Source organism: Miniopterus natalensis, chromosome 8, assembly GCF_054644295.1.
Source record: "Miniopterus natalensis isolate mMinNat1 chromosome 8, mMinNat1.hap1, whole genome shotgun sequence".
In the NCBI taxonomy this organism is placed as follows: Eukaryota; Metazoa; Chordata; class Mammalia; order Chiroptera; family Miniopteridae; genus Miniopterus; species Miniopterus natalensis.
In genome coordinates this window covers 22,578,103-22,722,281 of record NC_142088.1, presented here as the reverse complement: position 1 = coordinate 22,722,281, position 144,179 = coordinate 22,578,103, and the positions used below count along the sequence as shown (strand labels likewise).

The 144,179-nt window shown below is 39.4% G+C and overlaps 2 protein-coding genes across 3 annotated transcripts in view; one reads left to right on the top strand and one right to left on the bottom strand.

Annotated features, from left to right (window-relative positions):
• ALS2 (alsin Rho guanine nucleotide exchange factor ALS2) overlaps positions 1-48,781 on the bottom strand; it is a 65,817-nt gene extending 17,036 nt beyond the window's left edge. For both annotated transcript variants that reach the window (XM_016208851.2, XM_016208853.2), the window contains exons 1-23: positions 48,725-48,781; positions 36,292-36,370; positions 34,914-35,068; positions 33,151-34,073; positions 28,626-28,983; positions 26,634-26,802; positions 25,508-25,604; positions 22,237-22,314; positions 19,232-19,414; positions 17,409-17,580; positions 15,453-15,633; positions 13,266-13,331; positions 10,600-10,762; positions 6,639-6,770; positions 6,101-6,229; positions 5,640-5,710; positions 5,172-5,238; positions 4,645-4,847; positions 4,466-4,531; positions 3,310-3,408; positions 2,651-2,815; positions 1,417-1,528; positions 1,128-1,205 (exon numbers count right to left, since the gene is read on the bottom strand). In XM_016208851.2, the coding sequence (XP_016064337.2) occupies positions 1,128-1,205; positions 1,417-1,528; positions 2,651-2,815; positions 3,310-3,408; positions 4,466-4,531; positions 4,645-4,847; positions 5,172-5,238; positions 5,640-5,710; positions 6,101-6,229; positions 6,639-6,770; positions 10,600-10,762; positions 13,266-13,331; positions 15,453-15,633; positions 17,409-17,580; positions 19,232-19,414; positions 22,237-22,314; positions 25,508-25,604; positions 26,634-26,802; positions 28,626-28,983; positions 33,151-34,073; positions 34,914-35,068; positions 36,292-36,311 (3,687 nt within the window). In that variant the 5' untranslated portion in view covers positions 36,312-36,370; positions 48,725-48,781. The remainder of the gene's footprint in view (positions 1-1,127; positions 1,206-1,416; positions 1,529-2,650; positions 2,816-3,309; positions 3,409-4,465; positions 4,532-4,644; positions 4,848-5,171; positions 5,239-5,639; positions 5,711-6,100; positions 6,230-6,638; positions 6,771-10,599; positions 10,763-13,265; positions 13,332-15,452; positions 15,634-17,408; positions 17,581-19,231; positions 19,415-22,236; positions 22,315-25,507; positions 25,605-26,633; positions 26,803-28,625; positions 28,984-33,150; positions 34,074-34,913; positions 35,069-36,291; positions 36,371-48,724) is intronic.
• Positions 48,782-65,322: 16,541 nt separating this feature from the next.
• CDK15 (cyclin dependent kinase 15) lies at positions 65,323-142,462 on the top strand. Its single transcript, XM_087819386.1, has 14 exons — positions 65,323-65,448; positions 66,227-66,376; positions 66,556-66,653; positions 71,997-72,076; positions 81,060-81,154; positions 82,144-82,206; positions 89,792-89,915; positions 91,481-91,601; positions 100,917-101,010; positions 108,578-108,641; positions 123,102-123,150; positions 129,524-129,663; positions 139,468-139,610; positions 142,054-142,462. The coding sequence occupies exons 1-13, from the start codon at positions 65,323-65,325 to the stop codon at positions 139,575-139,577; spliced, it is 1,314 nt and encodes a 437-aa protein (XP_087675512.1). The 3' UTR covers positions 139,578-139,610; positions 142,054-142,462.
• The last annotated feature ends 1,717 nt before the right edge of the window (positions 142,463-144,179 follow it).

Sequence of the window (144,179 nt, the reverse complement as noted above, 5' to 3'; positions counted from 1 at the left end):
TTTCTTAGATATGACATCAAAAGCATGATTCAAAAAATTTTTTGATAAATTGGACTTGATTACAATAAAAAAATTTTGTACTTCAAAAGGCTCTATTAACATAAAAAGACAAGAAAACATTTGCAAATGCCATATCTAATAAAAGACTTGTATCCAGAATATATAAAGCACCCTTACAATTCAATAAAACTGAAAAAAAATTCTTAAAAAGTCAAAATATTTGAATATTTGAATGGGTAAATTGTGGTTCCTCTTGCTTAAATAAACTGAATAAAAATTTAAAAAAATATGTTTAAATAGGCATGTCACCAAAGATATATGAATTGCTAATTAAGCACGTGGAAATATGCTCTAATGAACTTATGACATCATTAGTCATTAGGGAAATGTAAATTAAAATCCCAAGATAACACTGCGTATCCACTAGAATGGCAAAAAAGAAAGAAAAAACAGAAAATAAAAAAATATTAGCAAAGACATGGAGAAATTGGAACCCTCTTACACTGATGATGGGAATGCAAAATGATGCAGCCACTTTGGAAACAATTTACCACACAACTCAGCAATTATACCCTGAGGGATCTGCCCAAGAGAAATAAAAACATATGTTCACACAAAAAGTTGTGTTCAAATGTTCATAGACTATTATTCATAACAGTTTAAAACTGGAAATAACAGAATGCCCTTAACTGGTAAAGGGAGAGATAAACAAAATGTGGTTTTGGAATACTATACAGCAATAAAAAGGAATGAAGTACTTCACATGCCATAATATGAGAAGACTTCAAAAACATTATGTGAAGTCTAAGAATCCACACAGAAGAGATCACACGTTGTATGGTTTCACTTATATAAAAGGACCTAAAAAGGCAAATCTATAGAGTAATGAAGTCCATTAGAGGTTCTAATGGGGGTAGAAATGAGGTGCGACTTCAAATGGGCAGGCGATGGTGATGGAAATCTTTTCGGGCGATGAAAATGCTCCAAAATTGGATTGCGGTGATGGTTGTACAACTCTGTATGTTTACTAAAAATCATTAAAATGGGTGAATTTTATGAAGTTAGCCTTTATTAAAAGAAAATCAGTAAGATTGTATTAGAGAGATAGAAGAAAGTTAGTTTCCAACCTTTCCGCTAAGAGTCCAGTCATCTGAAAATTCTCCCTCATAAATAGTATCATCTTCGGAAAGCAAAACCCCATTTCCCTACATGAAGAAACAAAACAAAAATCACAATACATAAAATGCTGAGTAACTTGGGAGTACAAGCAGCTATGTCCCCTAAAGCCTTACATAAATTTAAAAGACAAGAAAGAATAGTACTAAGAAGGTAGAACATTAATAAATACTTTTAAAAGTTAACGACATCACAGTTTTTAAAAAAATCATAGTAACTATATGTAAGTATTCCACTCACCATCATTTTATTAAGGTGAAAGTTGCCTTCATAGTATAATCCAAACTGGGTAACTACCACACCATTCCCTTGACATACATCATCTTGCCACATTCCCATATACTTTTCACCCCTTCATAGAAAAAGGAAAGAAATTAAATGAAAAATCAGTGATGATAAAGATGGGGTGGGGAAAAAAGCAATTATCACAAGGAAAATACCAAGCATCACCCTAGTTTGGTAAGTGGTCACTTTTCTAGTTCAAGAGGTTAACTCCATCTCCTCAAACATGAGACAATGTGACAGCAAAAGGCGTCTTACTCAGAGCAATGTTCTCTCAGGAATTAAATATCATAGTCTAGCTGACATAGATCTGCATATACTCCATGTACTTCCAAGATAACTTTAAAATATATAATTATGCAAAATGGAATAGACAGACTAAAACCTATGCACAATTTTTTATTTCCTAAAGTTTACCAACAAAAAAAAGAAACAAAAAAAGAAAAGGGGCTTTATCATACAAGGCTCATGTTTCACCTACTCAAACTTAGAGAAATCTTACTAATCCCCACCAAAAAAGACAAAATAAGTACAAACTCTTTGTTAAATAACTATGAAGTTTAGTAATAACAGCAATTTTTTAAAAATTCCACATTATGACCACAACATGACGGTTTGGAAAAGAGAATTTAATTAAGTCCAAAAACAAATCAGAACAAGTCAAATGTGGAGGCGGAAGAACTATGCACCTCCCCAAGGTTTAAATTAATTTAACGAAGCTTCATTCCCGGGTTTCTGGCATAGTGACAAGTGTCTGACCTGAGAGAAAGGCCATAAGTAAAAGGTATTTAGATACCACACTATGATCACAAATGGAATTTCCATAGGTTCCCTTCTAACCTTTTACTCCTATTATCTACTGACTGCATTAAAGGTTTTTCTTTGTACAATAGTTAATAACTTGGTAGCCTCTTTAAGACACTAAAAGCTTTTTATGTGTAAAGCTTTAAGAACAATGGTACCATTGTTAATTCTGAATGATCCTGACAATATAAAGAAGTAATCTATTTGATTCACAAGTAAATGAATAAAATGTCTGACAACTGTCTTATTAAAATTTTTCTCAACACTGTCAAATTAAGACACTCAGCCTTCATAAAATCATCACTGTTTTTGGAGAAGTATAGGAACCTTACACCTCCCCCACCTCTCCCCCGCGACTAAACTTGAGATTAGAAGCAGAACACTGTACCTCGTGATATCATCGAAGACACCATACCCCGATTTCTTATCCATTACCCACTGGCCAATGAACATACTGGGAGAAGAGGAAGTTAATTTTCCACTTCGTAGGAGACCATGGCCATGACGCATGTTATCTTGAAAACAGCCTTCAAACACTTCACCAGAGGCATAACTGTTTAATAAGAATGGATAAATATCACAAGCACATTGAATTCTGATGCTTATTTTTTGCAAAGTCAGGAAATTCAAAATTATACTAATGTCTTGCTGGTAATTATAATTATTTGTTTATATGATTCTTTTTCACCAGTCAAAAATCTCATTTTCACCAGGAAAATGAAATGAGTAATCTCTAAAAGAATGATAGGTGTGCCCGTATTAGAGTTGCATAATAAATATAAATTTATAGGCAAGACATTTAGGAGATTCTATGATAAAGTTAGGGTTTTTAAGGTTTGTATAGTTTTGTTAAGAACTAAATAATAACCTAGTATTTTTGTCTTGTGAGAGATGAGAGGTTGGACTTTAAAAGAAGACTACACAGTTTCAGTCATAAGAAGAGAAAAGAAAATTTACTCCTTGAAAATTTTGGCTATGCAAACATTTAAATTTACACGATTCTTTGAAAAAGCAACACCAGACCGACAACCTTTCCAATGTTATTACCTATAGACGCCCTGACCACACATTTTTCCTTCTTTCCAATGGCCCACATAATGGTCTTCTTTGTTCAGTGCTTTGTTTGGGATTCTGTATTCTCCATACCTAACAAGGAGAAAAAACCAGCAGGAGATGCATGTATGACACAGTCACCTTTTGTGTGTATACACTTGTAAGCATTATAACAAGGACGAGAGAGAAAAGATTTACCAATAGCAGGAAAAGGGTATATGGAGTCTTGGTTTAAGCTAGATCTATTACCTAAGCCACCTGGCAAGTCTTAGGGGAGTGGACCATCAACCCCACCATGCAGAGAGATTAAACGTTTTATCCCAAGCCCAATGGAAAACAGAAAACTTGTGTCCTAGGCCCATCACTGCCACTTAATAGCCACATCATCTTGGGTAAGTAAGTCCTAGCACCCCGTTCCCTCACCTGTATAATAAGGGGGGTAAATCAGGTTAACTAAAGTTTCTTCTCATTCTAAGGTCCTAGTAAAAGGACATTAAAAGACATCACAAAAACTTACATTATCACACAACACAAAAAAATCACCTACCCAATCTATGTAATAATCTTTATATAGTAAAATAAATTACTTCTCTAACATAATATAAAATACTTCATTGCCATAAATTTATCACATAAATATATTAAAGGGTTAGAAAAGGTGACAAGCTTATACAAAAATAATGAAGTTGAGTACCAACAGGATAATATAGCACTTAGAAGATTTCCCCTTTAGCATTCCACAGAAATTAAGATGATTTAAAACCACTGAAAGGAAAATTTCTGTATGTCCTTTGTGTAAAGGGGGCACTACTATCTCAACAGTCACCATCAACATTGCCTAAGGTTCTGTCTTCGCAACTGAGAAGTGGATAGAAAACACAGTCCCATTTTAACAGATGCAAGGCTGTGTAATCTGAGGCCGCATGGCTGTCAGGGTAAATGATTCGCTCTAGATAAATCAAGGCTACGTCCTAGATTCCTAGCTTTCTTTGTGTCCATACATCTGCATTATAGGCCCTAACACACGGTATGTATTTCTGAAAAACAAAACAGAAATCTACTACTTTTTTTGAAAATAACTCTGAACACAAAATAACATAATTTGTGACTGAAGCTGAATTTACCCTCATGTTTTACACCATTTTCTTACCCATCTTCCAAGCCATTCCTGAACATGCCGGAATACATCTTTCCATCTGGCCACTTCAAAACCCCTCTGAAATGCATAAACAAAGAATAATACATGTCAATTAATGTCTCAGATAATCATTACTTTCTCAGTACTGGACTATCATCCTCACCCCAGGGGTAAATCTTAAACATTTTCACCTTCCATGAGGCTTCCCTGAAAACCAGCGTCCATCATAGGTTGCATCCTTTAGGCGAGGATCCTTGTAGAAAGTATATTTAGCACTGCGTGAAATGGGTGGTTCCTGCCTCTGCACACTGCTGCCACTTCCATAAGATGGATGATCAGATGCCCCCCTCAAAGCCTGATCCACAGCTTGGCTTATAGCCCGTAGCCACTTAGTCTAGGAGCAAAAAGTGTCAATAAGCTTAAGGCAATAACTTCCAAGCATTGCTTTAAGTCCTGCTAGCTTTCCTCGGTGTGAATACTTTTATGCCTTCTAATGCTTTTCTTATTGAGTAATGCTGATTGGTTCTTGGAAATCACTGTTATGTGTTTAAAATTAAGTCACATTTAAAAAAATCTACAGTCTTAGTTTAATGAAGACTTATCAGACATAATTATAGATCATTAACCAAGCAAGAACAATTTTCCTCTCTTCTTTACTATCATAAGAGATAGGAATATCTAAGTCAAAGATTCAAAAAACATACCATAATGGACTAACCTTTTCCTGGGGTGTTGATGAAATGAGGGTGAACTGCTCTTCAGGTGTAGTTATCTTTAAGCCATTCCTAAAACATTCATAAGGATAATACCAGTAGGTATGACAACTTGTCATCACAATATCAATCCTCAAACATGAAAAGCAGCTTGTTTATTTCAAGAGGCGCAGAAGTCAATTAAATGTAAATGAATTCATGCCCTGGGTTTGGGTCCCAGATGGGAGAAAGGACACTGAGTTACTTTGCTCTGGGCTGAATAATGGGGATGTGAGCCATGGAGAAGCCCTTCTACCACTTATGATCTGTCATGATCATCACAATAGGCCACTTTACTATCTACATGCTGGAAGGGTAAGCCTCATTATGCAGAATGGGGAGGCCTCCTAAGCTTTTTTTCATGTTTAAGAAAATAACCTGGGTAACACAGGGAGAGAATTAGGATGGAGATGGGGGTGGGAGGGCACACTTACACAGCACCAGCTTCTTCAGAAAGTGGCTCTGCCCATATCGTGGCCAAAGGGAAAACATGGTGTGTGGAGAACTGAAACCAAGAACATGGAGACACATCTGAGAAAGCCCATGTGGGCCTGGGGGGTCTCTGTTGCATAACCTGTTTCAAATAGTTAAGTCCACGTGGGTACCACTATCCCAGCGAAATAGTCCCCATAATACAGCTAATCCCAATGGGTCTTGCCATCCCTGTTAAAAGGACCCTGCCAGATGGCTGATACTCATTTTTAAGATGTAAACTAAAAAACCTCCCTGAAATCTGGCCCATACCAGAAACACACGCTAAACATTCTCTTTCATTCAATAGTTTCAGTGAAATAACAATAGATTTTAACACAAACTGATGGTATAATTAATTAAATAAATACAGTACTCCACTTTCCAGCGGTGTTTTTTTTTTAAGGTTAGGAATCCAGCCTACCTGGGCATGGACTAGGGCATCATTAAAGAGAATGAACCAATTCACAGAAAACCTCCCAGCATGCTGCAGAGATAAGGCTCGGTTACTGCTCTCACACAGCAGTCGACGCTCTGGCTTCCTTAAGGAATCCTGGAATTAAAAAACAAATACAAAGTCAAACAATCAAAATTATTTTAATATGTAAAGAGAAAATGAAAAATATACAAAGTTAGGGAAAAATCTGTTGGTCATAGCTTAGCCTGGCGTTAAACCTAAATTTAAATGTAATCCAAACGTTTTAAAAAATTAGCACCCAAAAGATGAAAAGGAAGAAACAAACAAAAGAAGGTGAGATACATGTTCAGAGAGAATTCCTAGGAATGAGGAAGGGTGCTGATGTTTAGAACATTCATTGCAGTGGTCCTTAGACAACCCTTAGAAAGGGGCTCATTGAAGCATAATCACCATAAACAAGTGAAAAATGAAGGAAATGAATGATAGTTGTTATGGACATGCCTGCTGTTTGCTGAGGTAATGACAATTGGCATGGTTTAGTTACCGTCATTTTTCCAGGAAAGGTCTTCCAGAAGCCCAGTGTGTATTCTGCTTCCTTCCTTTTCCTGCCGAGATGGAGAGCAAGAGACTCATAACAAGAACTGGAATCCTGCAGTTTCTGGTATTCTGGAGATGTCTGGAGGCCAATATATTAAAGGGGGGAAAAATAATATAAAACAATTGTCCAGAATCTGTAGCCTCAGTGTGGTTTAGATACATAGTATTAAATTTAAAGAGGAAATCCAGCCTAAGAATAGACATGGTATGCTAAACAGAGCTGAGCAAAAGCAGGTTGGTTCCAGAAAATTCTGTAACATGCAGGTACACAGGAAACAGAGAAATAACTCGAGGGGAAAAGAAACAAATACTGGTAATTATTGAGGAGAGCAGCAGAGAACTCAGGATAGACCAGGAGCTCTCAAATGTTTTGGTCTCACGATCCCTCTATTTTGCTTATATGGGTTATACCTATTGATATTTACAATATGAGAAGATACAGTTGAGAAATAAAACTATCTTTGATTTACTTCAAATACAATAACAGTTTAAAGAAAAAATAACATTTTCCAAAACAAAAAAACGTTCAGTGAGAAAGGTAGCATTGTTCTACATTTTTTCAAATCTCTTTATTATCTAGCTTAAAAGATGACAGCTGTATTTCCATTTCTGCTACTGCATTTAATCTTTTACAGTTGAAATATATGAAGAAAATCTTGCTTTATAAAATAATATAGTTGGGAAAGGAAGGAGTATTTTAATAGCCATCTCAAATAATTGTGGATAGTCTCCTTTGAAACTATACCAAACATGTTAAGTGATAAGTTTCTTAAAGAGTAGCTGAAATGTGGAATCTGAAACTACATTAACTAAACTTTTTGTACTCTGTTACATTAAAATCTATTGGTCCATTTTACACTTTGAATAGAACTTTTATCCATGTACAATTTTATAACATGTAGACTGGACATTTGGATATTGGTTCACAGTTATACAGATCTTCCGAGTGTTGACACATTTTATTATACATCAAAAGTCACGTTAGTTGATATTGCCAATCTCATCAGAAAAAGCCTCTAAGTATTGGGAAGTTGCCAAGCTCACAGTAATAGGTACATGTTTTCCACATTTTGATTTTTGTTTAAAAGTTCTGATTTTATCACTGGCAACAAATATTGTCAGTTTTCTCCCTGAAGTGACAGGCTCATTTACTCAATTTGAGAAATGTTTGCCAAAAACCCAACTCGGAATAACCAGTTTATCTGTCAATTGTACTTTCAAGTTAAAAAAAAAAAAAAAGCAGCTCTCAGCTCTAACAATCACCACCTGGTCCTTTTCCTTGAGAAACCTCCATACTTTGGGATACAGTGTAGCTGCTTTAGGTGGCCTTCCCATTTCATCATTTACACTTCTGTGTGTGGTGATGGATGTTAACTAGACTTACTGTGATGATAATCTGCAATACACACATATCTCAAATCATCATGCTATAATCTGAAAGTAATATAATGTTATATGTATGTCAGTTAAATGTAGATAAAAATGTATATTCAATGGGTAAAGTTAAATAAAATTAATTTTTACTGCTTCATCAAGAATATTTTTAAGTGAATATTCAGAGTGATCACTTTGTAAGTTATATAAATGTCTAATCACTATGTTGTACACCTGAAACTAATACTATATTGTATGTCAACTATAATTAATTTTTTTTAATTAAAAAAAATTCTTAAGTGAAACCAGCATGTTTTTTATTTGTTTTTAACTGCACATACATGGCAGCAAAGAACACAATGACCATGATTGGTGCCTCTACCTTGATTCATGCTAAGGCGCCAGCAGTTCTACTCATCTTTACTTTGCACTGTCAGTGCAAATGACAACACAGTGGAAAAAAAAAAGTCTCAGTACTGTCCCCAAAATTGTCCGATCTGGCAACCCCCCTGAAAGAATCTTTGGAATCCCCAGGAGTCTGCAGACCAAGCTTTGAGAAGCAAACATGGGATAGGGTATAATTGCTAGACCTTGTGGAGACCCCTTACATTCATGAGTTATTACTTTATATTCCACAATTCTTAAAGTCATTTATATACACTTTTTCCCATTCATTTAAAAAACATTTAATGATTTCTACTACATAGAGAATATTCTGCTGAGTTCAGGGGTAAAAAAAAAAGTAAGGTACAATGTTTGTGTTCTAGGAGTTTATAACTTGGCAGAGAAGATGGAAAAACATACAGCATACCAGAATAATGCAGTGGTTTTGTTAAGATTATCTATCAGAAAAGACAATATAGTAAAGTGGAAAGAACAGACTCTGCCGCCAGAGTGCACGCATATGACTTCCAGTTCTACAAATTCTCAGCTGTGCCTTAATCCTTTCATCTGCAAAAGGGGGATAATAATATCTATTTCACAGGGCTGATGTGGGGATTGAATAAATAGATATAACATACTTAGACTAGTACCTAACACATGAAATGCATTTAATAAATATTAGGTATTATTGTTTTTACCTGGGGAAGTTTGTTTACATATATGATGTCTAAACTGTACCTTAGACTTAATAACAATTTGAAGTGATAGAGCATAGACATGTTTTAAAAACACTTCAACAGACAATTGCGATCTTCAACCCTGGTTAAGAACCACTGACATAACGTGGTAAAAGAATAATGGAGAGATAAAATAGTAGCTAAGCACAGAGGAGGGAGTAACTAATTCTTAAGAGATGAGAAGGGGAAGGAGTGTGGTATAGTCAGAGAGGGCTTCATTTTCATGAGAAAGTGACTTTTGACCGAGGCCTTGAAGATTTCCCTTATTGAGGATGGAGGCAGAGGTGTTGCAGGAAGGAAATACAAAGCATATGACAGTTATATGCAGGGAATCTGATCTAACATGTAGGACACGGGGTTTGAGAAACAAAAAAGGGTATCTGATCATGGAGACTGGATTTTTTTACACAGAATTCGGAGCCTTGAGACTGGAAATAGTGCAATATCAGACTCTTTGAACAATTCCAAGTTGATCTAGAAGGGAATATTTTTAATTAATTGAGGATATATTGAGGTAAAACCTGTATCTCACAGGGTTACTTGTGTAGCTCAAACCTTCGTTGCTAAAATTAAGCCAGTTTGGGTTAAACTAAAGAAATCACCTACAGGGCCACAGGAAGATCAAATGTAGAAAGCCCACATCAGTTCCTGGGTCACTCTGGAGACTAAAATCTGTCCAGGTAAGGAGATAGAGTCCAAGATTCAAAAGATTCTAAACTATAAGGAACCCTGAAGTCATTATGGCTTCTCTAGAGTTCTTCAGACAGGAAATGAAATGAAACTACACATTTCAGTACAATTTCGAAGGTGAATGTCTTAGGACCAGCTTTATCATACACCCACATCCTAGAGCAGTGCTAATTTTCTAGGATTCTACCTAACTAATTTTATACACCAATTAACATATAAGGAAATCCTATAACATTGTGATTTCTCATAGCATATGCCAAGGTGACCTAAATACCTAATATGGATCTACCATGAGTCCAGGCCAGGTGGTAACTCCACTGCCTTACAGGTGTGTGTTGTTTATACAGAAAGCCAGGGTTCTAAAGAACTCTGTGTAACTTGTACTCAGCATGCACTCAATAAGCTTCAACAACTATTGAATGAGTAATACTCATACTTGGCTCTTAACTTTAGACACAGTTTCATAAAATGAGTACAATTCATCTTGATAACATCCTGAGAAGAAGCTGAATCCAAAGCAAAGAAAACTAGATTTATCGACAGTTATATGTTTTTCTTTCATTTCCCTGAAGAAAGATAAAGTTAATTAAACACACATATATATATAACTTAGTGGAGTTACAGATCATGGAGTGACATAATCCAAACAAACAAATAAACAAACAAACACACTATGATCCTTGGCTTCCCAAGTATCCAAAGAGGGTATATATGGGAGCTTACCACTTCAAAACAAGTAGCAAGCTTTAGCAAAACTTTTGCATAATTATGAAGTCGTCTGGTTGGCAAGAAAAACAAAGTATTCAGTATTTCTATCAACTGGATGTTTTCATCAGTCACTTCTGATAAATCTTGCAGCAGCTCCTGGTTTTTATTTAGGAAATCACTGGAGGTAGGAAAAAAAAGACATTCAGTTAATCATTTTGGTAATGACAACATGTATGATATAGAATAAAAACATTTCACTAGATCCTACCTTTTTCAGAACGCACATTTTTAGGTGCTATGCAATAGTGGAAGAAAAATATAATAAAATAAACCAGACATAATTAAAAGAATTTCCCTGCCTACAAGATGGGATTTTTAAAGTGTGAAAAGTAGCAAAAGGTAGCAACGGTGACTCCGTAATAGAGATGATTAATTACAGACTTGTGCCTCATGTTCTAGGAAATAAATCATGCACCCCACAGTAGTAAGGAATAACTGAAGACCAGCTAACATTACCTATTAATTTCCAAGTCAGAAGTCACAGCAATAAATGGCAAGACGAATTGTTCTAAATAGTTGCGCTAAACAGAAATACTGGAGGAAAAACAAAGTTCTTTGCTCCATCAAAATTGGCATGAAATGTTAAAATACTACCAATTTCTCCCTTTTATTCATCAATTGTTGATTACCTAATAAGAGTTTATCACAGGAGAGTAATGAAAAGCTGTAGGTACCAGTACTATAATTAACAGGAAATAATAAAGCAAATTATATGCAAAGATTTCAATACTGAATCTTCAAAAGCATTTCAAACTGAAGCCAACACTTAGTTTTTATATTCAATTTTATATATAAGTTCATTATTAAAATTTGACTGCAAATTTTAACGCTGATCAGTACCCATTGAGACTACGCTCACTAGACCAAAATACTTTTGTAAAAAAGCAAGAATTAGTGTGACAGAATAATTATCTGCCACTTAATGAGCAATAATTATGTGCCAAGCCCTCAGTGCTTTACACCCATTATAATTCTTAACTACAAGGCCTCACATAAGACAACGTCACACAAGACTATAAAGCAAAAATGAATTGTTTTATAATCCCTCAGAAAACTATGAAGAAATGTTTAACTCAGAAATTATGAAATAATATTGTGGAAAAATATGTAATAACTCCCAGGCACCCAAGAGTTCAATGGCACAAATTGGATTCTTTTATAATGCAACTAAGAGCAAGTGCCCTGGGGAACATGGCCCAGATTTTTTTACTTATACTTGGCCTGTGTGAATGTTCCTACTTCCACCTCCATGTTCTACTGCTGAGATCATCTGAGGACACTCGCTTAAGCCTTTCAGAAGTGCTCTGCTTTGACCTGCTCCCAAGAGGAGGAGGTGTTACATGGTAAACACACTCCCTCTGAGCTTATTTCTCCTGAATGCCCAGTACTAGACAGAAATATTCCAACTCTTGTGAACCCTATTATCTTTCAGAACTTACTCATTTCTTTGCCTATAGACTTTTCCAACAGGGGCCCTGGTATGCTCTCCAGAAATCTGAACCAGGGACTCTGATTAGCTTCTCTTCTCCTGGGAGTTTTATCTAATAGTGGCAATACTGGTCTTTCCTTACATGGCCAGGTTCCTACTTATTCCTCAAAAATTAAATATATTAAAGGTAGAAACAATCCAAGCATCCACCAACAGATGAATGGATAAACAAAATGTGTCATATAAATACAACGGAATATTATTCAACCATACAATGGAATAAAATTTTGGTATATGCAACATGGATGAATCTTGAAAACATTATGCTTAGGGAAATAAGCCATAGACAGAAGGACAAATATTGTATGATTTCACTTATAAAATAGGCAAATTCATAGACAGGAAATAGAATATAAGTTACCAGGGGCTGTGGGAAGGGAGAAAAGGTAAGTTATTGTTTAATGGGTACAAAGTTTTTTGTTGGGGATAATTTTTAAAAGTTTTGTTTATAGGTAATGGAGATGGTTTACAAAACATGTGAATATACTTGGTGCCACAGAAGTGTACAATTAGGAATGGTTAAAATAAATATTATGTTATGTATATTTTACAATAATAATAATGATGATTATAAACCCTATGTAATGATCAAACCACCAGGCTAACCTGAGTAAGCAGCTAGGTGATAAACCAGCTAAGTGCTTAGAGCCTGAGCTTATCATCCAAGACCCACAACTGCCACGTGGGCTCACTAGCCATGCTCTAGAGGTGCTCAAACTGTTCTCTTTTAAACTGAATAATTTAAAATAATTTTAAATATTGATTTTGTAAGTAGAAGTTAAAAAAAGACATTATTACTGCCTTTAACTATGTAAAACCCTGGGGTTCATAAACCACTGCTTAGGAAATGCTGCCCAAAGCTCAATTTGGTGAAAAGAGTTGTCCAAAGTCTCAGAAATAATATGTGGTAGCAATAAAGATTCAGATCTTGTGGCTTTTTCAATACCATATTATTTCCAATGATATTCAGAGGTTACTAATACCTGTCCTTTATAAGAGTTAGTGAAAGTCTACATTTTGATTCATTAGGTAAAATGACCAGGTAAAAGCTTTCATGGACACTCAAAAACACAAAACACTATAACACATCATCTTTGGCTGTTAGAATGACAATTGGGAGGTATTTGCTTACATTGCAGGCTTAGCGAGCAGCTGGAATCCTCCCATAACCAGGAAATGTGTAATAGACGTACAATACCTTGAGCAAAAAATAAAACACATGCACATTAGTGTTAAAATGTATATTAGTTCTTCAGAGTTTTTGAACAAGCATCCAGAACAGATACTTCTTGGTATCTCACCAATGAGTTTCAGCACCTTTATGATGTCAATATTCATGAAGTATAAAGGACTGGAGAGAAGGGCGGGTTATGTGAGAATCACAATCATCAGAGGAGGGAAAACACTATTTGAGTAAAGATGCTAATGTAATAGGAAATTTTAAAAACACCTAAAGCCATGCAGAAGATGCTAGTATTTATCTGGTAGATTTTACTCTGTACAAGAAAACCCGTATCCTTGCACAAGGATTCAAAAAAAGAGGAGGCAAGATCAAAGCAGCCCTCGGTAATACAGTTAAAAACGGCTGCCTGGCCAGTGGCGCAGTTGGCTGGGCGCCCTCCCAACATCAGGAGGGCACTGGCTGGATGCCCAGTCAGGGAACACAACATGCCCAAGGTGTGGGCTCGATCCCTGGTAGGGGGCGTGCAGGAGGCAGCAGACTGATGTTTCTCTCATCAATGTTTCTCTCTGTCTCCCTCTCCCTTCCTCTCTCTCTATTAAAAAAAAATCAATAAAACATACCAAAAAATTGTGACAATGGTAAATTGTTACATGTATTTTACCACAATTAAAAATAGTTTTTAAAATTGATATATTAAAAATTTTACTTGCTCTATCTATATGAATAAATTGTTAAAAATAGCCCAAGATGTCAAAATAAAAACCATTTGAAGTATCAGAGAAGAAAAGGAACTGAAATACATGGTGATGAATATAAGTCAAAAAAGAAAAATTATACTAGTAAAAACTGAAACCTTCACACAAACGAAATTTAGCTCAAAAAAGTAAACTGGTATCAAATTATATCATTTTCACATCTAAAAGATGGTAAGTTAAAAGACTCCAACCAGGGTCTTTCCTCTAAGACAATAGCTCCAAGTATATTAAACTTTGCTTAGAATTAAAATCACATACATCTATTTGCACATATATGCTAAGTCAGAAAGGAAATACATTGATTATTAACAATGTTTATTTCCAGCGGGAGGATTATGGACGACTTTAAATATCTTTAGTTTTCAATTATAAACATACATTATTTGTAGTATAAATAACCTAAGCAGAACACCAAAAGAACATGAGCTCCTTGAGGCTGGTGCTTTTCATTGGCTCTAAGCTGTGGCTGTGGTCTTGGAGATTCGCACAGCACCTGGCACTTAGTGGGTATTCAGTCAAAGAAGAAAACCTACACTTCAGATCAACAATTAAATTTAAATAACACTTAAGTTATGTCTCACATCATAACGTCAAAATATAAATTAACCCAGCTAGGGTGGCTCAGTGGTTGAGCATTGACCCATGAACCAAGAGGTAGGTAACCACTTAGACTCAATCCCCAGTTAAGAGGCAGCTGATCGATGTTTGTCTCTCATCAATGTTTCTATCTCTCTATCCCTCTCCCTTCCCCTCTCTAAAAATCAATAAAAACATATCCCCACTTCCAAAATAATATATAAAGAAAAAGTGAGAAAAATTTAAATTTTCAAATACACTTGGTATATTTTACTTGAAAAAACATGAAAAGAGCCATAGATAACTATCCTTGGTTTTATTAAAAAATATCTTTATTTTAAAGATAGTTTGGTCTTTAAACCCTCTATTTACATAAGAGTTAGAAGCACACATTGGAATTGGAACAGCTCCATATTTACAATTAGCAATTGGTCTTAAAATAACTTGTTTAGTTACTTATTTCCTGAAACTTTAGTATAATTTACTTAAGTAAACAAATTTGTTCTCTAAAGAGAATATTTATATATTCATATTCATTACAGTACATTTTATGTAAAGTACACTGTCTTTTGCTAGGATATAGAAGAAAATATGAGAATTATTTTTAAACCTTTGTGTCCCCCTTAGAAAAAAACTAAAATTTTAGCAATGCAGAACTATAATTGGCTTAAGAGTAAAATACTGCTTTGTAATTTCTATTACCTTATATCACTCTCCCTAATCTAGTCTCTTCTGTTTAAGGAGCTGTTCTCCTTGGCAGAAAAACCCTGCAGAGATTGAACATGACACAGGACTGGATACTTGCTCTGTGTAACTATCCAAGAAGAGACTTGCATGCTTCAGAATGACCAAGCTCCTGGCTTCCTTTACCCCCTGAAGGAAGCTGCTCAGTGAGGCTCCATGCTGACCAATGAGGTAGCACAGCTTGCTGAACCGGCCTGCCACTTCCTGCAACAGCTGCACGGTACTGGCGGTGCCCAAATTTTCTGTAACAAAACGATAATGATGACAACATAACCTGAAGATTCATGTCCTGAATGCCTCCTGGTGATTAAGATTATGAATTCCCCTTTTCTAAAAAATACTTAACATGTTGAGGTGTATTCTCATCTGTGGAACCCAAATAATCACAGAGTTAAAGAAAACAACTTCAGAGATCACAGAAAACAATCACTTGACAATTACAAAACATTCATAGAGACCCCATAGATTCTGACTCAGTGGGGCAAGGTTAAGATCCCAGGATGGCTATGTTAAAAAGAAAAGCTTTCCAGGTAATTCTGAAGACTCGCCAAATTTGAGAACCACTGAGCTAATCCAACTCTCCTCTCATTTCGAAGTAATCTGAAGCCAAGGGAATTATCTAATTTTGCACAACTGGTGAGTGACAGCCAGGAATTAAACTCACTTCTATAGTTATAGCTTGGTTCACATTTTCAACTTTTTGTACTGACGTCTGCTCAACTTGTCCCTTGGACAAGCCCAACACTTCAGTACAGAGAGGGCAATCCAAAAACCAGACTGCCCAGGTTGCCTCAACTTTATAGACGGCATCAGGAGAGTATTTGCTGTTTCCCAATCCAAAGTTCCTAATTTCTAGGACTTCTCAGCAAGCAGTGAGGCGATGAACAGACCAGGTAAGACCAACATAGAAATCAGGACACAGAAAAAGCAGACTGCACTTTCTTTTCAGAGCAATCCAGGGAGCCTCCAGCTTGGATTGCTCCCTTTCCCTTGCCAAAGTCCTGGGGTATTGGGTCCACTCGCTGGAGAGGAATTTATAGAACAGGGGCCTCTACAACCTTTTAAAAAGCAAAAGACATTTTTTAAAAAATGCGGATAGCCTCCAACTTACAAAGGAAACACTAGGTTAGTTGTTTGAAAAGTAGTTGTCTTCCCACTAAAAACAATGAGCACTGATTCATATAAGCCAATGGTCGCCTTAATGTGGAAAAGCTGATGTACTAACAAGGCAGAATTTAAATACTAGAGTATTGGCCTGAATTCTGGGTACTCAGAGGGGGCCGAGGAGTACAGGGGAGAAGGGGGGGGGGGGGGAGAAAATTTCCTCTCCATTTTCTAAGTGCAGGGCCAAATCTAGAAAAATTTTGAAATAAGGGAAGTTTATTTTTTTAATAGCTGCCTCCTCCAATCTCCACTTTGTATTCTTTTCTAACCCCCTAGAGGCCCCAGGTACCTAGCATATCTGGACAGTAGCACACCATCTAGGACTATCATAATCCACTTCCTGCCCTATCTCCTCACCTTTAAGCCCTTTGTAACTGATTCCAGCGAAGAAAAGGAATCAATTCATGCTAATATGAGATGAGACCCTAACACTCCTTCAGTTATTAACAATTTCAAGAGACCACATGCAAATCCAAGTGAATCTCTGACATAACTCTAAGAACAAAAAACCCCGAAAAACCCAGGTAGTATAATGGAAGACATCTGAGGACTGCTAGAACTAGAAGTGTTGTCTGGAAGTCTAGCTCCTAGGGTCAACTTTCCCAAAGCTGTTTCTGCTACTCTGCCATGAATATTCCAAAAGCTCCTATTTCTACTCCCCACAGGTAAGAGGAGCTCTGGGAATGGGAGGCCAGGGCAGCAGCAGCTGAGCCACTGAAAAGGGGAAATAGTTTGCAAGGTGTTGGCTGCCAGTGTACAAAAAGAATAGGATGGAAAGGAAGGAGTAATCTACAACTCAAAGGTTTTCTTTGTGATATAGAAAGAACAGATAAAACAAGAGTGTTCTACTTACCTAAACTGAGAAGAGGCCTGAGAATCTGAGATTTGATATCACTTAGTTTTGAATAAAACCGTCTTTCTGTAGCAGCCAACTCATGGAGACTGGCAATATATCCCATAATGTTCTTGTCCACCAAGGCTAGATAGATGTCTTTTCCTGCTGTCACTCTGCTTATATATCCAAGCTAAAACAGAGCACAACAAAAGATTAAAAGCAAGATATAATTTACCCCTAGCAATTCAGATACTAGAGCGGGCTTGTATCAACTGGCGAGAAGCCAACTGGCAAATATTCAGGAATTTTGCAAGTTGATGATGAAACCATCAGTAGCTTGAATTTTAGAGACAGCTTACCAGTACACCATTGTTATATATGTATACCTGGATCTATATATAACTATACACTCTATCTTTTATTTATTGCCAAAATACCTTTTAGTTCATATTACATGTTTTAGAACCACACACACACGCCCTAAATATATAAAGATCGAAATAATGTAGATACATGTTTCAAGACTCCTTTTTGCATAAATAGGATAAATGAGAGGAAAGAAGATTCTGTGTTATAGACCAAAATAGGAAAGGTGTGGGAGTTATCTTGTCTCTTAAAAGTACTTTACAACATAAAGGGATTTTCTTTAAAAGATACCTTTTTCTACTTATCCATGACACCATTGAATAGAAACACTCAATGTCTTCATTCACATATACCTATTAAACTAGCCAACCATGCTGCAGGCCCAACAGACTGTTAAGATCCCATTGTAACTAAAGACACATATTAGAGCCTCACTCCTTTCATCAGGGTATTTCACCCTTCATCTGGACTGTCCGCCTTGGATGGGGAATGTGGAACCAGGGCTAACAACTACAGTCAATCAGTATGTCTGGAGTAACAGGCTATATATATACTAAGAGCCAAATCTTGGCCAGTGTTGCCTTTAGCAAGAAAGGTCTTGTCCCGGTACATTCATAGCTCACATATTTAGCCAGAAAAACAAACACCAAGGATTAAAAAAAACGTCCACGGGATATATTATTCCATAAGAATAAGAAATCCAGAATGTTCTAGCTTTGAGGGTTAATTTCCTTGAGGCATATCACTTTGAGGATGTGAGTTACCTTTTTTTGAGAGGGGAAAACCAGAAACAGGTCAATGATTTAAGTTTATGGAAAAGAGAAAGTAGGAGAGCAAAGAAATTCAGATCAACAAATGAAAAAGGGATAAACCAGTAAATAAAATGAGAAGCTAAGAGAAACGAGGAATCGAGGGAAATAGAGCACTGCTGGTGGCCTGCAGGGCCACAGAAATGTTTACTTCCCACTTATAGTTAAAAATTTATCTACTCTGTTTCTATTCTAATTCACCACTGAGAGATCCACAAATGCAGTCAGGAAATTTAATTGTAAAATGTACTTTTTAATATTCCTACATGAGGGTGCTAATGCAACAAAGTATTTACTATGAGGATTCAGCAGTAAATAAGAAATCCTAAAATCCCCACTCTTATGAATCTTACAGATAAGGAGGACAGACAACAGACAAAACAAGTAAATTATATAGTGTATTAGATGGTGATATGCACTATGGAGGGAAATAAGTCCAGAAAAGGAGATAAGGAGTGAAGGAGAGGATCAGAAGGGGCTTGCACAGTACTCATAACACACTAGTCAGAGATACTTAATAAGAGGCAATACACACAAATAACAAAAATGAAATATTTAAACACAGTAGTCAGAGACACTTAATAACAGGCATACACATAACTAACAAAAACAAAGTATTTCTCATGTGTTACAGAATGTGGGCCTTAGGATCCAATTCCTGTTCACCTTACTACAGGAGAGAAGTACTGGAGTCTTAGTACCACTGTGATTCTCTGGAAGGTTGTCACCTTCTGTAGGGTCCTGCCGGCCACTGTAATATAACCCAGGCTGGAAGTCTTCTGTATCCACTAAAAACAAGGAATAATCCTGGCCTGCAGCTACACTCCAGACTCCATTTTCACTGTTAACCTGCAATGACAGCAAGATAATGTTGGTCTAAGATGAAGGAATCAGATAGAACTTCAGATCTGCAGGAACTGAAATATTAGGTTATTTAAACAAGTATGGTGCAAAGTCAGTCATATCTCAGAGGGCAAAATTAACCCAGCAATGTACCCAATCAAATGCAGAACAGACGTGGGGTAAGAAGAAATCCTTTGTTTGGTTTTAAATTTAGAACTGGAATTTTTTTATAAAAATCAGAATAATAGGAATTAAAAAAGGAAAAACCACAGATCTGATTTTTTAATTGTTATGACCCCATAGAACTTAGCCTGTACTACAATCAAGAGGCCCAGAAACTTCTAGAGCCCTATCCTGATAACTAGCACACACCTTTGTCCATTCACATTCAGCTGTGTCCACAAAAATCAAGGTGTGAAAAAAAAAATCTAACAAGGCTAAATTCCATTCTGGCCAACTAAACCGTTGGATGCTGAAATTCAGTTTTCCCACTTGGAACCCACTACCTCTCTGATGTGACTTCACTGTGCCAACTCCCAGGATGCTGAAACAGGCAGGACCCCTTACAAGTCCATCTACGTGGATCCCTAGACCAGTGGTTCTCAACAAGCAGCCTTTGCAGCAGCAACAGCAATCACCTAGGAACATGTTAGAAACATAGATTCTCAGGCCACACAGCTTCTGGGGGTGGGACCTCGCAATCTGTTTGAACAAGTTCTCCAGGTGATTCTGATGTATGCAAAAGCATGCCTTAAACCAAAGGTTTTCAAACCTTATTGTTCTATATAGTGATTCAGGAGCCACCATGGAAAGGGAGGCGTCAGGGCTCTGCCCCATGCCCCTCCCTTCATCCACTAAAGGAGTTCCATGTTTATCTGTTTCATGTATGGAATTCCACATAAAATTTCATTTGAAGGAAGTGTTCTGCTATGAAAACTACTGCCTCCAACATCCAGACCCAACTTCAGCCATGGCTCCTAGACTGATAAGCAAAAAAATCTCCTATTAGATTCTTTGTGTCTAGATAGGCTCCAAATCTGAGGTGTTAGGTGCTTGTGTGAGTGAATGTGGGAATGTGTGTGGGCACACGTGTGACTACTTTATAGCTCTCCTCTTCCAGCATGACACCATCTTCTGATATCTTCAGGCTACCCAGATAACTGACTTCCTGTTATTGTTGCAAAGAAAGAATTCAATTTTTTGCAGGAGAAAAGTCTTCTACTTAGTTTCTAATCAAAACTAATTCAGATCTCATTCTACCTTGACTTTAACTCATAGATTAAAATGACTTCAAAATGTTTTTCTCACACTTCCCCAAATAAAAAAAAAATCAAATTCCTAATACTATATATTTTGTATGTACAGTTAAGAGTAATGAAACTAAAACCTTGTAACAAACTCCATTCTCTCTTGTCTGACTCTAAAGTGTTAAATAATAAGTTTATTTTCAGGATATCTATGTTATATTATAAAACTTTCCTTAGTATGAATAAATGCATGTTGTACTTTAATCAAATAGGCAAAAAACAAGAAACAATGTTTTACTATATCTTTGTGATAAAATAACAGAAATTAAATAGCTTACCACTAAAATGTTTTATACTGAAAATATTCAAGATTGGAGCTAGAAGTAACAACTCTTCCCTGATGTTTTACTTAAGTCTTTCCTTCTCAGGAAAATTAAGTTTGCTGGAAGAAAAGGCAGCATGGCCATGGACAGGTAGCGCAGTTGGTTAGAGTGTGATCCTGATACACCAAGGTTGCAGGTTTGATCCCCGGTCAGAGCACACAAAAGAATCAACCAATTTATTTGCATAAATAAGCAAAACAACAAATCGATGTTTCTCTCTCTCTCTCTCTCTCTAAAATCAGTAATTTTTTTTAAAGGCAGCATGTGAAAGTCTTATACATGGTGTATGTAGTGCACACTGAATACATGAATCACTGGACTATGTATTAACATGAATCACTGGATTGAGGTTAACTCTCCTTTTTAGTCTCTGTTACTTTAAGTGCAGGGAGCACATCTTGGGGTGGAGGAGATATGAGAATCAAACTACAAAAACATGAGCTCCATATTCCACTGTTAGGCTATCACTGTGTGTACTCCCCATTCACTATCCCCCCCCGAAACAATCAAATCTTGTATAAGGAACCAATACTATTGATAAGGATTTAGTATTTCTTCAGGGTGTTGGAACAGAAAAAAGGTTGAGAAACATTCCTCTAGAATTGCATCAAAGAGACTAGAATGACCAATCTCTGAATAGCATTACATAAACTAAAACCATTTACACAACAGTGAAGAAATCAACTATATTTTTAACTTCACTACAGAAAATGAAAAGGTTTACAAAAAGGTTTTACTATTACTACGCATGTAAAAGAAACTAAGACAAGACATAACATAACACCACCAAACAATGTTATGTAAAAGTCAAAATTAAGTGAGAAGTCAAAAAGTAGGCATTGCTAGTATAAAGTTCAGAAGTCGACATCATAGTCCTGGAAACACCTGTTTAAAAAGAAAACTTTTTCATTTTTACTTTTAAAAAAAGAGCAAAGAACTACAAATGCTCAATGACAGTGGAAGCTGAGAAGAAAAGAAATATAACACATCAGTAAATATAACACATCAAAAAAAAAGAACATTTGGCTTAAAAACAAGTGGTTTCAGATTTTTTTTAAAAACTAAGTATATCAAAACAAATTTAGGTTACAAATATACAGTTCTAATTTTTTAAAACATGAAATGGAGAAATATAAAGTATTATAACTTAGAATTCTGGAATAAGTTGCTATAGAAGTTATGAAGTTTGCAAAAGTACCTTTGCAAGACGAGGAACCGTTGTTGGAAAATCGGAATGCCCAAGTTGACCAAAGGTATTGCTACCCCATGAGTAAACCTATTACAAAACCACAGAAAAGTAGGTAAGAGTTGTGAATCTGACTTTGCATGTCAATACTGAACCTTTATAATAACATATATATGTGTATATACATGTATTATATATACCGTTAGACATAAATTACTTATACCAGTCTTTCTACTCTTTAAAACAACAGATATTAAGGAAATTCATTTTAAACAAGACCAGAGATAATGCGCAGATAGGGGACATGGGAAGATCGAGTCCAAGGGTTAACAATAACTAACATTTTTCAGGTGTTTACTACCTGCCAGGCATTGTTCTGAACACTTTGTGTATTAATTAATGTTTCATTCTCACAATTCTTTTTTTATAGATAAGGAAACTGATCCAGAGAGGACACAAATTTTAAGTGTCAGAGCCAGGACTTAATCCCAGGAATTATCCTATAGTGTCACTTACAAAGAAAGTGATAAAAAATAAAGCTAAGTGATGTAAAAAAACAGTAATTGTGATTGTTTGCTTTGTATACAGGAATATTATGGAATGACTGGAAAGCCTTCTCATATATGAAGAGTAACTGAAGGACAAACACAAGTACTTACGCTCTACTACAGACAAAAGAAAACTAGATTACAGGGACTATGCAAAATAAACATAGTTTTGTTTATTCTGATTATAAAAGTAATTCATGGTCACTGTGTAAGACTGTGACAATATAAAGAAATTTTTTAAAAGTGAAAACCACTGATGAATCTACCACTTTAGACAACTATTTTATTCTGGGAACATACACATATATGCTTCCAGAAATTTGAATGTTGACTAGATATAATGTATATACAAAATGTATATGTAAAATGGGACTATACTATCAATGCTGTTTTGTGACCTGTTATTTTTTACTTAATGCTATACACTGACATTTCTCTATGTCAATAAGAATAGAGCTACATCATTTATAACTACACAGAACCCCCCTGTGGGCATAGTTTAATCAAGTACCCAATGAAATAATTATATTTATTAATAATGTCTTTCCAATTTTTAATATAAAAATTGTATTTAACAATCTTTGAATATACATATTCGTAAATCTATTTCCTTAGGAGGGATACCTAGGCAAAGAACCCTGGGTCAATAAATACACACATTCTGATTTTTTATACATACTGACAAATTATCTTCCAGCAAGGTCCAATGTACATTCTCACCACCACTGTATGTACCTTTTCCCCACGCCTTCACCAACATTTGGCATTAAATGCAATTCTTGCTAATCCGATAGGTGAAAAATATTTTAATGTTATTTCAATTTAAATTCGTTTACTAAGTGGCTGACCACCTTTTCATTCATTGCTGGCCATTTCTATTTCTTCTTTTGTGAATGGGATATAAATATTCAATGACAATTTTTCTTTATGTAGAAGGTAATAACACTGTCGTATATGTTACAAATGTTTTTCCCCAGTTTGTTATGTATCTTAATTTTGTGGTGTTTTTGCTGTTTAGGATGGTTTGTTATATAGAGAAACATATCACCTTTACTTACTAATTTCTGGTTTTAGTGTCATGTCTTTTTCTATTCCTAAGGTTTATTTTTTAAAAATTACATAGATTTGTTCTTTTACATGTAAGCTTTTTTTAACATCTACATCTTTAATTCATCCAGAAACAGAATATGTAAAGTTATCTTAATTTTCTTCTGCAAATAAGAAGCCAGTGGTTCTAACAGTACTTACTGAATACTTAGTCTTATTTCTCCGACTGATGTGAAATGCTCACTTTTATCATATATTATCATCATTCTCACGTACACTTGGGTCTACTTCTAGTCTACAGGCATATTTTTATTCCACTGATCTTTTTGTAGTTTTATAATATACTTTATATGGCTAATCCTCATCCTTCTGTTCATTTTCAGAACTTATGTGGCTCACTGCCTACGTTTACTCTCCTAGAATAATTTTGGGATCATTTTATCAAGTTGTAAATATTATATAGGGATATTTTGGGGACTGTATTGAATTTACACTGTACTAATTTAATGATCCATGGAGAAATGGCATTTTGGCAACACTGACTCATTTCATCTAAAAATAAAACCTCTCTCCCTTTACTCCTATTTTCTCTTATGACTTATTAGAAGAGTTCTTAAGTTTGTGTCACATGGGCTCTACACATTTCCTATTATGACTATTCCTATTTCCTTAATACTTCTGTTGTAATTGTGAACAGTGTCTTCTTTCCGTGGTGTTTTCTGCTTTATTTTATGTATATAAGAAAGCTAACAATTATATTTATTTTGTAACTGACCACATTCCAAATCTCTTATTTTTAAGCCTTTTAGATGATTTATCATGTTAATAACAATAAGTTATCCTTTTCTTTCCTAATATTTATAATTATTATATGGGCTATGTTAGTTTTTTGGCTAGCCTACTATGTGAAATTTAAAGTAAAATATTTCATGGATTTAGAATCCTTTGTTGACTTTTTCTAAAAAGATAAAGGAATTGATGAAGAATCATTATATGTATATATTTAAGACTAACTTAAAACCACTATTTTTATTAGGAGGGTTTATGTATACGGTCCTAGCTTTAAGTGATTCTGGAGGTGACTTTCAGGTCCCACAATTCTTTAAAAATATATCTTTATTGATTTTCAGAGAGAGGAGGAAGGGAGAGGGTGAGAGAGATAGATAAAAACATCAATGATGAGAGAGTCATTGATCGGCTGCCTCCTGCACGACCCCTACTGGGAATCTAGCCTGCAACCCAGGCATGTGCCCTGACCGGGAATCAAAGAGCAATCTCCTGGATCATAGGTCGATGCTCACCCGCTGGGTCACACTGGCTGGTCTCAGGTCCCACAATTTTAACACAGAAAAATGCCTTTGTTTTCTTTTCTTGGTGTCTTACTTATGAAAATTCACCAATACTCTGGATAATTTTGAGTTCTATTTTTAGGTGAGAGCACATTATAGAAAGATTCTTTGACATGTAGACCAGTGCTTAATCCAAACTCTACTATCACATGTATGACATTAGACAAGTTACATAATCTCTCTAAACTTCCCCTTCCCTATCTGTAAAATGGGAAATAATGCTATGCAATGTAAAACACTGGAAACATCTAGTGAGATACAGGACTGCTGTAATGGTCCAATTTTATCAGGTTGGTCTTCCATGAAATTAAGATCAGCTTGTAATAGTTTGCCTCCTACCTGGGATTTCGCAGTAAGTGCAAGAGAATGGTAACCACCTGCCTCCAGATGAATTACTTCTTTACCATCCAGACATTTTACACACAATGGTTGAAGCCTTAAAGAAAAACATACACACACATACACACACAAACTCAAAGTAAGAAGTTTTCTCAGCATGATTATGACTTTTCTCAAATTATAGAGTAAGTGCTTTCGGGTAATAATAAACATTTCAAAAGAAAACATTGAAATAAAAATAATGGACATATTGTCAATCTACTCCTAAATATAAGTAATTCTGGATGGCTTCAATTTAGTCTTTTTCTATCAATTACTAATTAATCACCATAACTCAGAACCTGTTAAGAATCATCAAACTACTAAACAATTCATATGGTAGAGAGATTTAGGACACAATGAAATGCAACCATAGAGGGGAGTTGTCTTTTTTTTTTAATGCTATAGTTGCCTATACTCTACTAAGGATAGACAGTAATATTAACTGACTATTTTAGATAATCATTCCATTTACACACCTTCACAACTGTCTAATTTGTTAATATTTAAAAGTTCCTCTCAAACAAAACAATAGTTTTTACCTGAGGTGTGTGAGTAGACATGGTTTAATACTGTGGTTATAGTTATTCTGGCAGCAGTTAAGAAACATCTTTCAGGTTAAAAAAAAAATGTTGGTTCTTTTTTATAAGTTGAAAAACTGAACCATTTAAGTGTTCCTATAAAATACAGCCTTATCCCAAACACATCTTTCTGTGTTCCAAAACGAATGTACAGGGTGGGGCAAAACTAGGTTTACAGTTGTGAATATGTGAAAGAGTTTATTCTTGTATTAGTATTTATTAATTATTGTATTATTTTCCATACGAACAACTGAAAACCTTCTTTTGCCACACCCTCTACATCAAAGATGGGATGGAAAGGTACACTGTGGATACTTCAGTCCTTTATTGTTAGGAACAAATTCAAGACTAAGATGACAGTTGTTTTTTAAATCAGAGTTAATGATGTATATTAACTTTGAGTTAGAAGAGACCAGATTTCCTTTATGAGGAAATAACGACTTAGAAACCTTCGTGGGGAGAGGCTATTTAAGTCAGTTCCTAACAGTAAATACTGGAGCACTCACCTGGGCAGCACATCGCCATGCCCCAGCTGCCCTTCCTTCCCTTTGCCCCAGGTCCACACCTCCGTTCTCAGAGAAGGCAGGAGCGCATCTGCTTCTCCACTGTATGTAGGGGTCAGAACCACTGTCCGTGTTTTCACCCGAGCAGCTTTTCTTAACAGCCTGGGGGAAACTGAAAACAAACCAGAGATGGGGTGAGGGAGTAGATAGGGGGTGGGGGCTGGGGGGAAGATATCATTTTGATAAACTGTTGACTTTTAAAGAAATACACTAACATGGTATTGTGAAGCATATATTCCCTAGGATCTCTGCAAAAATGGGGATTTAATAGTCAGATGAGTTTGGCAAATGCTGCATGCTACATTCTATCTTCCCACTGCCTGCCCTGTAGAGAGTTCCGCATATATTAGCATGCTAAAGAGGCTGACATTTAAAAGCCCTGTTTAAATCTGCCTAATCCAGGTCCCCTTCCAAATATTTGGCCATAGAACGCTTTTCTGTATAACATTTTTGTACAACAAAAATCAATATTCCACAGTTGTGGTTCAGAGAGATCTCAAATGTAAAATGGTAGAGGACATTTAAGAACAAGAAAATTTTGGCACAAGATTCTCCTTCAGACTTAATACAATTCATGGGCTTTCTTTATACACACACTCAAGACTAGGGTTTTATTTTTTATTATTATTTTTTTAAATATATCTTTATTGATTTCAGAGAGAGGAAAAGAGAGGGAAAGAGAGAGATAGAAACATCAATGATGAGAGAGTCACTGATCGGCTGCCTCCTGCACACCCTCGACTGGGGATCGAGCCCGCAACCTGGGCATGTGCCTTGACGGGGAATCAAACCCCAATCGCCTGGATCTTAGGTTGATGCTCAACAGCTGAGCCACACCCGGCCAGGCAAGACTAAGGGTTTTATTTGCACAGATGAAAATCCAGTGGCAATTAGCATTAGGAGGCAAGACCACAGAAGTGCTCAGTGGCACAAGAAGTACCATGAATAAGCAGAACAAGTGTAGGGACAGGAGCAGAAAGATAAATTTTATTACAGTCTAGGGTTCCTAACTTTGGAGCTTTGCACAAAGTGGTACAAACCAGGGACTGGTAAACTATAGCCAGTGGGTCAAATATAGTCCACTGCTGGTTTCTGTAGTTTTGTTGGAATATAGCTTTGATCATTTATGTTATCTCTGCTGCATTTAAGGAAAATGGCAAAGTTAAGTAGTTGTAACAGAGACTATATGGCCTGCAAATCATAAAATATCTCTCTTTAGCTCTTTACAGGAAAAGTTTGCCAACTCCTGGTCAAATCCAGTAATTCTCAAACTTTAAAGCACACACTAGTCACTGGGGGATCTTGTTATAATGCATATTCTGATTCATTAGGTTTGGAGTGGAGCCTGAGATCCTGCATTTCTAACAAATGCCCAGATGCTGCTGAGATCCCTGGTCTGCAGGACACATTTTGAGAAGCAGTCTAGATGGCTGAGGTTCCTAAACTGATTAAGAAATGTACAGGACCAACTGTGTAATATTCTTAACATTCTAAGAATTTATTGCTAATGGTTTCAGAAAATGAAGTTTTCTCTTACTGAAGCTTAAAATTATCTCTACTTTCAGGGCAAGTACAGTAACTCCTCATGTATCCAATGGTCGCATCTGCATCTTCATCTACCTGAAGTTATAGGAGCCAAGTAGGAAATAAGGAGGCCATGGCTACATTCCAGAACAACAAAATGTGATTCATAGCAAAGTTCACAAGCAGAAGTAAACATCAGGAAAAGTGACATTCCAAAGTTATTACTAGAGCATACAAATACATAACTTTCTTTTAAAACGATCTATGATGACCAAAATTAAATAAATTTTGACATTTAAATATGTCCGCTTTAGCCATTAGGAAAGCTAATTTATTATAATATAGCATGTGATGTCAGGAGCATCTTAGAGTCAGCAAAAGTCAATTCACCAAACCTGGCTATTTTCTTACCTTGTGACAACAGTCCAGGGAGGGACAGCCTTCGGCTGCCACCCTCTGACTCTTCTTCTCTGATGTCCACAAGACTGGAACTTTTCTTTCCTTGCATGGACTCCTGTTTGACCTGTTCTTCTCTGCTGTCTTTCAGACCTTCTGGGCCTATGGAACTACTGCCTGCCTGAACTCCAGGTTCACAAGGGGCTGTACTGTAAAAGTTCATAACTTTCTTAAGAGACAAGGCCCCAGCTTCATATGTAGCAGCCACTCTCACACCAACAGCAGATGCGCAAGAGACCACTAGGCTGTTTAGGGCTGAGGTGCTTGTGGTTGGTGGGCTGTGAAGATTAGGAATTGCTTCTCCTATAAGAGGCTAAAATACATACGCATAAGAAAAGTATATAAAAATATAATCCCTTATACAATAGCAATCAATAAAAAAAAGTTTAACATCCATCACCATTTGCAAATATAAGAATCTAAAACAAAGGTCTCTTTATCTCCAACTTAAAGATATGCCTTCTTGCCAGTCAGATAAAGACAAGTATCATACAATTTCACTCATATGTGGAATTTAATGAGCAAACTGAAGTAACAAGCAAAACGGAGACAGACTCAAAGGAGAGCAGGCAGACAGTTCTGGAAGGGGTAAGGGGATGGGGGAGGGATTGTAAAAAAAGAGAGAGAGAACTATGAATATGGACAACAGTGCAGTAATTTCAGGGGTGGAGGGGATGGGTGGAGATGGAAGAAGGCAGAGGGGATAAAAGGTGATAGAAAAAATAAAATTAAAAAGAAGTTTTAAAAGATATGTCCTCTTGATCATGGATTTAACATTATATGGAAATGATTACACAAAATATACAGTTGCTCATCAAAAGTACTTCCTTTTCAGTGTTGTACTTTTCTATGGTATGTAAAAATAAGCCTCAGCTGCCTTCATAAAATTAAACAAAATAAAAGTGGAAAGGAGAAAAAAGGCCTGAAAAACATCATCTTTAATATGAAGTACACTGTGACAGCCCTGGATAGACAGATGAAAAGGTGAAAGTTTTATTATCGATCACTTTTAGGAAAATTTACACAGAATGCTACTAAGAAATACCAGAAAAAAATTTGTTTTTAAAAAAGCTTTTCTTAAAATGTTTTATAAATGGAAATTTAGATACAACATACACAGGCAGAAAAATGTTATGCATCAGGCCTATCAGCCCCTAATTTATGCTCTTAAATTCACATCCTTCAACTGTCTCATCGATGAGTTATTTTCCATGACCCAGGGGCTAGGTAAACTGAAGAATTACCTTTGCTCTAGCTACCGCAGAGAGTAAATGTGGTAGGTTAATAATTAAACATTTGGAACCAATGTTCTTCGTGTTATTCATTGCTGTATCAGAAAAGCAAACTAAAGTTTTCTAATATCTTAGTGAAAAATCAGCTGAAATTTATTGTGAGCTGTCTAGCACCATTATTTACTAAAAAGGAAAGTCATTAAATATACCTACTAACCACACACAAAAAGCTTCTGACTTATCAACAGAGGTCACAATAAACAATTTGCTTCCTATGCTACTCTAAGGTCAAAAAGTATATATACATTCCTTAATTTATCCTGAACTAAAAACCAAACCAAAAAAATTTTAACATTGGCTTTTGATTTTCTAAAGGAAGTAATTCTTGTTAACTAGTACCTGACATGGTACTAGTGCCTGACATGCAGTAGGTACTCAATACATTTGTTGAATTAAATACTAAATTCAGGACACCTATTTCTGTGCAAGTGAGTCATTAATTAAAATACAGGATGGAGGCCCTGGCAGGTGTGGCTCAGCTGGTTGCATCAAAAGGTTGCTGGTTCCATTTCCAGTCAGGGCACATGCCCAGGTTACTGGCTCAATCCCCAGTAGTAGGTGTGACGTAGGTAGCCAGATGTTTCTCTCTCACATCGGTGTTTCTCTCTCTCTCTCTCAAATAAATAAAAACATGTTTAAAAATAAAATATAGAATCAGGCAAAAGTAGGTTTATAGTTGTAAGTACATGAAACACAGAGTTTATTCTTGTAATATTATTTATTGTATTATTTTCCATATGAACAGCTGTGAACCTACTTTTGCCCTACCCTGTATTCAACAAAATAAATATACCATATAAAACAAAAGATAAATACTAAGCCTGTAGCTTCCTTGGTGACACAGTCACCAATATAATTTGTTCAGAAGTACTAGCATGACTGTTTCTACCCTTTGTTTACTAAGTCTCCTAATAGAAGCAGCAATGGTATTTAGGAGTGACTATTTTAGGGGTTCTTACCATTAGGTAGAAAAAGTCACAAAACTCTACCATATATAAATTTAAACTCTTGTTCTAACTGGCTCCTCTACTTAATTATATTTAACAATACATAAAATAAGTAAACAAAATAATAAAAAATACATAACCAGCAATTTTGATGAAAGACATAATTTTAGGAGTTCCAGTCCACCAATAATAAAATTGAATAGTGAGAAATAGGCTTCATTGACAAATATTTTGGTTCATTTCACAAAAGTACGATAATCTTTCAGTTATATCTAGCCAGAAGAGAAAAAACTTCTCCTAAACCACATAAATTCTTAATGAATTAGCTGTACGACTGAGACACTATTTGAAAAAATTGAATTAAAGTTAATATAAACATACATTGCCAAACCAGGATAGGTAACAAAAACTTTAAATGTTTAACAAAATAAGTCTAAAAAAGATGAAATTTCAATGATGATACTCTAATAATCAAATAAAACTATATACAGGTTGCAGGCTGGATCCCCAGTAAAGGGCGTGCAGGAGGCAGCTGATCAATGAATCTCATCATTGATGTTTCTATCTCTCTCTCCCTCTCCCTTCCTCTTTCTGAAGTCAATAAAGAAATATTTAAATTTAAAAAAATCCATTTTAAGCAGACAAACTTTACTGCATGCTACTGGTAAATAACTTTTCTCCATTTATTACGAATTTTTTAAATGAGAGTTAGTTTAAATAATATGGAGAAAATATTAACCACTAGCACCCCTCCAAATAAAGCCCAGTAAGGACCAAGGTATAACTGAAAATATTTCAAACAGTATGTAATGCCAGTAAGATTTTTTTTAAGTCTGCTTACAACTGAAGGATCTACTACATAGCAACCTTCTCTGATAAAGAAAAAGATTTCTCTTCAGAATCTGAAGTGTATACAAATTCAAGTCAAAGGAAGTGAAACCAAGGATCTTATGACTTTGATTAAATTTAGCTTTAAATCCTAGCTCTAGAAATCATATTTCTCTCTCTCTCTCCCTAGCCTTTTCCCTTGATAATCAGCAAGCCCTGAGGAGCAGAAGACAGTAGCCCAGGCTGGACTCACAAGGCCTAGCCTCTGGCAGGCTAAAGGTAACATCTTGACCTAAGTTATGTTCAGCTCCTGAGCCCTAATGTGGAACACCCCCTGACTGCTTTCCCATGGGACTAGACAGAACACCAGAAAAGACCTCAGAACTGTCCTCAAGATCTGAAGAAATGGTTCATTACCCTTACCACACATCTGATGAATCAGTTCCCAGCATGATTCCGAATCCTTAGCCCACAGTGCCTTGTGATTTTGCCCTATATAATCTGTAATCTACTCACCATCAGTGAGTTTGCGTTTTTGGGTATTAACCCTTTGCGGTCGTATGTCTTCTCTCAGCCACCACAGCAAGGAACCGTACGAATCTTAACTCTATTCATTCATGTATCAGTTCATAAATCTTGTTTATCCTTCATAATATTGCATGTTATGTATCACTGCTCTTTCAATGGAAATTAATTCCGACCAGTACGACACCCATGTCCAAATTTAATACTACCACAAAGGGTTAAGCTTTCCATTCTCCTGGATGGCGCCATTCATAATAAAATAGTCACTATTTCTCCACTGCAATCCTCGGTGTTTAGTATTTGGCTCTGCTTAGAGTTGGGTGGTCTAACTCTTTCAGTTCTATAACAGAATCTTCGTTAAACTATTCAGAGGCCTGCCAAAATGCAGTACCTTGGTGGTGGTGGTGGGGGGGGGTTATTAAGGGGAAAAAAAGATTTTGCTATTTGTAAAACAGGCCCAGTATGACATTTTTAACATCATAAAGGGCCAGAATTTGAACAAAAAGAGTAATTTTGAATTAATCCAGGTATTTCCTTATCTAGATTTACATTATGAGAGTTGTTTGTTTTTTTTTAAAAATACATCTTTATTGATTTCAAAGAGAGGAAAGGAAAGGGAGAGAGAGAGAAACATCAATGATGAGAGTCATTGATCAGCTAGCCCGCAACCCGGGCATGTGCCCTGACCAGGAATTGAACCCTAATCACCTGGATCCTAGGTCGACACTCAACCACTGAGCCACACCCGGCTGGGCAAAAGACAGGTTTATAGTCAAATTCAAAAAATAAAAGTGCTACCAAACCTTAGGCATTTTCAAGTTTCTAAAGAAAAACTCAGATGTTTCTCAACTCCAGCAATAGCTTTATATGATAAAATTTAGCAGGTACCTGGGATGGCACTGGCTTTTCACCGTTCTCTGAGTTCTCTCTCCTTGAGTGATCTGACAGTTTCTGCGCAGGTTCATTTACTGCCGATGATGTATTTCTAGCAGAAGACTGTTCCATTGTTCCTATGATGTCTAGTTGGGGGGACATGGCATCGCCCCCTGTGGTCTGAACATTTCCAACATTCAGTTTGTTAGGTACAGGTATATCGTGTTGTACAAGCGTGTTCCCAAATACTTCTCCCTGGCTGTCAAGGGTCTCCGTGGAGGGGCTGATGGCAGTGCTAGCCTGGTTCTCTGCCTGGGATTCTGACAAGGTCACACCTAGTGGGCAACAATGACTGTCTGATATAATCACATGGTCTTCTTTGTCAGTCATAGTGATCAAAAGCTGGCTGCACTGGGTGCACCTTTCGGGGACTGGCTTCAGATCCTGAGAAGGGAGGCATTGTACAAGTGCTAGGCTGTGGAACGCACCACAGGCAACTTGTAGCACTACACGCCCAGCAAGATGTTCCACCTTTTGTGGCTTTGTCACTGGGAAGGTAGTGGTCATGAGACCCAACTGACAACCAGTACCCCATGCCCAAATCTCTCTGCTTATTGACAATGCCAGAGTGTGCTCCTCGCCACATGCCAACTGCAAAATCCTGACTGCTATCAAAGGACTGGTCTCAGAATCAGAAATGCTGACGGGACTAGGTTCTGGAACACACTGCTGGTTTGCTACCGCACACTGGCCAGCAGAGTTCTCTCCCCACATGTACACTACACCACTTTCTGTCACTGCCCCACTGTGGAAACTCCCTGCTGCCACAGTAACAACATACTGCCCAACCAGGGCATTTTCTAGAATGGGGCTACTTGGACAAATCTCTGCTGGTTCACTTCTCCAGGAAAGAGTCCCAAAGCTGTAGACTGCACCATCTGAAAGTTAAAAAGAACGGGTGGTGTTAGTGAATTAACTAGAAATTTTATCAGCACACTTTTAAATCCCCTCTAGGTTTAACAAAATAGGATTTTTTTTCTCTGTAAAATACCAGTGTAGACATTTAGTTCAAGCATATATTATTCAAAATTTATTCGTCTTTTAATGAACACCATTTAACATTCTGAAATATAGTGAGACTTTCTACAAACTGCAGGAAGCTACTTCAAATGAAGGGCACTGCTCCTTTCCTAGCCTCATCCTACAAACTCTAGCATTGATCCACTACTAATGGCTACCATCTCAGGCTATTACAAAAGCACAGTCCAACTGTTCAAAGACAAAGCGATCATGACAAGATAAAATAACCAGAAGACAAAATTTGTTAAGCAGAAGACATACTTGTTAATATGTACAACATTCACTACTACTGAATAAGTCAGAGCTGCAGAAAATTTATGCAATGGCATAAAAATATTAGATTCATTTTGGGCAAAATTAAGAAATTAGCTTTACACCTCTAGGTTGTACAGAAAGCACCAGTGTTAACAAGACGTGGTTGTCTTCAGGTTGTATACCATATGATATGTAATTTTTAAATGTTATATATCTTAAATATAAGTATTAATCTGATTTCTGATAAGGTGTGTATCTTAAATTTAAGACTAATCTGATTTCCAATGAAGGGAGTAAGGACATATTTTGAAAATAGAAAGAATATAAGCTCCAGCAAAGTTCATTAAAAACATTTGGTATCCAGTAACTCTCTTACCTGATCTTACACTCTCAGACATTTGTTGGACTTTTAATTAGTATTGTTAAGCCATTCTTTTCAATACCTTCAGTCAGAAGAACTCCATGTTTCACTCCAAGGGCCGCCTGAAGAACAGTCTTTTCTCCCCAGCCAGGCAATCTCTCTGGTGTTACAGAACAGGATCCTGCCTGCCAGACATGGACCAGGCCTCTTTCTTTGGATCCTTCTGCCTCTGCTGAGCTACAGCCATCAAGAAAAATTGCTTAAATGTTCCTGCAATACAGAGCTGTATCTTTCATTCTAAATATTTTCATGAGATTTGCACCTTTTACCAGCACATAGGAGACTGGGTCAGATAATTTAAATAGCACCTATTTTATGCTTGGTTATGACAGAGAAGTGGAGATAAAACAACTAGTTATATAAAAGGCATGAAGATAATCTAAACCCACAAATTACTCACATTTATCTAAGAAGCAAACAAAACGTGGATTAATTTTTGAAGTTTTATGATTTAGTAGCATAAAATGTCAAGATTCTAACTTTCTCAATATGTTAATTCCTTGTTTAGATATTAAAGATATAACATGACCCAAGCTGGAGTCTTACTTTAAAATTTTGGTTTTTAATGTGGTAAAAAAGGTATGTGATGAAGAAGCTAGAAGGACTAGGAATCCATACTTCACTTTACACTGAGTTTAAGCTCTGTAATTCCTATTAAAATTTTTAGGAACCAAATTTATAACATACCAGTAAAATCCTTCATATTCTCATCGTGTTCTATCCCTCTGATGACTCTGGTTCAAAGAACATAAAACACACAGCTGCATAACTGTGTACCCTAACTGCCCCCCTTCTAAGAAAAGGGCATATTAACATACCCTGGTTTCCATTATACAAAGCTTTCCTGTGTGTCACCACTGATGTTGCATTTTTTTCACATTCTTTTTTCTAGAACACTGATGCCAATATTTTCATGAGGCACAGAAACTTTTTTGGTTTTCTTTACTTCATAATACCTAGAAATTTCTCTACTTTTGCTAAATAATATTTCTCCAAATTGTAATTAGGCATACTGTGGTTTCATGGGAGGGAAGACACAACCTTAATCCTTCTTTTAAAATATCACCCACGACTAGTTTTCTCAAGATAGAAGATGATTACAATTAATAAAGCTATTTCTGAAAACTTGAAATTATTTGAGAAAAAAATGTTTTCAAAGGCTTTAAGATGATGAAATGAAGACATTCTGTGCCTTTCATAAGCATAAGAAAGGAACTAGCAACAAAGCTTGTCATTCATCAGCTTTATTTTAATATCTTTTTCTACCAATCAACACAACTGTCACTCACTATTGCTACTTAATAACTATGAAGAAAATTAAAGTGAAAAGAAGCCACACGTGTGGAAATGTTTGTTGTGTTTTCCTAGAAGGACAGGGGAGAAAGAAGAAATGGTTTTACCTTCTCTTCTTTGAGTCCATCGGTCAGTGGGAGCACTCCATCACCAAATCATTTCCCCTTTGCAGAAGTATTTAAAGACCTAAATGGCAAAACAGAGGTAAGCACAAAGAGCAGTGAAAGAACACTCTGCTATTTTATCCCACAGATTAAGAAAGGGGGGGGCAGCCCTCTAACAAGTGCACATTCACTGGGCAATAAATGAGCAGTGGAACTATTTAAACTATTTTGCATCTTGCCTGCCAAAGAGGAATATCTAGACCGAGCCTGTCCACTGAGGTTATAAAAATGCTTGTTTACTGTCAAATGCAATGTCAAAGGAAGTGCAGCTACAATTAAGCTGTACTTTGTCAGGCAACAGACTTTTTGTTTTTTTTATTGTAAAGAAAGCTGAGAACTCAATGTGTTAAGTTCATTTCATAAACATTAAAGTTACTTTCTAAATGCCTCTGGAGCACAGGAACAATTAAATACCAGTTAAGTTAGAATTCTTAAAATCTTTTCAGTAATGTATCAGATTCAAGTAGTTTTAATTTACATTTTTCAGTAATGCACACCAAAAAATTACATTATGAAAATAGAAAGTTTTTCATTTATTGGAACTAGCAGTGTTTTCCTAAAAATCAACCTCAATTCAAAACCATAATCCAAAGGGAAGAATAAAGTATGTTTTAAAGTCAACCACTGAATAGAAAAGTTATTTGAAAATTATGGTACAAATATCATGACCCATCAGTTCAGAAACTCAATGTTTAATAAAGAGATAGAAATATAAACAGGCAGACAGTAATGCTCAGTGCATTTAAACTAAAAAATAAAAATTAAAAAAATCACATTTTTAAGGGCACCAAAACTCATGAAAATAAAGGCAATGAACCATAAAAATACTGGGGCCAAATTTATAATTTTTCTGCAGAAGGATGTGGCATGGTTACTGTGATCTGAAAACAGTCCCTACCAGCAGGAGTGATGAGAGATCCATCTGTTTACTCCAGGTTGCCTGTGAATTCTTACAGTTTCCCATCTGTGTACCTGGAGGAAATTACTCTCTAAACCTAATGCTTATTTTAGAAAGATTCTGAATCATTCAAATTTGGGTGAAGGGTACCATGTAAACAAAAGACATATCTGAATAGGTTTAATAAATGCTATTAATTTGATAAATATGATCGTTAAGTGACACTATGTTTTATGTCTGATAGTAATTAACTTTAAGTAAAATGTACAGCTCATGGTGTGCAGAGAAATTCTGAAGCCAGATCTAACTTGTGCTTATCTACCAGAAATCAAGAAGTAACTGTTCCCTTTACTAAAGTTAAACAATACCCAGCAGAAATGAGAGAACTCCTCTGGGAGGATGTGGAAGCAGAGGAGCACACTTTACAACTAATTAACTGTATCTAAATGGAATTTAGTCCTACTGCCTGACATTCAAAATGTTGAGAATCTTTTGGTAAAGTGAATAAAACAGTCAACCTTTCTTCTCTCTTAGTGCCCTATTTTTGAATACAGAGTTTCTTTAAAGGGGGTTTCATCTTACACCATATGATTTCTCACCACCACCCATTTTTTTCAAATCCAAAGGGAATTAAAACTCTACAAACTATTTTTACAACTTCCTTTTGTTACTTACTATATGTGGTAGGCACAACAACGGTCCCAAAGATGCCCTCGTCCTAATGCCCACAACTTGTGCATATGTTAGGTTAGATGTGAAAGGGAAATCAAGGTTGCTAGTCAGCTGACCTTAAGATAGGGAGATTATCCTGGTTATCCAGGTGGAACCCATGTAGTTACAAGAGTCCTTAAAAGTGGAAGAGGGAGGCAGAAAAGAAAGATGTGATGATGGATGGAAGCAGGGTCAGAGAGATGCTACACTGCTGGTTTTCAAGATTGGGTGGGAAAGGGGGGAAAACCAAGGAATGTGAGTAGCCTAAGGAAACAGATTATCTCCTAGAGCCTCCAGAAAAGAATGCAACCCTGCTAACACCTTGATTTCAGCCCAGAGAGACTTGTCCAACTTTAACCTAAAGAAGTGTAAGATGATAACTGTGTCATTTCAAGCCACTAAGTGTGTAGCAATTTGTTACAGTAGCAACAGAAATATACTGTCTCATAGATAACTTCCTGTCTGTCTTTACAGATCTCTCATTGCCTGGTGTGTTTAATGTTTCACTTCTTCCAAGGAATGTCTGCCTGGAACTCAAACAGAGCAATGAGGGAAAGAGAAAAGACTGCAAAGGGAAGGTAACTGAAAAGGAATATTGCAGCTAAATACCATGGGAAGCATATACCCAAAGTTTTACCTCACATACTTAAATGTAAGTGGCATTTACCAACTCCGTTATATTCTAACATTCTTTCTCAATTATGTATCCATACAGAAAAAGTAAATGAAAAATTGTTTTTCTAATATTTTTATGATCCCCTCTCCAGGAAATCTGTAAGACTTGCTTCAACCATTCAAATAGCAATTCAGCTGCCTTAAGTTCTTTCAGTGCTTCGCAGTGTTAACTGTTATAAAACTGCCTAATCCTGCAGCTTCTTCTGGGGACCAGGTGAGCTTTGAGGTCCTTACTCTACATTCCTTTGGGGGGATAGGATCCCCGTACTCTGCTCTGATACAGAAGCTGTGTACAGAGAGTCAGAAAATGGGGGGCCCTCATTTGCTTTGCATGACTTTTCCAGAGATCAAGCACATCTGTAAAATGAGCAAAAGAGACTCTAGCATCCCCTCCAGGTACTATGTTCTATGAGCCACAGAACAAAGCTAGCTCCATTTTAAAAGTATGCCACTCTATAATTCAAACTATTATTTCCTTCACAGTGAAATGTAAAGTAATTAAACTCTCAGATGGCCCTGTAACACAAAAAAAGCGAACCTTGATTCTTAATGAATTGACTCCACTTGTAGATCCCACTGGATACATACCCTCCTGCTACACTTAACAGAAAAATAAGCTATTCTGTACATTTAGAAGATATGGTTTTAACACCATGATCTAGGAGTGTCCTTAAAAAAAAACCTGGTCTAGATGTCCCAATTATTGCTAGAACAAAAAGCTACAAACTATCTACAGGTCATAATATCTTAACCAGAAATCCAAAGTAGAAAAAACCTCTGAAAACTAAAAGTGTTTTCATAACTTTTGGTGGCAAAATCTGATCTGACCTGAACTCACCTGACAGCAAAACCTGACCTGAACTAAATGAGGTTACTTAGTTTTTACGCCGTTAGTGTGACTATTCATATATTTTGCTGCAGAAATATTAGTAAGGTTATGGGGTGGTGCCAAAGGCCCCACAGGAAGTGTTATATGTAGTTTATGCACCTTATTGTAAAGACCAAACAATTCTGAATTTCAATACATATCCTGTCTCAAAGGTTTCAAGAGAAGGTCTAGGAATCTGTACTTTAAAATAACAATTATTATTTTTGGTAGGGGTCCCCAATTTTTAACTATTTTATTCTTCAATTCATTTCTTTTATGTACAGTACTTTTAACGTCAGCTTCATCTTGGAGAGTACTTGTAAGAATTGCTTATAAGACACTCTATAGGCGCTTTAATGATTTATTTTAATGGTGATAATTTACATTTGTTTCAAAAGTTTAAAGTCAACTTTATGGTGAACATACTCACCTAGAGTGCTCAAATTAATTCTGTAAGGAATATCCTATACTTAACTTGAATCATCTTGCCAATGGAAGGAAGCCTGAGCTCTTTAATTTCATATAAGGCTGTCAATTTGGTGGAAGGAAAGAGGTAAATAAATGGGACAGGTGCTTTGTCCTAGAACAACTAAGACTTGGTGATGTTTTAGACATAGGTGGGGGATAAAAGAGAAGGGGTATCAAAAATGATCTCTAGCCCTAGCCAGTCTGGCTCAGTGTTTAAAGCCTGTGGACTAAAGGGTCGCAGGTTCGATTCCTGGCAAGGGCACATACCTCGGTTGCAGGCTTGATCCCCGGCCCCTGTTAGGGCAGGTGAAGGAGGCAATCAATCGATGTGTCTCTCTCACATGGATGTTTCTCTCTCTCCCCTCCTCCCTCCCACCTTTCCACTCTCGCTCTGAAAAAGCAATGGAAAAAACATCCTCGAGTGAGGATTAAAAAAAAAAAAAGATCTGGAGGTTCTGCCTTGAACAACTGTTATGTTAGTGATACCGTTTACTGAAATGAGGAAGAGTAAAGAGAGAATTCTGAAATGGGAGATAAGATTCTGGTAAGATAAAATTATTTGTTTTTTGTTAAGTTTAAGATGCCTGTGAGAAATCCAAGAGTACGTATCAAGCAAGCAGATGAATATATGAGTATGGAGTTCAGGAAAAAAGTTTCAGCTACAGATATAAACTTGGGAAGGCATATGAATAATATTTGAAATCAAGACAATGGGTAATACCATCGGAGTGAGTATTAAGAGAAAGGAAAGGCAAAGATCCAGCTGTCAGGAGCTCCCGCACCCAGGTGGACAGGATGAGGGAAACGCAAAAACGCCTGAGGGGAGAAGTGGCCTGAGGGCTAGAGGAACCGGGAGTCTGGTGTGGGCACAGAAGTGAGGCGGACAGCGTTTCCAGCAGGGAGGCCTGCTCAGTTTGGTCAGTGCCGCTGTTGGCCCATCGGATGAGAGCTGAAAGGGCCCACTGGATACGCCGACACAGACACCAGCTGCTCATTGCCAGTTTCGGCAGTATGGAGGGGACTGAAAACCAGACTGGGGGACGACTATAAATGGGGGCTAAGGACATGAAATTAAAGTTCATATAATTGATTCTTTTGAAAATGTTGTTGAAATGGCAGAGAAATGGAGCAGTAGCTGGAGAGAAATGTGAAGATCAAGGATGTGCTTCTGTGTGTGTTGGGGGGAGATGCTCTAACGTTGTCTGCAGGAAATGACACTGACCCCGGCTGCAAGGGAGGTAAGGACGAGGGCAGAGCCAAGTCCTGGGCTAAGTGAACAGGAACACGTGTGGTGGGATTGATCTTTACAAAAAGAAGAGTCTACATTTCAAAAAGAAAGGAAATGGCAGGTAAAGGTATAGGTAGGTTTACAGATTTTGTAGTGGGAGGATGAGAGTCCCTCCGATGTAAGTGACTAGGACTTGCTAGTATGCGTGCTATGTATCCTAATCTCCCGGCTCCATTCATTCCTTGTCTTTATTTTATTTTGCCTTATTTATACATCTTCGTAAATGCCTTTATTTTTTTAGGAACTAGGCAAAATATAAATAATTTTTAAATGGGAACAGAAATGTTTTAGTAGACTATTATCCCAAATGCAGAGAAAATTAAACCATGTAGGAGTCTTTATTCTTTGTATAAAGTAAACTTTATTCTCTGGATAAAGTCCTTTTGCCTTAATAATGCAGTGAAAGGTAAATTTGCAAGTCGTAAGTATACTAACTTTCAAATGCTTAAATGTCAACTAAAACCACATGTGTTTTTTGCACCTACAATGTTCCAGGTTTGCACATCTAAAACCGCCATAGAAGCCAAAGTATCTCATTCCCTATTATATCCCAGAGGCTTAACAAAGTCCTGATAGATAAAAGGTACTCAGCAAACCTGTGGACAGACTAGGCCTATAAATAAACAAGGAGTGTACACACTAGTATGTCTGTCTCTCTGACCAGAAGACTGTAGAGCGGACGGAGCCCTCGACGTGCAGAAAGCTCGCACACGAGCAAAGTTGGGCCCTTCTAAGCCTTATTCTCCTGCCTCGCTTACTGGTTTAAAATAGATGTGCTGATTAAAATAGGGAAATAATAGCAGTAACTGTAGCTATAAAGGCAATGATTCAGTGTTTAGAATGACAAGACATTAAGACAGAAAGACAAGAAAAATAATAGAGAAGCAAACTGTATCATAATGCCCTGAAAGGAATTTGGACACAGAGTGAATCCAATATAAAATTACTACAGAATTTGTGCAGTCACTTACACTCTATTTTTAAAGTACCAGTACATTTTATTGCAATGTAGTAAACTAGAGCTTGTACTGGGAATGTGGTATACAATAATTAAGACACTATGGTATTCTACACATAGTACATGCCTCATAAATGTTTGCTTTTGGAGGCTCAGGAAATATGTTTACACATAGATTAAGGCAAATTTTGACTCAAATGCCTGACTTACAACTAATCTAAACACTAACAACTGCTGCTTCCTGGATATCCAGCTACAGAAGCATTAACCAACTCTACTGAAGGTCAAGGAACACGCATCTTGCCCTATTCAGTTTGGCTCAGTGGTTAGAGTGTTGGCCTGCGTACTGAAGGGTCCTGGGTTCGATTATCTCCAAGGGCACATAACTCAGCTGCAGGCTCGATCCCCAGCCCTGAGGAGTGTGGGGGAGGCAACCAGCCGATGTGTCTCTCTCACATTGATGTTTCTCTCTCTGCCTCCCTTCAATTCTCTCTGAAAAGCAATGGGGGGGACGGGACACACACACTCATCTTGCAGTGAAACCTTAAGAAACAAACCACTATCAAAGGTCAAGGCCACTTCAAATTCCAGCCCTCTCAGCCTTAACTGATGCAGTGGAAGCACTGCCTGATACCACTGCAGGAGCTGACTAGCCCCTTAAATCCTGACCCTGAGTTCAGGGATTCAGTAAATTAATGAATTCAACAAAGTCAGTAGGCTGGCCTAAAAGTACCTGTTATTTACAATGTTGTTATTAATGAGATAATGCACTTACTAAGTCATTGATTCAAAATATATTATAAACCCCTAGAGGTCAGAAACTATAACTTATATTCAGCAGTATACTCTTGTACCCATAGCAACCACCACTAGTTCCAAGTTGAGTACTCAGTGGAAGACAGTCCTTGATCTTAAGTTCCAATCCACAGACTTTCAAATGATATAGAAAATTTCTAGGGCCTGTAATAAGTCAGTATCAGACACAAATAGAAAAGTATCATCTCATAATAGAAACTCTCATACATAATTTGCTAATGGTATTTTCTAACAATAAAAACACTTTTATTTCATACACTTCACAAATGTTAGACAACCCAGGAAAGAATAGTCCCTTTCTCCTTAGAACATGGAGACAGTTTTTGATGCAATCAGGGAGACTAGTCTCTTTTATATGGCCTGCTAATATCACCTTGAAAATTACTAAAACTGCACAGTCTAAAATGTATATTACCCATGGAGGGGAATTAAAATATGGGGGGGGACACACACATAAATGCCCAGCAATGCCCATTTAGCTCCTTTCTGTACCCACTGCATATTTTTTAAATGATTTTTTTCAGATTATTAAAATCCCGATGAAACATTTTGATGGATATTATAATACTAGCAATTGAATTTCAAGTTCCTAGGTACTGCAATAATTTATCCCTGTTATTACATGTTGCAGTATAATTTCTGACACAAGTTGTTTATTCCTTCAATATTTTGCTACTATTTTTTGTTAAAATGGCCACAAATTTTTTAAAGGCAATATTACAAAATGTAATTCAAAGTATGTTGGCTTATCTTACCAATCAGTAACATCTAATGCTCAAGATCATTGAGGGTCTGCATAACTGAACAGGGAGTACACATGCCAAAAAATACTGCTCTGGAGATACAAGTTTCACTTATTTTAAAACTGCTAGTAACAGATATTCTTGATTAGAAATGAAAATACTGTTTCACTCTCAAGTTTAAATATTGAGGTTATATTAGGGATCAGCTATTAAATTTACTACTCAACCACTTAATGCACTGTCATCATGTTTACCTGTAAAGAGAGAATTATTTTCTTTGAGCAATAACTAGGAAACCTGCATTCACAGTATAAACTTGGGCTTACCGTGTTACAATAAAATGTAACCAACTCAAACTTTAAGTGTTAATGACCAGGTGATATCTGTGGTAATATTGTATGATTCACTCTGTCAATCTACTCTGCAATAGTTTAAGAGTTCATGATCAGCATATGCCTGTATTTCTCAAGAGTCTCTAGAATTTAAATTCCCATGCACCCTTTTAAGAAGGATCATTTCTCATATTCTAAGAAAAGCATCTTCCCAGGAGCACACAAACAGCAAAGTAAAACTGACTAAATAATTGGTCTGTCTTGTCTACTTAGAAAAAGCTTTACACGGTGGCGCTGTACAGGCATATATTGCACAGAAAAAATAATTATTTTTCCAGAAGTCGACTGCTTTGAGACTAGAAAGTAAAAGAAAGAAAGCATATTGGGAGAGAGCCCTGATTATAAATTAAAATGTTACAGTGCTAGTTTCACAAACTATCTTAATCATACACAAATCTATAAAAAAGAAAGAACAAATCTATGTACCTTACCCATCACTCAGTTTTAACTGATAATAGCATTTTTTTCATATTTGCTTCAGTCTCTTAAAAATAGAAGAAAAAGTTAGAGATATGAGGAAGCGCTGCCCAAACCTTTCTTCTCCAGAGTTAATGTGTCATATTCCTTAAGTTAATGAGCCTTATTTCCATGTATGTTCTTATACTTGTATGTACTTTCATTAGATACATATACATCAATAAACAATGTATGCTATTATTACTTTAAAACTCTACATAAATGCACCGCACTGTATATATCCTTTGGCAACTTTTTTCACTCAATATTATGTACTTGAGAGGTATCCATGTTGATGATCACAGATATAGTTCATTCATTTTTAGTAGGAGGGAGTATTCCATTGCATAAATAAACCATAGTTTATCCATTTCCCCACTAAAGTACAGCTGGATTGTTCTACTTTATTGCCATTTTAAGAGCTGCTACAATCATCTTTGCTACATGTTTATTTGGGCAATTGTCCCAAATTTAGTTAAAGATTTGGCTCAATCAGATTGTGGAAGGAAAGCAAGCTCACCCAGATGCCACTGTTAGGTCTAACTACCACCTTCCTAATGTGGAGGTTATGTGAACTGAAGAACTGTATCATGACTCAGGGAAAAAAATTAAATAATATGTGATCATTAAGGGAAACATAACTTGATTAATCTGTGGAATTAATGAGACTAAAGCTGATGTTCTCTCTATGCATAATTCACTGGTAGCCTACTGAAACTCTACCAAACAGCTTGTCTTTTTCTCACAGGAGTTGAGAGAATTGCCCAATTTCTTCAAAAAAGAACTCTACAATAAAAAACTAACTCTACAAGAGCACAAAAAAGTACTCATTACCTTGCTGATTTAAATATTTTTGCTCCACCTATATGGATCAATTAGTTCAGCTACTTTACCAATTGTTCACAGCTATTATACCAATTGCATGGTGCAGGCAAATATTAAGACATAATACAGCCCTGGAAGGGTGGCTCAGCTGGCTGCAGCATATTCTGGTAGACCAAAAGGTTACTGGTGTGATTCCTGGTCTCAGGCACATATCTAGGTTTCGGGTTCAATCCACAGTTGGTTGGGCCAAGTAAGTGAGGCAACCGATCAATGTTTCTCTCTCAAATCGGTGTCTCTCTGTCTCTTTCTCTCTCGCCCTTCGTCTCCCTTTAAAATCAATAAACATATCCTTGGGAGATGATAAAAAAAAAAAAGACATCATGTAAAGACAGCACCGTTACATATACAGAGGAACAAGGGATGAGAGACAGGAGATGAGGACAGGAAAATAAAAGCAGTACTGAACAGCACCAAGTCACAGTTTGTTGCTATTTTTTTGTGGTTACCATGCATTTTCTTTCTTTTTCTTTTTTTTGTAAGTATATCTTTATTGATTTCAGAGAGAGGAAGGGAGAGGGGAAGAGAGAGAGAAACATCAGTGATGAGAGAGTCATTGATCGGCTGCCTCCTGCACACCCCCTACTAGGGATCAAGCCAGCAACCCAGGCATGTGCCCTGACCGGGAATCAAACCGAGATTTCCAGGATCCTAGGTTGATGCTCAACCACTGAGCCATGCCAGCCGGGCACCATGCATTTTCTTAAGGACTGACACCCTATAAAATCTACTACTGTCTTATTACTGACGACTGAATTGTTTGGTCATCAAGAGAGAAGTGTTAAAAGAAAAAAAAAAATTTAAGAAAAACTACCAGAAAAATCTGTATCCCTGACAGTTAGAATATGTGGTAGGTTTAATTCCACAGAGTTATAAAAACCACTAAAAAGTCATTGAAATCCTCACAGCATTCCTCCGAGTGTCTGAGAAAGGGGCTCAACCTCACACTGCATCAAAGCAGGCCTTCTTTTACTCCAGCTCAAAAACCACCAGTCTTAACATTCCTTCCTATTTTTCAACTCATAACTTGCATAGTCTCATATTTATACAGAATTATAGAAGGCTTTTACAAGTCAGTCATATTCTTTGGAAATACTTTTTGAATAGACCCAGCAATATTACATTATACCCATGTTTTTTTCATGAAAAGATAAGACAATTAATAGTAGTCTTCCCACCTAACCACACAAAAACTAAAATCAGGTGACAGGAAAGTTCTTAATAAACCCTCTGCTTCTTTAACAGTCAAAATGTCCAAAGTGTTTCAAATCTAAATTATGAAAGGCTGAGATTTATTTATTTATTTATTTTAAACATACCTTTATTGATTTCAGAGAGAGGAAAGGAAGGAGAAGAGAGAGATAGAAACACCAATGATGAGTCATTCATCGGCTGCCTAGCCTACAACCCGGGCATGTGCCCTGACCGGGAATTGAACCCTGATCTCCTGGATCCTAGGTCGATGCTCAACCGCTGAGCCACGCCCGGCCGGGCGAAAGGCTGAGATTTAGATAGAAGGGATTCCAGTTAACATTGCTTAAATCTATTAAAAAAAAAATAGAGGCTTATATAATGCCACTTAAATTTCCCCCCCAAAAATCCTGTTTGGTACTTAACTTTCTTCATCATTATCTTTTCCAATGTTAATACTGTAAAACAACTTTAAACATTTTTGCTATAATTATGAGCCTCGAATTTGTCAATAGTAGTCATAGTTTTCAAACTAAGTACTAAATTTAAAGTAGGTATAGATTGCATCAGCATCTTTTCCGCCCTGGTGGAATACCTAAGTTACTACAAACCACCCTGAAATCATACTTTCTCTAACTATAAGTCTATGTATCATAAAATTATCTGGAAACTGTCCCTTGACTTTAAAATGAGTTATAGTTCTTTTCTAAGCACATTCAATTCTCTTTCCCACCATTTAGTAAAAAATGTTAGTTTGGGTCATGATATAGTGAAAGAAGAAATTAATAATTATAAAAATAGCTAATATGTATTGAGTATCTACCAGGTGCCAGCCACTGTAATAAATATGATACATGAACCATCAAATATAAAGATATTATTATAAGGAAGGTACTTTTATCCCCAATGTAAAGACAAAGAAAATGAAGCAGAAAAGTTAGCAACTTTCCCAGTCTAAGTGGATGTACGGCCAGATCCAAATCCTAGGATCAATAAGATTAAAAATATTGCAATTTACTGCAAAAGCGAATTTTTCACTGCCTTAAATTCTTTTAAGTATTCGCCAACTCAAAGGGGGTCACTCCAAACCATTCATATTAATGATAAACTGAAAAAATACTGGACCAATATGTGTGCTGAATGTTTATACCTGTTCCTAATAAACACACATCACACAATTCTAAGGCCTTTTAAAGAACTTCCGCGGCGACCAACAAATCCAAAAGATAACAGACTGAGGACGTGCATTAGAGTTCAACAGTTACTCTTTCCCACCCTAAGCCGGGAGACTGCCGGCCCTCCCTACGCGCTGCCGCCGAGCGCCGCCCTCGGCGCCCAGGGCCTGCGGCGCGGCGGGCGGCCCGTCTCCCAAGCAGCCCCATTACCCAAGAGCGCCGGCACCAGCGTCGGGGCGGCTTCCTCAAGAGCGCCCCGGTTACTTTCCCGTCTCCGCGTCTCAAAAGAACTTACCACCCCCGGTGGGTCATTTTACACACCAAAGGACTTGGCTACACTGCTAATTCTTAATACCAAACTCATTTTCTTTTCCGCAGCCGCCTCTTCAAGCCACCAAAACCCTCGGTCCGCTCTCCACCGCGATCTGCACCGGGGGCCAACCCGCCGGTACACCACGGCTCGCGGCCAGGAACCCGGGATTTTCTGCTCAGCGCCCGGAGCGAGCATTCAGTAAATCCTCACGAATGAATGGCGGGAAGGCAGCGTGGGTGGGGCCGGGGAGAGGGGGAGGTCGTGAAGGGACCTCGGGCCGCTGAGACCCCTGAAGGGGCGCCCTGCCTGGGGAGCAAGGAAAGGTGGCGAGTGGAAGAACCGGGGGCCAGGGCGAAGGGGCGCCGTCGGTCGGGTGCTGGCTTGGGGAAACGCCGGCGCGGTCTCCGCGGTTCCCCGCAGCGCGATCCCGGGCCTCGACCTGCGCCTCTGCCTCCCTCCCAGACCCGCCTCCCGCACACCTCAGGCCCGCGCCGGTCCGCCCCGGGAAGCCAGGGGCCGACCCGGGACGCGCACAGCCTCACCTGAAGCTCCCGAGGCAGCACGGCGTCTGCATCCCCGGCGAGCTCGCAGCCCAGCAACTCCGCGAGATCAGCTGATTCATGGGGGGCGCGGCCTCGGCAGCGGCGGCGAACCAGTGGGAACGCGGGCGGGGATGGCACCCGAAGTAGGCGGGGTCAGATGCCAACGGCGTCCGGTAAGGATCAAAATACCCCAAGAGGAGTTGGGTGCTGCGCGCAAATTTCTTAGAAGCACTGCCCCTCCCTTATAATAAGGCGGAGCCGCCAGACCTGAGGCGCGTTTGGGCGATGACGTAACTTGGAGCCGCCGGGGGCCTAACTACGCGGGTGCTGCGGTGGTAACTGTTGGTGGCGAGAGTGGTTAGTGGCTGCAGTCATTTTGTTACTACCTTAAACTGGAAGAGTCAGAAGGGTAAGTTCGCTGCTCTTTCCAGCGAAAAGGCTAAAGTGCCTTCAAAGCGCTTCTATGGACTTGCCCTAACGGTAGTCGCCTCCGCCCCCGAATGACGTCATCGCCCCCAGGCGCGGCTGGGTCCTAGTGTCCCCAGTGTTTCCACTGCTCAGTTGCTACCGCAAAGGATGGAAAACGAGCGGAGGAAATGAACTGGCCTCTCGTGCGATGCCCACAAGGTTCCCCGCTATACAACAGGAGTGGAACCAGTTTGCTTGCCCCGCACACGGTTTCACGAGTCCGCTTCGCGCAGCCACGGCGCCACCCGGACTCAGCTCGCACCCAGTCCTCCCGGGAAGGTTTCCCGAGCGAGCCGCGGCTCTCGGCGCGCAGCGGGGCGGGCTGCCCTCTGCCGCCCGCGCTGCGCCCTCGCCCAACCGGCAAACCTGCGTTCAGACCGGCGACCGAGGCGAGCCCGGGTCGGAAGCTCCTGGCGCACACGGTCTGTCCCGCTCACTGCCGCCCTCGGCTCATTTGTCTCCTCGATCCTTCGACCGCCTGCAGCGAGGACACCAGCCCGGTGCGCTCGGTGCCCGCGCTGGCAGTCACAGGGCCTGGGCACTGGCACCGGGGCAAACCAGAGGTGCCCGACTCCAGTCGCGGCTTCCATGGGACGGGGCGACCTTGCTAAGTCCAAAACAGCCTTTTACAAATTGCTACTCAGATATTCTATTCCCAGTCCCCTGCTATTCCCAGCCCTCCCTCTCCCAATTTATTACTGAACCCTACCCACCCCATGCGTTTGGTAAAAATAAAAAACTTGGCCTCCTAAGCTTCTGAGGAAAATGAGGCCACTGCGAAGGAATTTGCTTAGTTCCCGCCAGCCACTGTTACTAAATCTACCTGCCCCCCCTTCCTTTCCTTCCTAGAAGGGGTGTTCTGTCCCCTCAAGGTTAATCCCTCCACTTGAACCCAGGATCCCTTCCAATCCCCTTGGAGACTTCGCCTCTCCGTTATTGTCCCTTCTCTTGTGTGTACTTCCAGTCTCCACCTCTCTGTGGCTCTTAGTCTTCAGTATATAAGCCTGTTCCTGCCTGTCCCATCTTTTCATCTCTTTTTCCTCTCTCCTCATTTCTTTAGCAACCTCTGCTTCCTGGCCTCCCACTCTTTACCCCAATCTGCAGTCTCTACTTTTTCAGGCCTGCTGGCACTGATAGTCACCTCCTGCTTTTGGAATCTAATGATACAGTCTAAGAATGAGAACATTTGATGCAGCCATTTAAATGAAAGAATGAATCGATCTGTATTGATATGGAATGATCTAGAAGTTAGATTGTTAAGAGAAAGAATGCTAGGTGCTGAGTCACGTGTATTGCATTCCACCAATTGTGTATTATGTGTGTGTCTTTTAGAGAGAGAGAGGGGTGATATATATCCTTGCCTTTGTATGTAGATATATTAGCTCTGACAGGATACATTAAAATGTAACCAGCCCTGGGCAAGTAGCTCAGCTGGTTAGAGCGTCATCCTGATACTCCAAGGTTGTGGGTTTGATGCCCTATCAAGGCGCATACAGCCAATGATGCATAAACAAATGGAACAACAAACTGATGTTTCTGTTTCTGTCTCTCTCTCAAAACAAATATTTTAAAAACTATTTTTTAAAAACAAAAATGGAAGGAAAACTCACTTTTTACTGTATGAAATACTGCACTGTTTGAACTTGTAACTTTACAAATACAGTTTGAATGTACTTGTTACCTGTTTTTTAAAACTTCTAAATAGGAAAGAAGTGTATAGTCTTATCTTTTTTTCCCTCTTATTTTTCTAGACGTCTGGGACACACACCTTCTGAGTTTTCCTCCTACCCTTCCAGATCTTTTAGACTCTTTCACTTGTCCCTGAAATTCATGGATTAAATAAATATTTATTCCACACTTATTATGTGCTAGTCACTGTGGTAGGCACTAGAGAGAAATGATAATGAACAAAAGTCCCTGTTTTCATGGAACTTGCACTCTGGTGGCGTGGAAGATAATCTCCAGAGATGGCAGCCATCAGTTCCTCCCTTCATGTATACAAATGCCACTCTTGACATCAAGAGATGGAATCTATTTCTTCTTCCCCTAATTATGGGTGAGCCTTGTGATTTTTTTCTTCTTTTTTTTCTTTTCTTCTTTTTTTTTAACTAATAGGATGCAGCAGAAATGAAGTCCTGCGATTTCTGAATTAAGTCCTTAAAAAGAAAACTGGCAGCTTCCAGTACTCCCTCTAAGAAGCCAGCTGCCGTGCTCTAAAGAAGCTTCAACAATAACAGATTGATAAGAGAAAATGTCAAGAGATACGCCACACAGAAGAGCATTAAGGTGCCAGAATGTGAGTGAAGCAATCAAGTTCCTTCCAGGCCAGCCCAGTTTCTGGCTGAATGCAGCTAAATGATTGACACCAGCTCATGCCCAGTAGTGCAGAACAGCTTCGTCAAGCCCTGCCTGAATTCCTGACTCAAATTACCAGCAAATAATCATTTTTTGCTTTAAGCCACGAAGTTTCGGAATGGTTGGTTATGCACTAATAACTGAAACACGTAGGAAGAATTAGAGATAATGAAGAAATATGGCAGTGACTAGGGCTATAAGGAGGCAAAATAGTGTAGTAGCCAAAAGCACATGCTGGAGCCAGACAGCTTGGTTCAAACCTCAGCTCTAGCCCTTACTAGATTTGTGACTTTGACATGTTATTTAACCTCCATGTCTCTCTGATTCTTCATCTATAAAACAGGGGCAATAAAGTTACCTAATTTATAGGGTGACTTAGAATGATACTTGGCACATAAGTGCCACATAAATATTCTTGTTGTTATGAACCATAAAGAAAGGTAAGGGACTAGACAGGGAAGAGTGCAATTTTATATAAGGTAGACAGGGAATGCCTCTCTTCTAAGCAGACATCTGAACAGAGATCTGAAGGAAAGTGAGGGCAGAGCCATGTGGACATCTGACAGTCCAGGCAAAGGCTAGGAGCGCATTGCGGCTAGAGCTGAACGAGAAGCGGTTGGAAGAAACCGAATGAGGCTAGAGCTGAAGGAGTAAAAGGTTGAAAGGTAGAAGATAAGATCAAGTAGATAATGATTTGGTAGTGGAGACAGATCCTTTAGGCCACGGAAAGGACTTTGGGCTTACCTGGAGTGATAAGGGCAGCCACAGGAAGGCCTTGAACAGAAGGTGTAATCTGGTTTTAAAAGAATGACACTTAGGCTCTAGCTCTGTGGAGACTGATCAGAGCATAGGAGTTTAAGAGTGGAAGCAGGGAAATCAGTAAGAGGTGATTGCAATAGTTGAGGCAAACATGACGCTTGGCCTGGAGTAGCAGTGGAGGAGGTAGGAAGGAGTTAGATTCCTGATGTATTTTGAAAGTTGAGCCTACAGTATTTGTTCATGGATTTAAGAGAGAGGAATTAAGCCTACAGTATTTGTTCATGGCTTTAAGAGAGAGGAATTAAGGCCTGAGTATTTGTAAAAATGTGTTGTTATTTACTGAGATGGGAAAAAGTATGTTTTGGATATGAGGAGGAAGTACTAAATATTCATATTTGAACATATAGCTTATATGGCTATCGGGGATCTGAATGGAGGTGTCAAGTAGGTAATTGTACCTAGGAGCCTTGTGTTGAGGAAAAAGGTCAGGGCTGGAGATATAGAAGCAGTCTGAGCCCTGAGCCCTGGGACACTCCTCTATTTAGAACAGGGGTAGGGAACCTTTTTTCTGCCAAGGGCCATTTGGATATTTATAACATTATTCACAGGCCATAAAAAATTATCAACTGAAAAATTAGCTATGAAAAAAAGCTCCCAGATTTATTGAATTTCGTGTGCTGCCTGTGGTTGACTTGGCTGAGCCAGAACAAATGATTTCTCCGGCTACAGCCAGTGGGCCAGGCGTTCGCCACCCCTGATTTAGAGATTGAGGAGATAGAGAAGATCTAGCTCAGAATCCTGCTGGGCTCTCTGAGGGGGAAATATGTGTGTTTTAGAAACAGAAGAAGGCAAAAATGTCTAGCAGAGAGTGTGAGAGAGAGAGGAGTGGTACACAATGAGGTTGTAGTGATCGTGTGGGTTGGTGGGCTAGGATATGAGTTTGTCCTTTATTCTAAATGCAAGGGCAACCATCAGAAGGTTTTAAGCGGGGGAGTAACCTGATCTGGTTTATGTTTTTGAGAGTTCATACTGTCTACTTCCTACTTCATGACACATGTTAAAAAGAAGTTTAGTCAAGGGTTGAAACTTAGGAACATTAACATTTCTTGTTTAAGTTCATCCTGACTAAGCACTAGAGAGTAAGAATGGAAGCACGGAGACCACGTAGAGGTGTTGCATTAGGTCAGATGGGAGGCGATGCCTTGGACTAGGGTGATGGCAATACAAGTTAAGAATTTTATAGATTTGAGATATTTTCTGAAAGTAGAGCTGGCACAGTATAATGATAGATTACATGTGATATTGGATGTGTATGCTGCCTGGGTTTTTTCCTAAGCAACTGATTGATGAGAATTTCATTTTCTGACCTTGAGAAGACTAAGGAAAAGCATCTGGCATGGTTCAAGAGGTCTGTTTTTGACATTGACTTTGTGATACCTTTTTGGCATCTAAGTTGAAGTGTCAGATTGGTGGTTGGTGTGCTAGGAAGAAGTCGGGGCTGGAGGTAGAGAATTGAGAGTCATTTGCACGTAGGTGCCATTGAAAGCTAAAGGGAAATAGGTTAAATTACCTGGGAGGAAAGTGTAGATAAGAAAGTGTAGATAGGCTGCACCTCCCAAACTTGGAAGTTGAGCCGAGGAGGAGGAGCCAGGAGAGGTGATTGCAGAAGAATCCCCACAGAGGTAGGAGGACAACTAGGAAAATGCTCACCTCACAGAAATCAGAGAGGTTTTCCAGATGGGTGGCATGAGAAACGGTGTTGAATGCCGCTAAACAGTAAAGTAAGATAAAGTCTGAGAAGTAGCTTGGGGGTGTGATAAGATGGAATCTCTGGTGACTTGGCAAGAAGAGCAGGTTCAGTGGAGCAGTAAACATAGAGGCTTGATTGGGGGTGAGTTAGAATAGGAGGCGAGGAAGTAGACATTTCCTTCAAGTCTTGCTGTGAAGTGGGGGAAAAGACAAAACTGGGGCAGTAGCTGGATGGAGTGTGGAATCAAGGTATAGAATAGGTACCCCAAACCCAAGCTTTAAAGAAGCCAAATAGTTGATATGATAGCAAACTTGTATTTCCTGTTTCCAAAGAATCCGACCTCAAAGGGGAAAAAAAGAAAAGATATCCAACATGGCTTTCTATACATCGTCATAGACTCAGTACTCTCAGTGCACAAGCTGAGTTGAATCTACTTATAAATATGTATAAGCTCTTTTAGTATGGCATGTATTCCACTAATTTGCAAACCAGTATGTCTCTGTCTCTCTTGTTAGATTCTAAGCTCCCAGATAGTGTTTTTCTCATTTTTTTATTCTCCAGAGACTAGTGCAATGCTCTAGAGACTTTAGCAATTGTTTATTGAGAGCTAGCAATTTAACAGTTTGTTGAAATACAGTTCACTGATGTAGATACAAGTACTTGGCTCTTCTGCCAGCTATTCTGACTGACATTGGTTCTAGTCCAGTCTTCTGATTGATTACCCACTGGGAGGAATTGAGGAATGATTCTCCCACTTTCCTATTCTTAAAAGTCAGAAGACAAGGATCCTCCTAGGCTCAGCAGTCAAAAGGATTGAAGGCAATGGTTTACCTGCCCTGGGACAATCCATGAGTGAGTGTGTGAATGTGTATCTGTGTGTGTGTGCGTGTAAGGGGGGTGTGTGTGCAGCCTCTGGAACGTAATGATATTTGGGCTAATTCTGATAATATTGCAATACAATATATTTTATAATATAGTATTTGCAAAATGTTTCATATGTGCAATTTATCCTTAAAACAACCCCGTGATAGGTATAATTATTCCAAAAATACACATGAAGAAACTGAAGCCTACTGACTTGTCCAGGTTAATCCAACTACTCTAAGCCAGGCAGAGGGACTCACACCCAGGCCTCCAAATCTTGATTGCCAAACTCTACATTCTCTGCTCCCCCCTCCACCCCAAACACACATACCTCAACTCCCACTGGACCAAGTTTTGAGTACAAGATTAAGATAAAAAGTAGGGTTCGAAACAGAGATGATAGAGGATAACAGAAAAGAAGTAACGGTCAGTGAAGGCTGGTGTTAGGAACTGAGAATGACCCATGGGGGGCAGTGTGCAGGGATGTACTCAGTGGGGTCAGAATAAGCAAGAAGTAAGCACGGGTTCTAGGCCCCATCCTCTGTGTGTGCATATGTGTGGGGTGGGGGTGCCTTCACACACATGTATAAATGCTATATTATTTACTGTAACAACCATTTATTAGGAACCTGAAAGGAATATAAGATAAAGTTCATGCTCTCAAAGAATGTACTTATTAATTTGTTAGGAAAACAGTGAAAATAGTTATTAGAATACATAGTTCAGACAATCAGTGATCCAGAAGCTCAGCCTTTAAAGAGAGGGGGGTAGGAACAGGGAGAATCGAAGTAAAGAAAGGTTCAGAGCAAAGATGGAACCTCAGCCAGGCCTTGAAGGAAGGATAGGTACAGCCAAGGGAAGAACATGCCATACAAGAAACAGAACAGCAAGGAGAGTGTGTTGGACAGCGAGGCTGCCGGTGTGACTAAAGTGACTGTAGGCGGATGACTGGGGAATTGTGATGGGCGGGGCAGGGTAGAGTCAGGTTGTCAGATCCAACCTCAGGAATTTAGACTGACTCCATTGGGGAAGGGGGCCTTTGAGGATATTTAATCAGAAATGATCAAAAAGGAATTTTAAAAGTATACCACAGAAAGATCTTCTGGGCTATAGAGTTATAGTCTGTGTGTCATATTCTACATATTAAAATAGAGGCTGTGTATGTGTGTGTTACACTTTTTATTCTTACTGAATTAGATAACATTTCTATCCCAAGTTTAAAAGGGTAGTAGAAAACAACTTAGACCTTTGTTTTCAAAAATGGATGCTGAGATTCTGAGTGGTTGAGATTTTAGAAAAGGAGCTCCCAACTCTCATTGACATCTGGGAGCACTTACTATGTGGCTGAGCTTCATGCAGGAAGATAATCACCAAAATAAGGAGCCAGACCTGCTGATGGCGTGTTGTAATTTGGGGAATGATTTAAATAGAAATGCTTCTATTCATCTCATACCAAAAATAATTAGTGGATGGAATGACTAATCACCAGATGTAGGTAACAAAATGCTAACTTATTTTTAGAATGGAAACTCAAAGCTAGATGAGAGCTGTTGAGACATATGTTCTGAAGTCCTGTTTTATAACATACAAGTATCCACTAAAGCAAGCATGCTTTAATAAAATGTAAATATCTATATATTTTGTATCTGAGTTACTTTTATGTAATATATTCCTAATATGGGCATTAGTTACCCTTTTTTTTTTTTTGCTAAAAATAAAGAGCAGTTGTTTGGGCTAAAAGCCTCTTTTTTTGTGTGTATTATAATGTATAACATGTATGTAGTTGTAAACATTTAAAGAAAGCATTTTGGCCCAACCTACCAAAAAAAGTGTCCCAAATATTTATTTTCAAGTGAGTTGCTTGAAACTTAGAACATGTTTTCCAATAAAAACAGTGAGGTAAATAATGTATTAGTTCCTGAACTAATCTACAAATGTTATGTGATTTATGATGTTCATATAATGTGCATTTGCAATGAAAAAAAAAAAATGAAAGCAATACTTTTTCAATACTGAATAATTTTAAAAAGACAAGGTGATATTAAGTACTTTTTCATGGATGCTGGTACTTAAAGAAAAGCAGGTAAAGGCAGTTGGAATAAGAAAAGCTTATGAAGTAACTGGGTGGGGTTAAGAAAAAAGAGTTTTGTAAAACTATGTGTGTAAATTTGAGAGGTTGCCTGAGGTGGAATCACCTTGGCTGTGAGTGGCAACGGTGAATGTGTGGCGAGAGGAGAGATGTGGGGTTTGGGAGGAGTAGTCTCTTGAGGAAAAAGAAGTTTGGAGGGAAGAAAAGTTGATTTGGCCAGTTCTCCATCCTGGCCACCGAGTGGTGCTGTTGGCACAAGGCTGGCTGCTTTCCCGAACTGGGACGGCGGGGCCAGGCGCCCCAGGATGGAGCTGGGGGGGAGTCACAGAGGGTCCCACACAGCTTGGGGGTATCAGAAATTTACAAGTTAGGTTTTTGTAAGTTGTGTTTATTTGTATTTGTGTACCCACAATATATGTATGTTTTAAAGTAATGGTAACTTGCAGGAGTCGTCTTCAAACGGCACTAAAACTCTTGTGCGTCTAGCACTGTGGAATGCGCTACGCCAGCATGGCAGAGGGTGGGCTTCCAAGCCTGTCCCTGGACTGGCGGAGCAAGAAACTTCAGGGCAGCGTTAAAGAAGGTTACGGGAGCATTTAGTGTACTTCACAGAAATTAACAAGTTGTATAAAGGTGTCATTATTCTCCAGTCAGCAGCCTGAGCGCTTCTATCGTGAACTGATTGTTCTGGTTGTCCACTGCCTGAGGGGCTGCTAGAAAGAGGCAGGCAGTTGAAAACTGCAGATGGAGGGCACGCACCTCAGCTTACACTTTCAGGGATGCGTGTTTCCTGTCAGAGAGAAAGTTCTTTCGTATGGGTTAGGGTATAATCTGAGTACCAGGGAACAAAAGTCCTGTGTGATGAGTTGGTGGACCCACTATGTGTCAGGAAAACCGGTACTCACAGCACCTGGGTGCTCACTGGGTGGAGACATGGTTAAGAGCATAGATCCTAAAGTCAATCAATACCAGTTTAAATTCTAACAACTGCACTCTAAGAACTTTTGGACAGTCCCCAGTTTTCTCATCTTAAAATTGGGGTAATAAATACCTATATCACATTTAAATGAGATAATGTATATGAAGTGCTTGTTTAGAACAGAGGAAAAAAATGGTAGCCATATTAGGTGGAACTGTCTAGTAAAGGAAGGGAGGGCCAAGAAGAGGCATGGAAACTCTTTGGTATGACTGATTATCCCCCAATTCTTAATTTGCATCAAGAAGGAAAGTGTTCAGATAGGTTTAAAAGTATGCACTTTGGCCCTAGCTGTTTTGGCTCAGTGGTTAGAGAGTTGACCTGCAGACTGAAGGGTCCCAGGTTCAATTCCAGCCAAGGGCACATACCTCGGTTGCAGGCTCAATCCAGGCCCTAGTCCGGTGCTTGTGGGAGGCAACCAATCAGTGTGTCTCTCTCATATTGATGTTTTTTTCTCTCTTTCTCCCTTCCACTCTCTCTCTGAAAAGTAATGGAAAAAATATCCTCGAATGAGGATTAAAATAATAATAATAATAATAATAATAATTAATAAAAGTATACACTTTGAAGCTGCTCTGCCTTGGTTTAAATCCTGGCTTCACCGTTTCTTTCTTGTGTGTCCTTGGGCAAGTTATTTAATACTTCTGATGACAGAATTGTTAGGAGTAAATACAAATAAACCATGTGTTTCCCTTATTATTATTGTCACTTTTTTCTCTACCTGTAGCCAGAAAACTTTGACAAAATATGCAACAAGTTGCCTCACCATGGAATTATCCTGTATCTACAAATCTTTATTAAAAGAACATTAAATCATTCTTTAAAAAATCATGCTGTTATGTTGAAAGCGGAAAATTAAATGTAAAATTGGTGCCCTTGATTTCAGTGGGCAACAAATCATCAGTTCAAGTCATTTCTGGAATTTTCTCTGAATGCATTGATTCAAGAAATTAAAACAAACAAGCAATCATACAAATGCAAATAACAACAGAAAACATCTGGTCTGTAGAAGCACAAGTTTATTTTTTGCTTATACTGGAAATAGGGAGTCTACCACTTTCCCTGCATCTAGATTCCCAAGGATTCCTATATAGTTTTAGACAAAGGGTCCTTTTTAGGTACAGTGTTGAATATAATTGCGTTGTTTCACAAGCTAAACCATTCTGTCAGAGGAACACCTTGCAATTAGATTTCTTTACCAGCCTGTGAAATGTCTCTTTTAACCTGTCATTATTTCCAGTAGTTTCAGAACGTGGATCTGCACATATGGAATCGCTCAGCATGCTTGAGCATTCCATCTGTAGTTCACACAACAGGTTAAACTACTCTTTGTGAGTGAAGGCCAGGATGTGGGGAGAGCCTGAATGTGAGACAGGATCTAGTATTACAGCCAGGAGCACAGAATTTAATGTTAGAAAACTGGTAACTTGGGGCACTTGGCATTTCTGAGCAGAAATTCCCAAGGGCTCTAGGAATTTTCTTAAATCAATAAGAACTTGTGAAATTTAGAAACACGGCCATCTTGCTCCACATGTTTTTTCATTAGTTCATTAGTTTTGAACCTTTGTCTTTCCTGAAGGCAGTGGAAATAGATAGCACTGGAACTTACACCATCAACCTCATTGTGAAAACTAAGTACAAGTAAACAAGTAGCAGACTAATGTGCAATAATAATATGATGTAAAGAAGGACCACAAATGCATGTCAAATTACAAAGGAGACCCAGATGCCATGTGCTTGCAGTCCTGCTTGTTGTCAGCAGGCAGCACTCTCAGCATGTAAAAGTTCCGAGTAAAACAAAAAAAAGAAATGTTGAAAGTACTCCAGGAAGAAGGAAGACATGTGATTTAAGAATCATACTCTGTAGCTTTTGTTTGGACCAAAGAAGATATCACATGAGTTCTGATTTATGGACTGTTACTGGTTCACCTTAAATATAGTAACTAATTTAAATCTAGTCCTAATAATTGATGAGAAATGAGACCACACAGAGATTTTTGTGCAAATACAATTATCAGTGTCTCCTCATTAAATAAAATTTGGAAAATTTAGTAGTCTTTATAAATATTTTCTACTATTTGCTAGTTTTGTCACCTTGGGAAAGTTACCTAAATTCTGTAAGACTCAGTACCCGCCTGATTAAGTGGGGGTAATAATGCTGCCTACTCATTGCCATGGAGTTGCAGGATCAGCAAGGAGTCTGACTCCTAGCAAACTGCTACTGTTATTACTACTACTACTGAAACAGGCTGAGCCCCTCTCTCTCTTTTTGAAAAAAATTTTAAAAAATACATCTTTATTGATTTCAGGGAGAGGGAGAGAGAAATAGAAACATCAATGATAAGAGAGTCACCTACCAGCTGCCTCCTGCACGCCCCTGACTGGGGATCGAGCCCACAGCCGGGGCATGTGCCCTGCCTGGGAATCGAACTGCGATCTCCTGGATCATAGGTTGATGCTCAACCTCTGAGCCATGCTGGCCAGGCTCTCTCTCTTTTTAAAAAAACATATTTTTATTGATTTTGGAGAGAGGGAAGGAGAGGAAGAGAGAGAGAGAAACATCAATGAGAGAGAAACATGGACCGGCTGCCTCCTATACACCCCACACTGGGGATGGAGCCCTCACCCCGTAGGCTAATCAATATGCTAATCAATATGCTAATCAATATGACCTCCTGGTGCATGGAAGGAAGCTCAGCCAACTGAGCTACACTGGCTGGGCAGGCTGAGTCTCTCTTAAATGGATGGCAATGTTCTTCAATTTTTTTTTTTAAAGCCTCTCGTGGATAAATTTAAAGTTTCTCTTCAGGTACTCCCCAACGTGCTCTGCTCTGCACCTGATCCAGTAGACACCAGCCAACGGGAAACCTGGAAAGCAAAGAGCTCCCTCGTCACCTGCATGAAGAACCCAGGCCTACATAAACCAGACCCCAGCGGCAGTTTGGGGGAGCCACGCTGTCATTAGCCCACGCTCCCTCTGTGCATCAAGCCCCCTCCCTTTAGTCTTTCCCTTTACTTTGCTTTCAGTAAACCTCTTGAATTCACTTTGCCTCCTCTCCTGACTTCTTTCTTCTCAGGGGGACAAGAACCCCTTTGGTGGTGAAACTACTCTTGTACTTTTATCTAGAGACACACACACTAAAAGCAGGCAGAAATGAATATAAGGAAATAAATAATCAAAATGTATGAATTTCATGTGAATGTGTTTTTTAAAATATTTTTTTCTACTTTCTTATTTAGAAAATTCTTAAACACACAAAAGTGAGCTCCTTATCAATCTTTTGCCTAACGATTTTAGCACCCGTTGATGATTGTTGCTTAGATCTATTATTGCATTAAGGATTGCATAATAGTGAATTTCTACTTCTAACATTTCTTCTGCCTTTATTAGCTGGAAATCTTCTATGAGGAGAATTTTCTCCTTATTGACTATTTTATAACCCTGGAAAAACAATTTGTATAGAAAAGACTAAATAAATACTTGATTGTCCCCCTTTATCAGTATTCAGAGTACTGAGTTGGTGCACCAGAAACATCCAAGCAACCATTTTTACTTATAATCACCATAAAGTTATGAATTTTACATATTTGGTGCATTCAATACATTACATTATTTTCACATTCGAATTGTCCTATCTTAAGCAAAATTGGAGTCCTTTGCAAAAGGGAACCCTAGAACACTGCTGGTGGGAATGCAGACTGGTGCAGCCACTATGGGAAACAGTATGAAGTTTCCTTAAAATATTAAATATGGAACTGCCATTTGACCCAGTGATCCCAATTCTAGGAACATATCCTAAGAAACCCGAAACACCAGTCAGAAGGAACTTATGCACCCCTATGTTTATAGCAGTGCAATTTATAACAGCTATAAGATCTGGAAACAGCCCAAGTGCCCATCAGTAGATGAATGGATAAAAAAGCTGTGGGACATTTACACCATGGAATACTACGCAGCTGTAAAAAGAAGGATCTCGTACCCTTTGGGACAGTATGGATGGACCTGGAGAATATTATGCTAAACAAAACAAGCGAGGCAGAGAAAAACAAGTATCACATAATCTCACTCATACGTGGAATATAATGAACAAAATAAACTGATTAATAAAATAGATCCAGAGACACAGAAGCATGGAACAGACTGAGGAATCTCAGAAGGAAGGTGGGGGTGGGGAAGTGAGTGGGAAGAGATTAATCAAAGAACTTAAATGCATATGTGCATAACCCATGGACACAGATAATAGTATGGGCAAGGCCTGGCGGTGGGGCAGACCTGGTGTGGACAGGATCAATGGGGGGGGATGGGAGACATCTGTAATACTTTCAACAACAGAAAGAGGAAGGAAGGAAGGAAGGAAGGAAGGAAGGAAGGAAGGAAGGAAGGAAGGAAGGAAGGAAGGAAGGAAGGAAGGAAGGAAGGAAGGAAGGAAGGAAGGAGAAGAAAGAAAGAAAGAAAGAAAGAAAGAAAGAAAGAAAGAAAGAAAGAAAGAAAGAAAGAAAGAAAGAAAGAAAGAAAGAAGAAAGAAAGAAGAAAGAAAGAAAGAAAGAAAGAAAGAGAAAGAAAGAAAGAAAGAAAGAAGAAAGAAAGAAAGAAAGAAGAAAGAAAGAAAGAAAGAAAGAAAGAAAGAAGAAAGAAAGAAAGGAAGAAAGAAAGAAAGAAAAGAAAGAAGAGAAAGAAAGAAAAGAAAGAAAGAAAAAGAAAGAAAGAAAAGAAAGAATTTTAATAATAACATAAGAAAGGAGTCCCTTCAAGTTGGCTCCTATGTTCTTTTGACAGGACCCCCCTTGGCTTAAGATGAGCCTGACATCTTTCTTGATAACTTCTGAGATTTCATGCTCCAGACATCCAGCCACCATTTCTCCATAGGTGCTTGGGTTTTTTAAAATAACCATATTTAGAGACCACAAAGGAGCTCTAGGGTTGCTTATTGCTATTGAGTTGTCACTGTTTCTACATCTTTACATCTTTTGGGTTGACAGAGCTTTTTTTTTTTTTTTTTTTTTTTTAATCTTCACCCAATGGTATTTTTCCATTGCTTTTCAGAGAGTGGAAGAGAAAGAGAGAAACATCGATGTGAGAGAGACACATTGATTGCTTGCCTCTCAGGTGCACTGGACCCAGGCCGGGGATCGAGCTCACAACTGAGGTACATACCCTGTAATCAAACCCGGGACCCCTTCAGTTTGAGGGCCGACCACAGAGCATGTTTTTAAAGGAAAAAACTCACAAGTTCATACCAATGACATTAGCCTAATTACTTGTTTAATCCTAAAGTACACCAATAAGAGTTTCAAAATAATAATAGTAATACTGCTACTATTAGTAAAACTACTGATTACACTTTATTTATTTATTTATTTATTTATTTATTTATTTATTTATTTATTTTTTATTCTTTACCCGAGGATATTTTTTTAAAATAGATTTTAGAGAGAGATGTGAGAGAGAAACATTGACCAGTTGCTTCCTGAACTCATCCCAATCTGGGTTCAAACCCCCAACCTAGGTATGTGCCCTGACTGGGAATTGAACCTGCCACCTTTTGGGGCATGGGGCAGCGGTCCGATCCACTGACCCACCTGGCCAGCACCTGACTACGCTTTATTTCCCCTCTTTTTTTGCCACAAAAGGTACAAAAAAGAATTTTACTTTTTTCACTTAACAATATATTTTGATGATCACTGCAAGCAATTTTTTTTACAAGTCTACCTTTTTTTTTTTACAGCTGTACTTTATTTATATGGATGTATATGGATTATTTTGAATGTTTCTGACACAGAGTTCACATTACTTCTCATCTGTTGAGTGCTTGTGAAAACCTACATATTCTAGAAAGGTTATAATTAGACCATAATTCCTAGTAATCAGCCTCCATTAAATAAAAGAAGAGTGCAAAGACTGGAAACCTGAAACTCTCAACTAAACATTGTAGTTTGAATACACACCAATTAAGAAAGGAAAAGGGACTCTAAAAATGTAGTGTGGGAGAAGCTAGCCTAAAATTATTAATAACCTATAATATCATCTCCTTTCAGGAAGCAATCAGCATTTCTGATAAAATATAACCTAACTATGATAAATTTTAATGGAGTTATGAAATATTCTGAGAAACTAGCTTTTATCACTCTCTGTTGATCGTCAGTCAAAAGTTCAATAGTCTTTCACCAAATATTCTTTAATCTTTTTGTATTAATGTGAGTAGTCACCTTTTAAAAAAAAATACATGTCTCTAGTTTGAAAGAGTGACTCTTTCAATTGGCCTGTTCTAGGTCTTTTCTCTTGTGGTAATATTGAAATAAAACTTTAATACATGCTCGTATAAATTATCTGAAAGGTTTTTTAAACCATTGTGGGGCTCATATGTCAAATATACATAAATATTGTTGTGATACTAGACATGCCTTACCTTTTCCTTTAATGACAGTGAGTGTGTGTGTGTAGCTACATTCTGTCTCACTCAGATTAGTGCATTATAGTGGCAATAACCAACCTTAGGAGTCTATGAAAGTAAAAAGTCCTGTTCAAAGACTACAAACTAGCTTAAGCTAGATCCTTGACATGCCGTTCTAGTAATACAGTAAACATTAATTACATTTATGTGAAAGGAAGAAAGGGGAAGAGGGAGGGAAAGAGGAAAAGAAGGAGCTGTTTTATGCAAACTCCTCTCTCTCCACTATGGGTAACTCTCTGTATAGTAAGAACAACACAGGCACTCACTAGATAGTTTTTGGATTAATGAATGAATGGCCACCCCTCTGGGACTATTAGATACACTGTTGCTTGAAGGTGAAGAGTGAAGGCGGAGCCCCCATCTTCAGCTTTCTTCCTGTTCTATGATTCTGTGCTTCCTTTGGCTACTAAGAATTGGTTAGGTTACAAATATATTTTAAAGTCTAAACAGCAAAATGCTCTCAGATAAGAAGGCAGGGAGAAAATATTTCTCACCGTGTCCACTGCAGCACCAGGGAAGCTAATAAGTACCATTATTATTTACATGGATAAGAATATAAATTTATAAAAACTGTGTATACCAGTGGGACTAACTTGTGGCTGGAATATGAGCCTTCACTGTGCCAAGTTTCCTTATATACAATATTAGCCGTCCTATTTTTAGGCGTGCACACACGCGTGCAGGCGGCGGCCTTTCCGATGTATAGTTTCTTGCACCGATAAGAAAAAACTGCTGAAGTCATGAGGCTGCTTCAGCAGAGCCCTCATGTGAGTCATATGAAAGCTCCAGCGCCGCTGACCTCTGGCAAAAAGGGAGTGCGCGGGGACAGGAGAGGCGGAGAGGGAGAGGTTCAAGTGCGGGCTTTCTCCCTGAGCCTAGGAGATTATGGGTCAAGAACTGTGCGCAAAGGCTGTCCGGCCCGGCTGCGGCTGCCACGGCTGCGGGGAGGCAGGCGATGCGCGCGGCTGTGGGAGCAGCGCGCCCGTGACCGCGGAGGCCGCTGCGATCGAGGTACTGGCACCCCCGCAGCGGCATCTTTCTCGGCCGATACGCCCAGGAGCGCAGAGGCTCCCGGATCTGTAGCAGGGTCTGGTTGTTCTGCGGTAGGTCTAAACCAATAAAAAGAAAATTCTATTAAAGTCACGGAGAATTTATGGCTACTGTTATCCAATTTGGGGATTCTCTTGTAAACCAAAAGGAAAAAAGAATCCTATGCTTCGGGCTGCCTGAAAGTCAATTGACTTGAAGCCGAGAGAGTGGTTGTTATTCTCTTGAAATCTCTCCAGGGCTGAACTACAGAGCTGAACCTTTAAAAAGCAAGCTGCAGTATTGCTCTGCTATGGATTCAAAATTTCAGTCATTAGCTCATGGTGATTAGTGGTGCCATACTAGAAAATTATCCCCCTAAAGTGATAAATTAAGGGGATGTGAGAGAGAGAGAGAGAGAGAGAGAGAGAGAGAGAGAGAGAGAGAGAGAGGTGTGAGTTAAACAGAGAAAAATTGGAAACTATGTATCATAAAAATTTAGGTCAACCTAAATTTTAAAGACATTTTTTTTAGGTGAAGAAAGAATATAGTGTTTCAACAACTGATATCATTAATTTTTTTTGCTTTGGTTTTTTTAAGTGATCTGATTTCCAGAAAAGGTGACTTTGGGGGGTACAGAAGCTTAGAAAATATTTGAAAAGTGAAAATCAGGCCAAAAAAAAAAAAAAAAGAATTGTTTATGCCAGCTACTAAGTCTTGACTTTGCATAAATTTTATTCCTGCACTTCCCCTTTTTTTCCAGCTAACAGACCTAAAAGAAGCATCGAGTTCCATGACTTCATTTCAGCCCAGGGGACTCGAGGCCGTCCGTGCCCGGAAGGTCGAGAGTAAAAGGCCGCGGAGCAACAGTGAGTCTTTTCAGGAAGAGCATCCGAGGCGGGGCTTTCCGTGGGTGAGTGAGCGGCGGCGCCGGGTGCTGGCCTAGGGAGGCGGCCCGCGGCCGGGGCAGTTACTGAGCGCACCTTCCAAGTACACTCTGGCAAATTTCTCGGGGGGGAGAGGGGGAGCCTACACTATAAAAAGTGCTCTTTCTTTCCTTCCCACCTCTCACCCCTACCTGTTCCCCTTAAGCAGAGGAAGAGCCTCCCTTTTGGGGCAGCCTCATCGTACTTGAACTTGGAGAAGCTGGGTGAAGGTTCTTATGCTACAGTTTACAAGGGGATTAGCAGGTGAGTGACTCATGGCTGGAGAGACTTCAGAGATGAGGATCCCGCCCCCCTGATTTGATACTGTAAAGCCGGGCGACACATAGCTGAAGTTCAGGACCGGTGCAAGATGCCACGGTCAGCAGAGAGATGATGATTTAAATAGCCTTGAGGGAAAACCAGATTTCTCCTGCCCCAGTTAAAATCAGCCCACTAGGATGTTTATCAGCTTTTTTTCTCTTTTATTCAGTTCAAAGTATACTTTCTCTACTACTGACCCCAAGAACAATTATTCCTGCTCTTCGCCTGGTGGGAAATGCAGCTAGTAAGGTGTCTCTAAAGTGTTTTTCATATCCCCCCCACCAAAAACCCACAGCAGAAGTTTCCGAGGGCAACCTTGAGTTTGTTCCTTTGTTCTTCCACTTTGCCTTCATGGAAGAAACTGAGGCTGGTTTCTACAAAGTGTGGTATATGCAAACAATGATTAATCTTGGGTTTTCTACACTTTGTAGAAATATGCAATAGGCAAATATTTGTAAAATATGCAAAATTGCTGAAGAATAAAAATACTGTTCATCCAGAAGCCAAGGGCCCATTTTGGCTAACAATAAACTTTGTTAACCATATATGAAAGATCCTTGAGCTCCACTGCTTTTTAGTAAAAAAAAAAAAAAAAAGTTGGAAGTCTGATTTCTTTTTTTTTAATATATCTTTATTGATTTCAGAGAGAGGAAGGGAGAGGGAGAGAGAGAGAGAAACATCAATGATGAGAGAGTCATTGATCGGCTGCCTCCTGCACACCCCCTGCTGGGGATTGAGCCCGAAAGCCAGGCATGTGCCCTGACTGGGAATCGAACCGCGATCTCCTGGATCTTACATCGATGCTCAACCGCTGAGCCACGCCCGGCCGGGCGGAGGTCTGATTTCTTTGTCACTTCAATGTTGAAAAATAATGGCTCGATAGTGGTTAAATGTTAATTTTAATATTCTAATATAAATACTATAAGACTAAACATTTATCATTTATTTTAGTACTTGTGTTATAACAGAAAAAGTCAAAACCTGATCACAAATATCCATTAATAAGGGACTGGCTAAATAATCACTATACAGAGAAATAACACGCAGCCATCTAAAGTATGAGATGGGTCTACTAATATGGAAAGATGTCCAATATTTTAAGAGACCAAAAACAAGTTACAGAACAATATGCACTCTATGATCTCATTTAGAAAAAAACACTCAAGTATCCTTACTATACATGTATAAATTTGTATGTGCATAGCAGAGTCTGGAAAAATACACATGATGTTGTTAAAAGTAGTTACTTCTGCCCAGCTGGGCGTGGCTCAGCGGTTGAGCATCGGCCTAGGATCCAGGAGATCACGGTTCGATTCCCGGTCGGGGCACATGCCCGGGTTGCGGGCTAGACCCCCCATTGGAGGCGTGCAGGAGGCAGCCGATCAATGACTCTCTCATCACTGATGTTTCTCTCTCTCTCCCTCTCCCTTCCCCTCTCTGAAATCAATTTTTAAAAGTCTAGAACAGTCACAAATCCGAGTATTAGTAAGACCTCATATGTAATTATGGTGGCATGTCAAATAAGCAAGGAAAAGAAGACAGTCTAATAAATGGAGCTGGGACAATTGTTAGCAACTTGGAAAAGGTAAAAATATACAATATAAATTCCCAATGGGTTAAAGAGTTAAATGAAAAAATAATCCAGGAACTAGAAGGATACATAAGAGAATTCTATGTGTACATAACACTTACGTTGGAACCCGTAAGGGAAGATTGGAGATGTCCATAGTGCCCCATCTGTCCAGGTATGTTCTAGAGAGCCCCAATTCTGAGACACCTTATTAGAAACAGTTGCTATGGTGAAATTGACACAGGGAACCCAAGAACAAAATAAAACGTGATCTTTCATTGTAGGTGCTCTCAACATCTTTAAAATGTTAACCTATACCAGTACTATCTAAGAAAGGCTAAGAGAATTTTTAAAAATAAAGCATTTTCTAAACATATTTGAACAAAAAACTTTTTTGGGGGGGTGAGAAGAATTTCACAGAGCTATGCTCTGAGCAAAAAAAACATTTTGAAAAATGTTGAATATCATAAAGTTTTTAAAGTTCAAAATTTCAAAGACATGATAAGGCAGACAAAAGAATTGGTGAAGAGTATATACAAAATATTTTAATAAAGAGATGGGTAAGCAGGCAAATCACAAAAGAACTGGAAAGACCAATACATTTATGAAAATTCAGTTCCACAAGTAAAGAAATATAAATTAAAATGTGATAATCCCTTTTATCTATAAAAAGGCTAAAAAAATGAAGATAAATGCATGCTCCAAAAAACAAACCCCACACTTACGGGGGTATGTCAAAGGGAATAGGAGCCGACTGAATGAGCTCCCAAAGGACAAAGGTGGAAAAATTTATTTTGAGCAACAAAATAAATAAATAAATAAATAAATAAATAAATAAATAAACCACTTTGTATTGTAGTATTGGATTATAACCCAAAGTATAAAATAAATATCTGTGAGTCCATACTGATACAAATAAATTGTTCAATAAATTAATAAATGGAGAAAAGAGACAAATTTCCCATGAAGAATTCCAAATAATTTGTGTAGATAACCCACCCTCAAGGAAGTGGAGCATAACTCCCACTCCTTAAGTATGGACTACTCATAGTGATGTTCTTCCAGAAGTACAGTTGGGGGGGGGGGTAACTACAGGGAAGAAACCTGACAAATACTACCTCAGCCAGGTGATTAGGGCCAACAGCAAAAGTCATAAATTATGATGATACGTACCCTTACTATGGTACCCTTACTATGGTACTCTACCTTCTCAAAACCTGTAACCGCAGTGTAATTATAAGAAAAATTCCCATAGAGAGGTGCCCTACAAAATTCTTGACTGGTACTCCTCAAAACTGCCAAGGTTGTCAAAAACAAGGAAAGTCTGGAAAATTGTCACAGACAAGAGGAGCCTAAAGAGACATGAAACTAAACGTAATGTGGTATTCTGGATGGGATCCTGGTACAGAAAAAAGACATTAGGCAAAAACTAAAGAAATCCTGGTAATCATATTGCAATATACAAATGTATCAAATCAACCCATTGTACACCTTTAACTTACACAATGTTATATGCAAATTATACCTCAATTTTTAAAAAGACTAAGATAGATGAGTTGATTGATTTCATAAATTTACACATCTACAGATATCTACTTCAGAGAGATAAAAAGAATAGTTACTGTAAGAAGACATTTTGAAATAAAATTGGAAAGTCATAAATCCTATAAAAATAAAAAAGAAAAGGTAATATATAACAGCAAATGAATTTTTAAGACTTAAAAACCATCTGTAATCTATACTTTCGTAAAGCAGTCGCACGTAGGCATTTTGTCTTCCATGGCCACACAGTTTACAGTTGACCCTTGAACAACATGGGTCCACTTATGCACGGATTTTCTCAATAAATACTGCAAATATATTTTCTCTTCTTTATGATTTTCTTAGCAACATTTGCTTTTCTCTAGCTTACTTTATTGAAGTATATAATATATAATACATGAAACATACAAAATATGTGTTAATTGACTGTTTATGTTATTGGTAAGGCTTCTATCTACAACAGGCTATTCATAGTTAAATTTTGGGGAGTCGAAAGTTATATGGGGATTTTGAACTGTTGGTGGGAGGGGGGAGTGCCCCTAATGCCTGCATTGTTCAAGGCTCAACTGTATTTAAAATTATAAACACAGTGTGCATGCTGTTTTGTTTTCTGTTGCCTATTTTATCGTGAATCTTTTCCATGTTTTTTTCCTACATGTCTCTAGAATTAAGCTTTTGTTATGAACACAAAATATCCCATTGTATTTATGTGTGACAAAATTTTAAACTATTCATCTAATGTTGGACATTTTTGCTATTTCTATTTTTGTTCTATTATAACTAATAGTAGAGGATATGTCATCCATTTGGAATTTTTAAAGCCTTTATTAAATAAGTTTATTGCGAAAAATTCATAGGTATGGTAGTTTTATGGCTTTTCCTATGTACTATGTTTCATTCCCCCAAATATTACCAGTTTACAATGCAACCCGCAATAAACAATACAATTTTACTGCAAAAAAAAAAATTCCTGATAAACTATAGGCTTTAATTAATAATAATGTATCAATATTGGTTTGTTAATTATAACAAATGTACCATTCTACATAAGATGTTAACAATAGAAGAAACTGGTTGTGAGGTATATGAGAACTCTCTGTACTATATTCTCAATTTTTTTTGTAAATTGGAAACATTTGGAATTGGCTAAATGCATTTTAGTATATGTGATGAAATATTATATCATTATTAAATATCACATAATACAAGAATGAAAAAGACACAAAGTTAAATGGAGGAAAACAGGTTAGTAATAAGATGATAGGATGATGTGATATCCCCACTGTATTAAAAATAATACATTTACATTTGCATTAAAATCTCTTTTCTCTGGTACTTCGCTTACATCAGCGAACAAAACGACTAGTAAGTAGAGAGTAGGAGGAGATTAGAGAGACAGATAATGGTGGGATTGGGCAGATGGGGTATCACCTAGAAGGCCACAAGAATCTGGCTTTTGAAGCATAGTTGAGACTGACGAAATGTCAGAGGGAGGGGGGAGAGGGGGTGGAGGGGGAGAGAGTAACTAAAGAATTTATATGCATCTATGCACAACCCAAGGACAGGGACAATGGTGGGGAGAGGGACTGGGGAGGGGGGAGGATGGGGGGGAATGGGTCATTGGGGAGAAAAAGGGACATCTGTAATACCTTAAACAAAAATAAAAATTATACATATTAAAAAGAAAAAGAAAAAAAAGAATCTGGCTTTTGTTTAGAGTGACAGTGCTTTGTTTTGAGCAGAGATGTGACTTTCCCTTAAAAAGGGTGCCCCGGGCTACTCTGCTGCGAGTAGACAGTAAGGGTCCGAGCGTACAAGCAGGCAGGCTGTTAGGAGGTTATGACAATAATTCAGGTAAAAAATAAGGGTGGTTCCAATAAGTGCACAAAGGAAAATGAAAGGAACAATGTACATCAAAATATTATGAGTATGGATGTCTCTGATTATGAGGAGGGTGTCTCTGATTTCTGTATCCTCCAAATTTTTTTATAATGAACATGGATCCCTTTGGTAAAGAAAGAAAATGTTTTGGTATATATACATAGGACTTTAAAAACTTTTTATTCTGAAAAAATTGTAGATTCATATGCTAGAATATGTTTTGAAGGAAAACTTTTTGTGTGTGAAACTGCTGTGAACCAGCTGAGTGTGTGCCCTCCCCCTCATTCTTCTAGAATAAACAGACAACTAGTGGCTTTAAAGGTCATCAGCATGAATGAAGAGGAAGGGGTCCCCTTTACAGCCATCCGGGAAGGTAAGAACAGTAAGAGGCACCCAACGGACCTGTTTTAAGTCCTTGGCTTGGGGGGGGAGGGGGGATGCATTGAGTCTCTCCATTCAGCATCTAGCTTTCGATATTTCTAGAAGTAGTATTACAATTGTAACTGTATTCTTCATACCAGTTTTCCAAGTATATTTACACTATCATTTTACTACTTATTTTTGAGGAAATTAAGACTCAAAAGTATTGTGTTTGTTGACCAAGACTATGAACTCAATGAGTATTTATTAAGTACTTTCTGTGTGTTTGGTCCCATACTGAGTGCTAAGGCTGTATCTAATAACCCCAGAAAAATCCATATAAAAGATAAAATTAATAGTATAATCCCATAAATTCTGAGTGAACAATTTACTTGAAGACAATAAGTTGTTTAGATAACCATTTGAGAAATTCTCTGGGAAGGCATGTATTTCTAGTGCTGTGCCTGTATTTTCTCTATACCCTGGGCAGTATAGCAAGTCGGTGAGGATGGACTTGGGTTTGAATCTTAGATCTACCAATTCCTAGTGTGTCTGTGGGTAGATTACTTCACCTGTTTAAGACTCAGTTTATTACAGAAAGAGGACAATAATAGTACCCATTTCTTTGAATTGTTATGAGGATTAAATGAGAATATGCATTTAGAGCATTAATCACAGGATCCATTTTCAGAATTCAACAAATGCTGGCCCTTTTCATTCCATTCTTATTTATTTCCCTTAGTGATGACTGTTCACCATCAAGAAACCACTATAGTGAAAGTAATTCATTAAAAATTCCATTTATTAACCTTTTCCAAGAGCCATTTGAAATAAAATGATAATAGGATTGCTATCCATTGCATGAAGAACCCAGAGAAGTGACAGTCCCCTGGCCTGACTTTCTCCCTGTTTAACTGCGTCAGTTTCCTTTCCCTTCTTTATGCGCACATCCTGTATGCGAGGCATATTGTGGGGTGTTGTGATGGATGACAAGGAAAAGCCTGATCTTTGCTCTATATCATTTTCAGATGTAACAGAGCAGATGGTTCCAGTTACAACCAGTGTTATAATGGAGGTTAAAAAAAGACATAAACTAAGATGAGAACCAGTTAGTATCAGTGTGGCTAATGGAGCCAGTAGATTTTGAAAGGAGCTTGGAAGGATGGGTTATGCAAACAGGCATGGAAAAAGCAATTCAGAAAATGACTTTATAACTGAATTTGATGCCATTCTCAGAAGTCTTTCAGAGCCCCTGGGAAATGTGTTATTTTGAATTTAACTAGAAGGGCCAATTGGCTATCAGGTTAGCCCGCGATTCAGCCTGATAGGATCAGGTGCATCCTGGAGGAAAGCATGGTTTTAAGTGTTCAATATAATGGAAATTGCATTTACTAATGCACTTATTGGTGGTCTCCATTAAAGAACGATCAGATTAAGACAGAGATGTATATAGATTAAGGAGTATTTCTGAATGTAATAAAAGTTTCCAGGGCATCGGCATAGGAAGGGTCTCTAGGCCCAGGTTCACCCCATTCTTAGGGTGTTTCCTTCATGTACTTGTCTATTGCCTCAGGCTTTGCCTCAGATTTTGCCCACAGCCAAGTTTTCCAGGTTGATATTTTACAAAACCTTTTGCCAGTTTTGCTAACAGATGGTTCTCAGCATGGTTCAGAAAGCTGGATCTGTATTGTTTCGTATGCTAAATGTTTCTTTTATTGCATATTTACCGGGGGGGGGGGGGGGGGGGGGATCTCCATCGCAGGTGTTTGCAATTACATTTAGCATTCAAGTGTGGACTTTGTAGGTTTGCTTTATGGACTTACCTTACTGAATGCTTTGCTTTATAATATTAAAAACCACAGAAGGATTTGGGACACTTTGGAGATCATTAGGCATCTAATTTCCAACAATGAATGTTTCTTTTTCCACCAGTGTAAAAGCTGGGAGCCTTGTTAGAGTAGCCCTCTCCCCTCAAGAAGATAGGAGACCTCATTTGAAAACTTTGGCACTGTCCCACTTTTCCTGTAAGAACTTAAAGGATGTGAGGCCAGGGAGACAGGAGGTTAAATGAGAAGGGCTGGAAGGCAAAATAAGAACAGCTGGGATTCATTAGTTAAAATCCAGGGTCACTAGTTAAAAAGGCAACTGAAAGCCACGTGCAGAAAAACTGAGCAAGTAATGCAGACTTCTTTAAAAAGCCTTGAAGAAGGAATTACTTTTCCTGAACAGTTTGGCTGGACTGATGATATGTCAGCCAAAGATTTATTGAGTAGGGTTTCACTATATGTATGGTCTCTATATAAGTAGAATACATGTGGCAGTTTATTAATTTGGTCATTTGGAATACTATTTGATCTTCACATGTAATATTATGAAATTAGCAAAAGTATGAACAGCGCTAAGGGAAACACATCTTAATACCCACCCATGCCAGATAATTTTCACAGGTTACCTCTTTCAGTTCTCCTAACAACCTTTGAAGATAGATGTTCTTCTTCTAATATATAGCTGTAATTCAAACCAAATCTCTCTGATTCAAAAATTTACACTCTCTATGCATTCATTCCACAAGTATTTATTGAGCACCTACTATGGCCAGGTACTCTGCTGGCCACTAGACACCCAGTAGTGTACACAATAGACATGTTCTCTACCCTCACTCCTTTGCTAATTAAAAAGATTAGCTGCCCAGCCAGTGTGGCTCTGTGGTTGAGCCTAGACTCATGAACCCTCGGAGGTCGTGGTTCGATTCCCGGTCAGGCACAGGAGGCAGCCGATCGATGACTCTCTCATCATTGATGTTTTTATCTCCCTCTCCCTTCCTCTCTCTGAAATCAATAAAAACACATTTTTAAAAAGGGATTAGCTACCTTCATAACAACTGAGAAAAATCTTTCATAACTGGCTCTAGAATTACATTTTAAATGTTTATTTTTACAACTAGGAGAAAGCACTTTCATTTGAATAGTTCCCTAGTTTTATTAAACTGTGTATCAATATCTTAGTAATGTGCATTATTTTAAATATCTTCTTATATAATTAGAAACTTTTGGTTTAAACCCAGGACTTTTGGCCTGTTAGCAGCATTTGTTTAGGAATGAGTTATATAACTAATCTTTTTTGAGGACTAGACTTGTGACATAATCTCCCCTCCACCACCACCACATTATCTTTTTTGAAAACCCTTTCACCAACTCTAGGAGGTAGTCTGTTGTTTTTATTGTAGAGATGAAGGAATCTGAATCTCAGAGAGGTTAGGTAACTTATCTGAGATCTCAGAACTAGGAATCGGAGTTGTTAGGTAGTAGAATCCAATTTCTTCTATTCAAAATCCTTTCTATTTTATTGTGATAAATTTATAACAAGCATTTCTTTTTTAGCAACAGTAAAAATAGAAATCTGTTTTTATGATACATTTTGCATAAATGTTAAGCAAAATGCAGGAGAAACATTTTAAAGAAAATAATATATAATATTTGTCAATTCTGATTCTATCATGGACTTACATGTAGCACCAGTAATTGCAGTGTTTAAATTAGAAACAGTTTTAGCTAAGAATCTTTTAAGATTATTCCTTAGTAAAAAACATTACAAAGTAATTATTCCCAGTCCTTATATAAGAAAACTGAGCCAAAAATAGACTTAGGAACCTCCCTGAGGTCATGCAGGGAGGTACAGAATACCAATCAGAACCGCTGACTCATTGATTACCACAAATAGATTTCAGCAGGTCAGGTTGACAAGAAGTTCTCCATTGAGTGCCATCAAGTCGCATCATGGACATAGCATATTTACATGTGCATAATTACATTTTTAAAAATGACGCCAGGATGATGCTATATGATCAAATTACAATTCCAAAGATTCAGATAATAACTACTTATTTAACATTTGTCTTAATACTTATCTTGATGATTTCTTTTCTTGGAATGCATAAGTTGACTCACTGACTTGATGTGTGACACCCGGGCCAGAGCAAATGCAACACCAGGAACTACAGGCTCTTTTTAATTCAGTGCCCAGTGGGGGTGGGGGTAGGAACTGGCTCTATTATTGACTCCTACATAAACTCATTACAACTGTCTGGTCTTCATTAATTCACAAACCCTTATTGAGCACCACATGCCAGGCCTGTGCTACATGCTGGATATGCAAAGACACAGAGAGGGACAGTCCATGCCCTTGAGGAGCTCACAGCCTAGAAAGGGCTCTGACTACCAGGTACTTGCTATATAGAACTGTGCCCTAGAACTTTGAGAATCAGCCTTGTTCTCCCTGGTCATCAGCATCTTTTACCTTTCCTTCTAAACTAAAGCAGAACAGAATAGAGTAACAATCAAAATAAGCATCAATTTTCATAAAACTGAACTGAACCACAAACCCCAAAGAAATGAACAAAACCAAGAAGTTAAATATTCTCATATAATTGCAAGATGAATGATAACTCTTTTCTAAATTATTAAATATATTACATATATGAGAATCAAATTAAATTTCATGGACTATTAAGCCAGTTAGTCATAGGAAACACCTTTTTGGACATTTCAAATAAAGAAGGAAATACTTTGCATTTTTTAAACGAGCTTAATAACTTTCAGTCTTGGGTCATTTTTCTTGATCTTTGGGATCATGTTGTTTTGGGATCATGTTGGCTTTTCTTGGTGTTCTCATGATCATACCAAGCTAATATATACAAAGGTGGCTTTTTTTCACATTTATTTTATTTTTTCCATCACCATTTATCCCCCCTATGCCCTCTTCCCCATTCCCCAACCCGGCCATCACCGCCCTGTTGTCCATGTCCATGAGTTCTCTCTCTCTCTCTTTTCCTTTTTGCTTAACCCCTCTAGGCCTCCTCCCCGCCCCGAGCTATCTGCCTGCTCACTGTCTATGAGTCGGTCCCTATTTAATATACGCAGAATTCTTACAACAGTGGCTGGTATGTGGTAAATTCTCAGTGTTAGCTATCATCATCATCATCATCATCATCATCATTATCAAAGTATTTTGGAAGCACTCAAAGAAATTCCATCGTGATTTCATTTGTCTGGAGCTTTAAAGACTCCCCAATTCATCTTTGTGTCTTTTCTTTGAAGAGAAACAAAAATTAGTAGACTTAGAATACGCGAATTATAAAAACAATAATTTTACAGGAATCAGAATGCTCTGATTTTAAGATCTTTCCCTTCTCAGTTGGCTTTGCATCCCTCAGCTGATTAGCCTGCAGAACACACCATATCCTGCTGCGAAGTTTATGAGGCAGCCTTGAAATTAGAAGAAAGATCTTTCTTTCTGGGTTTGAGACCCACACATCTGAGGCTGTGCGCATTTTAGATCCCTCCAGCGGATGGACCAAACAACATACCAACACCACGAGATAAACACTTTAAACATCATCTACTCTTTCATGTAAATTCCCCACTATTATTCATCAAAAGTCACAGTTTCCCTGAATTTCAGTGGTTTTTGGTGAAAAGAAAAAAAAAAAAAGCAGTAGCAGACATGACCATAACAAATACAACACTTATAATTCAATGAGAAAGACAACTAAAAGAAACAAGAAATAAAAGCATCTTCAGCAGAAACACCCAATACCAACCAATTATAGATATAGAAATGAATTAGGCAATTAATGACCACTAACTCGATAGTAAATATTTACTGAATGCTTAAAATATAGCAGGCATTGTTCTAGACACTGAAGATATAGCAATAAGCAGAAGACAAAAGTGCCTGCTTTTAATGGAACTTATATTCTTATGGGTGAAAACAGACAACACACATATATAATCGGTCAAGGGTAATAAATGCTTAAATATGTCAGGGGTGATCAGTTCTATGAAGAATAAAGTGGGGCACAGGGATGGAGACAGCTGGGGTGGGGCACGTCGGGGCAGCCGAGGCTTTGAGCAGAGGCCTGAAGGAGGCGAGGGAGGCAGCAGGCGCAGAGCTGAGACAAGGCGTCACAGGCAGGGACAAAGGGAGTGTCGGGACCCAGGGAAGAAAGTGTTTGAAAGTGTCCACGGGACAGGCAGGAGGCCAATATGGCTGGAGCCAAGTGAGCAGGGACAGGAGTGTGAGCTGATAAGGGAAGAAGTTATCAAGAAAACTGCATGAAATAAAGATTTATAGCCACTGATGTTAGCAGTGAGCCTCATTCTAAGTGAATATCATTCTTTGAGCTTTTTAGTAAATGATAGTATGAAGCCATTATAATTAACAAAACATGCCACCGCGATTTTAAAAATAAGCATCAGGAGTTTTACTAATATCATACTTAAATGAGACTAAATTTTGTATTAAAAATAAATTTAAATATCTTTATTGTATTCTTAGCAATTTTAGCTTTACCATATCCTTTTAAAATCTACTTTTGGTGCGTGTTTTGTAATATCGTGTGTTGGAGGCGGCATAGAGAGAGAGAGAAAATGAACATAAGTTACAAATAAAAATACACATAAAATATAAGCATATTTAACTGGTAGAAGTCATGGTAAGTACGGAAGGCGTTGAAAACTAGCAGAAACGGACATAAACAAAATTTAAAATTTTTTAAAATTACAACTGAATACAACAAATACAATATTATATTAGTTTCAGGCATACAACATAGTGATTAGACATTTATATAACTTATAAAATGATCACCCACCTGGCACCATATATAGTTATTGCAGTATTATTGACTATATTCCATTTACTATACTTTACATTCCCATCACTGTTTTTATAACTGGCAATTTGCACATCTTAATCCTTTCGTCTTTTCACCCAACCCCCCAACCCTCCTCCCATCTGGAAACCATCAAAATGTTCTCTGTATCTATGAGTTGACATAAACAAAGTTTTAAGATATTAATATGGGAGTGGGGATTTAGTGGGGTTCAAGGTGAAAGGGAGGCCCAAGTACCTGATGGCTGGGATATTAATTCTAATTTGCAACTGTGTGGTGCTTGACATTTGCCAGGGATCCATGCATGGGTGCTGGTTCCATCCTCATGTCAACCCTATGAAATCAAGTCAGGAAGGCGTTATCTCTTTTTCATAAGGAGTGAACTGAGACGGGTTGAGATACTGTCCTGAGCTCACTTGGATAGAAAGTAACAGGGCCAGATTCACATTAGAGCTTCTGGCTCCACAGTCGGCTCTCCGTTAAGACACTCAATAAATATATTTGATAAATTAAGTGCTTACTCTTGGCTGAGCATTGTACTAGGAGGTGTGTCGGCATCTGAAAGGGAAAGTCACTCCCTCTATTCGCATATAGACTTCAGTCTGGGACTAGGGACATTAAACAGATGCCTGTAAAACTGTATACTACATTTACAAAGCAATGTACTTGTAAGAGTGAAATAATAAATTTAGCTCATAAGGATTTAGGGGGCAAAAAGTTATAGTATTAGTCATTAGAGCAAAGTAGGACTAATGGGTAGACTATGTCTCCTTGGGTGGTAAGAGGTTGCCAGCTCAAACTCAGGTGAATAAAGAAGGAAATTTGCTGGCTCAGAGATCTGATAACTACAAACTAGCAGGGAGCAAATGATGTCACCAGGAATGCATGCCTGTTCATCCCCAGCACTGTTTTTTTCTTCCTTAGTTTTATTCCCAGGTACTGGTAATCTGGCCAGAGCAGTCCCTGGCTAAATCCTACAAGCTCAGCTCTCACCGTGGAAAAGAAAGCACTTCTATCCTGATGACACCAGCGAAGTAGGGCTCTCCCAGGCTTGGATTTTGTGCCGGTTTCTGAACCAGTCACCCTGGCAAAAGGGTGCTGTGCTCTGACTGGACCACCCTGGGTCACATGCCCAGTCTCGGGTTGGGGTAGGGTCGGCCCCACCAGAATAGCATAGACTGAGTGGGATGGGATTGTTTCCCCAGAGGAAAATAGAGGTGCACCCACTAGAAGGGGGAATGGCTGCCAGGAGGGCAAAACAACAGAGGATCATTACAATGCGATAAAATGACTGAAGGAGGTAATTTTGTTCCAAAATTTGAGCGGAGCATGAATCTGTTTTTAATCTGGAAGAAAGTTGGCGTAGGAGGTTCACGATGTACAGCACACCCTGCAGACCCTGATTTGAGTTTTGATTTGAGTTTTGATTTTCCTTTCCTTTAAGTCTTAAGGACACTTTCTACATACCGGCAATGTCCTGAGTTAAGACTCACCATCTCCTTTTTGTGCCTTTTCTGCTCTCTACCCTTCTGGTCTTCTTATCTCTGGAACCCCCAAAGACACATCCTTTTAAACCCCCTGCCAGCCACTCACTGGCCTTTTGTGGTGACTTCTCCCCTTTAAGGCTGCCCTTACTGACCAATATCAACCTGTTATTAAAGCTGCAAGAGACAGTCCTCAGCCCTCCCCACTCTCACTCCTCTGGGCTCCCAAGTTTGACCCTGTCCTCTTTTTAAGTTTGCATTTTCTCCTGCCACAGAGGTTTACAATTCTCCCTTTAAGAAATCCCCTCCACTCTTTATTATGTTTTAACCATTTTTCATCCCATGCTCTTATCCCTGCCTTCTACCAATCCCGTCCACTAGCCATGCTGAGCCCCTGTGGAACTTTAAATTTTAGAAAATGGTCAGATGTTGCAAAGTCCTGCTCTAGAAGACAGAATACTGCATTTCCTGCTCCCCCAATGGCCTTTATCTCTCCAGGCCTCCTCTCCTGCAACTCTGAAGCAGAGATAAGATTCCCAGAGGAAAGCACTAGCAAAGTGCTCTGAGTGCTTTGATGAAATTGATTGGGTAAATGGAAACATATTTTTTTGCAACTGCTCTAGCCTAAAAAGTAAGGTATGCAAATGAAATGACTCACCATTTAACAAATAATGAAGGTCCTTTGTAATTTTAAATATTATTTCATAAGAGATTTTTTCCAGCAATAAAAAACCAGAATGCTTCATTTGAAGTGTTTAAAAAATAAATAATGCTTGATATCTTTAAAGCAGTGCTTTCATTATCAATGATTGAATTAACATTTTGTTGAATTTTTCTAGCTTCTCTTTTGAAGGGTCTGAAACATGCCAATATTGTGCTCCTGCATGACATAATCCACACCAAAGAGACACTGACATTCGTTTTCGAATACATGGTGAGTTGCCCCAGCATTTTCCGAAGCATGAGGGAAAAGCCTGGTGCTTGTATAATGAATCTGTTAATATTTTATAGCATGATAAAAATTTCATTACAATGTGGAAAGTGTCATGGAAATGTTCATTATGATTAACAGAGACTGTCGTTCTTATGCTCATTCTTTAATCTTGCTTCTTTACCCACTGTATTTGCTGTCTTTTTCCCCTCATCAGCAATAATAAATAAGAATTTTGAGTTAGCTTCAAAATTTTAAAAACTTTTGCCCTTTTTAAAATCTACTTTTGATCACCATCTGAGCAGAACCCAACATTTTCCCATAGACAATGAAGACATAAATCACAAGGTTTTAAAAAAATGGTATACAAGTTTACTAAAGAATTACTCATTTTAGTATTTTTTAAAAATATCTTTATTGATTTCAGAGAGAGAGAGAGATAGAAACATCAATGATGAGAGAGTCATTGATCGGCTGCCTCCTACACGCCCCCAACTGGGGATCGAGCCCGCAACCCGGGCATGTGCCCTGACCGGGAATCGAACCGCGATCTCCTGGATCCTAGGTCGATGCTCAACTGCTGAGCCACGCCCAGCTGGGCTCATTTTAGTATTTTTGAAAAGAAAAACTATTCAAATATTAGTAGGAAGAATCATAAGGTATATGTACTTAGCAGAAAGAAACCATAAGGTACATGTACTTGACTTGCCTCCAAGAAGAGTGAAAAATCCCTGTGTCATTGTGCTCAGTGAGAGTCATTTAAGACGAGCATCTCTTTGTGCCAAGAAACAAGCTTCCTTCTGAGAGTAGCCAGTTAGAAGGCACACTGTTTGACCTTAACAGTGGGGTCTCAGGAAACCTGGCGATGTACCTTCTGCACCTTACTTGAAAAAATTCTGAACTTTGTAATGCCTTTGACAGTCAAATCTGTGGTCTGCTTTAGGGCACCGTGCAAGCGCCACTAACATCAGTCTCTCCACCGTTTCACGCAGCACACAGACCTGGCTCAGTACATGTCTCAGCACCCGGGAGGGCTGCATCCTCACAATGTCATGGTGAGTACTTTGAGGGTCAGGCCTCTCCAGCTTGCCCATAACAGGAGAATTTGGAAACAGATTGACAGTGCAAAGCAAAGTCCCAGGATACTTAATAAGATGTCATCATTGATATTCTAGACAAAAGGTTTTTTAAAAAAGTTGTCCCGCAAGATATGGAGCAATGTTTAGCTGTTTTCTGGGCAGCTGAACCTTGTCAGTCATTACCATCATGCAAATGTGTCCCTAGAAGCATAAGGCAAGTAAAAAGAATTGCATTAAAAAGAAAAAAGTGAAGTTAGGCCATCATCAAATAAATACCTTTTTCATGGCAGACGACTATGGTCTGTGATAAAATTTGTGTTGTATTTATAGTTCCCCACTAGAATTAGCAAACAAACTACCTTTGTTAGATCTTCATCAGTTACCCTTTGGCCTATCAGATTCTGTTATCTATGGGACTAGCTTCCATTTTTCCAGTCATTAGAATAGAAATAATAATTGCCTTAACTAAGTTTAATTCTACATGTGTTATAAAATTTAGAAACCGTTTGTATTTTATACTTTTCATTCCCTAAGGTTTTATTGACACTAATTAATTGATTGGCACTTAACCTAACCACGTGAGATTTGTATATGATGTACTCATTCATTTAATAATTTATGGATTCATTCATTCATTCATTCAAGAAATATTTATTGAGTACTTAGTATTATATTAAGTTCTTAGGTTTAACTAATTAATAAGTTGTGATTCTTATTTTCAGTGTGCTTAAAGCCCAATAAGATACATGGCAGTGAGAAGCAAAGTGATAAGACTATGGCCATGTTGATAGGAATATTATGAGAACTCTTAATAAGGGGCTTAATCTACTCTTGGAGGCAACGGGGGAAAGGCTTGAAGACAGAGGGGTTGAGGGGAGTGAAAGAGATCTTAATAGCTATTGAAGAATGGGATAGAGAACTAACTAGGGAAACCAAGACAGTCTAATAGTATGTTAAAAATTCAAATGAGAATGAAAATCATTAAATTATCTGCATGATCCTGGGATTTTTTTAAAAAATGACAGTGCTTAGCAATTAGAGTAGAGGAACAGAGAAAGTAGATAGTTTATTGATTCAGAATTGGGATTTTGCCAGATAAGTGAGAGGAAAAGACAGTTTGGCAAGAGAATTGAAGAGAATGTTGAAAGGTTAAAATGATGGCTCATGGCTTCTATACTGAGGGAAGGAAGCGAGGGTAGGCAGGTTGCTGATAGCTACGTAGAAAGCAGAAGAGTCAGGGAACTAGGCTAGAGGTGTTGATCAAATAGAAGAATGGTTGGAGAAAAAAATAACTGTGAGAAAGATTTTCAGGTTAATGTGACTCACATACAAGTAAGAAATAAGACCTAGTATTGTAGATGTGTAAAGAAGTAAGACACGTTTTCTCATTTTAAGAGGTTTCATTAAGCCAGGACTTAAAAAATACATTGCATTTTAAGAGGCTGAAATAGGGGAAGATGTTACAGAAAGAAGGAATGTTTTCACTAAAGGTACAGAGCAGGGAAATAGAGGATGTGTCCAAGGAAGAGGATCCCAGAGTCATGGATTGTTAGCGTGAGGGGGCCAATAGTGGTTTTCAGTCTTCAGGTTCTGACCCATTAGTGAGTTATGAAATCAATTTGGTGATTAGCAACCAACATTTTAAAAAAAGAAAAGGAATAGGTGAGAAGAGAAGAGAAAATATTTTGTGCAACTTTTGTTCCAGTTGAAATTGTGCTTATATCTAGGTATGGATGTGAATACTGGGTACATATATATTTCTTACTGTGGTTGCAGTAAAAAAAAAAAAAAAAGCTTTAAAAACACTGGGCTGATCTAGCTTCCTTGTTTTGCAGAATTGGAATCTAAGGTTTAAGAGGACACACATTTTGCCTGAGATTATACAACCAGCTTTTGCCATTGCTAAATGTGATTCTTGGTTAGGATGTTTTTGCACTACTGCCATATTGCATCTCTGGTTCTGTTGGCCTGACATATAGAATATGTTAGCAAAATTGGGTACATAAGTCTGGGGCAATAGATTGTGCAGGTGGTTAAGAGCCTCATTTTCTAAGATGTGGACTTTATTCCTTGGACATTAGAGTCATTAAAGAGGCTTAAGTTGAGAGAGAATGACGTGATCAGAAAGAAATTTATGTAACTGTGGTCTGTGGGATGGACTAAAGGGAGGAGACTGGAGTCAGAAATTCCAGTTAGGAGTTTATTGACGTGGTCTAGCCCAGTGCTTCTCAAACTTCAGTGAGCAGATGAATGACCCAGGGATCTGATCCAGGAGGTCTAGGGTGAGGCCTGAGCTTCCACTTCTAACATGGATAATACAGATACTGCTGGTCAAGGACCAAACTTTGAGTATCAAGGATCTAGGTAAGGAGTAATAAAGGCCTAAATTATAGTAGTGAAGGTAAGAATGGAAAGGAATGTGAAAGATAGAAACAATGAAGAGTTCATCCAGGATATGGTGACTAACTGGACATGAGGAGGGAAAGATTGTGGCCAAACATGACTGATTTTGAGTTTTACTGACCAGGAGAATTATAGCTCTACTAATAGACATAGAAGTTGGTTTGGAGAAGATGAGGAGTTCTGTTTTAGACAGAATGAGCTCCTAGTTGAGGTGGGATATAAATGAGCAGCAGGCAGCTGAAGAGGAGATTGGTGCTCAGGAGGGACATATGAGCTGGAGATGTAAATTTGAGGGCAATCGGCACAAGGAGGTTGTAGGTATAGACAAGAGAGTGGATAACAAAAGAGCAAATCCACAAAGGAAAAAGGACTGATGATAAAACTTTTGCCTTTAGGGGACAAGAAGAGGAATGGGACAGCAAGAGACAAAGTGAAGCAGCTTTTAGGAATGCAGAGGATCCAGAAAAATACATTTTCATGGAAGTCAAGGGAAGAGACAATTCTAAGGAAGGTCTGGTTGAGAGTGTCACAAACACCAAGAATACAGTTGAAAATTATGCTTGACTGCAAGGACTTTGTAGATTTGTGAGGAACACACTGATAAATAGAGGGATATATTATGGGCACAAGGAGGCAGAAAGGAGGAAGTAATTCAATCAAAGCAGGTGGGAGTAGGGATTAGTTCCTCATAGTGGAGGCAGCAGTGAAAAAGCTGGGATGCTAGAGAAGGCATGGTATATTCCAAGAACTGATGATAATTTGTAAGGCTGGAAGTTTGGAAATAAGAGTTGGGGATGGTTAGACATGAGACTTGAGAGGTAAGTAGGAGCCAGAGCATGAAGGGCCTAGCTATGTCATGTTATTCCATATGAGGAGCCATTAAATGATTTTAAACAAGGAAGAGATAAATTCAGATTCTTCTTTTTGTAAAGCTTCCTCTACATGACACTGATGACACTGGGGTGAATAGTTTGGGAAAGGGCAAGACATTTTTGGGAAATGTTATAGTTTCCTGACCTCACTCTCTCTTTGTTTTTTTCTATTCCTACCCCATCCTCCCATTTCCTCTAGTCATTCCCTAAAGGCTGGTGTCTGTTGGGGTCCCAGCCTTGACAGTGAGGCTAATCAAGACAACAGTGGTGCATAGGTGAGATGATGGTGGAGGAACATGGACATATATGTGATCAATTACTTAGCCAGAATTCACAACAGACAGAAGGGCCAGCAATGATTTTTCTAGCTTTGCATATTTTGATGGATAATGGCACTATTCACTGAGAGAGAGAAAAAGAGAGAGAGAGAGAGGGAGAGAGAGAGGGGGAGAGAGGAAAGTAGATTTTAGAGGGAAATAGTGAGTTAGGTTTTGGACATTCTGAGTTTGAGGTGATTATGGGATGTCCAAGTGAACTTTAGACTATATGGATCTAAAGTTCAAGAAAGAATCTGAGTTGGAGTTAAAGATTTTGAAACCTTCAGAATACAGTTGTTAACTACAGTTGTTAACTGAGGCCGTTAGTGGATAAGATGACCAAGGGAGAGTAGGTGGAGTGGTAAGAGAAGGTCAAGGATGAAGCCCTAAGGAATTTCAATATATTAGAGATCGGTAGAGGAAGTGGATAGAACCTACAAAAGGAGCAGTTAGAGAAGTAGGAGAAAAATTAAAAGATTGTGGTATTAAGGGGAGAGAGCTTCAGGAAGGTCAACAATGCCAAATGCTGCAGAGAAGAAATGAGAGGTATCCATCGGCGTTCCATAGGAGAAGACATTGGTCACCATCACAACAAAACAAAAACAACAACAAAACACACAAAAAAATGCCACACACACACATTATGAATGACACGAACAAGATAGTGGCACATGATGGCAAGACCCACTGTGTTACCATGGCATGAAGGGCTGAAGCTGATTGGAGAAGCAGGGCACTGGGGCGGAGGAGGTCAGCTTAACTTGGTCACATGGGCAGTGATGTCAAGGAAGCAACATCTGTTATCCAGGTGCCCAAGTCTTGAGAGAATAGTGGAGAGTGGTGGGGAGCTGTGTGGATGATAGTGAAAAGAGGAGTAGAGGAAGATGTAGCTGGGTGGCAAGAAAGTCTCAGCAACAGGGGTTTTTACTTAAGGGTGGAGAAGTAATGGTTTTGAAGTGGGAGGATTTGGGAGACAGCTTGATCCCACCTTGCCATGATCAAATGTATGAGTAAGCTATAGAAAAACTAGCATCCACTTGAGAACGCTGTAGGGAAGCAGTGAGCTCAGGGTCCCATTTATGGAGAGGAACCAGAAGAAAATTCATCAGAGGTTGAGTTTTAGAGTTTTTAAACCAGGATTGAGGAGTGAAGAGCCAGCAGTGAAAAAGCTTGGGAGAGGAAGGAACCATGGATACTGGATTAAATGAGAGGAAGCACAGAGCAATATGGAGATGAACTTATGGGAGGAAAAAAAAATAGTCAGAGAGGCTTATATTTTGAGGAGTGACCACAGAAGACTTGATGGGAATTGCCTGGGATTTAACAAGCCCCAGGGATCCCTGGTGAGTGGAAGGACTCAGGCTTCCCTGCAGGAATTGGCTGATTAATCTGATTGTGTTTTGAGGGATTCCAGCCCAGATGGCAGTAGCCCAAAGGAATTACATTTCGTTCCCAAGAGCCTCATTGTGTTGGAAACAGAACTAACCCCTGGGGTATGGGAAGCCTCTCTGGAAAGAGTCACCCACGATCTGGCTTGATGTTGACTGAAAAAACACCATGAGATTGGGTCATATTATCGGTGAAGCTTCGGCAGGGTTGAAGGAAGAATCCACGCTGTGAAGGATTAAAGAGCGAGTGGGTGGTGAGCTTAGCCGGCACGCACTGCAGCTTTGAGAAGTGTGGCTGTGAGACACCACACCCAACACCACCAGGCCTCACCGCGCACAAATGCTTGCGGGCACCGAGCAAGAAGGCGAGAGCGGGCGTGACTAATTAGCGAGAACAGTCCATCCTGGGACGGGAAAGGCATTTCAGCCTGGCCGTCGGAGCAGCTCTGTTTCTGACTCAGCCAGCCCACTCCCTTTCCCTGTCCTGTTTTAATTTTCTCTTTTCTCTGGCTTCTCAGGATGGTGGAGTAGTGGAGCCAGGTATGTCTGAATTTGAGACCTGGCCCTCACTCTTTCTGGACATATTTTTAGTTCCCTATTTTTCTTATCTGTAAATTGAAGACAAGCATATCTTCCTCACAGCGTTGTTCTCAGGATTATAGAAGATGATAGGCATTCAATAAATGTTATTTTCCTCTTCTTTCTTTCTTTCTTTCTTTCTTTCTTCTTTCTTCTTTCTTTCTTTCTTTCTTTTTCTTTCTTTCTTTCTTTCTTTCTTTCTTTCTTTCTTTCTTTCTTTCTTTCTTTCTTTCTTTCTTTCTTCTTTCTTTCTTTCTTTCTTTCTTTCTTTCTTTCTTTCTTTCTTTCTTTCTTTCTTTCTTTCTTTCTTTCTTTCTTTCTTTCTTTCTTTCTTTCTTTCTTTCTTTCTTTCTTTCTTTCTTTCTTTCTTTCTTTCTTTCTTTCTTTCTTTCTTTCTTTCTTTCTTTCTTTCTTTCTTTCTTTCTTTCTTTCTTTCTTTCTTTCTTTCTTTCTTTCTTTCTTTCTTTCTTTCTTTCTTTCTTTCTTTCTTTCTCTCTCCCTTACTGATCACCACCTTTCTGCCTCCATCTCCCTCTTTCCTGGTACTTTCCCATTGAAAAACATACGCTATGGCATATTATCTTTTACCTGGAATTTCAGTTGTTTTTTATATTGTCTTTTCCATGAATATTATAACCAATAGGAAGGTTTAAGTGATGGTATAAGAATGTTGTGCTTTGGTAACTCAGTGGTTTGAAGAGTGGAAAAATAAATAGTGTGTGTTTGAAGCACCAAGAAGATAAAGCCTTGGAAAGATTCATAGGACCAGTGAGCATTTGCAGTAGGAGTCTCAAGAAATTTTTAACATTCTTAAATGGTTTGTGAAACTGATGTGGAACCTGCATGGAACCTACATGGCCCAACTGTGCTGTGGTAGGTAACCCGCCAGGCTCCTGCTTCAGTCCCCATGCTGCTCATCGACTTGGCTCCAATGTCTCCAAGTCATTGTTAGGTCAGTTACAGGTCGTAGCAGCTCTGAAGTTAATAGTTTCCAAGGTGAGATGGAAAAGTGGATTTATCCACACAACTCTGTATCTGCTATTTTGCCTGTGTCCCCAGGAATGCTGGGGCTGGTCCTCTCTTTTCTGATCTGTCAGAACATGTTCTCAGTTGGCATAGGTCTTTGTAAACACTAATGTTGGTGTCTGAAATCTCAATTGCCAGTGGCACTGGAAAATAGCAAAAAAATACTCGGAAAGCTAAGCATTCTTTTTCCCCCCCTTAAATGTCTATAATGGTGGGAACCTAAAAATGTCTGGTTTCTGTGCCTTATAATCATGTGCAACATTTTAAAATTTGGGCCCAGAAAATATTTTTCCTGTTGTTCCCCCTTCTTTCTTCTCTCTACTATTTATTCCCTATTCTCTTTTGATTTGGGGGAGGGGTCTAATTTCTTTTGGTCTCTCTTCCCTTTTAATCTATACTGTATATTTCCCTTATTTTCAACTTCGAACTTAAGACTTTAAAAATAGGTTTAAAAAGATAATGGTTCCTTTATTTCCTTTTACCATCTAAGGATAAATTTCCCAGTCTGGCCTCCTTGTGTTGTGTTTTTATAAGGGTTTCATATCAGAGAGCTTGGAAAACGTAAGCAGTTGTAAACCTAAGAATATCATTTCCAGGTCAACTTTGATCTCACATGCCAAGTTCATCGGTGGGGGAAAAAAATTAAATCTCTCACATCTAAATCAATAACTAGTGTTCCAAAAGAAACTTCAAAGTTTCACTTTAGATTTTTAAGGAAGGGTAACTCCTTCAATATCAAAGAAACGAGACGTCAGGGAAAGCCAGAATCCCTTTGTTTAGGACATGGTCTACTTACTTGGCTTTCCTTGTCTTTTTTCCCCCCTCTTAATATAAAATCTTCATTTTTCTTTTTTTTCTTTTTTGTCCCTCAAGAGGCACTTTGACTATATTCTTACAGATGACTGTTTTTGATTTAGAGGAGAAATGCACACATAGTGGCTCAAATCTGTTTAGATAAGGTGTTCATTCCTTCCAGCTTTTCATGTTTCAACTTCTGCGGGGCCTGGCGTACATCCACCACCAACACGTTCTTCACAGGGACCTGAAACCTCAGAACTTGCTCATCAGTCACCTGGGAGAGCTCAAACTGGCGGATTTTGGTAAGCCGCCCCTTGAGTCTTTTTCTGGGCTGTGAATAATGCTGGTTTGTGTACACATGTTTAAAGCATTGACGAGGCCTGGCCTTTGAAAAGTCAAGGCCCAGAGAGTGTGATTCTTTGTGAGGATATCAGTCTACCATATAGGAAGTGTGAGGCAAGAAACAGGGAGGGACTGGTAGCTTTCTAGGATTCTATCAAGCTCCAGTCTAATCAAATCCTAAAACTTGGACTCCCGTACTAGCCCAGATATAGAGACATTTGTAGAGTGAACTGTACTTGGTAGGTTTCTGTAAATCTAGATGGATATACAAATTCTGTCAGAGTAGATTGAGGATATCCCAGGATGACAGGATCAAGCCCCAGGTTGTCAATAGGCTCCTGCAATGAGGGCTCTAGGACACTTGTTCCTGCTTAATTATTTATCTATATAGCTATGACTGTATGGGTACCTGAGGCTTTTATTTCCATCCAAGTGATGCAGATTTCTCCTGAGTATTACTGTATCTTTCCATTTTAACACTTATCACAGTTTATAATTGCACACACACATTTGTGAGACAATTTTGACTCCTCCACTAGACTATAGGCACTATGATGGCAGCCTGAGTCCATTTTTATCATTGTATTCCTAGTGCCTAGCACCATAGTAAGTGCTCAAGAAATATTTGTTGAAAATCTGGTTCCATGTTAGCTGAGGAACCACTCTTCCCTGTTTGGCAGATTCAAATAGTTGTACTATAGCTACAGTACTTTATCCTGAAATAGTTTCTTTCATCCAGATATGCAAACATTTAACAGACATTCATTTATCAATGCCCCACATTGATAACAGTGACTCATCTATTGAATATTTTTCCAGCTATAGATCATGTGATTCTGTGAGATCAGTGACTGACTGACAAAGTACTCTCTTTGTGCAGAGGAGCACTTGAAAATGACTCATCTGACATTCTACCAAACTAATTAATTTGGATTAGCAATCCCCACCCTTTATCTAATTGGGGATTCCTGAACTGCAGAAATCAGAGTGGCCATATTAGTCATGAACTGAGTTCTCTTGCTGTTACAGAGACCCAAAATTACAAAGGTGTAAACATGCTAGAAGCTTAACTTGCTATCACATAACTGTCTGAGCTAAGCAGTCAGAACTTATAAGGTGGCCCCTTCTGTCATGTGGCCCCACCCTCCCTAAGGTGTTGCCCGGAGTGCATATTTCAGTATGACTGCCACCTCCTTTGTATTACAGCCTGGAGGAGGGAGATCTGGAAGTTCACACATCACTTCTATTCGTGTCATACAGGCAAGATTTAGTCACCTCATTACACTTAGCTGCCAGGAAGGCCACATCTAGCTGCAAATGAGGCCAAAATTTAAGAAATTCACTTGATAAAGAAGTACACGGGGTCAAGATAGTTGAGTAGCTCTATTAAAAGCACCCAGAGTTCCTGTATTATTTTTAAAATATTGTTTACTCAGCCAGTTGTACCCTTCGTGGTAGAATGTATTACTGTGGCTCTGTAGGAAATCCCAGAACAATGAGTTCTGTGCTTCTCCCTTTTGGTCAGGTCTTGCTCGGGCCAAGTCCATTCCCAGCCAGACATACTCTTCGGAAGTTGTGACCCTCTGGTACCGCCCTCCTGATGCCTTACTGGGAGCCACTGAATATTCCTCTGAGCTGGACATATGGTAAGAGCTAGTCCCCAAAAATGTGAGTGATCCTACCCTTGACGGTTACTTTATCATCTGTAGTACATTCTTAATAATAATTCTAATGACAGTCACATTTGTCTACAGAAACATAAAGTGCTTTCAAATACATATCCCATTTGATTTTTCCAATCATTCTACCAGTTTTTACAATTAAAGAAACTGAGACTCAGAGAGGTCTTGCCCAAGGCATCTTCAGAATCTTGTACTCTTTCTACCATGCCTCACCTCCTAGCTCTTCTCTTCAATCCTCTGTCTGTTCTCCTTGTCCTCAGAGAAACACATATACACTCCCAACCCTCCGATGCACACACACAAACACTCACGCACTCACCTGTGTGTGCATGCTCACACATGCCCAACCACAGTTCAGAGCCTGGTGGCAAAAGCATAAAGACCAAGAATCAGGAGACCCAATTTTTATGCCAATTCTACTTCTAATCAGTTTCTCTGAATTATGTTATCTTGAAAAAGTTATGTATCCTCTTTGTGTCTATGTTTCTCTATTTTTAAAATGAGGGTAATGAACTCTCCCCATGAGGGGTTAAATGGGACTGTAGTGCAAGTATAAGAACCGGAATGATGCTGTCAAGTAGAACCACATTGTTGGGGAGGCTCTCGGATTAATGGGATGTGGTGATGAGTGGGACCTCAGGCACTCCTCATTCCTAGAGCAGCAGTGTTATGTTATCTAGACCTTATTCCTGAAATATCCCAGGCATTTGGGGGCCACAGTTAGATGTGTGGTGACTGCAGTCAGAGCCAGTCCTCAAAGGTAACAAAATACATGGACTTCTTTCAAGACCTTAGAAGGTCATATGTAAACAAAAGTCCCTGTTGTTGTTTAAAAAAAAATAAAATCAATAATGGATTAAAAACATTAAAGAGTATCCTAAAAAGCTAAACTAAGCTTTGGATTTCCCAAAGAATTGAGAATGGTTGCAGAAATTTTCCTCCAGTGTATCTGGAGACATTGATTTTTCTAATACCCGGTGCCATTTCTGCAAGTATCACCTACTAGTCAAAACCTCCTGAAACTATCAGCTCTCATTGTCACTTCCAAGGCCTTTGATGGGATTTGGCCTTCTCAGCTCTTAATGATCACTTGCTATTTGTGCTTCACAGACAGAGTGAAACTTCTACTTACCACTTTTAAACTTTCTCTTATTATGAAACATTTAAAACATTAAAAAATGTATATAACATATATATACATAAGTGATTCTCAGCAAGGGTCAATTCTGCATCTCTGGGACATTTGACAGTGTGTGGAGACATTTTTTACTGTCACCACTGGTACCTAGTGGGTAGAGGTCAGGGATGGTGCTAAATATCCTACAATGCACAGGGCAGCACCCTCCACAACAAAGATTTATCCAGAACAAAATGTTAATAGTGTCAAGACTGAGAAACCTGATGTAGATTAGGAAGCATAATAAAGTGAGCTCCATAAACCCACCATCCAGTGTCACAACTAGGACATAATCAATACTGTCACACCTACTTGTATTGTTTTCCCGTCAGCCTACCCCTCCACAAGAGGGGCTTCTACCCCGAATTTTTTCCCTTGCGTCATTCCTTTACCCCTATTCAAAATAATAGTTTCACATTTTTTTTAATGGGTTCTCAAAAAAGTTATTTTGTTTTACCTGGTTTTGAGTTTTTATAAAAATGGCATTATATCGGTTTTAGTCTTCTGTGACTTGCTTTTTTTTTTTTTTTTACTCAGTATGTTTCTAAGATTTATCCATGTTGATTAGTGTAGTTACACTTTACTTCCTGTTGATGAGCATTTCATTTTAGTTTGCTTATTGTCTTGTTTGTTTTTACTGTTATGAATATACTTAATATTTACATTTAAGGATTTCTCTATGTTACTTAAGAATAGATTTGCTGTCACAGAATATGTGAATGTTTAACTTCATAAAATAGTGCCAAATTGTTTTCCAAAAGTGGCTGTAATAATTTATACACCAACAGTGTATTATAGTCCCTTATCCACATCTGCACCAACTTTATAACATTTCTTAATTTTTGCTAATCAAGTGGGTAGAATGGTATGATCTAAATTTGCTCATTACTAATGAGGTTGGACATCTTTTGGTGGATTATTTGCCATTTGTGTTTTCTCTTCTATGAAATACCTGGGTTTTTTTCTCAGTTTCCTTCAGCACAAAATAATCCTTATGTCAGAATGGCATATTTTAGGGTGGCATTTTCTGTTCCCCTACAATGCTAAGGTTTTAAAAGGCAAAGAAAGACAGAGGGGCTGTTCTAGATTAAAGGAGACTAAAGAGACATACAAACTAAACACATTGCCTGGTCCTAGATTGGATCCTGGGGGAAATGGAGCTAAAGAACACTACTGGGGCAATAAGTGAAATTTAAATATGGATTGTGGAATAGATAGTGGTACTGGATCAATGTTAAATTTTCTGATTTTGATAATTGCACTGTTGTTATGTAAGAGAGTGCTTTTATTCTTAGAAAATACACATGGAAGTCTTTGGGGGTGAATAGTCATGGAATCCGCAACTTACTCTCTACTGCTTCAGGAAAAATAGAGATAAATGGATAGATGGATAGATAGAGAGACAGAAAATGATGAAATGAAAGAGGTAAAATGTTGGCAATTGGTGAATCTGAAGGGTATTATTCTTGCAATTTTAAGCTTAAGGGGGGATGGGAGGAATGAAGGAAAATGGAGGACATCTGTAATACTCTCAACAATAAAGATAAATAAATAAAAAGTTAAAAGTTAGCAAAAATTTGAGGAAAAAAACTGGTGTTTTACCAAACATGGTCTAAGAGGCACTGGCCTAGTACTTGGTCAGTATTTGCAATTATATGATGTGTGTTTAAGAAGAATGTTTATTCCCAAAAATGTTGGGTTCAGGATTTTACATATATTCAAAAATTCAAGGTTGTTAATTGTGTTATTCAGACCTTGATATCATTTTTGTCTGTTTAACTTGTCAATGAGAGGTGTATTGAAATTATTTGCTATATTGTTGATTTGTTATAAATCTATTCTTTTTTGCTTTATATACTTTTAAGCTATTTTCATTAAGTGCAAATAAATTTAAAACTTCATACACATTCATACTTTAGATCTTGCTTTCAGAATAACTTTCCTTTCTTTTGATGAAAATCTTTTAGAATTTTCTTTAGTGTAGGCTTGTTGGTGGCAAATTCTGTTTCTGTTTCTTAAGACAAACTCTCATTGTTGAAAGGTAGTCTTGCTGGGGATGTAATTCTAGATTGACAGTTATTTTTTCTTAGAACTTATGAAGATAGCATTCCACTGTTTAGTCTTCCATTGCTGCTGTTGTGAATTTCCTTTTAGCCTAATTATAGAAAAGTTTCCTTTTAGCCTTATTGTCTTTCTTTTGCAGGTGATCTGTCCAGAAAAATAATCCATTTTTTCTTTGCCTTTGTTATTATGCAGTTTTCACTATAAGCTGTCTAATGTGGATTTTTTATTATACTGCTTGGTATATATTGTGTTTCTTCCAATTATGAATCTATGTTTTTCACCAGTAATTTTCTTTTTGAATGTTGCTTCTATTCCCTTCTCACTTTCTGGAGATCCAATGAAAGATTATTAGACCACATTTGTCTCCTATCCTCTTCATATTTTCCATCTCCTCAGTTTTGTGTGCTGCATTCTGGGTAATTTTTTCCTGAGGCTCAGACTGGGTCACCCAACCCAGTTCTGTAAGTCTCTCCTAAACTATGTATCCCTTACCTTTTTACTGCAGATACAAGGATATATATTATCCCATTGATAAGTGTTTCATTAATTTAATGATAAATAATGATGGCACTTACAAAATAAAATTCAATTTTAAATTAAAATTATTCACTACTCTTATTCATTTCACTGTTATTGTTGTTTGCCCAGTAAAACTCAAAAAGTAATCTAGAAATAGAGCAGTAGGCATCTTCCATTGAGTTTACTGTATTTGTTCATTCTCTACATAATTGTTAGATATTGGGTGCTTACATGGGGATACCCCTTCCCCCATTTTTCCCCTTTCATAGTGATAAGAGGGGAAGTAAGTAGGGAGATTCCCAATTGACAAAGAAAGAAAAGGGAAAAAAAAATCCTACTCTGCTAGGCCATGTAATTCCATGGGGTTCAAACTGAGTGCTTTTAAGGAGGCAGATGACAGTGGTAAGCATTAGAGCCTATGTTTTTTGTTTTTAAATATATCCTTATTGATTTCAGAGAGAGGAAGGGAGAGAGATAGAAACATCAATAATGAAAGAGAGTCATTGATTGGCTGCCTCCTGCACACCCCTCGCTGGGGATCAAGCCCAAAACCCAGGCATGTGCCCTGACCCCAAATCAAACTTCCATCTCCTGGATCATAGGTCAATGCTCAACCGCTGAGCCATGCCGGTCAGGTTAGAGCCTTTGTTTTAAAGAAATTAATTATAATACAGTAGTGCAAAGCCTCTTGTTCACAGTGAGCCCTGGTAGCAACAGGGTCAGCAGGAGGCCCAGAGCAAATGGTTAGATTTTGGAAAATGAACAAGTAGGACATATTGGTTTTTCCCAGCACTTATAACCAATGTTCTTTAATTCCCCAACATATTTTCTTCTCTCTCTGCTACCTTTTTCAAACTTTAAAAGATTCCATTAGCAACTTCAGTGAGAAAAACTCATTATTTTAGAATGATCACATTGTTTGTTTTTACTTTTTTATATTGTGTTAAGATTCACATAACATAAAATTTACCATTTCAAATGTGTAATTCAGGGTCATTGAATACATTCACATTGTTGTTCAACCATCACTACTACCCATCTCCAGAACTTATCATCATCCCAAACTGAAACTCTGTACCCATTGAACAGTAACTTCCCATTACTTCCTCCCTTCAGCCCCTGGTAACCACCAATCTACTTTATGTCTCCGCAGATTTGACTATACTAGATACCTCATGTAAGTGGAATCATACAATACTTTTCCTTCCATCTATAATTTATTTCACTTACCATAATGTTTTCAAGGTTCATTTATTTTGCTACACAAAGTCCTCTATTCAAAATTGACTTCAGGCAGCTGCTGGTTTTAGGACTACAGAAAGTTGTCCCTGACTGAGAGATTGCAGACTTCCAAATATAAAGAGCATCCCAGGGAAAAGCAAATGGAAATGTCACATCACTGCCTCATACATTACTATGTTGTTCTGAACTAATTACAACAATGAAAAATGAAATACTGATTCATTTCTCCCAACAACATTTTTGTATGTTCCTTGCACCTCCAAAAACCTGAAACTCCTGAGATGGTTTATTTTCCCAGAAATTGCCTAAGGAATTTGAAGAATCTTTTTCTTATAGAAGAGTTTATTCATGCTCAGAATAGAGAAAAGGTTAGGAAGAGAACCAGAAAAAGCAGAAAAAAATATAAGCTGTTTCCTCTAACTTAACTGAAGAACCACATTTGGAGCAATAAAATGGCCCAGTGCATCTCTCCTTTCCAGAAGGATTCACTGTGTGAGGCCAGCAGGTCTTTTTTCCCCCCTTGCGTGTGAAGTTCCCCTTCATCGACATGGGCTGCCTCCAGGGTATCTCCACAGAGCAGAAATCCTCTGAGAAGCCTAAAGATATGTAGGGTAAGAAGAGCCATAGGAATAAAGATTTAAGAACAAAACAGAGGAATAAAAGGAAATAGGAGCTGGTTCCCTGTCAGGACCTGAATGTTCAGAATATTTAAAATGTTTGCTTAAGGCTAGTCTAGGATGGGCAAGCTAGATGATAACCACATGACTTGTTCAAGAAGCAAATAAAAAATATAAAATTCACATGACTTATTTGTGAAGCAAATAAAAATCAGAACAGTTCTGAAGAACAAGTGAAAAAAATAGAAAGATGAATTGTATAGTTTTCAAAGAGCAATGCTTATACCTAGATAACATCCTTTGTCTTTCAAACTTGAGAGGCACAGACTTACTTTCTTACCAAAGCATAGATATTTATGATACTTAAAGACATTCCAGGTACTAAAATATAATTGATTTAGGAATTCTGTTTGTCTTGTGACTGTTCTAAGGGCATGCATGTATGCGTGCACACACATTTTATATGTGTGTATCTCATCTTGGACTCTAGATTTGTTAGGTGAGAAAGGTTTTAACCTGCCCCTCAGTGAAGCTTAAAAAGAAACACTTAAGAGAATGCCTATATGATACCAACCATATAAATGCACATGAAGACTTTTAACCGAATAGCATTTGATTCCATAACACAAACATCTTGTGTTATTATAGTACCTGCATAATGGCCTTAATGTCCAGCATTCTCCAGTATATTTTACATAGTTTTGTACGCTGTCCTCGTGGCTTAGAAGATAAAGGCCACTAAGAAACTGTAGCAAAAGGACTTCCTTCTTGTTTCCCTACAGCCACTAGTATGAAAAGACACGAAAAGACAAAACGTTTTTTATAAGCAATGAAAACTTTTTGAGGGGAGGGGAAAAAATGCACTACAGGTTTATACCTAGTAATGACTATGGTTTTGAACCTTGTTTAAAATGCCTCAGGCCCCGCCGGGTGTGGCTCAGCGGTTGAGCGTTGACCTAGGATCCAGGCGATCAGGGTTCGATTCCCGGTCAGGGCACATGCCTGGGTTGCGGGCTGCAGCCAGTCAATGACTCTCTCATCATTGATGTTTCTCTCTCTCTCTCTCCCTCTCCCTTCCTTTCTCTGAAATCAATAAAAAATAAAAAAAAGATAAAATGCCTCAGGCCTCCTAGTGGTTTGTGAGCCCCTGAGGTTTCTGGAAGGTGTTAGGGCACTGAAAAGAGGATTGGTTCAAGTCTTCAAAACCCAGTACATTGCCATTTCTATTTTCTATCACGTAATAAACAACTGCATACATTTTAATGCACACACATACATATGTGTGTATGTATATATATATGTCACTTCACAATGAAATGGTTTGAGACTTTTCAAGTACATCCAGAGAAAGCGTGAGGGCAGTGGGTAGAGGCCGTTTACCAGCTCAGTTTCTGAGTGGGCTTATTTCATAGTTGACCACTGCTGGCAGCCAGGATGATTTTTAACCATTTGACAGTTTTCCATTACCTTTATTCTTCTCCCCTTATTAATTTATACCGTTTATATCTGTTGCTTTAAAGATAAGAAGCAAAAAGAACATGGGTATTCAAAGACAAGCTAATGAGAAACTTTAAAATGACACTAGTTCTAAAAATTTACCTCAAGATGCTATTGACCAGATTCTTAAGTTACATTTGTCTGATCAAAATTCTTGTTTCACATCTCAAGATGCCTCCTGTACATGAAAAATCAGTAAATATGGTGACCATTATATCCAAACTTGCTTTTTAAAAATTGGGGATAAAAACAACCTGTTTGATGGGGGGGAAATATGCTTGCAAAATGCAGTCTGGCATCTTTTACTGAGATATGTACAAAATTCTAAGAATGAGCCAGTTGATTATTTAAAATGCAAACCAAATAGCTCATGAAAACACTATTATGAAGTACAGTTAAATTTCAATTTTTTAAATATATATTCTGTCTCTAAACAGGCATAGGATAAAAATTATTCTTAAGCTTGTTTTTCAAGAAACCTGCTTGCCCTAGATAGTGTGGCTCAGCTGGTTGGAGCATCATCCCATACACTGAAGGGTCACAGGTTCGATTCCCTGTCGGGCACATGCCCAGGTTGCAGATTCAGTCCCTGGTCAGGGGTTGTTCATGAGGCAACCAGTCACTGTTCCTCTCTCACATCAATGTTTCTCTCTCTCTCCCTTCCTCTCTCTTTAAAATCAATAAAAACATATCCTCAGGTAAGGATTAAAAAAAAAAAAAAAAGAAACCTGCTTTCTCCTACACAATTTAAAGCAAATTAAATAGTATGTGTCTACAGTCAGATGGAAAAAGTAAAAATACATTATGTGGGTTAAATGCATATGAATAATATTATAGACCATATTTAATATGAATATTTAATATGATTTATAATAAAATGTTTTACTTGTATCTCCTTTATTGTGCCACACAAAAAAATCTCAAGATGGCTAACAGAGTTTGCAAATGTATGTGTTATGGTAAAGGGATTTGGAGTCAAAGTATTGGACCATGGGGATAAGTAATCTCTGTAATCTGTCATCTGAACCATTTTTATCACTCAAAAGACTTATAAGGATAAAAATGTGCATTATTAGCAAAATAAATCTTACTTCTTACAATCAAGGATTACCCTCTAATTTGACTACATAGGAAAGAAAACATATTTCACCCTATTTATCTATTTTAAGATGCACATTCTTGGTGCATCTTAAATCAGGATGCAGTTTACAATCGGCAGCATCTTAGGATAGCCATCAGCCAGGCTGCACTTGTGACTGTAGTTACCATTGCACATGTGTGAACATCAAACATGTCAGCATCAGGACTTGCAGAATGGGTGTCAGTGACTTGGGAGAGTCTTGCAGACAGAAGAGCCCCCCACCACCACCAGGGACGGGGAACAAAATGGTTGTGGAAAGGGAGTGAATCAGACATGCTTAGCAACATTCTTTAAGCAGGAGTCAAAAGTAGGCTAACTCTCTGTAATTGCAAGATCAGCTTAGGAGCCCAGCACCAGTGACTCTTAGTTCTTTAATGGATTATTTTAAGACATGCTGTGTCATCAAACTCCTGATATAGAGGACGATACCGTGGATAAACATAGACATCAAAGAGTCTGAGTCAAATGCTGAATGTGAAAAAGTTTCAGGAGCACCTAAACCAACTTCTTTCACTTAATGTTCCAGTTTTTACATGTACAAGTACGACATATGATAAAATAATCTGTCTAATTAAATGTATAACAGTCCTTTCAATAAGTATAAAAGAAACATTCTGAGCATGTCATAGTTTAACTTGCAGGTTTTTTGTTTCTTAATAGCACATACAATAGTGGTGCCTCTTACAATGATAGCATCTTAGATCCAGTGAAAGAGAGTATTCAGTTTGGAGGTTTAGTACTTTCCTCTCCTCTCATAAAATGGATAGTTAATGAGCTTGAAAGAGCTACAACTTTTGCTATCTACACTGTGTTCCTAAATGCTGGTTGCATTCCATTTCAACAAAAAGCTGCAGGCTGTTTTTATTTTTGGTTGACAAAGAGACTTTTATTTGATTTTTAATAGCATGTGGTCTCTATTTAACTGTCCCCAAAATATTTCTTGGGAGGGCAAATGCTAGTAGTTCAGTTTTGCAGGTATGGTTTCCTTAAAAGTGTGAGCTGACTCTTGTATCTTTTGCCAGGGGTGCAGGCTGCATCTTTATTGAAATGTTCCAGGGTCAACCTTTGTTTCCTGGGGTTACCAACATCTTTGAACAGCTGGAGAAGATCTGGGAGGTAAGAGAAGGATTCCTCTCAGGGAGAAGAAGTATCTGCATTTCAAACTTTAAATCAAATCTGCCTTTGAGACGAATGGCGCAGTCCATCTGCTTTGAGATATTAAGCTGTATATTAAAGTCATGGAGACTGGCGTTTGCCACAGGTATAATAAGCACCTTGCATATGAGTGGTCAGGAACCCCTGTTGTCCTGTAACATCCCATGAATCCACCTGCTCCCTATTATTATTGTCTCAATTTCTCAGGGAAGTTTCTGCCATTACTACTTAAGCACATTTCTGCCTGGCCACCCCCAGCTCTAATTCTACTATATGTTTAGCCCTGGATTATCTTTGTCAGCTGAAGACAGGACACCAAATTATCACAGAACTCCAATGAAAACAAAGCCTTACCATGTTAGTGTGAGAGAAATACAGTATTTATCATGCTCCTCCGAAACCAAATTCCTAAGATGCTAAGGTGCTTTTGTGTGTGTGTTTCCATTTCTTTTATTTTTAAGTTTATTTTTCAATTACAGTTTACATTCCATATTATTTTGTATTAGTTTCAGTTGTATAGCATAGTGGTTAGACAATCACATACTTTATAGTATTCTTACTGATATTTCCAGTACCCACCTGGCACCATACATACTTATTAGAATGTTAGAATGTTATTGACTATATTCCCTGTGCTGTATTTATATTCCTATGACTGTTTTGCAGCTACCAATTTGCTCTTCTTAATTCCTTCATCTTTTTCACCCAGTCCCCCAAACCCCCTCCCCTCTGGCAACTGTCAGTCTGTTCTCTGTATCTATGTGTCTGTTTCAGTTTTGTTTATTTATTTTGTTGTTTTGGTTCCACATACAAGTGAAATCTTATGGTATTTGTCTTTCTCTGACTGACTCATGTCACTTAGCATAATATCCTCTAGGTCCATCCATGCTGTCGTAAATGTTAAGATTTTATTCTTTTTTATGGCCTAGTAATATTCCATTGTATATGTGCACCACTTTTTATCCACTTGTCTATGGATGGACACTTGGGCTGCTTCCATACCTTGGCTGTTGTAAATAACACTGCAGTGAACACAGGTGCACATATATTCTTTCAAATTAGTGTTTTGGGTTTCTTCAGATATATTCCCAGAAGTGGAATCACTGAGTCAAAATGCAGTTCCATTTTTAATTTTTAAAAATCTCTCCTGGGATATTTTTTATTGCTTTTTAGAGAGAATGGAGGGAGAAAGAGAGAGAGAAACATCGATGTGAGAGAGACACATCGGTTGGTTGCCTGCCGCACACACTCCAGGGGCCAGGGATCGAGCCTGCAACTGAGGTACATGCCCTTGGCCGGAATTGAACTCAGGACCCTCAGTCCGCAGGCTGATGCTCTAACCACTGAGCAAAACCATCTAGGGCAAGGCAGTTCCATTTTTTTAAATTTTTTAAGGAACCTCCATACTGCTTTCCACAGTGGCTGCACCAGTCTGCAACCCCACCAGCAGTGCATGAGGGGTCCCCTTTCTCCACACCCTCGCCAGCACATTTGTTGACTTCTTGATGGAGCCATTCTGACAGGTGTGAGGTGATATCTCATTGTGGTTTTAGTTTGCATCTGATGATTAGTGATGTTGAGCATCTTTTCATAATTCTATTGACCATCTGTGTGTCCTCTGCCCATTTTTAAATCAGATTGTTTTGGTGTTGAGTTGTATGAGTTCTTCATAAATTTTGGGTATTAACCCCTTATTGGAAGTATTATTAGCAAATATCTCCTATTCAGTGGATTGTCTTTTCATTTTGTTGATGGTTTCCTTTGTTGTGCAAAAACTTTTTAGTTTGATGTAGTCCCATTTGTTTATTTTTCCTTTTGTTTCCCTTGGTTCCATTTCTTTATTCATTATTTATCCCCGCCTTATCTGTACCATGATGTGCTTCATTTTTATTTCCCGTGTAGCTTATATGCCATCTTAGTCACTGTATATTTCTCTTTTTTGGCGATTTTTTAAAATTGTAAAATATATGTAAAATTTACCTAACCGTTTTAAGTGTACAGTTCTAGGCATTAAATACATTCACATTGTTGTGTAACCATCACCAGCATTCGTTTCCAAAGCTTTCCCATCATCCCAAACAGAAGCCCTGTGCCCATTAACAACAATTCCGAATCTTCCTTCCTCCCAGCCCCTGGTAACCTCTCATCTACTTTCTGTCTCTGAGCATTTGCCTGTTCTAGGTATCGCATGTTAGTGGAGTCATACAGTATTTGTCCTCTGTCTGCCTTATTTCACTTAACATATTTTCAAGGTTCATCCATTTTGTAGCATGTGTCAAAGTGCTTTAAACTTGGTTTATTTTTTTATTACTTTTTATTCTGCTCCCTTTCAAGTTTGCTTGCTTCAAGCAGGCATCTGGAGCATTCTTGCTAACAGCCTCCAGTGCTGGTACCTTGGAAAGTACTGCCAGAGTGGGGCTTTGTGTGCAGGTGGGGAAACGTCTTCTCCCAAACTCCTTTACAGTTCTGATTTAGTAGCCCCCAGCTTTGCCTGTCCAGAAATGGTATAAAATTTTCATTTTTAAATTGCATTTCCACTGTGGAGTCTTTAATTAATTAATAATTTTAAGTAGAATTTATCTTTAATACACACATAAAGGTGAGGAAAACTCTTTAGGGAATACCAGGGAAAAGGGAAAAGAGTTAGTTGCCAGTGTATGGAAAGTCATTGGCTCACCTCTATGAGGAAATTCTATGCACATCAGTCTAGTGCAATAAATTCATGACCTAGAAGACATTTACTTCTGGCTAAAATAAAAAGTGCTTCAAGAAATTAAGACGTTTTATAGAGATTAATTACTACCATTAAAATTTCTTTTGGAAACATGAGGGTTATTACGGGGCAACATGGAAAAATTGATTTTTTCCCTCCAAACTCCTCTGCAAGACAGATAAATGCTGTTTGTCTTCAGACTGCATCGTCGGATGCCATAGCATCGTCTAAGCTGAAGGCAGCCTAATGTAATAATAGCTTTAAAGTCATAAGACCTGGGTTTGAATTCTAGTCACTTTTTAGCTAAAGAAATGTGGGCAAGCTCTGTAGTTCCTCTGAGCTTCAGTTTTCTCCTTTGTTAAATGGAGCTAGAGATGACTTTCTAAGCTTCTGTCAGAATTCTGTAAGATCAGATGCATAACAAGCTCCATGGGCCAAAAATGCTCAATAAATATCTGCTGCCTTTCTCTCTCAGATAAATTATTATTGTAGATGTTTCAATAACCTAAGTGCTAAAAAGCATTTCCTGATATATAACCTCATGTAATATTGTTTCTTGTTCACAACAGAGGCAGCACAATTAACACTGCCTAACCCTGACCCTGCAATGACCTTTATACATTTGAACAGTATTTCCTAGTCATTCAGTCAGGAAACAACACAATTGTGTATATATGTGAGAGGATGTATGTGTAGATAATTAATATAAATTATAGTACTGAAATAAGGTATATTATTAGAATATTTGAAAAGTTGTTTTATAGCCCAGCTGGGTGTGGCTCAGCGGCTGAGCATCGACCTAGGATCCTGGAGATCAATGATGACTCTCTCATCATTGATGTTTCTCTCTCTCTTGCTCCCTCTCCCCCCTCTGAAATCAGTGGAGCTATATTTAAAAAAAAAAAAAAAAAAAAAAGTTGTGTATAAACTGATTTTTTTATATTACATACTATCTTTAAATAATCACGTTCTTAAAAGCAATCATTTTACAGTTCTTTGCATTTAGCACAGCACTTAGAAATCACAGAACAGAAAGAATGGGTGAGACATTTCCCAGATCCTGATGGCTCTCTAGTTGTTGGTTCAAGTTTCTAGGACTGGCCTTGCTGACTGACACTGGCCATCTGAAGATGTTTAGGTAATTCAGTAAGTGAAAGAATTTGGACTTGAACCTGGATATAAAGTACCAAAACATGAGTGATGGAGCAAAAGCAAACATGTCTTAACAAATCAGTCTAATAGTTCCTGCCCAGAAAGCCATGTTCATTTCTACCATTGTCTTTATCACACTGCAATCAATCAAAGGGACTTTATTTTGACATTTATGACAACTCATTACACATTTAAAACATGTAAACATATTAGAAATAACACTGGCCTGCAGTCAGAAGACACAAGTTCTGAACCTAGCTCTAACTTCAAGTTATAAGGGAGAGCAATTCACATAGCTGACCTCCCTGGGTTTCCAGTGTCTTAAACATTACAGATGCTCCTTGACTTATGATACGCTAACCCAATAAACTCATCACAAGTTGAAAATATCATAAGTTGAAAATATCATAAGTCAAACCATAGTAAGTCAGGGACCATCTGTATTTGGTTTTCTGACTCCATGAAGTTGTGAATTATTTGAACAAAGCGTAAAGAGAATATTGTAGCTCCGATCATTTAAAATCATAACATTCTTCTCTGTTTATCTGATTCCCCGCCTCCAGGTAGTTTTTTCTCAAGTTTGTCAACTTGCATAGCTCATTGTTGATTTTTGATCTGTACTGATCAAGGATATAGTTCCATATTGCCTAGCCGTACTTTATGGGCACCAGGAGGTCCGAATCATTACGTCTCAGTGGCCCCTGTGGCCCTGTCGAAGGAAGACCATGGTTTTGTTATATCTGTAGTTCCACACTCTGAGGACAAAGTGGAAAAGACCCCATTCAGCAGTGTGTTGTCTTTAATACTACTACATCTCAAGCAGGTTAGAAATGTAAACTTAACAAATATTTCCTGAATTTGTATTTTACTAAACATAGTGTACACAAATGAAAATAGGAAATCTACTTCCAGCCTGTGATAGCGGATATAGGAATGGCTTCTTTGAAAGCAATGTGTCCATTCGAAATCTCCCCACCTGTAAACACAACCTTCCTCTACATTTATACTGAGGTTTCATTCTTAGGAATCAAGACATCATGAGAAGTCCCGAATTTTTCTTTTACCATCTTTCTGAAGTGTGTGTGTGTGTGTGTGTGTGTGTGTGTGTGTGTGTGTGTGTTTACATCTGAATAGCTGTCACAGCTTTCTGAAATCTAATTCTTTCAATGAGCATTTTTTAGCAAATAATCCCAGCTGTGGTTCTAAAATCAGAATAAAACAAACTATGCAGACCTTGAATCCATTAATCAAAATGCCTTCAGTTTCCATTCCAACAAAGGCAGAGAACAGCCCCTGCAGCCCACTGTTTTCAAATATAGCACTCACTAGCTGCCTTTTTAAGAGCCTTTAGGGAGGGCATAAATCAACAATTTTTGGTTTTCAGTTTCCCAGACAGTGAAGTGGAGACTTAGTAATTTTCTCAAGTGACAATGAATTCAATAACTTTCAAATAGAAACTCGGCATCAAATTTCCAAATAAAGGATATTGAATTTTGTTTAAACTTTTAAAATCTCAAGCTTAAAGCTTTTAGCATAATAGTTAAACATTATTGGTATCCATTTTGTTGATTTAATTAAACATAATGCAAAATAGCCGACCGTTCTGGTAACTTTCACCTTAAAAAAATGTGGGTGTGGCCGTTATTTGTTTCCCTTATGCTTTCCCATCTTTGCTTTCCTTTCATTGTACTTTGCCGGTTAACAGAAGATTATAGGTAGATCTGTGAGTCACACCCACTTGTTTACATGCACATCTGTGCAAATATATAAGATGGTAGGTTAAAAAAGAGGAATTAGCTACCCATCCTCTGGCCCCTCCTACAAAAGAAGAGTTAATCCAGTTGGTTTTTCAAAATGGATTCCAGGATCCTTAGTCTTCCTCAGGCTCAAGGTGCTTGATAGGAAAAGCCTCTAATCTTCTCAGTAGCTTTTCAGATTGTTCAGGGAGTGGATCAAAGAGAGAAGGTTTTGCTGTGTGGCTTGATTTTTTTATTCTATGAGGGAGAACAGCACTTCAGTGTCTTTTGTTGGAGGGCAAGCTTAACAGGCACCACAAATTGTACTTTTCAGCCAGAGGCCTACTCAGCAAGCTGGTAGGTATTAAGATTCTAGATTCCTCACTGATGATTATCAGTCAATTATTGGGCAGTTGACTTCCTGCCATAACAGTTGGGCTGCAGTACATTCCCAGCATTTTACAAATGGATTCTCTACACTCTTTCTACAAGAGCTGCTTCTAAGAGGAATTGTATTGTAGTGGTATAATAAAAGCTACTAGTATTTTACTAATATTTTATAAAAACAATATTAGTCTAGCTCCCAGATATAACTGACATTGGTCTTTTATGATTACCTTTAAAAAAAAAAGGCAAGGTGATACTTAGAAGAGGACTCACAGAAACAGCCACATCCAATATCTGAAATGTTTTGACTTTGTACTCCAGAAGACTTTTCTATTAATTCAAAACTGGAGCTCCAATTTGTTAATCCAAAGTATAAGTCATCTTCAGTGGTGTCATTACTATTACTATCCACCAGTTAAAAACCAAATACCATACTCTAGGCTGCTGGACCACAGAAAAACAAGCAGATGAGATGAATATGGTAGAAAGGACTAGAATTAGGTTTGGGATCATTTTTAGCCAACATTCCACTGCCTAAAGGTCAGCCATCTGAACCTCTTTTAATTTGAGCACATTGTGGAACAGCTGAATGCCAGGCTGAGGCACAATGTAAGCTGTCAAGTGCCTCCCGTTGAATATATATATATATATATATATATATATATATAGTTCTCTGATGTAAGGCAAAGGGACATCACCCCTGCTTCTTTATATCCCAACTCCCAACATAGCATCCTAATGTACATCATGCAACAGATATTTAATGATGAGAATATGACTTTAAGCAAGGCTGTATGACCCACCTCAGAATAACAAGTGAGTTAGTGAAGACACAAGCTCAGGACCTATATTAGGATTTTCCAGAGAAACAAAACCAATAGGATATATAGAGATATATTAGAGGAGATTTACTGTGGGAATTGGCTCATGTGATCTTGGAGACTGAAATATGCCATTTGCAAACTGCAGAACCAGAAAAGCCAGAGGCATAATTTAGTCTGAGACCAAAGGCCTGAGAACTGAGAAGGCTGCTGGTGGTAAATCCCAGAGCCTGAAGGCCAGAGAGCCAGCAGCACTGGTGTCTGAGGACAGGAGAAAATGGACATCCCAGCTCAAGAAGAGACAGAGAGAATATGTGCTTCCTCTACCGTTTTGTTTCCATCCAAGCCCTCAGTGGATTGGATGCTGCTGGCCCCATCGATGAGGACGGGCCTCTTTACTGGGTCTACTGATTCAAATGCTAATCTCTTCCCAAAACACCCTCACAGACACACCCAGAAATAATGTTTTACTAGCTATCTGGGCATCCCTTGGCCCAGTCAAGCAGACATATAAAATTAACCATTACAGGACTATAGGAATATACTAGTATTGCCCATGAAGCTACAAATATGGAAACACAAAAGTTTCTTTCTTGTATACATCAGCCATGTCTAATTCTTTCCTGCTCCCCCCTAATCTGTCTTTTATGTCTTCTTACCTGTTCCCCCAGCCTCATGTCCTCCCTCATTTTTCTCTGTCTTTCTCTGGCTTTGTATAGGTGTTGGGAGTCCCTACAGAGGATACCTGGCCTGGAGTTTCCAAACTACCTAACTACAATCCAGGTAATATTTGATTTGAGCTTTGGAATTAGCAGTGTGAGAGATTTAGCTACACAGTGTGCTCTTTCGATGTTAACTCGACAGTGAAGACAAATGTTTAGGTTCTTGTATTGACTAATCCTTTTAAGAGGAGGACACTGAAATAGTAGGTGAGGTTAGATTAGTTCTCAAACTCTGTAAAACACATGTTGCAAACTGAGTAAGAATTTTGCTCAGTGGATTATTGAATATTGCTGTGGATTCTGCATCCATTTCCAAATGCCCAATGGCTCAAGGAAACAGTTCAAATGATAGTGTCACTTTTGAGCCCCATGACTGTCATCAGTTTATATGCTACTATGGCAGAGGGAAAGTAGAGGCTCATTAGTCTCATTAAGCATAGGACAGGCCAGGTAAAATGTACCTGATTATGCAGCACTTGGTCATTTTCTGTCACACATTTGGTCCTTCAAGACTGGCTCCCAGGGTGGATTTGGAAGTGTTGGAAGTGTTGTCTATGGGGGAAGTCTTTGAAAAATGGTCCCAAGGCCATGGCAGAGGGGACTGATTAACCAGTCGTCACACCAAGGATGTTGAGACAGAAGGGAGGAGACAAGCAGTGAGCTCGAGGATGAAGGAATGTATCAGATCCTGGAGAAGCAATAGTGGCTGTACCAAAGCTGGACGCCTGAGGGCAGGGTTAAAAGAGAGATAGGTATGCACAGATAAGGACAAGATTAGAGTGAGTGTGGCCCAAGTCACATTTTCTAGTCTTTATATTCTTACATTGCCTCATTACTAAAAATGGATTTATTCCCAAATTGTTGTAATTACTAACATTGGTATGAGATTATCCTGCAAGGATCATGAGAGCAAAAAACTGTAGAGAGATCAAAGAGGTGGTTAAAAAGAAAAACAAAAGACATAGGAGGCTAGGGATTTTTTTCTGCAGCATCTAATATTTTTGCTCAAACAGCTACACATAGGGATGAGGTATCTTGAATGAACCAGGATTATGGAAACCTGATAGCAAGCTAAAGACAAACTATAAAGTCATTTCAGCTTTATGTGAATGATCGTATGCATTGCTAAATGGCTTTAGGGTCACTTACCAATAGTTTACCATTTCTAACTATTTTGCTAGTTTGGCACCTGAGAAAAATGCTGCTATCTGGCCACAGGGCTTCCCTTTGGTCTGAGATAGAGAGAAAAAAGAACAGGCTTCTTGTGGAGACAGACCATGATCCAGGGTGCAATAAGTCCTATCTCCTGTTGCCATGGTTTCTAGGAGAGTCGGGCTTTCATCTTTCCCTACCCTGCCCATACCTCCCTTCACCCTGACTATACTCTTTCCTCCAGGTGAAAATGGGACCCCCCAGCTTTCTAAAATGGATGCAAGCAGAAGTTAGGGTCACAGATGGGTTGTAGAAAACAATTTGGATGATGTTAATACAAAGCTGCCACGGTGAGCATATGCTGTTCCCTCAAACTTCAAACATGTAGGTTTCAGGTTGGTTCAGGCAATAAACAGCTTCTTAGTACAGAATGTCTTGTTGGGAACAATAATGATAGAAGCTTGGCCAAAATGCACCCCTGCCAGATTCTGTACTAAGTAAGGCAACTGGGTTCCAATAAAACAGTGAGAAATACATTACAGTTTTCATTTTGCTGTCGTTTCCAAGTAACGTACAATTTTTTATTTATGAAGAGAAATCTCCAGGTACAACATCAATAGGTTCATATTTTGCATTGTTTTTCTAGGAAGCATTCGATTTAGTTCAAATGAGTCAAAAAAAATGTAAGCACCTACTATCCACCAGGCACTGTTCTGCCTGCCGGGCCTGCACTGATAGAGATGCTCTGTTCTTGGATGTTTAAGAGCTTGGGTTTGTATTTACTCAGCCACACCCTTTCACCAGCTCCCCTTATAAGGGGAGGGCGGGTGCTCATTTGTGAGCCCTGCTTCTGTGGGCTGAGCAGTGTGCAGCCCTGGCCTAAGCTCGTGGAAGGCAGGAAGGGAGTAATAACCTTAACCACAGCCAAGAGGGAAACCCATGTTTGTAAATCTTAGAAGTCCGGCTTATCTTGGGCCTGGGGTCAGTACTATTGATAACTCTATCATAAGGACTATGTTTTAAAAGGGTCATCCACCTCTGTGTCCCAGGAAAGTCCCTAAGTGAATCAAGGAGTCTCTCTGAGCCACCGTCCTCACCCACCCCCATCCCTGAGCTGCTGCTGCTGCTTTCGTGCCCCTGAACTCCAACGATCAAGGGAACAGGAGAGGGGATAGGAGCCAGAAAAAATGTCACAGAGCAGAACCGTTAACACCATTCTGGATGAGATTTCCATTCTTTTCGTTTTCATTCTAAGTAGTAGTAAGAACCCCAAACTTTGAATTCAGTTGGTACAGCAATTTTGGAGGAGCCAAAGAGCTCAGAACTTGGGAGGATCATCCCGTCCGTGTCCATCTATGTCCACTCTGCCATTTCCAGGCTTTGTCTGGACTATGTCTAGGAAGACAACAATTTCTCTTTGTACAGGTTAGAACAAAACAAAACCTAACCCTGCTGGACAGATTTGTCTGAGCAGTTACCCATCTTCTTGGGGGCACTGGTGAGTAGGGTTGCAGGTTTTCTATCTGTCAATTCAGACTGTTGTGCCGGATTAAATCTGGGCAATGTAAGAGAGGTGTGTAATTTTAGAGACGGGTCTTCCTTCCTTCCTTCCTTCCTTCCTTCCTTCCTTCCTTCCTTCCTTCCTTCCTTCCTTCCTTCCTTCCTTCCTTCCTTCCTTTCCTTCCTTTCTTTCTCTCTTCTCTTCCTTCCTTCCTTCCTTCTTTTTTTCCCCTTCCTTCTGTCCTTCCTTCTTCCCTTCCTTTCTTCCCTCCCACCCCCCATTTTAAGCAAGCTGGCCGAGAGCTCTGTGTCCTCTGCTTCAAAGGGCCAGTTGTCTTATTTTGATGTGGGTAGATTAAGAAGTAGGCTTTGAAAAGTAGGCTTTCTTTCTTTCTTTCCTTTTTTTTTTTTTTTTTTGTTTAATCTTTTCTCCTGGGATAGCTTTCAGAGCAATATATCCAAGTGTCAGTGAGGGGGTTCTGACGAGCACAGATTCCCAGACTCTCAGCAGGATCATTCTCTAACAGAAATATAAAAGTGAAATATTAAAAACCCTGGAACGTGAACTCCATGTGCAGAGTAGCCAGTGTCTTGCCTGCTTGCACCATGGGAAAAAAAGATCTCCTTGAAAAAAGAGGGAGGAGGGAAAAAGTGCTTTGAGCCAGAGGTTTACAGGTTTAGTAGAGCATAGTAACATCCCCTCAAAGAAGTGGGTGTTGCTCTGTGACCCCCCAAAATGCTCCTCCTTTGACTCCGCCGTCAGAACACTCACCCTCCCCTGGCAACACACCCCCTTTTCACATGCTAACTGAGGCGCCTGTGATTGGCTGAACAATAAGCTGGTCACACTTGCTAAAGGCCTGCCATCTTTCACACAATTAGTCAAGACACATTAATCAAACTGGCGGGGAGCAGGGGCTGAGCTGGCCTCCTGCCATGGGGGAGGGGAGCAGTTTTGGTGACCCTTAACAAGAGTCCGCAGGAAGCAATGATAAAGGACTGCATGCTAGAGGGATGCTATCAGAAAGTCCAAAAAGGTGAAAACCCCAACTAGAGGCACTGGGTTCATGGCACAGAGGATCCCAGAAGCTTAGAGCAAACCGGATGTTGGTCTTGGCTAAAATCTGCTAAAGCAAGACAGTGGTGTGAATTTAAACGGTGGGGCCCTATGGACATTTTTACAAAGTTCCCTTGCCCTTCTAGTTTTCTCCCAGCCCTCAAGAAAATGCACTCAGGAGTCCCTTCCCTTTTGAGCCTCAAGCACTTTGGGTCCAACTAGAACCAATAGGAGTAAAGCATATGTAAAACGTAACAATTTAGAATCGATTAAGAGAAGGTATTAACTGGCAAGGGCAAGGCATTTGTTCTAAACTAAATATTTGGAGAACGTTAAAAATAGTTAATTTTAAGAGAAAAAAATAAGTTAACATTTGTGCTTTTTTTTTCCCCCAATCCTCACCCGAGGATATGTTTATTAATTTGAGAGAGAAACATCAATGTGAGAGAGAAACATTGACCAGTTGCCTCCGGTATGCACCCTGACCGAACCCATGGCCTTTTGGTTTGCAAGACAGTGCTGCAGCCAACTGAACCACACCGACCAGGGCAACATTTGTGTTTTTAATGGTAATATCTTCTGGCTTTTCTTTTCTAAATTTCCTCTAAATACTTTTTCCAATGGCAATCTAGAGCTAATAAGAACATACCTTAGAGGCAAGTTTGCCGCAGAATCTTGTAAGGCTTTTAAAAGACTCAACTAAATATTTAGACATTTCTCAGCTAAAGTAAACAGAGGCCTTACTCCTCTGGAGGTTGCCCAGTCACCATCTCATTAGATGCAAAGATCCTGTGATAAAGAAAAACTTTTTTTCTGCCCACATGATTGCAGCCCAGTTGCGGTTTTTAATGTGTCGTTGATTGTTTCATCCAGCTTCTTTTGCTCCACTCAAAGGGTCTGTCGTGGCTCTGTTTGCTTCCTTAAACACAGTTTTTGAAAGCACTCATGCTGTGCGAGCTCAAATCCCAGCATTAATGTACTGCTGGGTTCATTTCACCACACTCAAAAGCGCTGAGTTTAAATCCCTCTCAGTGCCATTTGGGGCACCAGAAGACTTTACCCTTCTTCACTAATGGTTCCAAGTTTACGTCTAGATGCTGGGGTCAAGGACAGGCGAGGATTTAGAAATAACAGTGCATGACATTAGCCAATGCATTTGCCAAATTGGCAATTAGTTCCTGATGTGCGTGCAAAGCATCTTATTCCTGCCTCTTTGATCGAGAAGGGAATAGAGTCCACAGAGGCCTTCAAACTTTTAAAGAAATATCTGCTGAAAATCATGCCTGATTTGCGACATGAGCTCAGCTCCAGGGAAGCATCCGGGATTACCCTGGTTCTTTCAGCCCCAGGAAAGAAACGCTGCACATGGAAAGATTTTCCACTGGAGGAACTTAGTGGAAATCAAAAGGCAGGAAAGCGGTACTAAAAGCCCTACAGGGACCCAGACTCAGATGGGCTATGAACATAGGCAAATGCATCCCGCTCATGCCTACTTATTTTCAGTACTCCTGCCTTTTCAACTTTTGACCACCAGGTGGAAGCAAGAAATAATAGGGATGGAAATAACAGGACTGCTGCCATCAGACAGCATAATAGAGCGATCCAGCCCTTCTCTCAGAATATTTTATTTTGACCTGAAATCCAGTGTAAGAGCTTCACTTCATCTGACACCACGGTGGGACAGATGATTAAAATCTAAAATGATCCTTGTCTCTATTGGGATGATAAAGAGCTACCATGCTTTGGGCTCAAAGGGTCCTAAGCATGTCTTTGTGTGTTTGTTGTGATTGGCATCAGCATCCACTCAGTCACATGACCTACTAGCCAAGGGAGTTATTCAGTGGGCTGAACTAAGGGGGAAAACACTGAAAAGAGAGGTTTTAACTATGAGCATCAACTCTTACATGGACCTGCAAGTCCAGGCTCCACCTTGTACTTTCTGGGGGCCCTTAAAGAAGTTACTTATTCCCCTAATCTGCAAAATGGGAACAATCCTACCATTGAGAAAGTGTTGCCTATGTGCCAAGCACAGGGCGTAATTAACTGCTAATCCTTACTACTGCTTGCCAGGGTCCATGCTGGTGGGAGTACCACGATTTTACACCAAGAAGCTGAGGCTTTCTTCCAGGTCCCCACAGAGGCATTTCCTAATTGGCAGAGGGTCAGTCCACAGCCAAATCCTGTCCTCCTTCCATTAGTCATGTTGTATCCCTGTGTATCATTTTGCAGGGTGGTTCTGAGAAATAAGTGAAATTATTCACCTGCATCTGCCATGGTACTAACTTTTTCTTTTTAGATAAAATTGACATTTGTTTTAAGTGTACAACATAATGATTTGATATATGTATGTATTGTGAAATGATCACCATACTAAGTCTAGTTAACATCAGCCACCACACACGGTATGCCTACTTTTAGTAGGTGCTCAACAAAAGTTAGTTGTCATTCTGTATTTTACAGTGTGGAAGTTCATTGAACTGCTTAGTGACTCACCAAGGTTCCAACTCAGTGACAGATATGTGAGAACTGACACTATGCCTGTTTCTTTATGTTTCATTCCCTGCCTTCCTGGCTTCCTTCTAGATGTCAGGCACACCTCCTAGCTCTAGAACTGAGTTTTGTTTTCCCTTGCTTGGGCCTAAACATTATTTGAATTCGCACACCCTAAGAGCTGGCCTGCAGTTTTCAAACTCCTACCTAAGTCAGTTTGAGGGCTTGTTAAAACTGTCCCTGCTGGAGAAGGCTCCATTCTGCTCTATGCACCACCACCACCCCCCCATACACACACACACACACAACTGTTGTGAGATGCCTGCCGACTCTATGGCCACAGGCCTCTTCCCTGGGAGGACCCTTATTACCTACATGCTACATAATGGTATCCAGTAAGGGCTACTGAATCACGGATAACATTAGTGTTATCATTGTTGATTTCACCCAAAACATGGCACAGTGGAAAGAGTGCTGAAGTTCTCTACAGAGCAAACCTTACCCCTTTTAGTGTTCCTAGTATTTTATACATGCCCCCTAACTGGCACATAATACTCACTAAATATTTGTTAAATGAAATGAGTGACTAGAAGTCAGAGAACCTGGGTTCTGGTTCCAGTTGTACCCTCTAGGACTCTAAAAATCCTGTTCTGCCTGCTTTGCCAAGGAAGCACATGTAAGTTATTATTCACCTTATCATTGGGAAATAACTACTGTTATTGAGCACTAACTATGATTTAGGCGCTTTACATACATTATGCCACTTTGATTTACAACAACCATATCAGATGGGGGGCAATGTTCTCATCCCAACTTTATAAATAAGAAGCTGAGGCTTAGGGAGGTATGTGTCTTGCCTGGGGTCAAGTAGCCAGGAAGAGGGAGACTCAGAATGTCCAGACCTGTTAGACTCCAAGGTAGTGCTCTCACAGTGTTCCACATTACCTTTCAAACATTTACCCAACAGGGAAAATATAATGATTTGGTAACAAAACCATGACCCAGACTGGGGACCAGCTAAGAACACTTTTCCAAATCCATTTCTAAATGATTATGTCCTTCCACCCAGACTTGATTTTAGAACTCGTGAGCTTGGCGACATGTTTCTGGAATGTACTATGAGTGGAGTCCCTGCCATGAGATTCCAGCAGCTGCCATCCACCACGCTCCCCCCTCCCCCCCTTGCTCCAGCTAATGAAGCCACTGGCACTCACCAAATCTGTGAACCCTGATTGGGCTCATTACTGTGGCGCTTCTGGAGTGCTGCCGAAAGCTCCTGGGGAGATACTATTAACATCTTTATTAACCCGTCCCCCAAACCAGTCAGTGAAATCCATTTAGATACACAGCACACTTTGATCTTCATTAATAGTTTCTTCTAGTTTCTACATTTATTTTTAGTTTTCTCATCTTTAATTTATTTGGTGGCAATTATTAGTTTTATTGAGGGGGACAAGATGATCTTAAAGTAGTTAAGATTAGGAAAAATTGCAAATGAGTGAAAGCAAGTTAAAAAAAATTTTTTTTCAAGTAAACCCTGCTATGTTCCTTCCTAGTTTAAGAAAAGGAGCCTTATATTTCCAAATATCATGGAACTGGCTCAAACAGGAGGCTCCTTCCCCACCTTCATGGCCAGTGCTTCATGTCATTGATGTCTGTAAGGCATAGAGCAGGATGTACATGTGGGCTTTCTTGAGTTACTTTTTTGCATTTTAAGAATAAGGTTTAGTAAATTTATTTTATTTTAATTTTTTTTGTCCAAGCATCAATTTTTCTTCCATTCAACAAATATTTATTGAATGCTAGGTGTTGGGACTAGGAGATTCAAAAATAAGTAAGACATTGATACCTGCCTTGGAAGCATACAGTCTGGAGGGGGAAACACTAAATAATACAATGTGTAAAGTATTAATATAGAAACATTCCCTGGGGACCTCTAGGAAGACTAAGAAAAAGGCCCCCTTGATTTGTCTGAGGAATCTAGGGATTGTTTGAGAGAAAGAGGCATGAGCTGGGTCTCGAAGATGACTTAGTGGGCTTTTCCCAGGAAAACAAGAGGGAAAGGACATTCCAGACCGAGGAATTTAACACAGAGGAACAGCAAAACAGGTACATGTGATAATATACCAAGTAGGTAAGTTGCTCAGGGAAGCTAGAACGTTGGTTCTGTGGTGGGACATTGCTGGAAAGGTGGGCCGGGACTAGATGGGGAAGTGCTTTGTAATCATCTTAAGGATTTGGACTTGACTAGTAAACAAAGAAAGGCACTGGATGATTGTTAGCAGGGAAGTGATATTGCAGGATTTTAATTTTAGAAGAAATTGCTTGGAAGATATGTAGAATTAAATTAGCCAGAAGCAATGTGGCGATGCTCTAGATTCTTGAAGACAAATAGGAAGTCTCAACTAGAGCCATAGCAATGGATAAGGAATGGAGGGATCAAGTCTGAAAAGCATATGGGTGGTAGAGTGAAGGGGACATTATAACTGATTGGGTTTGAGTTGTGAAGGGAAAACCCATCTGCAGTGGATGAGAGAATGATAGCTCCATTCACTGGCACGGGAAGTAAAAGAGGGAAGAAACTGATTTTTGGAGAAGGTAATGACTATAAGGATTGGACATTTTGAGATTAATGTATCTGTGGGGCCACCGAATGGAGCTATCTAGAGAGCAGTTAGAAATACAAGCCATGATTACATGAGTCTAATCTAGAAATACAATCCAGAAGTCATCTGTTTAAAGTAGTATTTAAAGCCCTGGGTGCGAATTCATTTGCCCAAGGGAAGTGTGTAGAGAAAGAAGACTATGATGGAACCCTGGGGGACCAGTACTGAGGATCAGGCAGAAGGGAAAGGAGTCTCTGGAAGCTGAGAAGGAACAGCCAGAGGGGCTTGAGAAAACCAGGAGATGATGATGATGATGTGAAGATGATGATGGTGATGATGATGGTGGTGATGGTGATAATATACCACAGAAAGCATATGGCCAAAAGTTCTTTGGTGGGAAAGCCAAGTACCATTTCTGTGTATTCCCAGTGATGAGCACAATGCCTCCATATGGTGGCCCTTAAACATTTTTGAGACTACAAGGGAATGGTAAATGTCAAATGATGCATCATTGAATACCCTAAGCACCAAATGGCATGATCAAGCTATAGCTCAAACGTCATTTATGAGGGTGGACAGACTTTAAACATGGTATTTCCCTGGCAAAAGAGGAGGGACTCCTGGCTATGCCATCCCCTCCACCTTCTCCAGTCACCCTCAGGGAGCAAGATCTGGCTTTCTCTTCCTCTACCAAGACCATTACCTTAGGGGTAGGCTTCAGAGGATGGGATATTTTCTTAGAATCCACAGAAAGTTTTGATGTAGAGTTAGAAAAGTGACACACCACAAATATGAGTTGGAGTGCCAGGCTCAAATGCCAAGGACCACTCTCCATTGGCTTTTGGTATCCTGATGATACCAAACAGGAATCTAAAGCCTGGTAATGCAAAGCATCAGAAGAGCCTAATTTACACTCTGAGCCAAAGATTACAGGAGCTTCAGAAGGGGGAAACAAGCAGCGAGTAAGTAGGTTCTGAATGTATATATTTGGGGTAGGGGGCAGGTGGAGACAGGAGAAGAGCTACAGATTTTTGTGGTGCAGTTTTAAAGTTACTGCTTGAGATAGCGAAATAAGGCTAACACCATTATCAACTATTTAAATATATGGTATCTCAAGAATGCATTGTATTCTGGAAGTTTCAGAGGTGTAGTTCAGTAGACAGCACTATAAGATAACCTTAGGGTGATTGTGGCAAGGCTATAGTAACTAGAAAATGTTTTACCTGGAGGTAAGACTCAAAATGGTCCTCATGATGTTTTATCGATCAATCAACAAATCTCTGTTGACTAAGGTCACTGTTCTTGAAATGAACTTTCTTAAATATTTAAGGGGGGGAAAATGCATTATTTGACTATGATAGCAACAATTCAACCATCATTTTAATTTTACTCTATTTAGTTGGGGAACTTAAATGTTCAGCTTATATAGCTTACTTTGCTTTTCCTACCTCGAAAACCCATTGAACTCCAATGAAAACACTTTTAAAGAGAACTGCAAAAGGAGAAATGGAGAAAAATCTGGTCTGATGATTTACTGTCATCTTTGTTAGGAGAAGGGAAATAAGCTGCCTATAAACCTATGATTTTTAGAGACTACTGAAGCCAGAGAAACAGACCACTCTTGGAATGGTGGTGTGTACAATGCCTGTTTGTGGATCATTCTCTCATTGATCGCTTGCAGCTTAACTACTGGGTGGTGGTGGGGAAATCAATTGGAGAGAGGCAAGGTCATTCAACATCAGGTTATCTGCATAGGAGTGGGAAAGCAGGCCACAAACAGGCACTGGGCTTCGGCTGGGCTTCATGACAGCAACCTGACTGACCCTGGACACATCAATCCCTCTGTCTCAGCTAATGCAGCTACAAAATAGATGTAGGAAAAGAGTCAGGCACAGTCTAAGCAAGACATGGAACCTCAAGTTCAATGTTCTTACATTGCCTCCCAGCCCAACTCTTACAGGCCATCCTTTACTGGTAGAATTGATGGGAACTGATTTTTCCCTTATTGGGCTTCCTCTTTCCCATCTTTGAAAAATATACTATATGTCAGACACTATGTTCTGCAATTTTTATATACCTTGATTAATTGAATTCTCTCAACAAGCTCACTTGAGGAAATGAGCCTCAGAGAAGTGTGTGGGTGGTGCTGGTGAGTGGTCAACCCTGCTCTCCTTGCTAGGCCAGCCTCCTTTGCCTCGCTTTGCGCCACACTGGAAACATCTGGAGACCATTAAAGACAATAATAACAACACAACAATGGACCAGTGCTGGGCCCTCCCCAGGCTTGGTGAATCAGACTCTGGGGGGTGGAGCCAGGGCTTCCTTTCATTTCACAACTCTCCCAGATGATGGATGCTAATATGCAGTTTGGCTTGAGAACCACTGTGTTAGACCATGCTAGCTCTCCAAAACAAAGGTAAAAACAAGAAGAAGAAGAAAAAAAAGGAATAAGACTAACATTTATTGAGCCCCTACTGCACATCAAGTGTGTAATCTTATCTAATTCTCCCATACAACTGGGAAAATTATTCCCATTTTACAGATTTGAAAGCTTTGGAGTTACTTAATCACAGAGGTTAAGGAATTTGCCCCAAATTTCCAAGCTCATAAATGGCAGGTGATTTAAACCCAGGGTTGTGTTCATGCTGCTACACCACATAGCTAAGAAGCACGCCTCCTGGTACACATTGAGGGCTCCAAAGAAATCAAGCCAGGCTTATAAGAATTTGAGCTTAGGGCCACGTTAGAATTTCAGTAGAATGCAACTTTAGGAGGTTTCCAAGGAGAATGATAAGGCAGGAATATCTGAGAGGAGAGAGAAAAGCATGGTATATCAGACGAGAGAAAGAGACAGAACAGAGGCAAAGGGTAAGGAATTACTTATATTACACTCACTATCCTAATTCTCACTGCAACCCTAGGCAGGAGGAACTACAATTATCCCCCTTCTGCAGATGGGAAAACTCAGGCCCAGTGAGGTTAAACAATACCCTCAGGTTGCACAGCCGGTAAGTGGCACAATGTGAATTCAAAACCTGGGTCCAGGTTTCTAACTGCACACGGTGCACATTGCCCATCACTTTTCAAAGAAGAGGAAGAAGAGCAGCAAACAGGATTTATTTTGTTTAATGCTCTGGGGCAGGCACTTTACATTCATTATCTCAATGAATCAATAAATTCAGGGAATCACTTCGTCCTTGTGAAGAGAGTATGACCTCCAACTTGAGTCAAGAAAACAGGCTTAAGTATCTTGCTTAAGGTCTCAGTGAAACTGAAGCAGCAGTTTCAAACCCTCGGTTTCATGTTCAGTCCCTAATTCAGGTTATTCTAAACCCATGTTCCGCTAGAACAACACTAAAGTTAGAAGTGGTATTAAAATGCTAAAGACCAAAAATCACAGCACACAGGGCTGTAAGTAGGGAGAAACAGATCGTGGGAGAGGACGGAAATGGATTTTATTATGTTGATCAAAAATTGGAATAGGACTGAACAAGGAAATATTTTAATTTTGTTTGGCCAGGTAAGAACTGCAAATAGGCAGCAGAAAATGATTTGGAAATAAACATTCAAAACAAATGCCAGATATTCTTTTTTTTTTTAATTGTTGAAAATATTACAGATGTCCCCTTTTTTCCTCATTGACCCCTTCCACCCCAAACCCATTCCCCGCCCCAGACCTCCACCACATGGTTATTTGAATTTAGGCACAATCATCTGAACAGAGAGTAAACAACCTGTAGTACAAGTGCTTCCCTGAGCCCCCACCTGGGACTGTAAACACCAGCAGAGTGGTTCACATTTGGTTGCATCTGACCTTGAAAACTCTGCTTCAGCCTCTTTCTTTCTTTCTTTTTCTTTCTTTCTTTCTTTCTTTCTTTCTTTCTTTCTTTCTTTCTTTCTTTCTTTCTTTCTTTCTTTCTTTCTTTCTTTCTTTCTTTCTCTCTCTCTCTCTCTCTCTCTCTCTCTCTCTCTCTCTCTCTCTCTCTCTCTTTCTTTCTTTCTTTCTTTTCTTTCTCTTTCTTTCTTTCTTTCTTTCTTTCTTTCTTTCTTTCTTTCTTTCTTTCTTTCTTTCTTTCTTTCTTTCTTTTTCTTTAATATATCTTTATTGATTCAGAGAGCGGAAGGGAAAGGGGGAGAGAGAGAAACATCAATGATGAGAGTCATTGATCTGCTGCCTCCTGCACACCCCCTACTGGGGATCTAGCCAGAAACCCAGGCATGTGCCCTGACCAAGAATCGAACTGTGATCTCCTGGATCCTAGGTCAGTGCTCAACTGCTGAGCCACACCAGCCAGGCTCAGTTGCTTTCTTTAATCACTCCTCTCTCTACAACATTTACCACTCCTTTCACTCTACAAATGTTGAACACAACGTTTCAATTAAAAATTACATTTTTAATTGAAATTACTTTTGAAGTTTCAAAATAATGTGATTTTTATTTTAAAAAATAATTTAAGAAAATAAACATAGAACAAAATCATATTTTGTTCAACTGCAATTAAATTCTTTGTTAGGTAAACAGTCTTGGTGTAGTCTATTCCTGCAGGAGCTGGAAAAAGAGATCTTTTAAAACCACAGCAATTATATTTCAGGCCCAAGAAAACTATCAGGCAAAAACATCATTTTAAATGAGAGTTTAAATACTCTTTTCTCATTGGAGTGGGAAACAGATTTGGTAAGGAACATCAGCTTATATCCCATGTAGCTCCTCTTATGGCCCTTACATAGAGTAAGCATTCAATTAGTATTTCCTGAGTGAATGAGAAAATGTTCCCTTTTATGGTGGTTTTATTTTGGGCTAAATAGTGTCAATATCAAGAATAACTGAAACACATGTATCCACATGTAAATATTATAAAGAGTACTCCAAAGAAAAATCACATATTTTATTATCATCCATTTTGCATCATTCAAACCAGAATTCACTTCCATTTTTACTGCAAATGATGTATAAAATTAGCCCCCTTACTTTTTACCACTTTTGAGACTTTACCCCATCATCTGTCACAAGACTTTTCATGCAAATGAACTTTGTTCTCTCAAATGAATTATAAGCTCTGAGAGGGTGGGGAGATTTCTTTTGTATCACCTGCTCTGCACACAGTAAATGCTTAGTAAATGTTTGCTGACTTTACTGAATGTTGTGACTGTATTAAGTTCACTAGGGCTACTAGTGACAAAGTACCACAAACTGGATGCTTAAACCACAAAAATGTATTGTCTCGTGGTTTTGGAGGCTAGATCTGAAATGGAGGTGGTGGCAGGATTGGTTCCTCCGGGGGCTCTGAGGGAAGGATGGCTGGCTTCGCCGTGTGTCTCTCCACACTGTCTGCCCTTGTACATGTCTGTCTCTGTGCCCCTTTTTATAAGGACACCAATCGTATTGGATTAAGGCCCACCCTAATAACTTCATCTTAATTAATTACACCTGTAATGACCTTATTTCCATATAAGGTCAAATCCTAAGGTACCTGGGGTTCAGACTTCAACATATGAATTTGGGGGCCGGGACACAATTCAGCCCAGAATAATGACCTTACACAGAATCATAAAATATTCGTAGTTATAAGAGGCCTTAAACATCTTTTACTTTGCTTATCTGATACCTGAATTCTCTCTTATTCCAAGCCAAGAAGAGCATTTAGGATTTTCATATTTTTGGAAACAGGATTTTAGGGTTGCTTTGTTTTTTAACGTGTCTGTGTGTGCTTTTCAGAATGGTTCCCACTGCTGAAACCTCAGAGCCTTCAGAATGTCTGGAACAGGTAAGCACCACCTTGGAAAGCCTGTCTCTCAGCGGGGTTTGCAGGGATACTTCCCTGGACCTCAGTCCACTGAGCACCTCCCTCTGTGGCCCCCATGCCCAGGAAGATGCCTCTGGGAGAGCCAACCACCTGGGAGCCTGGTGGTTTTTCTCCATGAACCATTTTACTTTCACCACATTTAGTCGTTAAAATGGTTCTGTGCCCCTCCGCCATGCCCGAGGCCCTGAGAACGAGGGAGTGTTGGCCCGCAAGAAAACCCAGTGGGTTTATTATTCTCTGACACAGAGAAACCAATAGCATCATTGAGTGGCTATTGGAGGGGGGCAGCTTGATTCATGGAGGTCATGCTTTCCCAGGCCCTCTCTACGCAGTCCCGGCTCAGACCAGGGCAGACTTTTATTACCAGCTTTCAACAAATCCCTAGTTTCTTTTGCAAAGTAAAACAGATAATAGAGACATTCCCGGAATAGTTAGCTAACTAAGCCGTGCCAGGCAACCTCAGGGCTAAGAAGAACTCAGTGTTTTCGGACAATGACCAATTACAATAACCAGTATTATTTGATCTGAGAGTAATTAGCCGAGGCTCTGTGCTTTTTGCCTCAGTGAAGAGGCAAAAAGGGCAGTGAGGAAACATCAGAGGCAGGGGAAACGAGCTCAGATGTCAAAGAAACACACTCTCGCAGGTGGGGAGACGGGGAAGAGGTCCCAGAAGAACACTCGAATGTTGTTCTTCCCTGAAACTGGGGTAGAGTTTAACCCAACGGAATTTCGTTTGATTTCTCCAGACCTAGAGTTTCATGTGCTTCAGAGAGCCTCGTGTGGAGTGACTGTCAGAGCGCAAACGGTAGACTAGTGCGCTATAGAACTGTGGATTACCAAAGCATCTCTTATGGGGAGGGACGGGCCCCGCCAGGAAGTCCCCACACTCCACACTTATTTCAAACGCACCGGACCACCCGAAAGACCCTGTTGTTTTGGCTCCAGGGAACTGCCGTTTGTCATTTCTTTCAAAATGTGCAAACTTTCTCTTGCCGGCACAATCCGGCCCCTAACCCCTTGCTAGACATATTTGTATTTTAGCAGTGCCTGTGGCTTTCTTCCATTTCACTACTGGCTTACCATTTAACTCCAAACCTGCAGACCACCTTAATGCCCTGTGCTGCTGCTGTTGGCACTGTCGAGTGACAGAAGGAAGTGCCACCAGGCTCCTGCTATCGTCCCACCAGCCCTTCCTTCTAGGTCTGAGCAGGACTTGAATTAGCAGAATATTCCTCTGACTTTTCTGACCACATGCAACACCCAGCACCTCTGCCCATGGCCTGGCTCCCAGCAACACCTTTGTCTTAGCTAAGACTTCTGGCTTCTCTTTGATCAGATCCTCAGTGCCAAGGAGCAATGTCTAGAACTGTGCAGTCTAGTACAATAGCCACTAGCCACATGTAGCTATTTAAATGTAAACTAATTAAAATTAAGATTCAGTTGCTCAGTTGCACTAACCACATTTCAAGGGCTCAGTAGCCACGTGTGAGTAGTGGCTACCGTATTGGACGGAACAGAAATAAAACATTTTTATCATTATGGAAAGTTCTATCGGACAGCACGGGCCTAGATTATCACACAAGACAATTATTGGCTTTGGCAAGGTATGTGGCATTGAAACAGGACTAATGTTAGGTGGGGTGTCTGCTATGTGCCTAGCAGGGTGCTGTCTATGTTATTTCATTTATTCCTTACAAATCTCATTCCCATTTCAAAGAGGAAGAAACTGAGGCTCAAAGAAGTTAAGTAACTTGGCCAGGGCTGTCAAGCTAAGTGAGTGATAGAGCCAGGATCATCTAGGGCACAAGTCTCTGTGACCTGTCAGTTGAATCAGGTTGTAAGTGTAACGAGTAGGTGTCACTGGCTTTTCTACAAGATTTTAGAGAGGTGCATCAGATCTGTGCAGGGCTTTGAACGCCCTCCAGGGCCTCGCCTGGGGTGTGACGGTGACCCCATCAACGTGGGCCGAGCAAGTGTGCACTTACTTGTTAGGCTGATTGGAAAGTTATAGCTTCTTTGATGTTATTTCTTCCTAGTGTTAGATACATTTCTTATTGCGGGTGTCCTAAATTGATAGCATTAAAAAGTACCCACTTTCCTGAAACAACAACAAAAAGGTCATTATGGTGGGGGGGGAGAGAAGATATTTGAATGAAGTCCACAGCTTAGTAAATAGTATTGTGCCAATATTAATTCTTAGTTTTGGTCATTTTACTGCGGTTAGGTAAAATGTTAACAGTAGGGGAAGCTGGTGAAATATATAAGATCACTCTCTGCATTCAGCTTACAGCTCTTCTGTAAACTTAAAATTACTTCAAAATAAAAACAAGTTGAAAAATTGAAGGAAACAAAAAAGGGCCCACTCTATGCCTGCCCCATTTCTCTTTTTCTGAGTCTAGGGGGAAACAACAAAGAGCCCAGTTGAACTCACAGCGACCAGCCTTGTGCTACAAACAGATCAGGTCCTACTGTCGAGGGGGTGGCAGCAATGGCAGTGGGAGATTTTTATACTCAGACACAGGTTGTGCTGTTGCCTCAGGTTCCTGAAAACCACCAGATTTTAAATGAGTGGCGTGATGGGCTAGTCAATGGTGCTTTACAAAGCCTGGTTTTTATTTTTCTTACAGTTTGTTTCTATTCTGGACATCTAAAATTTAATGCGGATGCTCTCGTACCTAGCACATCTTTTAGGATCAATCTACAATTTTAATCTGTTTTATGGCTTTTATAAGCACTGAGGCCTGTGGCAACTCAGGTCGGCTGGAATGAATTTGTTTTCCTTGCACACAGAGACAGGAACTCACCCAGGTTGCTGGTGGAAATGGAAGCTGGTACAAACAGCTGATAGATATCCTTAATAAAAAACTTTAACATGTTGTATATCCTTCAACCTGGGAATTTCAATTCTCAGAATCTACACTAAGAAAACCATCACACAAGTACACAAAGATATCGCTTTGAGGATATTTGCCACAGCGTGATTTTAATAGTAACCTTTCACACCCTAACAAAAAGGGAAACAACTTCAATAAGTGTCTGGCTACGTAGATTAAGGTATGTCTACATAGTGGAATGCTACGCAGCCACTAAAATTATGTCCTAGAAAGCTATTCCAAGTCCTGGGAAGATGACCAAGACAGTCAAGTGGAAAAAGTAGGTTATAGCAGCATGTAGAGTATGATCTCATTTTTTTGTAAAGAAATACATCAGCATAAAAATAAAGGACTAAAAACAAACACGAAAGCAATGGTGACTATCTTTGAGTGAAGGGGGTTATCTCAGAGTGACAGACTGGTTTTAATTTTCTTTTTCTGCATTTTCTAAGTGTTACTACAGTAAGTATGTATTATTTTAATGATGGAACAGTGCTCACTTCTTGAACTGTTATTAGAAGGAGAGTTTCACCAGAGAACTCTGTCTTTATTCACAGACTCTCTTTAATTGGCTCTGTGGGTTCTCTTAACTCTGCAAGATACTCCAAGCATGTTTGGTAGTTAACATCATAAGCCTAAAAAATAACATTTATTAACATTTAGCCTATATGGAAAGTTGCTGGTGGGCAAATTAACATTCGTGGTGTTCACGTTTCATGCCAGCTTTCATAGCCAAAGTAGAGGCTGTAGCCAGCGAAGAGCTGTTCTAGTAAGAATTGGAGTGGGTCTCAAATTGTAGAAAAGTGACAGTAAAGGCAGTTGCAGAAAGAAGCAAAATGATACAAACATGGAAGAAAATTAACATTTGTGTCCAAAGGAGCAACATTTGTATTCCTAGGGCTCTTTTTTTAGCTCACAAATAAGAATGCAATATGCCAATAGCAAGAGAGTATTAGGGTGTTTGTCCAGATCGAGTGGCCCTGCTACGAGCTGCTAGTAAAGGCTTATATCCGGGAGGGCACTGATTGGGTTTATATAGGGAAGACCAACATGCAACTGGCTCATAGGAAGAAAAGCTTTCATTTGTATCCTTTGCCCTGGTCACTGCTGTGCCAGCTGAGGAGCAGGAGGAGTGGGTGGTGGCAGTCATACTTTGAAGGCCAAGGGACTGAGACAAATCCCAGCACCACTAGAAGCCTTGATACAACCTTGTGGGAAGGGTGGGAGGAGGGTTAATTAGTTGAAAAGGAAAGTCCTAAAAAAGAAGTCCTCAGATCACCGATCAGTACCTACTCTCCTTTCTTTAATTTTCTGGTAAAAGTGGCCTGTTCTTCCTATGTGTCCCTACTATCCCTGTGATCTCCATGAGCTTTTCCTGGCTTCCCCAGCCATCCAACATAAACAGAGTCTAAATAAAAACAGTATGCATGCCATGCTAACACCAATTCAAAACAGGTCCTGTAGCCTTCCTTACCCAATCATGTTGCAGCTCCTGAGCCTCTTCTACAGGGGAATTCTGTAACAATTCAATTGTTATAAGCCCGTGGGTGGGAGTGTGCAGAGAAAACAAATCCCTGATCGGGGTGGGAGTGTGGAGGTGGACACTGATAGATGCATTGCTGCCTCCTCGCCATAACCACTTATCCACCCACTCACCCCCTGGAAATTCACAGAGTGGGTTCAGGCACCAAGTTTGGCATACATCCCACCACCCTATAATGAGGGTGAACCAGCGGCAATTTTTTCACAAGATTTTCCCTGAATCTCCATCCAGAGTGATACCAGGCCTTAGCGATCCAAACCCCATTTCATTAGCCCTGAAAACCTATGCTTGGCAGGGCACCCATACCTGCCAGCCCTTCTTCAGGCTTCCAGCTACTGAGCCGGCCTCCGCCCTAGGTTCCCTTGTCTCTTAGCCAGCCTAGAAATTTGCAAGGACTGGGGATTTGCAGATTTTTGTCTTTAAGTCTATAAAGCAATTACTCCTGAGTTTGAGGGTAAAGTTACCAGTTTGTAGAAACAGTTTTATGTCATGGGAATTAGATACCTGAAAGTTTCTCATGTGTTATGCAAAAATTAGGCAAATTAGGACTCTGGGCCAGGACTCTCAGCATCATTGCATCGTGGAAGGGAAAGGGTATCAGTTCTTTGTTGCTTCAGGTTGGTATGTATAGTTGGCATTAAATAAGCCCATATATCTTTGCTTAAATGGGGATTTGCATGGCCATGCAATTTAATTCTGAATGTCAGACATCAGGCCTGTGGTTAATTGCCTCCTGGGATCTGCACAATTTTCTGTCTTGTGGCTTCCCACTTGTAAACCCTTCTGTGGGCTCTAGAGATGAGTGTACTTAAATGAGTGGCACTAAATTAGGAAAGACTTTCAAACATTATAAGTAAATAGGAAACATGAAGACCCACAAGGCCTGAAGGATTAGCTCCTGCCACCCTACCTAGCTCCATATCTGGCCCCTCTCCCACTCTTTGCCCAGGCCAGCCAACTGGCCTTTCTCCCCTTAAACTCACTCTTCTCCCTCCCACGCCAGGATCTGTATGAGCACCACAGATCTCTGCCCATATCCTCTACTCCAGTTCCTCAGTTCTTAGCTCAAATGCTACTTCCTCAGGGAAGCCTTCCCTAACCAGCCCCTCCCACTCTCAGTCAGGTATCTAGGCCTTTTTCTTCACAGTTGTACTCATGCATTTGTATGATAATTTGTCTAGTGTCTGATACCTCTACTAGACCACACTGCCAGAGGGCAGATTCTTGCCCATATGTCTCAGAGCCAACCCCCTACTAGCACAAAGTAGTTGCTCAACTAATGGATTTATAATTCAACATAAGGTCAACTTGAGGATCTGCCTAACTGTAATTTAAGTACTTAATTATCTCTCTTCCTGTGCTCTATCTCAGGGAGAACCAAGAGAGTGTCTTAGCTAATAACCCTGGGAGATGAGCTTCAGGAACACTGTATATAAGGGCATTTTCCACCCAAGCTTTCCTCTGCAGAACTGCCTCTCTCCCTCCTCCCCTTCCAGGAGTCTATGCTTACTGCCCTTGGAGCATATTTCCAATCGGGCTTTTCTGCTCGGTAGAGGCTGCCGTATCCCTCAAAGAAGAGTCTTTAATTATATATTTCTGCTTCTATAATTATAATTCTGGGTCCTTGATGTATACATGGTGCCAGAGACACTATGGAGGGTGGCGAGGGGTGGGGGTGGAGTGGGGTGGGGTGGGGCTGAACGATAGAATACTGAGATTTCTCCCCTTCATCTTAGTAACAGGACAGGTAAGAGTTTCAGTGTGAGGGTTATTTTTCCACTTGCCATCAACTTTCCTAACCCCGGGAAAGTTCTGTTTGAAACACCCTTCCAGCCATCTCCTTTTCTTACTCCTTTCCACTTTTATTTTTCAGAAGGGAGGCCTCTGGAGAAACTCTTTTTCTCTCCCACTTTTTCAGGTTGGGCAGAATTCCTGAAGCAGAAGACCTGGCCTCGCAGATGCTGAAAGGCTTTCCTAGGGACCGCGTCTCCGCCCAGGAAGCCCTGGTTCATGACTATTTTAGCTCCCTGCCAGCTCAGCTGCACCAGCTCCCCGATGGTGAGTGAGGGAATATGTGTGTGTGCGTGTGTGTGTGTGTGTGTGTGTGTGTGTGTGTCCGTCCCGGTGTCTAGGCTTTTCCTCCGAGCACTGGAGAATCATAGAATGTACAACCGGAAGTGAGCTTAGAGATCAATCAGCCCTGGAGAAACAAGATGGGACCCAATCTTGCTGGACTGTGGCATGAGATTCTCTGAAACTCAAAAGCACTGGTGGGTTGAGGTGACACAGACTTCCTCGTAATGATCCAAACATTTCCCATATATGCACTTACACTTAGAAATTGGGTGAGATGAAAGTTGCCTCTGGGTTGTTTGCTTTCACTAGCATCTGCCAGGAGAAGCAGATCCAAAGTTTCTAACAACCCCCATCTCTCTTTCCATGGAGTGTAAGATGATAGGTGACATGGATATGTCAGAGAGGAGAGCAGAGCCTGTCCTGATTGGTAACCTGATGCTGCCAAGGGAAGTACCAGGGTGGGGCGCTATGGGGAGGGGAGCGTCCTTCCAGGCCAGGCGCCCACGGGAAACACAAGTTACCCTGAAATCAACTTGGCTGCCGGGGCCTGAGGTCATCCTCCAAATCTGAAATCTGTTGAGGGATCATGTGGCTGGAGCTCTCCTCCTGTTTCTCAGAATGTGGCCAGGAAGGGCTATGCAGAGGATGTGGGCAGTGTGGTCGTGGCCAGGGCTGTTGGGGGGGAGCTATCCTTAGGTGGGGTTTCTTTGAAAACACCCACCATTCAACTGTAAACAGTTTTTAGGGAGTCCTAAGCTGGAGAGAAGAAAGCTAAGAAGGAAAGTCTAGGGACTCAGACTAGGAAGAAGGTACTGGGATGGGGTGAGGAGCTTCTTGTGCCCAAGATCCTTAGATCTGTGGGCTGGCCAGTCTCCAGGGTTTGTACACTCAGCACCACTGTGTCTAGGACATTGTCCTGCAACAGTCCAAAGCTCTTAGTTTGGGATTTCTCAAGGTATTTTATTATTAAAGTGAGTCATTTAGGATCTCCAAAACTAACCATAATCATACAACTGGGGTTAATGTGCCTTACTTAACCCTGTGAGAAGAGTCAGCCATCAGTATTTATTAAGTTGCCGTTAAGTGTCAAGAACATATTAAGTGCTATAAAAATTGAGGGGAAAAAGAGGCTTGTCCTTGACCTCGAGGATCCTACGGCGTGGGAGGAAGAGAGCGTAAGGAAGAGGAAACAGGGCACCCTTGTACACATATTAGCACAAATCATATCTAAACAGCTACAGTCTGTGCGTAATCAGCTGCAGATGTTCAGAGAATATGTGTGCGCTAAAGGCAGTTCCTTGGAGGAACTAGAATAACTCAGGTGAGATGGATCAGACTGGAGGTGAACCCAGAGTGGAATTTGAAAGGAGGGAAGGGACACGGTTTGGCATATGGGTGGAATAAAAAGCATTCCGGGCAACATTTCATTCTACTGGTGCCTTCCTTGCCCCCCCATCCCTCCTCCACTCCCATTCCATCCTCTGTTCCCAGCCTGAGCCCCTAGATCTCTCCTTCTTAGCTTTCTTCTCTGGGGCTTAGGACTTCTAACTACCACTTCAGGCAAGGATACGCACTTGGGTGTACACACACACACACACACACACACACACACACACACACACACTCCCCTCTCCACTTAAAGAAACTTCTCCCATTGGTCCTTCTCTAGGATCTATTATTCTACACACAGAGAACTGCTGGGATCTTCAAAGTTTTCCAGGCATCAGCTCCTGCCTGATGAAGGGTAATTAGGAAGAAACAATGACTGTGCAAACTGATGTGTAGTTAGAAACCTGGGTTTTGATTTTTCCTGGCCATCTGAAGCGAAGCCACCAACAGAGGGGCTCTGCTCGCGTGCGTGCGTGTGTGTGTGTGTGTGCGCGTGTGCGCCCATGCTCATGCATTTGGGTGTAAGAGAGACCAATCTGTATTCCTTCAGTGTTCACCCAGCCACAGAGCCCAAATCTACTCTGACACTTTTAGAAAAATGAAAAGATGGAACCTTGCAGGAGTCTGCCTGTGCTGGGGGGGGTGGAAGAAGAGTGCTCACAGCAGGAGGGAAGTTGACTTTTCTTTATACATATAGGGGTTTTTCCATGCAGAGTTTAAATTATGCCTGATAAAAGGAGCTTCGTGGATGTTTCAGTTCTTTCAAATTCTCCTGGCTTCCTCCCAATTAAATGAGGTTTGTCAAAGCCACAGGGCTTCTGCTGCTGCTGCCGAGGCCGACAAGCACTTCCTGCAGCGACATCTCAAATCCCAGAGGGAGAAGATGAAAGAGCCAGCGCCAAGAGACAGGGGGAGGGGGCCGGCACTGGGAGTTTGTGTGTGTGTGTGTCTGTGTGTGTGTCTGTGTGCGCGCGAGTGTGGAAGGGGGTGCAGAAACAGGTTTAGAGACAGACCGACAGATGGGACTTGAGACGAGCAGACAGGGAAAGCAAATCTACCAGGAAAAGTGGAAAGAAAATAAAGAAGCAGCTGGGGCCAGTTTGTGCACCTTGACAGCTGTGGCCTAACCAAGGGCACAGCCACTGAGGATGCACTCCCTTGGCCCGCAGTACCAGCCCCCTTTTCCATTGCCCATCAGTGAGCCTTTATTAAGAGCCTCCTTTGCAGACAGAGAACACCAGCCGGTTATCATAGTTCCCAACCTGTGGGGGCACAGAATCTGTATCCCCTTCCCTGGTGGGCAGCCCCAGCAATGAGAATTGTGCAAAAATAAGACTTGCTTTTGGGAGTGGTTTGTCAAGAGAGTTTCCCTGCCATAATTATGCAAGAAATTTTGCTCTCTGGTGAGAATTCAGGGGCTTATATTTCTATCATTTCATTATTCTGGTTGCAGGATAACAAAGTTGTGACTTTAAAGTATACTCTGTTTCCCCTTTGATCTGGGAGGTGCCAGCTCTTACTGTCTGCCCTCTGAAGGAGACAACTTAAGCATGAAACCTGTGGCTAGAAAACGTGTGAAGGGCGGAGGGCAGCCTGGACCTCCGTGGAAGAGGGACAGAAATTCTCCCCCAGATGCGAGAATCGCTCCCATCCATCCATGTCTATTGTCGCAAAGCCTGAGAAGTGCCGAGCAACCCTTTCTCTAGGTTGTGGCAGTGAGCTGATGGCCAGAGGAAATCAGAGGCTTACTTGCCCTGACAATCCAGGAATTCCAGGATTAGTTCCCTTTTGGAGAGCACTGTGAAGTGGAGAAGCGTGACTATGAGAGTGGCGAGCCTGTGGGAACTTCTGCCCAGCACCGATGTTTTCCTTTATTGACTCTTGAACACCTGAAGAAACACTTGTTGAAGGAGAAATTACCAGGAGTCTCTCTCAAAACACACCACCACCAAGCTAATTGCTTTTGCAGATGGCTAGGGAGACGTTCTTCTCACTCAGTCACCGGCTTACGGCCACGCTTGTGGTCCTCACGGCTGAGCCAGCAGAGCAGGACGTCAGCTGGGGCAGTGAGGACCTAAAATTAGGCCTTTGGCAACTCCCTGATCTTAGCTGCAGTTTCAGCTTCTTCGTTTAATTCCTTTTGCCCTCAGCTTGAACTTGGGCTCTGGGAAAGGAACACTGATGATGTTGGGGTGGGGAGAGTAGAAAATCATTAAGCCACCCCTTCTAGAAACTGGCTCCACTCTGCTCTTGCAGGGAGCCTTCCAAATGTTACCCTTGGAGAGTTAAGACTGATTTTGGAAACTGGCCATTTTGAACCACAGACACTGATCCGCAGAAGTTTTTTTGTTTTTTTTAAATCTAGGGCAGTAAATGCCACGTGATTTAAGAGTCTGGTCCTTAAGCCCCGGTCCTTGATCGGCAGGACATCAAAGACTCTCTCTCTCTCTGTGTTGGACCCATTTTGCTTTTCAAATCCCAGGCTGAGCCTCTACCATTCCTTCCTGGGGTAAATCCCCCTTCTCTATTAAAACAGGTTTCAGCATCTTGCGGGGAGTGGGAATCCTAAAACGTAAAGGCTTGCAATTGTTTCACAAGTAATTTTGCAAAAACAATTTACTGGAGTCCTTCTTATACTTTCATACTTTGTATAGGGATGGGAAAGGCACAGCATCTACCTCCAGCCTTCATCACACCACCCTAATAGCTACATCCTGGTAGGTCTTCAGCAGGCTGACTCATTGTGCCCATTAAAATTTGAGTAATTTTTTGTTTTGCTCCAATAAAAAAACTTCAGGCCTTCTTTTAATATTATTTCTTTAATAAATTTGAAGATCCCTTGATATCACTTTCCAAAGTCACTTCTCTAGGCTGAATTTCTTTGACCTTCTTCTCACCCCTAAGTATAGATTCTGTTTCTCTCACTCATTTTGTTTCATGATTCTATTCTGAACCTGTTTCCGTTATTTTGCTTATCCCTGAGACTACGGACCTAAAGTAGACTCAGGTTCCTGACATAGTGGAAGAATTATGTTCCAGTTCATTCATCGGAGATTTAGGGAGTGTCTATTAGGTGTGACACTGAGGGATACAAAAATGAACTAGTCATGGACCCTGTCCTCAAAGAGCTTACAATCTTTAAGGAAATGAGACAACCATGTAAACAGCTGCAGATGAAGTGCGAAGTGCTCGGGGTGTTCAAAGGAGGTGAGATTAACTCCAGCTGTGGGGATGAAGGATGGCTTTGTGAGTGGGTCATGAAAGATGAGCATCCTCCTCCTCTTAATACCATCTGACATTATTCTGAAGGTGTTTTTTTTAATAATAGTGGCACAGTTCTGACTCATATTTCATCCTGATTTTTACTCATCACTATATATATGCCTTCTTCTTGCAACAATTTAAACTTTCTTTAACATGTATTAGTGAAATTTAGTCTAGTTTTTATATGCTAATGATATCAAATCTGTTCTAGTTATTGCTTTTATTGTCTATTCAAAATTTAACCAGAATATGTTGCCATTCTAGAAGCCAGGTTTCAGGGGTTAGGGGTGGTGGGGAAGAGGGAAGGGAGATTCTAAGCCAGTTCTCTCAACTCTATCTTACTCCTAGGAGTTTGTAACCTAACTCAAACCACTCTCTACCTTTTAAATCCTTCATTAATCAGTACTTAAGAAGCAAGTTAGGAAGTGTCCTCCGTAACACACCTCTTTACTTTCTATGCTCAAAGTTGTCCTCAGCCCGTTCCAATCCATTAGATGAGATGTTGGGTTGAGACACAGTTTATGGGTTGCACAGAGTTGTGTTTCTAGGAGAAGTGTGGGTCAATGAAGTCCCTCAGCCCCACCAAGCCCTTGAACTGGTTAAATTTGTTAGCATGAAAAGTCTCCAAGTAAAGATAAACCTTTCAGGAAAGAGTTAGAGACCTTTGAGTGGGAAAGGATCTTAGAGACTGGCTATTTCATATGCTCATTATATAGATGAATCCCTGGCACCCAGGAGAGAGTAACAGTAGTTGCCATTTGTGGGGCATCTGTGTGCTTTACATAAGTTCTTATTAATCTGTACACTAATTAGTGAGGCTGGAGTTCTTATCCTCATATTACATATTAGAAAATTGAGTCTGAGAGAAGCTAAGTAAATTGCTCAGAGTCACACAGCTAGTAAGTGGGAGAGCCAGGACTTGACTTCAGACTCCCAAGCCGCTCTTTCCCATTTCTTACGGCTGCTTGCTAAAGATCAAATGGAAAGTTAGTAGCAAAATGAAGATTGGAACCAAGATTTGGATTCTCATTCCCATGACCTTTCCACAGTCTCAGGTTCTCTCTCTGTTTAATTTAAAGCCTTCCCAGGAAAGATTCCACATGTTCCCAGGTAACATGTTTAATATCTCACAATTAAGAGGGCTCAATGTTATGTTTAACAGAGACCCCTGACCTTTTGTCTTAGTTTCTGTTCTTTTTTTCTTTTAATACACAATCACCTTTGGCTTTTTTGATTTCTTAATCAGTGGTGGGTTTTTTTGTTTCACTATAACTCATTCAATTTTATAAGAAAATTATCAGGGATCTAATGGAAAGTTGGGCAAAGACATACAATAGCAATTTCTGCAAAGGAAAAAAAGAGCATATCAACAACACATGGAATAGACAGCTTTACTAGTGATTAAATAAATACAAATAACTGTTAAATTAGTTATTTTTTCCCCCCTTAACCTAATGACTTCCGGTGTTTGTGAGGTTGTGGTAAAATAATTCTCTGCTGATGGTGGTGTCAGTTGGGGAAATCTTTGCAAAGCATTGTGGCATACATATCAGGAACCATGAAAATGGTTACAACCTTCAACTCTTTACTTTGGTTCCCGGAAATTATACAAAGAAACAACTGAACAGAAAAAAAACAAAAAAAAAAACCACCTATATGCATAAAAATGTTCATTGCAGTGTTGTCTATAATTTTTAAAACTTACAAAATGAAAATAGAAGAAGCCGTCTAAATACTCAACACTAGAGAACCAATTGAACAGATGTTGGCATACTGAGTCAGCATACAGTACTACTTGACCACTTCAAAGAATTTACAGGAGTGCGTGGTAATATGGAAGTGTTTATGCTACGACATGAGCTAAAAGAAAGTACGGTACAGAATTACATATTAGATGCACCTGTGAAATGTATTATGCATATCAACAAAATTGAAAGGTAGGAAATAAAAATAAAATCCTCTTCCAGTGTAGGAGGATTGTGGGTAATTTTTCCTTTTTTAAAGTTTTCTTTAATGTTGATGTTATATTGCCTCTGTTGTTTAAAAGAATGAAGTATGACCAGTGGTACAGGGAGTCTAAGCTCTGTATTGAGAGGTAAAGGACCTGAGTTTTCCCCTTTTTTTCCCAAATGTAAGATGCATCATTGGCCTTCACAAACCTCAATTTCTCAACCTGCACAATGGGTTAATACCAGTTTTGCTTTATCCCAGATTGACAGAATATTTATTTTATAAAGCTTTTAACTCACTGAATGTAAGGGTTCATATAAATTTGGTCCTGGGAGAATGAGAGGTGGGAGGGAGAGGAAAAGATAAATAGTCACTAATTAATTTTAAAAGGAAAGATCATCTACTTTCATCAGAAATGCATATGTGCTGTGCCCCTAGTCAGAGTTTTAAGTCCACTCCTTGTTAGTTAGCAACTTCAATTTAAAGTACTGCGATCCTTTGGGCTTTAAAGATATGAAGCCTATATACATACACATGAGCTAAAATTACTGTGTGCTCACAAGGCGTGTGCACTCTGAGTAATTAAGTGCACTAAGCATCTCTAGCAGATGATGTGTAAGAGTAGTGCAAATACAACGTGACTGTAGAAATTACAAGACACTTTGAAATGATAGCTTAATTTCCAAGCTTTCTTTTTAACTTGTGCTTCCTCTTTCAGCCATTGCAGACAAGTAAAAGATTCGATTATCCTGTTTCCTGTGAAAGGGTATTTAGCCCCTCAATCCCATTAAGTCACTTTCTGCACTCCAGTGCACCGCGCCTTCGCCCGGGTCTCAGCCCAGGAAGAGTAAATGGAGACACCAGGATCAGATTTCTAAAGGAAGGAAAGTTAAAGCAAAGTTTGAAAGGGGTGACAGCCAACAGCCAAGAGCTTAGGACTCAATTAGACGGAAAGACAACCATCTCATTATCTCGCGCCCAAGTGATCTAAATACATAAAAGTCTAAAAGTTTTAAATAAACTTGTCCTACTGACTGTCTAGATGACTGAATTTGCCTTCTCAAAAAATGTTTAAACACCCACTTTCGTATTTATTTATTCTGAGCGCAAAGCAGCTGCGATAATTATGCTGTCAGATTCAGTAAGCTAATGAGGAGTCAGCGCATGGAAGGTTTTGCATGTGTGAGATTGCTGCAGGATAACTGCTCTGATGCTTTTTCCTTCTTTTTCTCTCTTTTCTTCTTTCTTTTTTGCTTCTTTTTTTTCTTTTTCCTTATGAATTGGGAAGGAGAGTCGGGCAGTCTGTGGCCAAAAAGGAATCCCTTTGATTAAATGGTTGCTTTCCCAGCACTGATCTGTCAGATATTTCTCTCTCTCTCTCTCTCACTCTCTCCTCCCCATCTCTCCTCCTATTTTTTCCAATCTCTCCTTTTCTCTTCCTCACCCCCTCTTTTCCCCTCACTCCCTTTCTCTCCCCCCTTCCTCTCTCCTTGCTTTTGAGGAGTTGCTGCTTTTGAGGGGCAAGGAAGCCAGAGGGAAATCTTCATGTCACTGTCCCCAAGGCAAGAGGACACTTCCCCCTGAGGGAAGTTTCCAAGACGGTTTGGACTTGAGTTGATTTGAGAGTGATCTGTAAAGTTTCTGCACTGTTTATTTTAGCTGTTTCACTGTTTATGCTATGGCATGAGCTAAAAAGAAAGTAGAATATAAAATTGCATATTATAATGTACCTCTGAAAATGTACTGTGCGTATCAACAAAACTTGACGTCTCGCCTTTCCAGCCTAGAAAGTATGTACTTCCAAACCCAAGGAGTCAGGGCCACAGATTACTCAAAGCATAAGTCTAGGCCGAGCGAGGCAGAGACCACATTACAGGTTTATTTCTTCCCTCCAGTGTGAGCAGCTTTCAGCAAACAGTATTACTAAGGCATTTTAGGCTCTTAGGGTGCCAAATCTAGAAGCTTCTCTTCTTGTTAACTGTGCGATATTTAGAGCCACCCAGGTCTGTGCTGATTGTGAGCCTGGCAAAGCCATGCCCAGTGGAAAGATGTCCTGAGCAGGTGTTGTGGATGTGATTCATGACAATGTGGCTGTCACCTCTCGCTGTTTTTCTCAGTTGATATCTATGCCAATGCTTGTAACAATGGCTACTAGTTGTTTACTATTTATAGTGTATCAGTAACCACCCAAGATATTTTGCATACATCTTCTTCAACAGTCAAACAATCTGCCTGGAAGTTTTATTATCCCCATTTTGCAGATGAACCCCTTAAAACGTTAACTTTTGGAGGTCTTGGCCCATAATTTTAGCATAGGAAGCACCCAGGAACAATACACTTAACAAACACAGGCGTTTATAAAATACAAACTACCAGCGCTCTGCCTAACCAAATACACGAATCAGATGACAAATGTAATATACTTGAAAAACATTTTTTTTTAATTTGTCAAAGTTGCACTGAGAGTCTATTTAAATAGATTGCCTAGTGTATCTAATGTTGCAGGATTTGAAACCTTCTAAAATGTATGTAGCCCACCAGCACAGCTCCCATTGCCTGTCGTCACTGGCACAAATGTCCAGCCTCCTTGGCTTGATGACTCCCTTCACCACCTGGTTCTGACCTATTTTTCCAGCTTTATCTTCTAGTTTGCCTTGCTCTAACCATGCACGATTACTTGCAGTTCTCTCAGACACTTTCCTTCCTTCGTGCCTTTCCTCACGCTGATCCCTCAGCAGGAATGTCCTCCCTAGAAGTCCCTGACTATTGACATCGTTGTCTTTAAGGCCCAAAGGGCCCTTGTCCATGGTTTTCTCACGCTCCTTAGTAGACTTAGGAGAGGGGCTGGCCTGGTTCCTTGTTTGTGCCTCACTTTTGGCCCTTGTGTTGGTGTGTGTCCCTGTTCTATTCCTGTTTTTACCGTCATCAACGCCAAGCATAATGCCTTACCCAAGTGTTCATTTGATAAGCATGCATTGAATTGGATTGAGTAGGAGGCACTTGAGAGATGTTAGTTGAAACAGCGAAGTAAGTTATCCACAAGTCAGTATAAATTATTGGTGGGCAGTCTGGCTCATGTTTTGATGGCTCCTCAGGTGACAAATATTACAAGGACATAAAATGTACACCGTGAAATCCCAGGAAATAATGTGTTGGTGCTTTTCTCTTTTTTTTTCCATACAGAGGAGTCTTTGTTTACAGTTTCAGGAGTGAGGCTGAAGCCCGAAATGTATGACATTTTGGCTTCCTACCGGAAAAGTCACCACCCAGCCCCTTTTAGCAAATGCTGGTGAAAAGAAAGGGAGACATCACCAACATCCTTCCGGGTAAGTGGTCCCAACAGAGAGGCTCCTTATGGATAGAACTGAAAAGTGATTGCTGCCAGGAGGAGAGGACATGGTTCACGGATGCTGAGCACCACTGTTCTGTGCCTGGCTCTTCCTCCCCACTCTTGGGACAGGTGGCCCAGCCTCTCCAGGCTGTGGAAGGAGGGTGAGAATGTGCATCGCCTGTGTCTCCCACTCCTGGAGGAGTGGTAAGGCTCCTAAGATAAAACTGAAAAGTGGTCTTGAGGCCTTCAGCTGACACATGGGGAATAAAGAATCGCAACTGTCATATTGTATTCCCTTAACTACAGTTTCCTCTGTCAGCCAACAGGACGCAATCAGAGGTCAGGGTGACCACCCATCCCCATTTGCTTGAGACTGAGGGGAATTTGGATATTCTAAAACTGGCATAGTTCCAGATAAACCAGGATGCTTGGTCACTGTGGTGGTGCCAGTTACCACCTGCCCTGCCTGCAGGTGCCAGAGAGGACCTGGTTCAGAGTCCGGCCCCATGCAGGAGATGGTTTTAGAGGCCTATGAGAATCAAGTCATCACTACTACAGGCTTCTTAGGCTACACCTTCTGTGTAGTTGGTTGCAGGGAGTCCTCTCATTCAGGGTGAGTTCTGGGAACCAAAAGGGCCTGATGGACAGGCAGGGGCCATCCACAAATGTCACAGACACAGCTGCCCTCAGGAGTCTCCTCAACCAACCAAGTGTAGCCCAGCCTTCCAAAGTAATCTTGAAGAGGAAGAGGTGCTGTGAAGGATTTTCCCAAAGCTACCCTAAAGGTAGCTCTACTGGTAGGCACAGGAGGCCAGGTGGGACAACTCCAAAAGCTACCGGAGTACAGACATCCCTAGATGTTACAAGAGCACTTGTCTCTTGCACTGGGCATTCCATGGTAGGCAGAGGAGAAAGTAATCTAAACAGAGGAATCAAGGTGGGGCCCATGCACAGAGTCAGCCAGCCGGCCAGCCTTTTAGGTGACCTTGGCTATATCCCAAGCCACAAACAGACTATGATTTGGCCACCCATTTGGCAACCACAGCTTGGTTGTGCTTCTTAACAGAGCTTTTGGGGCCTAGGTGGTCACCACTGGCATGCTCCCTACACCTCCCCCACAACCCAGCCTTGCTCACATGGCAGGATTCAGCTCTTTGCCACTTTGTCTTGGCTCTCTCTTTGGCTGTTGATATTTAAAGACATGAACACATCTAGGAGTCTCCCTTCTGGATCTTCTAAGATATTGTATTTAGGAATTTGGAAAGATCATGGATGTCTAGAATTATAGCTATTCCTCAGAGCATTTTATACCTAAGTTTGTATTTTGACAATATACAATTAGAATTATAACAGGCAACACAATAATGTGGAATTTCCCAAGCAAAATATTTTCTAAAGCAGAGATTTAACTGTGTAATTATGGCATTTAAACTCCACTAGTTATGAGAATAGAATTACTTTAGCTACATTCTATAAAGTGAAGGATTTGTGCTCATAAAATTATCAAAAGATACTGATGAAAATGGTTTCAGATGGTGGTGCTACATTAAGCATTATTATCATTTCTATTGTTGCTATTTTGTTTTATTTAGCAACCAGACCCTGCCTCTCTGATCAATAGTGACTTTTCACGAAGAATTGTCACCTGTGGGATGTGAATTGGTCACAATAAAAAGCTATTAAATGCAGTATGTTGAACTTGGTGCCTGTGCCAGCAATTGAAGTAGGGAGGAGGCAGATTTAGCCTCTACTGGAGTAATCTCCTGATGTCCCTAGGCCCTTGGTACTAATGTGAGGAGATAAAACCCATAGGAGATGAACCACAAAAGGGAAAGACTAGAGCAATTAAACTGTTTAATAAATGCCTTGGTATCTGCAAAATCTGGGAGAGCTGGAGTTAAAGAGACTAAAAGTGGTAATCAGCGCACACTTGGGGACTGGAAGTCTTTCCACTAAATTGAATTTATGTTAAAATATTCACTTTTCAGGAGATTCAAAATGTAAATTGAGATATTAGGACTGATGACTGCCAGCAGTGCCTCAAAATGAAAACTCATAAAAGATCCTCAAAATGTTAGTTTCAGGTGTGGTAAAAAATGTATACTGATGTCTACAGAGGAGAAATAGAGGGGCACTTAAATTTACTGGGTATATACCATGTGCCAGGTACTTTACACGTATTATTTCAAAGCTTGGGTATTTTGAACAGTGGGGTGTGATATGGTACAACTGTAGCCTGTAGATCCAAAGATAGATTTCAATTATTTTTAACACCTAGTTCTTATTACCAGGGGTAAGAGGCTGCCTCAGTTATAATTTGTCACCTTTTCTATCAATAGATATAATCCCAGCAATAACTGCAATAATGTTTAAAAGGTTTTCCTTCCTCAGTCTGGAGGACGTCATTTGTTATTTTGATTTTGTTCATTTTTGCCCAGGGCTACCTTGCTGCTCTTTCCGTTTAATTTGCCTCAGCTTACTGAGAAGCTTCCATTTCAACCCCATGCTGGACCAGGGGTCTTAGTTATCACCTGTGACCTGGAATGTTTTAAATATCTCCAAGGCAACAGCACATGATACTTGAAGAAAAAGCAATGGAAGGCTATTGCTATTGTCATTTGCCTAGAATTTCACAGTGGTTGGCTCAAAAATTGGCCAGAGACGGAGATAGTCTGAGAGGAGGACATCTGCCTAATTTACTCATTTGATTGAGATCCCTGGGCAGGAAGGACAGCAGGACAGACGGGAGACTGACAATGGAAAGAATTCAAAGGCAGAGCCTGTGCTTACAGAGGCCTGTCGCTCCTGTGTTCACTTACAGTGTCTCCCAACAAAAGGACTTGTGTGGCAAGGAGAGGATTAGTCTAAAGTTTAAAACAATCTCCAGAGAAGATGGTTTCTTGGATAAAGTTGTCAACAAAAGGACTTGCTTAAGACTCTTTGTTGTGATTTCCTAAGGGCGCTCCTTCCTTCACTAACTGCGCTATCAAAACACATTTTAGGAGTTTGGATTGAACTGCTGGTTAGAATTAAATTTCAGGCTATTTCCTTCTACTGAATCCTAATTGTCTGTGATGATTGCAAAAGTGATGAGGAATCTAAGCTCTGATTTGATGGTGGAGATACTGAGTAGATAGAAGCAGAGTTCCAGAGATGTAATTCAAGCCCTGTTGCAGCATCAGACACGCATGCATGTGCTCACACATAACCCTCAAATAAAATGAGAGTTGTCTTGGCTAACGCATGTATCCCCTCTTCTACAATGACTCCTTCTGAGAGAAGCCAAGGAGACTCAGATTACTTTGTCAGAGGATCATCTACTCAGGAAATGTAGTAGACTAGAAACCAGAGACCTTTATATATCCTTTAGAAGAACAAAGAGGAACTAATTAAGAGAGAATTAAAAAATAGTACCTCTTCACCCAAAATCTGAGATGGAAGAAGAGAAAAGGTATACAGATAGTCCAAAGAAATCTACCTTAGTGAGTATTTGATTTTGGTAAGGCATGTGGCAAAGCCTGCCAGATATACCTGAAATACAAAACTATAGGGGCTAGATGATGGGGCAGATAAATAAATTCAAAGAACTGTGGTTATTTAACCTAGAGAAAGGTTGATAGTAGTGTGGTACAAGGTTCGGTCTTGAGTCCCATTTTGGTCAATTATTTTTATTAATCACTTGAATAAAATCAAAGAAGGTACAACATTTATTCATACAACTCACTGACACAAGTACTGTTACTATTAATTTATTGCTTCCATTTTACAAAGGAGGAAACTGAAGCTCAGAGAGTTAAATAACTCCTCCATGGTAGTGCACCGGAGTTAAGGTACAAAACTACAGAGACAGTACAAAGACCTGTGGCTGCCAGGGGTTAGGAAGGAGAGAATGATGAACAGACAGAGCACAGAGGATTTTTAAGGCATTGAAACTCTGTATGATACTCTAATGGCAAGTACATGTCATTAAAAATTTGTCCAAATCCACAGAATGTACAGCCCCAAGAATGAAGCCTAATGTAAACTATGGACTTCGGATGATGATGATGTCAACGTATGTTCATCAGCTGTAACAAATGTCTCACTCTGGTGGGGAGGCTGATAGTGGGGGAGGCTATGCATGTGTGGGGGCTGGGATGCATGGGAAATCTCTGTAACTTCTGCTGAATATTTCTCTGAACCTAAAATTGCTCTAAAAAATAAAGCCTTAAAAACAAACAAAAAGTAAATAATTTGCAACAAGCCAATGCAACCTTTATTCCAATCAAATTTCATCTGACTTAACTTCTTACACTCAAGGCTTGAAATGTCAACAAGTAAGGCAGTGACATAGTAGAAAATGGTACTTTTAAGTACAATGTGGATTAATAGTATGTCTGACCATCCACAAACGATAATGCTAATACTTTTAAGTGATATAAATGAAGGAATAAGACGATGTCCCACAGAGGGGAAGAAGTTTGCTCTCCACTGATGAGGTCACATCAAAATTATTAAGCTTAACTCTATCACACTTTAAAAGAAACACCATATTGAAGCAAATGTTTCTTGCGCATTTATTATT

Coding starts and splice junctions, on each gene's coding strand:
- CDK15 (XM_087819386.1), top strand. CDS start 65,323: ATGGGTCAAGAACTGTGCGCAAAGGCTGTCCGGCCCGGCTGCGGCTGC. Junction 66,377..66,555: donor CGAGGCGGGGCTTTCCGTGG/GTGAGTGAGCGG, acceptor GTTCCCCTTAAG/CAGAGGAAGAGCCTCCCTTT. Junction 129,664..139,467: donor GCTGCACCAGCTCCCCGATG/GTGAGTGAGGGA, acceptor TTTTCCATACAG/AGGAGTCTTTGTTTACAGTT.